This window comes from Chelonoidis abingdonii, chromosome 1, assembly GCF_003597395.2.
Source record: "Chelonoidis abingdonii isolate Lonesome George chromosome 1, CheloAbing_2.0, whole genome shotgun sequence".
Classification (NCBI taxonomy): Eukaryota; Metazoa; Chordata; order Testudines; family Testudinidae; genus Chelonoidis; species Chelonoidis abingdonii.
The window spans coordinates 6,731,896-6,869,248 of NC_133769.1; the positions used below are offsets into that span (position 1 = coordinate 6,731,896).

A 137,353-nucleotide genomic window follows, 5' to 3' on the forward strand; every position below is an offset into this window, starting at 1 on the left:
TCCTTGTCCCCTGACCACCCCCTCCAGGAACCCCACGCCCTCCCAGGACCCCACCCTCTATCCAGACCCGCTCCCTGTCCCCTGACTGCCCCAGCCCCTATTCATACCCCTGCCCTCTGACAGGCCCCCTGGGACCCTCACACCTATCTAACCCCCACTGTTCTCCATCCCCTGATTGCCCCCCCATCCAACCGCCCCCTGTCCCCTGACTGCCCCCGGAACCCCCTGCTCCTTATCCAACCCCCCAACTTCCCACCCCCTTACATGCTGCTCAGAGCAGCAGGACTGGCAGCCACACTGCCCAGCCGGCCATGCTGCCAAGCTGCTCAGCAGGAGCTTGCAGCCCTACTGCCCAGAGCGCTGGCAGCACGGCTGCAGGGTAGGGGCTAGCCTCCCTGGCAGGGAGCTCAAGGGCCGGGCAAGACGGTCCCGCGGGTGGTAGTTTGCCCACCTCTGCTTTATAGTCATGGTTGAAATCATGCTTTCTGAGCAGAGTCCCCTGATCTGAAGTCTGGTGAACCTTAGAAGATCGGGTATCTGTTAAAATTCACTGAGGATTATTGGCAAATATATTGCCTGTATTTCAGCTTGGTATTTGTGCTTTCATAGTGATCTGAACAGCCTGTAAAAATGGAGCCAATTGTTTGAGTAATTACAAGTAGCCATGAAGTGACTTGGTTCAGTGAAAGGCTGTTACTTAGAGACTACATTTAGTGGTTTGTAACTGAATGCAGCTATTGGAACAGTTCACTGTATGCCCCCCAATGAACATGTTTTAAAAATTTTTAACATGTACCATTATTTACTCTTTTTATAGTCGATGCATCCAAGAAATCCGATTCGAATCCATTAACAGAGATTCTAAAGTGCCCAACAAAAGTGGTCTTACTGAGGGTGAGTCAGGGGGACATTTAACTTCACATCTTGTAATATATGCCGTGTGTTTCAATTTTAGTGCTCAAACCCCTTCCACCTGTTACAAAAGTGCCATGAGATGCAAACTACTTTTCCCAACACATGGTGCACTCTGGTCACATTCTTGTCCTGCTGTGTTGTTGGAAAACACCTGATAGTTGCCATAATACCTGTGATTATTAGTCTTGATGTGTCTAGCGTGGGGACTGAAGAGAAATTTTTTTTGCCGTTTCAAAGTACATTGAAAGTACAATGTTTTGTTCAATAACTTGTGATAACACAGCTGATCTGTGCTGTATTAACCAGTTAATATGATTTTGGGACATACAAAGGAAACAATAACTCAAGGATAGCCTGTTAATACCAGGGAGTTGACTAGCACCATATGATTCTAGAATGAGTGGCCTATGATTTGATGAACTGACACTTATAACTCATTTATAGTTTCACTGTAATGCTCCCCCTGGTGGCAAGATGCAACCGTTGTTTAGCATCCATCTGTTGAATTGGTTTTCCTTCTTTTACTTGCAGAACATGGTAGGTGCTGGAGAGGTTGATGAAGATCTAGAAGGTGAAACCAAGGAAGAATGTGAAAAATATGGCAAGGTTGGGAAATGTGTCATCTTTGAGGTAGGAATTAATTTACCTCTTTCTCCACCACATCTATAAATGCTTAACTTTTCAGATCAGGAAGTAGGCAAAAACTCTGAGCTGGGCGTTCTCGAGACTGTTCGGTTCTTGCTGCGATAGCCACGCCTTGTACATCATGTTATTGTAAAGTTTGGCATCTAGCAGTGTATGGCTATAGACCTGCTCCAATCAACAGCCTTTTCCTACAGAGAAGTGGGACTCAGCCTTGGTTATACTGAGCACCACACGCAACTCGATGGGACCACACCTGGTGGCTGTGTGTTTTTAAATCCTACCTGATTTTCCTATAAAGCCCAACAATTCATAGCTGTATTTTGACCATTCTGATCAACTATCTCTTTTGTCAGATTCCTGGTGCCCCTGATGATGAAGCAGTGAGAATATTTTTGGAGTTTGAGAGAGTTGAATCAGCAATTAAAGGTCAGAGTTGCATTGTAATTCCCTGCTAATTTTCAAAAGTTGATTTTTAAAAATAGTTTGTTTGTTTGTTTGTTTTTTTTAAGCAGGACTGTCTTTAGCTTGAGAATTGCTTATCTTACTCGGTGTTTAATGACCTGTTTTTGGCTTGGATTCCAGCTGTGGTGGATCTGAATGGAAGATACTTTGGTGGACGAGTGGTGAAGGCTTGTTTCTACAACCTGGATAAGTTCAGAGTACTGGATCTGGCAGAGCTAGTCTGATTTAAGGACCTAGGTCAAGCTGTCACCATGCCAGCAGCCGTGTTTTCAGCTGGAGGCTGGGAGTAGAGAGGAGATGGCAGCATTCCTAGCAAACTGGAAACAAGCCCCCTTGAATGGTTTTTTCACATTCATTGTGACTGACGTTTATTTTTTGTTTTGTTTTTTACGTATAAATCCTTTGAAAGATTCACATCTGTGTGTTTTGATTGCACAAGTTCTGTTTATTGGTCTGGAATCCTGGTTTTTTGGGGTTTTTTTGGTAGTGTTCAATTAATTGCACTCTCTTGAAACCCACCACTGCTGAGCCGTTTTCTTTTTCTGGCTTCCTTGTTCTACTGCTGTAATATGGAGCGCATCATGTGACATCGGCTGTGAGCAGCAAGCTTTGGAAAAGAACTGTGGGCTGGGATATTTTTCTTTTCTGGTGCTTCGTGGCAGAATATCTACTCAGCTCATACACCTCCAGTTTCCCCAATCCAAAGTAATTTGGGGACTCCGGACAGGCAGCAGCTTCTCTGTTCTCTTCTGACTCATTAAGGACTTGTTTTAGGGGAAATCCTTTGCATACTAGAATGCAGAGAAAAGTACCAAGAAAAGAATATGAAATTCTTATTCCTCCCCCTAGACAAAACTCATACATTAAACCCATGAGAGCCGGGAGAGAGAACTTTATGCAACTAGCCATCCAGAGCTGGAGACCTATGTATGAACCCCAGTTTACATTTGGCGTGAAGGTCTCCAAGTGGACACTTCATCAAACTGCCATGCTATCAGGTGGCCATCTTTGCTTGGTCCAGGATTGATATATTAGGAGAGTTATAGGTCAGTAGTGAGGGGCGTGTAAAGTTGGGGGAAGCTGTTTTCTTCTTGCTTGGTTCTAGCCAGAGTCATCTGTGTTTTCACTTCCACTGAACACCAAATCTGTCCACTAATTGTTTTTTTAAGTGGCATGGTTATGGTACTTGCAGCTCTGTTTAAGTCTCATTAAATCTAGTAAACGTTTTTTAAGGACTGAGCATTTGAACTTATCTTGCAATATTATGTGAGCTGTATCCGTAAAGAATCCGTGTATCAGAATCCAAAAGACTGGGAAGAGTTGGATACAAAGAACACTAAAACTCATCTGTCTCACATTGACTTGTACATAAAAGCTTACTCCAATGTTTTGTGAAAGAACTAATGCCTTGGGCTCGGGGCCGTGTGTGTGTGTGTGTGTGTGTGTGTGTGTGTGTGTGTGTGTGTGAGAGAGAGAGAGAGAGAGAGAGAGACTGAGGGGGAGGGAGAGGGCACCCTGGATCACAGTATAAGTGCCAGTAATCACACAAAGGTTTAAAATGGATACCAGCTTCAAGAGCCTTTTAGCTTGCTGGATGGTGAGATACTTGGATGTCTTTTCCCCATGTATAAATGTATTTTTATGAGTGTAGGCCAGTAGTTGATCAGTGTTGTGAATATCTTGTGTTGCTGCATTTTTTCAGCTGATCCCTTAAAAAACAAGCACCTTGATCTTGCTGGGTTGTTTTTACTTATGATATTTTTATCTATATACTTTCCAGCAATCTCTGTATGAACTTTGTGTCCTGATGTACAAGCTTTTTTTTTTTTTTTTAGAAAAAAACCCTGTATTCTACCTAGTGTGTCTGCTCCTTCGCTATTTTAAATGTGGCTTTTTCTATCCTTCAGGACATAAACTCCAAATCAGTCACCTGCACATTGTGTTTTGGACTGTTAAGCACACTGTCTCTTGGTGGCGATGGTTGGGATCTGCTCTTACAAAACCTTGACTGCAGAGAGGAAGGAGTTATTCCTGAATGAGCAGCTGTATGGCCTATGGATAAAGCACAGGATTGGGGGCACAGGATCCAGGTTCTATTTTCAGCTCTGAGATCGATTTGCTTTATGACCTAGAACAACCTCTTTTGGTTTTAGGTTTCCCATGTTTAAGATGAGGAAATGCCTGTAATAAGGATGAGGCTTAACTTGTTTGTAAAAGTCAGATCATTCGAACGAAGGCACTGTTGAAATACCCTGATCTGAGCATCCCAATCTACTCAAGCCTGCCCTAAAATGTCCTTTAAGCTGTGTCACTTATTAATGGCACTTGCTTCATCAAATATGGATGCCCTAATTTACTGCCTTTAAGCAAGTCCTGAGTGAAGGATGCGGCCTGTGTCTGTGACTGAGAAACAAAACTTTTAAATTTCTCTTCCTGTGAGTGTCAGAACAACTGTCCGCTGGTCAGGGCCCCCACCAGGGAAATTGAAGACTCCAGCTGTGGTCACCCCTGCTCCAGTCACTCTTCAATGATCCACGGTGGAACAGGTTCAACAGGAGAAAGCGAGGGAGTACCGCATCAGACTACCCTCCAGCTCAGCGGTTAGAGTACACTCCTGAGAGGTGGGTGGTCTCTGTCCAAATCCTTTGGGGGGATTGAACCTGGGTCTCCCACATCCCAAGTGAGTGCTCCAGCAACTGGGCTAAAAGTTCTAAGGTGGACACTGGCACCACCACCACGTTCTCCTGTTTATGTGGAGTGAGACAGGTGATTAATTCGTTTCTGCAAAAAATGCTTTGGGTGCTGGAGCCACCTGGCTCCAGGTAGCAGGTGCCCGTTCATGGTTTGCCTAGGAGAGACAGGCACCTCCCTGCAGCCTGGACCTAGGCACTTATTTCTGAGAGAAACATGGGTTAGTGCACACACCACTCCTTAGCATCTCCCACTGGCTAGCTTAGGTGGCTCTCTGCCTAGGGTGGTGGCTTTTGTGGATCACATTTTTAAGCACCTCTCCCCATTCATTGTACAGGAAGCCTGGGCACCTAACTTTGTGGATTCCAATGTTGCTAGATTTTCTAGGTGTCTTAAAATTAGGTGCTTCAATGCTCAGTGTTGCAGTGCCTAAGTCCCTTGGTGGATCTCGCCCCCCAGGTAATTTGTGCAACCACCTCGCTTTAATTATCTGTATTTTTTCCCTTCCAACATTAAAAGCTCTTACTGTGAGTGCCTGCTTATGTTCCCTTTAACTCCTGAAATTACTTTCCACACCTACACCTTAAACCGCTGCCATCTCAAATCTATCATTTCTTTTTCTCTCAGCTGTTCATCGCCTTCTGCAAATGCCCATCGCCCACAGGATCCAATCATCCCTCGCTCTTTTTTTTAAAGTTTTACTTATCTTCAAGTAAACAGTGACGAGTGACACATTCCACACACACAAATCTCTCTTGAGTGTCTTAATCTGATTAGTGTGGGACTTGAATGTATTACTTTGTTTCTTTAACGCTTCTGATGCCTTAAATGGGCAACCATTAAAACCAGAGAGGAAAGTAACATTAATTAAGAAGAAAATGAACATGTTTCTATTATGTATCCACTTGCCAAGGAAGAGTCTAGGTTTTACAGCATGAAGTGTTGAGGCCTGCATTTTCAATCTTGGCTGCCCAAAGTTAGGCATTTAACTATATTTAAGGGCCTTATTTTCAGAGGTGCTGGACAGATGTAGCTCCTGTCAGTCAGTAGACGCTTCGGCTGTTTGGTACCTCTGGGAATGGGACTTCGATGCTTAACTTTAGCAAGATGTGGTTGGAGATGGTTTAAAGCCAGGATAAGATATGCATGGCTGTGATGTGGTAGCCAGGCAGGAAAAGAAAAGTACTCCAGGCTCAATATCAATCTTGCAAACCAACATCCAGACCAACCAGGAAAGCAAAAATGTTCTGCATTATTTGTACTGATAGCACCCAGAGACTCAAACTGCTCAGGCCACCGTTGTGTGAGGCATTGTACAGATAGGAAGAAAACAGTCCCCACCTCAAAGAACTGAATCTAAATAAGCATAACAGACAAAGGGAATGTCTACTTTACGGGATTATTCCGATTTTACAGAAACTGATTTTTGGAAACAGATTGTATAAAGTCGAGTGCACGTGGCCACACTAAGCATATTAATTCAGCGGGTGCGTCCATGTACCGAGGCTAGACATCGACTTCCGGAGCGTTGCACTGTGGGTAGCTATCCCATAGTTCCGGCCGTCTCCCCCGCCCATTGGAATTCTGGGTTGAGATCACAATGCAGGATGCGGCCAAAAATTTGTCGTGGGTGGTTATGGGTCGTCAGTCAATCCTCCCTCCGTGAAAGCAATGGCAGACAATCATTTCGCGCCTTTTCCCTGGATTGCCTGGGCAGATGCCATAGCATGCAACCATGGAGCCTGTTCAGCCTTTTTTCACTGTCACCGTATGTCACTGGATGCTGCTAACAGATGCGGTACTGCAGTGCTACACAGCAGCATCCCCTGGCCTTTTGCAAGTTAGCAAAGACAGTTACCAGCCCTACTGTACCGTCCGCTGCCTTTGCAAGTTGAAAAGACGGTTACCCGTCATACTGCACCATCTGCTGCTGTCATCGGGTGCTCCTGGCTGGCCTCGTGAGGTCAGTCGGGGGCGCCTGGACAAAATGGGAATGACTCCCTAGGTCATTCTCTTCTTTAAGTTTTGTCTAATGGAGAGTCAGTCCTGCCTAGAATATTAGGCAAACCTACTAAAGAACCAGAGAGGCAAACAGCCGTTCTGGGTGAGAGCCCGAGAATCCCGCAGAATGATGAGCTGCATGCCATTCTAGGGATGCCCCCCTACAACAACCCCCCATTGCTTCCCTCCTTCCTCATCCCTTCTGGGCTACCGTAGCAGTGTCCCCCCATTTGTGTGATGAAGTAATAAAGAATGCAGGAATAAGAAACAACACTGACTTTATTGCCTCTGCAAGCAGAGATCGAAGTGGGGAGGGGAGGGCGGTTGGCTTACAGCAAAGTAGAGTTAACCACCATTCTGCACTTGCTCAGCGTATGCTGAAAATGGGAATCTGTGACAAGCACTAGGGACAGAAGCACAGGCAAGACTGAATCTCATTTGTGTGTGGGCCTTTGGTTGACACTGGTAAAATAAAAATGTTCCCAGGATATGTATGTTGGGGACGTTCTAATAGCACTTAATTTTTTTATTTGCAGCAAAATGTAGAAGTCTAGTATCTGGACTGGTAGCAAGGGGTAGGCGGGCGTAGGCGGACCACGCGTGCTGCTGACTGGTGAGAGCAGCCTGAGGCAGAAGTCTCCAGCTACCATGATATTCCAGGCAGGACTGAATCTCCATTAGACAAAACTAAAGAAGAGATAGACCTGGAGTCGTTCCCATTTTTACCCAGGCACCCCTGACCTACCTCACCGAGGCAGCCAGGAGCACCCACGGGAATGACGACGATATGCAGTCATACTGTACCATCTGCCATCCGCAAGGCAAGGCCAGGGATGCTGCTGTGTAGCGCCTGCAGCACCGCATCTGCCAGCAGCACCAGTAGACATACAGTGACATTGAAAAAGGCGAGAAACATTTTTTCCCTTTGCTTTCACGGAGGGCTGACGACATATATAACCTGAACCACCCACGACAATGTGTTTGACCTTTCAGGCTTTGGGAGCTCAGCCCAGAATTCAAATGATTTTCGGAGAGTGCGGGAACTGTGGGATAGCTACAGTCGTCAGTCGCCCCTCCCTCCGTGAGCGTCCATTTGATTCGTTGGCTTTCTAGTACGCTTGGTTCGGCTCCTTAAGTTTCACGCAGCAGTGTGTTGAGTCCCTGTTGTGGCCTCTGTCCATCATGGCCTTGGAGATTTTTTCAAATGTTTTTGCATTTTGTCTTTTGGAACAGAGTTCTGATAGAATAGATTCATCTCCCCATACAGAGATCAGCTTCAGTATCTCCCGTACGGTCCATGTTGGAGCTCTTGTTTGATTCTGGGACTGCATGGTCACCTCTGCTGATCAGCGCTCCACACTGGGCAAACAGGAAATAAAATTCAGAAGTTCATGGGGCTTTTTTTGTCTACCAGGCCAGTGCATCCGAGTTCAGATTGCTGTCCAGAGCGGTCACAATGGTGCACTGTGGGATAGCTCCTGGAGGCCAATACCGTTGAATTGTGGCCACGCTAACCCTAATGCGAAATGGCAGTGTCGATTTCAGCGCTGCTCCCCTCGTCGGGGAGGAGTACCGACATCGACATTAAGAGCCCTTTATATCGAAGTAAAGGGCTTCATTGTGTGGACGGGTGCAGGGTTAATTCCATTTAATTCTGCTAAATTTGAGATAAAATTGTAGTGTAGACCAGGGCAAAGAGAGAGAGAGGCACAGGGACAGGAAGTAAATTGCCTAAGATCTCCAAACAGACCAGTGGCAGAGCTGGAATTGTAACTCAGTGCCCTGGGGTAAAAGCGTTGAAATTCAATAGAAACAACAGAACCCACTGCTGGCAGAGTTTTTGTTTTTTAATAACTGCCAAAAATGTCGAATTCTCTGCATAATCTTCTAAAATAAGAAAGAGGTGGGTGCGATTTTTGTGCTGCACTCTGCATGAATGCTAGCTATGCCTGACTCACTTACAACTTAAAATCAAACTCCTATGTTTGCTCTGGGTGTGAGTGCCCAGGCCAATTTACCAGAAGAGGGTACAATAGAGAGTGTGCCATTAAAAGAAAATCCATGTTTCCATAAGGCTAATGTGCACCTTCATGAAGGCTTCCATGTTCTCTTTCTTTCAAAAACTTTATGGAAATGAAATCAATGCTTTAGTGTTGAATGTGGTTCTGGAATTGAATGAATTCTCCCAAGCAAGAGAACCACAAGGGGTTTCTTTCTTCCTGTGTTTGTTCAGCAGCTAGCGCATTTGAAATCTGGGTCCTGCTTGAGGCCTCTGGATACTGCCAGATGGTAAATTAGGAGCAGTAAAACACGATGATGCTGCAACTCTAAAACCCACTGAGGGAAATTTTAAAAAGCCCTATTTCTAATTAATCCCTTTTTTATTTCCTTTTTTTAGTTCATCAAAGTAACACTTTGTACTTCTGTAGAGCCTTCCTCCTTTACTCAGGAGGGGTGTGTGTAGGAGCTGATTTTACAATGGGGACAACAGGCAGAGAAGTTAAGTGACATGGCCATAGAATCTTGGCAGTTAGGACTGGAATCTGTATCTGAGGGCTTCCTGGGGTCTAGCCCCTGGCTTCCAACTTGAGACAATTTCATGCCATTAATAATGCTCCTGCTGCTGTGCGAATGCTCAGAGCTCCTGCTATTTGATCATATGGTTCAGCAATCTGTGGGAATGGATGTGTAGCTCTTTGCACCAAGTATATAGAGAAGGTGGAGGAAGAATAGTTTTGCTGCCTCTTTCCCAATTTGTGCAGTGGACCTAAAGGCCTACTGGTGCCAGTGAAGCTCTACTAATATATTGGGCTGACGTTCATAATCCACAGCATGTAAAATAGCCTCACAATTGGCTCCCTTATTGGAAGGCTGAGGGTTGAGTGGACCATGGAGGCCAAACTGGCTTCTTTGCCCTAGAGAGTCAGCTTCCTCCCGGTCAGGGTTGTGGGGCAGCGTGGGAAAGTATCCGCTGTTCATGCACTACTGAATAGAGGACTTGCTGTCAAAACAGCACTTTTCTCGTACACTTAATTCACGTAAACATTACAAACAAATGAATAGGAGGTTTGATAATATATTGGAAGAGAGTGAAATATAAATCAGTGCAGATGCTTATCAGAGTGCATTAGTGGACTGGACTCTTAACGAGAAAGTCTGTTTCTCTCGTGATGCCGTGCCTTTGGCTTTTACTACAAGAGCCTTGCGGACTGACGCTAGTAGAGTATATACTCATGATGTTAATTTGACATTGTCTAAGGCTTGTACGCACGGCCTATTTCTGACTTGAGGTTGATGTACTGTTTTTGCTTTGAAAATTCCTGCTGTTTGTCATGCACTGTTTCGATTTAAAAACCAGCTGTCTGCAATTTCACATAAAAGTGCAGTCTTCTGCAGGCCAGGCAGGCAGTGCCACAGATTAGCTGAGTGACTGGCGTTGTCTTTTGATACAGCCAATCTCCATTTTCCTGCTTGGCAGCTCTCAGCATCAAAATTAGGGGTTTCCACTGTGCCAAAGCAAATGCCTTCTATTTTCTAAACACTTTAATTACACATGTTACAGCTTCTGGAAAAGGGACTTGGTTTTGCCTGATGCTGGCAGGACATTAGATGAGCCTGTGTAAGAGATGGATTCCCCACAGCTGGGATGGAGAATCGTAAACCCCTTTTTTTGCTGATTCATGTAGCCAAGAGCTTGTGATAAATTTACCCCTTGTTTAAAGAAACAGCTTTGGTGGTTGTGGCTGTGATAGAACAATCCTGAAAATAACACTAGCCCCCGTGTTGATCGGTGATGCTAACGATATGATTCTAGTCACCTACTCATGAATGGTTCAAAACCAGAGTCAGAAATGGTATGTTCAGAATCCTTTACCGTCTGATCAGCTTTGTGGCTTATGTGAAATGACATGGGTTTCAGTTCAGTTCTTCGGTCGCTGTATCTGGGTCACGGAAACTACATCTCCATTGACACCTTGGCTGGAAATCTCAGCCAAGGGGCCCAGGACTGAAAGAACATGGAGAATCCACTTCATCATTATGCCTAGAGGTGGTCACTCCAGATCAGTTTGGTGGCAGTAACTGGGAAGCTTGTACTAAGCTTCCTGAGCTGCATTTAGTCTGTGGAGAGAGGATTTAATCTGCAAGGCTGGCACTAGTACTGAATTCACCGTGCACATTCTGTAATGACAGTATTATGGAAAGGCCATGCTCCATTTGGCTGACAAATCTTGGCTCATTGCTTTCCAGTGTAAATATTTATTATTTGTATGCAGGAGCATCTAGGAGTCATGGACCCCCCCCCCCCATTGTACTAGGTGCTAGACCAGGGGTCACAACCTTTCAGCAGTGGGGTGCCGAGTCTTCATTTATTCATTCTAATTTAAGGTTTCGCGTGCCAGTCATACATTTTAATGTTTTTTAGAAGGTCTCTCTCTATGTCTATATATTATATAACTAAACTAGTGTTGTATTGTAAAATAAACAAGGTTTTCAAAATGTTTAAGAGGCTTCATTTAAAATTAAATTAAAATGTTGATCTTACGCCGCCAGTCCGCTGCTGGTCTGGGGTTCTGTTCACCTAGGCCGCAACGAGCTGAGCGGTGCCTGTGGCTGGGACCCCGGCTGGTAAGGGTCTGGCAGCCAGAACTCCAGACCGGTAGCAGGCTGTGTGGGGCTGGCGGCCGGGACCTCAGACCAGCAGCGGGCTGAGCAGGGCCTGCAGCTGGGACCCCGGCTGATAAGGGTCCGGCAGTCAGAACCCCAGACTGGTGGTGGGCTGTGCGGGGCCGGCGGCCGGGACCTCGGCTGGCAAGGGTCTGGCCAGGAGCTAGAATGAGGGAGGGGGCTCAGGGTTGGGGCAGGAGGTTTGGGTGTGGGGCACTTACCTGGGCAGCTCCCATTTGATGTGAGGGGTGCAGGTGGGAATGTGTGTAGGGGGGGCAGGAGCTCCCATTTGGTGCTCAGGGTGGGGGTGAGGATGTTGGGGGAGAAGAGTCAGGATGTGGGGGGTATATGAGTTGGGGGGGGCTGTGTTGTTGTGGGGATGCAAGAGTCAGGCAGAGGGCTGGGGTATGTGAGGGTGCAGTGCAGGGCGGGGGTGGGGGAGCGGGTTTGTGGGAATGCCAGAGAACAGGGCTGGGTTTGTTGGGGAGTGGAGTCAAGGCAGAGGGCCTGGGTGTGTATTGAAGGGGAATACAAGGCCCAGGGCACGGGCCTGGGTGCTGTGGGTGGGGCAGGGGGGTGGGGGGGGCCGCGGCAGAGGGTGAGTGTAATGTGATGGGGGCGGTCAGGGGAGGGGCCAAAAGAAGGGGCGGCCCCCCTTGGGGGATCTTTGGGGGGGGGGGGGCTCAGGGCAGAAGGCTGGGGCATGTGAGGGATGCAGGTTGTCAGGGCAGGGGCAGGAGCTGGGTATGTGTGGGAGTGCAAATCAAGGCTGGGGTTGGGGGATGAGTCAAGCAGAGGGCTGTGTGTAGAGGGGGGTACAGGCACAGCCCTGGGGGGGGGTGGCGGGGATCAGGGCGAGGGTGAGTGTATGTAAGCGGGGAGGCTCAGGGCAGAGGGCTGGTTGTGTGCAAGGGGATTAGGGCAGGGTCTGGAGGGGATATGCCCCTATTCCACCCACCCACCTGCCCCAAGGCCCTGCCCCGCTGCTCTGCCTCACTGGGACGAGCACGCTGACTCTGCTCTTCCCGACCTTCCCTCGGGCCATCAGCTGCGGCCGGCAGGGAGGAGGGAGCAGAGAGGCGGAGGATGTCAGAACCCACCACACTACGGAACTGGCAGGGGAAGCCGGCAGGACCAAGCTTCATTAGGGTGTGCACCCAGGAGCCCCGCCCCGCCCTGCGCTGCCATGCCCTGCCCCATCCACTCCCTCCTACTTCCCATCACCCTGACTGCCCCCCTCAAACTCCCCGCTTTTTGCCCCTGACTTCCCCTCTGACCCCTGCCCCCTAACTGCCCCCCGGATCTCACCCCTAAGCCTCCCTGCTCCTTGTCCCCTGACTGCCCCCCAGCACCCTACCCCACCTGTCTCCTTGATTGCCTCACCTTATCCAACACGCCCTAACTTCCAGACTGACCCCCGACTCCCACACCTATCTAACCACTCTCCATTCCCTGACAGGCACCCCCAAACCTACCCATACAACCCACCCCGCTTCCTTTGGGCCTTTTTGTCCCCAACCCCTCTCCCACACCTCTGCCTCCTGACAGCCCATCTCCAGAACTCCTGACTATCCAACCCCACACCCCTTGTCCCCTGACCACCCCTCCAGAGCCCCCCACCCAACTGCCCCCCAGGCCCCTCCTCAATCCCTGTCCCCTACTGCCCTGACCACTATCCACCCCACACCCCTGACAGACCCCGGGACTCCCATGCGCTATCCAACCCCCCATGCTACCTGACTGCCCCCTTCAGAGACCCCCCACCTCTAGCCAACCTACCCGGGATCCCACCCCCTATCCAACCCACCCTTCTACCTGTCCCCTGACAGCCCCCACCTCTTATCCAACCCCCGGCCCCAGACCCCTTACCATGAGGCTCCTAGCAGCATGTTCTGCTCCGCACAGAGCCAGACATGCTGCCCCGTGGGAGCAGGCAGCCCCGCCCCTCAGAGTACTGTGCGTATGGGGCATGGCTGCAGGGGAGAGGGGAAAGCGGGGCGTGGGGGCAGCGGCTTGCTGCGCTCCAGCCCAGGAGTGCGGACCCCACAGCTTGCTGCACTGGGAGAGTGGGACCATTTGCCCACCCCTGCATTAGAGTGTGCCTGGGCACACCCCGTGCGCACACCTATGCTTCTGCCCGCCCCCCCCCGGGGGAGGCGGGAAGCAGAGGGCGGAGAAGAGCGGGCCGGGCTGGGCAGGATTTTTAATGGTTGCAGGCAGCAGCGTGCCATTAAAAATTGGCACGTGTGCCATAGGTTGCCAACCCCTGTGCTATACAAACACACAAGAAAAAGACAGTCCATGCCCCAAAGTGCTCAACAACAGACACTTTGGTAATCAATTTACTTTAAAAGACCATATGGCCATTGAATTACAGAGAATCCAGCATTAACCCAACTTAAGTCAGGTTGCAGTTTCTATCAAATGGTTGCACAGATACTGGAGGAAATCCACTTCTATCCTGCCCCTCAGCAGAAGGTGAATTTCACCTTTGGAATATTGAATGTCTTCAAGGAGTGGTTGTTTCCTGTTCCTCTCACTTGCAAACAGGGCTGGCTCCGGGCACCAGCTCTGCAAGCAAGTGCTTGGGGTGGCCAACCGAGAGGGGCAGCGAAGGACCAGCCGCCAAATTGCCACCAAAGACTGAAGCGGAGGTGATAGAGCTGATTGTGATTGCGGCTTCTTTTTTTTTTCCTGCTTAGGGTGGCAAAAACCCTGGAGACGGCCTTGCTTGCAAAGCAATTTATTTGAAAAATACATTTGCTTTCCCAGGTATCAGAGGGGCAGCCGTATTAGTCTGGATCTGTAAAAGCAGCAAAGAATCCTGTGGCACCTTCGCCAGATGCATCTGACGAAGTGGGTATTCACCCACGAAAGCTCATGCTCCAAAACATCTGTTAGTCTATAAGGTGCCACCTGACAAAGTGGGTGTTCACCCACGAAAGCTCATACTCCAAAACATCTGTTAGTCTATAAGGTGCCACCTGACGAAGTGGGTATTCACCCTGTCATAAAGCATAATTCCCAATTTTGAACCTTAGCGTCTAAAATGTGGGTGCCTGCATGAACCCTCCAAGCTTAATTACCAGCTTGGATCTGATAGTGCTGCCACCAGCCAGAAATTCCAGTGTCTGACTCACTCTGGTCTCCCCAAAACCTTCCCTGGGAACCCCAAGACTCAGATGCCCTTAGTCTCACAACAAAGGGAATACCCACTTCCCTTCCCCTCTTTACCTCCCAGTACTTCCCGCTGGGTACCTGGAGATTACCTGTACTTAAATTCCTGTAACACAAAACAGAGAGGACCATTCACTTCCTCCTTTCCCCTCCCAGTCTTTCCTAGAGAGAGACGTAATCCTGGCACAGAGATTCCTTATCCCTTGAGCACAACTAGAAAAGAAAATCCACAAGTTTTAAAAGAATGCTTTATACAAAAAGAAAGAAAAGACTATAAAAATGGTCTCTGTATCAAGGTGACAATATACAGGGTCTTGGCTTAAAAAGAAAACAAATGAAAAACAGCCTTATTCAAAGAAATGCAATTTAAAACTTCCAGCAACTACACACATGTAAATACAAAAACAATATAAAAACCTATATTGTCTTATACCTGTACTTACAATTGAGAACAGAAATTTAAAAGCCTAGAGATAGAGATTACTCCAAGCCGAGAGAGCAACCAAGAACAAAGAACCCACACCCAAAATTCCCTCCTAACTTTGAAAATCTGTTTCCTATTGGTCTCTGGTCAGGTGTTTGGTTCCTTTTGTTAACCTTTACAGGTAAAAGAAACATTAACCCTAGCTATTGTCTTAGACACACCCACGAAAGCTCACGCTCCAAAACGTCTTGTTTAAGTCATGTAAGGTGCCACAGGATTCTTTGTCGATTTGCTTTCCCAAGTTTTCTGATGTTGGCCCTGGGAAGAGCGGTGCATTGGTTTTGCAAGGAAACTGATGGCGAGAACATCTCTAACATAGGGAGGGAGTTTAGAGCTGTGGTTAGAGAGGTAGGACTCCTGGGTTCTGTTCCTGGCTCTGTTACTGACCTGCTGTGAGCATACAATCTCTGGGAAATCTTTTTACTTCTCTGTAAAATGAGCTTAATAAATATTGACCTGAGAGGAGTTTGTGCTTCTTAGATGAATGATGAAATTGTGTGTAATTATGTTTGTCATAACAATCTACTGCAGTGATGCTGAACATTTTAACCCCTTTGGAGACTTTTGTGCACGCATCTATTTATTTATCAGGTAGTCAGGAAAATATTTTTATACTAAAGATTAATTCAACCTCCCCTCTTCCTCCCTCACCCGCACCAGGGCCAGCTCTGGCTTTTTTGCTGCCCCAAACAAAAAAAAAAGGGGGGGGTGGAGCGGCAAAGCGGGGGTGGGGTAGGCTGGGGGACAAAAAACGGCGAAGCTGGAGCGACAAAGTGTGGTGAGGGGTGAACTAAACAAAAACAGTACGGTCGGCAAGCGGGGAAAAAAACAAAACAAAGAACCCTTCAGGGCGGCCGGAGCCAGGGGACTCTGTGCTGCAGAGTGCGCACCCATCTAGTGGAGGGGTGGGGGAGGGAGCGGGGTGAGAGAGAGAAGAGGGTGGCCAGCGCTTCAGCGGGGCGCTCCTCCTACAGCCCTGACCACGGCGTTGCCTGCCGGGATGGCTCCGCGCCACTCCGGTTGGCGGGAAGGACGCAGGCTGCCCTGCAGAGTTTGCCGCCGCCCCCTACAGGGCACCCAGAGCAGTGAACAACAGAAAAAAAAAGCGGCCATGCCACCCTAGGTTTGGGTGGAAGCCGCCCCTGTAGAATCTGCCAGCCCCAAGAACGGCCCTGCACCCCACCAAAGTCTCCATGAACTCTGAAATTCTCTCTTGTCATAGCTTTCCTACTCAGATCTGAACCTTAGAGTTCAGAAAATAAGGTGTCCAAGCTTAATTACCAGCTTGGATCTGATAGCGCTGCCACCAGCCAGAATTCCAGTGTCTGGCTCACTCTGGTCTCCCCAAAACCTTCCCTGGGGGACCCCAAGGCTCAGATGCCCTGAGTCTCACAACAAAGGGAAATAGAGCTAAATTCCTTGAATTTAAGCCCATTACTTTCTTGTCCTATCTTCAGTGGATAAGGATCACCTCCTCTTTTTAACAACCTTTATGTACTGAAGACTTATTCTCACCTCGGTCTCTCTTCTCAACTAAACAAACCTCAACATGATTACCAGTTTTCAATCTTCTCACAGTCATATTTTCTAGACCTTTGATCATTTTTGTTCTCTTCCTCTGACCTTCTCACATTTGTCCATGTCTTTCTCTGAAGTGTGGGCTGCCAGAACCGACACAATACTCCAGTTGAGACGTTATAAGTGTTGAGTAGAATGGAAGAATTATTCTCATGTCTTGCTTACAACACTGGCTAATACATCCCAGAATGATGTTTGGTTTTTTTGCAATGGCTATTGCAGTGTTGATGTATTTAGTTTGCGATCCACTAAATCCCTAGATCTTTTATGCAGTATTTCTTTCTCATTTTGTATTTGTGGCAATTGATTATTCCTTCCTAAGTGGAGTACTTTGCTTTGTTTTATTGAATTTCATTCTATTTTTCTCAGGACCATTTTCCTGTTTTTCAAGATCATTTGAATTCCAATCCTTTCCTCCAAAGTGCTTGCAACCTCCACATTGCTGTCTTCTGCAAATTTTATATTGTACTTGTGATCCAGCAGACAAGTGCCAGCTCAATGCCAATTCCATATGACAATTGAACCTGACATACGTAGCTGAATCAGTCTGGTTTACCTGTGTCGTATTGTTACAATGGTATCAGATTATAAGAATGTGTTTAGCTTTATGAATGCTTATGAGTTGCTGGAATGCATAATCTCACTTATCAATCTGTTGCAAGGTAATAGTTGAAGTGGTCATATTTCAGCCTCAAGGACTGTGTAAATCACAGACAGGAGAGTGGCATTAACCAGCAATGAGTGCTGACTTCAGCAGCAGCACAGGAAAGGTCCATTGATAACACTTGACTAATGTGGGATGTTAATAGACGGAAAAAGACATTGTTGTCTGCCCTCTGCCCATAAAGATGTCTCATGGAAATGGATTCCTCTCATCGGTAGTTTGCAGCTCAAGAGCACATAGCAGGAGGGGATAAACCCCAAAAAGAAGAACAGGATACTTATGCTGCTTGCACTCTGGGGAGGGGCAAGGTTTACTAGGCATAAGCATGAGATTCCAGTGCTTAGCTGGTTTGCCCTAAAGAGCATATGAACTTGCTTGTTATATTGAACGTTCTATTACTTTTGAACTAAGATGTACGTCAATTTGTCATATATGTGTTTTTTCCTTGCTTTAACTTGGTAATAATCTCATTTCCTTTCTGATTTAATAAATCTTTGATACTTTATTGTAGACTTGGCTGCAAGCATTGCTTTGTGTGAGATCTAAGGTGCAATTGTAAATCAAAGCCTGAACTCACTTCCTCTTTAGGCTCACCTGAGCCAAGTTTTGTTAATTCTAGGCAGACTGTAAAACCCACCTTTCCCCAGGATTGAAGAGTTGATGTGCTGTAGCGAGTCATTACATTTTGATCACTTAGCTGGCTTGGGGAATAGACACATCTTCCATTTTTTATATATTGTTACTGTTGTTTTAATCATGGAAAGTAACCTAGCTTAAGATGGAAGTAAAACGTTTAAATAGGAAAATAAAGGAGTTGGGGAGAACTGACCATAGCATTGGATTTCTTACATTGTGCTTTGAAATCTCACCCACAGCAAAGCCACAACACGGAGAGCAGAGAAAGCAGATGGTTTTGTACTGAAGAAATAATAACTGTTCATCATCAATTCAAACAGCTCTACCAACGAGGTCAGACCAGATGGGAAATGAGGAACAAAGTGACTTGACAAGCCACCAGAAGGCCAATAGTGAGCCAAATTAGATCACAGAGCTCCAAGTCACAGCCCAGTGTGTGTCCACTAGGCTATACTGCATATGAGTAAAAGAATGGCATGCTGGCTCGACCAATGGCTTTCTAGCCCAGTATCCTGTCTTCTGACATGACTGGTGTCAGATGTTCGAGGGAATGAACAGAAGAGGGCAATTATCAAGTGATCCATCCCAGCTTCTGCCAGTCAGAGATTTGGAACTCCGAGAGCATGGATTGCAACCCTGACCATTTTAGTAATGCCACTGATACACCTTTCTCCAATTAATTTATCCTGGTATCACACCCTCAATTAACAGTATTCTTTGGTTCTTTTGGCTTTCACCTCTCTAGTTTCTGTTTCGTCGTCCAATCTTTGTACCATATTTGTTCTCCTTATCCACATAAAACCTTGCTATTTGTTAAAAGGGCTGTTAGCTTTTAGCCCTGCTGATAAAGATGCAAGAGATGAACTCCTCTGAGCCCCACATTCTAATGCGAGACACTTTCACCTGAATGGAGTCAGTAAGAAATGATCAGGATTAGTTTAGGTATGCTAATGCGCATGACTCACCCAGTAAGCTGTCTGCAGCACTGACTGGCATGATCAAGTGTGTTATAAGATCTTGCCACTGTGAGCTGGAGAATCCATAAAGGCTGTTTTATGGGAGCGGCGAAGGCTGCAATCATGTGTATTTGTGGGAGCTGAGAGCTGTCGATTCACCACTTTTTAATAGAGCAAAACGCACCCTGCCCAACATTCATGAATTTCCTCATATTATCTTGCTCAAGGGCTGTGATTATAGTGATCAAAGACTTGATAATGGTGTATAAAATCATCTAATTAAAATGAATAATAAAGACAAAAACATGTTATCTAGTCCAGCAGGAAGGGGGACTGTGGAAAGAGAAAGAGGAAGGTGACTTACAAGAGTTACTTTTGATTGAGATGTCATAAACAGATAGCTAAGGTTAATGTTTCTTTTACTGTAGGGTTAACCAAAGGGAACCAAACACCTGACCAGAGGACATTAGGAAACTGGATTTTTCAAAGCTCAGGGAGGGAATATTGGGTGTGGGTTTTTTTCTCTCGTTTCTTTGCTCTTTCGTCTTTGAGAGTAAGCTCTCAATCTTCGGCTTTACAATCTTCTGTTTTCCAGTTGTAAGTACAGGTATAAGACAATATAGGTTTTTATATTGTTTTTGTATTTACATGTGTGTAGTTTGCTGGAAGTTTGAAATTGTATTTCTTTTTGAATAAGGCTGTTAATTTATTTTGTTTTCTTTAAGCCACCAATGACCCTGTATATGACCGCTGTATATTGTCACTTGATACAGAGCCTTTTTATGTCTTTTTCCTTCTTATATAAGCTTTCTTTTTAAAACTGTTGGATTTTCTTTTCTGTTGCGCTCAAGGGGATAGGAATTCTTGTGCCAGGATTACTGTCTCTCTCAGGAAAGACTGGGAGGGGGAAAGGTAATTGTCCTCTCTGTTTGTAATTCAAGGAGTTTAAGTACAGCATCCTTCCAGGAGGTAACCCAGCGAGGGAAGCCTGGGAGAGGTAAAGAGGGGAAAGGGAAGTGGGTATTTCCTTGTTGTGAGACTCAGGGCATCTGAGCTTGGGGTCCCCCAGGGAAGGTTTGGGGAGAGAGAGTGAGCAGACACTGGAATTCTGGCTGGTGGCAGCGCTATCAGATCAAGCTGGTAATTAAGCTTGGACCTTATTTTCTGAACTCTAAGGTTCAGATCTGAGTAGGAAGCTATGACAAGAGAGAATTCAGAGTTCATGGAGACTTTGGTGGGGTGCAGGGCCGTGCTTGGGGTGGCAGATTCTACAGGGGCGGCTTCCACCAAACCCAGGGTGGCAGTGGCCGCTTTTTTTTTCTGTTGTTCACTGCTCTGGGTGCCCTGTAGGGGCGGCGGCAAACTCGGCAGGGCAGCCTGCGTCCTTCCTGCCAACCGGAGTGGCGCGGAGCCATCCGGCAGGCAACGCCGTGGTCAGGGCTGTAGGAGGAGCCGCCCCGTGAAGCGCTGGCACCCTTTCTCTCTCACCCCGCTCCCTCCCACCCTCCACTAGATGGTGCGCACTCTGCAGCACAGAGTCCCTGGCTCCGGCCGCCCTGAAGGGTTCTTTGTTTTGTTTTTTTCCCCGCGCTTCGACCGTACTGTTTTTGTTAGTTCACCCTCACCACACTTTGTCGCTCCAGCTTCGCCGTTTTTTGTCCCCAGCCTACGCCACCCCGTTTGCCGTCCACCCCCCTTTTTTTTTGTTTGGGGCAGCAAAAAAGCCAGAGCTGGCCCTGGTGCGGGAGAGGGAGGAGAGGGGAGGTTGAATTAATCTTTAGAATAAAATATTTTCCTGACTACCTGATAAATATAGATGCGTGCACAAAGTCTCCAAGGGGTTAAATGTTCAGCATCACTGCAGTAAGATTGTTATGACAACATAATAAACACAATTTCATCATTTCATCTAAGAAGCACAAACTCTCTCAGGTCAATATTTATTAGCTCATTTTACAGAGAAGTAAAGATTTCCAGAGATTGTATGCTCACAGCAGGTCAGTAACAGAGCAGGAAGCAGACCCAGGAGTCCTACCTCTCTAACCACGCTCTAAATCCCTCCCTATGTAGAAGTGCTTCTCAGCCATCCAGTTGTCCCTTGCAAAACAATGCACTGCTCTTCCAGGCCAACATCAGAAACTGGGAAAGCAAATGCAGCAAAGAATCCTGTGGCCCTTACAGACTTAACAGACGTTTTGGAGCGTGAGCTTCGTGGTGTGTCATAACAGATAGCTAAGGGTTTATGTTTCTTTTACCTGTAAAGGGTTAACAAAGGGACCAAACCCTGACCAGAGGACAATCAGGAAACCAGATTTTCAAAGTTAAGGGAGGGAATTTTGGGTGTGTCTCCTTTGTCTTGGTTGCTCTCTCGGCTCTGAGAGTAATCTTCATCTCTAGGCTTTAAATTTGATTCTCATTGTAAGTAAGGTAAAGACAATATAGGTTTTTTATATTGTTTTTGTATTTACATGTGTGTAGCTTGCTGGATGTTTTAAATTGCATTTCTTTTTTGAATAGGCTGTTTATTCATTTTGTTTTTCTTTAAGCCAATGACCCTGTATATTGTCACCTTGTACAGGACCATTTTTATGTCTTTTCTTTCTTTTTTGTATAAAGCATTCTTTAAAACTTGTTGGATTTTCTTTTCTAGTTGATGCTCAGGGGAAGGAATCTCTGTGCAGATTACGGTCTCTCTTAGGAAAACTGGGACGGGGGAAAAAGGACGGGGAAGTGAATGGTCCTCTCTGTGTTTGTGTTAAGGAATTGAAGCAGGGTAATCTCCTAGTGTACAGGCGGGAAGATCTGGGAGGAGTAAGAGGGGGAGGGGAAGTGGGTATTTCCCTTTGTTGTGAGACTAAGGGCATCTGAGTTTCTTGGGGTTCCAGGGAAGGTTTTGGGGAGACCAGAGTGAGTCAGACACTGGAATTTCTGGCTGGTGGCAGCACTATCAGATCCAAGCTGGTAATTAAGCTTGGAGGGTTCTGCAGGCACCCACATTTTAGACGCTAGGGTTCAAAATTGGATTATGCTTTATGACAGGGTGAATACCACTTCGTCAGGTGGCACTTATAGACTAACAGATGTTTTTGGAGTATGAGCTTTCGTGGGTGAACACCCACTTTGTCAGGTGGCACCTTATAGATCAACAGATGTTTTGGAGCATGAGCTTTCGTGGGTGAATACCCACTTCGTCAGATGCATCTGGCGAAGGTGCCACAGGATTCTTGCTGCTTTTACAGATCCAGACTAATGGCTGCCCTCTGATACCTGGGAGCAAATGTATTTTTCAAATAAATGCTTTGCAAGCAAGGCCGTTTCCAGGGTTTTTGCCACCTAAGCAGGAAAAAAAAGAAAGCAATCACAATCAGCTCTTATCAGTCCGCTTCAGTCTTTGGTGGCAATTTGGGCGCTGGTCCTCGCTGCCCTCTCGGTTGGCCACCCAAGCACTTGCTTGCAGAGCTGGTGCCCGGAGCCAGCCTGTTTTGCAAGTGAGAGAACCAGGAAACAACACTCGCTTGAAGACATTCAATATTCCAAAGGTGAAATCACTTCTGCTGAGGGGCAGGATAGAATGGATTTCCTCCAGTATCATGTGCAACCATTTGATAGAAACTGCAACCGACTTAAGTTGGGTTAATGCTGGATTTCTCTGTAATTCAACTGGCCAATATGGTCTTTTAAAGTAATTATTACCAAGTGTCTGTTGTTGAGCAGCTTTGTGGGCAAGGACTGTCTTTTTCTGTGTGTTTGTATAGGCACAGGGTGGAACCTATGGCACAGCGGTGCCATTTTAATGGCACGCTGCTGCCTGCAACATTATATCCTGCCCAGCCCGCGCCCCTCTTCTCCCCATCGTGCTATCCCGCCTCCCCGGGTGGGGGGCGGGCAGAAGCCAGTGGTGTGGCGCACGGGGTGTGCCTAGGGCACACTCTAATGCAGGGTGGGCAGATGGTTCCCACTTCCCTCCAAACGTGCCGCAAGCTGTGGGGGTCGCACTCCTGGGCTGGAGGCAGCAAAAGCGCTGCCCCCACGCCCGCTTCCTCTCCCTGCAGCCATTGCCCCATGAGCACAGTACTTTCGAGGGGCGGGCTGCCTGCTCCACGGGGCAGCTGTCTGCTCTGTGCGGAGGCAGAACATGCTGCTAGGAGCTCATGGTAGGGTGGCTCTGGGGCCAGGTTGGATAAGAGGTGGGGGCTGTCAGGGGACAGGTGAGGGTGGGTATTGTAGGGTGGACTGCCGGGTGGTGCTGAGGTGGGGGGTCTCTGAAGGGCGGCAGTCAGTAGCATGGGGGGTTGGATAGGCATGGGAGTCCCGGGGTCTGTCAGGTGGTGTGGGGGTGGATAGTGGTCAGGGCAGTAGGGGACAGGGATTGAGGAGGGGCCTGGGGGGCATTGGGTGGGGGGTCTCTGGGGGGTGGTCAGGGGAAAGGAGGTGTGGGGGTTGGATGAGTCAGGAGTTCTGGAGATGGGCTGTCAGGAGGCAGAGGTGTGGAGAGGGGTTGGGGCACAAAAAGGCCACAAAGGAAGCGGGGTGGTTGTATGGGCGAGTTTGGGGGTGCCTGTCAGGGAATGGAGAGTGGTTAGATAGGTGTGGGAGTCTGGGGGTCATCTGGAAGTTAGGGTGTTGGATAAGGTGAGGCAATCAGGAGGACAGGTGGGGTAGGGTGCTAGGGGGGCAGTAGCGGGACAAAGGAGCAGGGAGGCTTAGGGGGTGAGATCCTGGGGGGCAGTTGAGGGGCAGGGGTCCAGAGGGGGAGTAGGGGCAAAGAAGCGGGGAGTTTGAGGGGGCAGTAGGGTGGTGGGAAGTAGGAGGGAGTGGATGGGGCAGGGCAGGGCACGCAGGGCTAGGGGCGGGGCTCCTGGGTGCACACCCTAATGAAGCTTGGTCCTGCCGGTATTCCCTGCCAGTTCCGTAGTGTGGTCGGGTTCTGACATCCTCCGCCTCTCTGCTCCCTCCTCCCTGCCGGGCGCGACAGCTGATGGCCCTGAGGGGAAGGGTCGGGAAGGAGCAGAGTCAGCGTGCGTTCGTCCCAGTGAGGCAGAGCAGCGGAGCAGGGCCTTTGGGGAAAGCTTCTTCCCTCCAGGGGGTGGGTGGAATAGGCGGCATATTCCCCTCGCGACCTGCCCTAATCCCTTGCACACAACCAGCCCTTGCCTGAGCCTGAACCACCGCTTACATTACACTCACGCTCTCGCCTGAATCCCCGCCACCCCCCAGGGCTTGTGCCTGTACCTCCCCTCTACTACACAGTCCCCTCTGCTTGACTCATCCCCAACCCCAGCCTTGATTTGCCTCCACACACATACCCAGCCTCCTGCCCCTGCCCTGACAACCTGCATCCGCTCACATGCCCAGCCTTCTGCCCTGAGGCCCCCTCCCCAGTCAGGCTCTGCCCGCGTTGTACCTGGCTTAAAAGAAAACAAAATAAATTAACAGCCTTATTCAAAAAGAAATACAATTTCAAACATTCCAGCAAACTACACACATGTAAATACAAAAACAATATAAAAACCTATATTGTCTTATACCTGTACTTACAACTGGAAAACAGAAGATTGTAAAGCCCGAAGATAGAGAGCTTACTCTCAAAGACGAAAGAGCAAAGAAACGAGAGAAAAAAACCCACACCCAAATATTCCCTCCCTGAGCTTTGAAAAATCCAGTTTCCTAATTGGTCCTCTGGTCAGGTGTTTGGTTCCCTTTGTTAACCCTTTACAGGTAAAAGAAACATTAACCCTTAGCTATCTGTTTATGACATCTCTAATCAAAAAGTAACTCTTGTAAGGTCACCTTCCTCTTTCTCTTTCCACAGTCCCCCCTTCCTGCTGGACTAGATAACATGTTTTTGTCTTTATTATTCATTTTAATGAGATGATTTTATACACCATTTATCAAGTCTTTGAGTCACTATAATCACAGCCCTGTGAGCAAGATAATATGAGGGAAATTCATGAATGTTGGGCAGGGCGTTTTGCTCTATTAAAAATGTGGTGAATCTGACAGCTCTCAGCTCTCCACAGATAAACATGATTGCAGCCTTCGCGCTCCATAGAAACAGCCTTTATGGATTCTCCCAGCTCACAGTGGCAAGATCTTATAACACACTTGATCATGCCAGTCAGTGCTGCAGACAGCTTACTGGGGTGAGTCATGCGCATTAGCATACCTAAACTAATCCTGATCTCATTTTCTTACTGACTCCATGTCAGGTGAAAGTGTCTCGCAATTAGAATGTGGGTGATGCTCAGAGGAGTTCATCTCTTGCATCTTTTATCATGCAGGGGCTAAAATGCTAACAGCCCTTTTAAACAAATGAGCAAGGTTTTATGTGGATAAGGAGAACAAATATTGGGTACAAAGATTGGACGACTGAAACAGAAACTTAGAGAGGGTGAAAGCCAAAAGAACCAAAGAATACTGTTAATTGGAGGGTGTGATACCAGGATAAATTAATGGAGAATAGGTGTATCAGTGGCTATTAGCTAAAATGGTCAGGGTTGCAATCCCATGCTCTCGGAGTTCCTAAATCTCTGACTGGCAGAAGCTGGGATGGATCACTTGATAATTGCCCTCTTCTGTTCATTCCCTCTGAAACATCTGACACCAGTCATGGTCAGAAGACAGGATACTGGGCTAGAAAGGCCATTGGTCTGAGCCAGCATGGCCATTCTTTTACTCATGATGCAGTATAGCCTAGTGGACAGCACACTGGGCTGTGACTTGGGAGCTCTGTGATCTAATTTTGGCTCTACTATTGGCCTTCTGGGTGGGCTTGGTCAAGTCACTTCTGTTCCTCATTTTCCCCATCTGGGTCTGACCTCCGTTGTAGAGCTGTTTGAGATTGATTGATGAACAGTATTATTTTCTTCAGTACAAAACACATCTGCTTTCTCTGCTCCTCAGTGTTGTGGCTTTGCTGTGGGTGAGATTTTCAAAGCACAATGATCAAGAAATCCAATGCTATGGGTCAGTTCTCCCCAACTCCTTTATTTTCCTATTTAAACGTTTTAGTTCCCATCTTACACGCTAGGTACTTTCCATGGATTAAAACAACAGTAATCAATATATAAAAAATGAAGATGTGTCTATTCCCCAAGCCAGCTAAGTGATCAAAATGTAATGACTCTGCTACAGCACATCAATCTCTTCAATGCCTGGGGGAAAGGTGGGTTTTACAGTCTGCCTGGAAGATTAACAAAACTGGGCTCAGGTGAGCTAAAGAGGGGAAGTGAGTTTCAGGCTTTGATTTACAATTGCACCTTAGATCTCACACAAAGGCAATGCTTGCAGCCAAGTCTACAATAAAGTATCTAAAGATTTATTAAATAAGAAAAGGAAATGAGAGTTATTTACCAAGTTAAAGCAGGTAAACATATATGCACAAATGAGGTACAATCTTAGTTTTCAAAAGGTAATAGAAACGTCTATAACAAGCAAGTTCATATGCTCTTTAGGGCTAACCCAGGCTAAGCAGCTGGGAATCTCATGCTTATGCCTAGTAAACCTTGCCCCCCTCCCCAGAGTGCAAGCAGCATAAGATCCTGTTTCTTCTGTTTGGGGTTTTTATCCCCCTCCTGCTATGTGCTCTGAGCTGCAAACTCACCTGATGAGAGGAATCCATTTCCCATGACACATCTTTATGGGGGCAGAGGGCAGAACAACCAATGTCTTTTGTCCTCTTTAACATCCCACATTAGTCAAGTGTGTATCAATGGACCTTTCCTGGTGCTGCTGAAGATCAGCACTTCATGCTGGTTAATGCCACTCTCCTGTCTGGTGATTTACACAGTCCTTGAGGCTGAAATATGACCACTCAACTATTACCTTGCAACAGATGTTATAAGTGAGATTAATGCATCCAGCAACTCATAAGCATTCAATAAAGTCTAAACACATTCTTATAATTCTGATACCATTGTAACAATACGAACACACAGGTAAACCAGACTGATTCCAGCTACGTATGTCAGTGTTCAATTGTCATATGGGGAATTTGGCATGAGCTGGCACTTGTCTGCTGGCATCACAGAGTACAATTATAAAATTTGCAGAAGACAGCAAGGTGGGAGGGGTTGCAAGCACTTTGGAGGAAAGGATTGGAATTCAAAATGATCTTGAAAAACAGGAAAATGGTCTGAAATAAATAGAATGAAATTCAATAAAGACAAATGCAAAGTACTCCACTTAGGAAGGAATAATCAATTGCACAAATACAAAATGAGAAATGAAATTACTGCATAAAAGGATCTAGGGATTATAGTGGATCGCAAACTAAATACATCAACACTGCAATAGCATTGCAAAAAAACCAAACATCATTCTGGGATGTATTAGCCAGTGTTGTAAGCAAGACATGAGAAATAATTCTTCCATTCTACTCAACACTTATAAGGTCTCAACTGGAGTATTGTGGTCGGTTCTGGGCACCACACTTCAGGAAAGACATGGACAAATTGGAGAAGGTTCAGAGGAGAGGAACAAAAATGATCAAAGGTCTAGAAAATATGACCTGTGAGGAAAGATTGAAAACACTGGGTTTGTTTAGTCTGGAGAAGAGAAGACCGAGGTGAGACATAAGTCTTCAAGTACATAAAAGGTTGTTAAAAAGAGGAGGTGATTTCCTTATCCACTGAAGATAGGACAAGAAGTAATGGGCTTAAATTGCAGTAAGGGAGATTTAGCTAAAATACTGGGGAAAACTTCCTTAAAGGGTAATTAAGCAGGTAAATTACGTAGGAAGGTTCTAGAATCACCATCACTGGAGGTTTTTAAGAGCAGGTTAGACAAACACCTGTCAGGGATGGTCTAGATAATACTTATTCCCACTTGAGTGCAAGGGACTGGACTAGAGACCTATCGAGGTCCCTTCCAATCCTACACTTATAATTATCCACCTCTGCGGTGATAGAGAATCTAAGAAAGTATTTTCAATATAGATAAATAACTCCTTATATATTATCGGTATGTACATTCCCCAATTATGTTAATGATCAGTGTGACCCTGACTTTCATTTAAGACCTCACATGAAATTCTTTGGTGAGCCAGAATGTACATACTAGCATCAGGGTATTCTTGCATCCCCCTTGCCAGTTGGCCTGGAGAGGTCCATGGATAACAGTTTCTCTTTACATGTCCCTGTTAAGTTCTGTTGGCCTATGATGAGAATATGCTGTGAGAAATTAATTGTTCACATTCACTCTTCCTGGTGCATGTACCTGTTTTGATGTATACACAGACAGCTGGATTTAGATACCCTTCATCCCACTGAGTAGCACCTTATTTCATGAGTGGCCTCCCTGATGGAAACTGGGCTAGCTGTGGAATAAGGTGCTACTCAGAATCTGGCTCAGGGTGAATTAAACACATGTGAAGATGTTGGGGAAGGGGGAGGGAGAAAGAACAATAAAACTACTCCCAATCTTTCAATGGATGGGGTATGATGAAAATCCCTGATAAAGGGAATTTAAAATAGAGATGCAGGTCTATAGCTATGAATAATATTCTTTCCCCTCTGGGTCCAGTTGTGGAGAAAGTGGACTCAGGCTCCTAGCTCATGGAAAACCCCAGTCTTGGTCAAATATATAATCTTCATCCCAAAGCATCCCCAAATGCTTTGCAACTCTTCCTCTTTGAGTTGGGCTGGGGTTGCTGTCTTCACAGCATGCAGAAATGTTGCAAGCTTTAGAGCCGGAAGGTAAGCAGCATGTAACCAACTGAACCCACAGAGGAAATTTAGGCAGGATGGAAGCATTCAGATAGGGAATTTGAGCACGGGAGTTGACACACCCTCTCCAAACCTGCCATGACACTTGTAACACTAACAACAAACTGCTTCCTAGCACCATGCTCAGTTATTGGCTCATTACTGACTTGGGCCCTGATCGTGTAATGATCACCGCCCAGGAGGATCCACCCTGGCATCTGTGCTGAGCCCCATCCACTGCAGTGCCCCACAGCAAATCAGGATTAGAATCTGGAGTTCCTGGCTCCTATTATGTATTATGTACATCAGTGGTTTTCAAACTTTTTTTTTGGCAACCCAGTTGAAGAAAATTGTTGATGCCCATAACCCAACAGAGTTGGGGGTGAGGGGTTTGAGGTGTGGGTGGGGCTCAGGGCTGGGGCAGAGGGTTAGGGTGCAGGAGTGAGGGCTTCAGGGTGTGGGAGGGGCTCTGGGCCGGGGCAGGGGGTTAGGATGTGGGAGGGGGTCTGAGCTCTCAGCTGAGGGTGCAGGCTCTGGGCTGGGGCAGGGGATGAGGGGTTTGGGGCGCAGGAGGGTGCTCTGGGTTCTAGAGGGGTGGTGCAGGAGGGGGTCCATGCTCTGGGCTGGGGGCAGGCTCTGGAGGGGGAGGATGTAGGGTTTGGGGTGCAGGAAGGGGTTCAGGGTGGGGGATCAGGGCTGGGCATGGTGCGCATTGGCTTGGGGGCGTGGACTTACCTCTGGCGGTCCTGGTCAGCGGCATATGCCAGCGGTGCTGAGGGAGCCTTTGCCTGTCAGCACGGGGACTGCCGCACCCTGGATAAGTGCCAGCAGCAGGTCCGAACTCCTAGGTGGAGGTATGCACTGGCTCCACATGGCTCTCGCCCGCAAACACCATCCTCCACCCCAGATCTGCCAATGGGATTGTGAGTCACTGCTCGGCGATAGGCAGCATGTGAAGCATGTGCCCCCCCCCTTAGGAACCAGACCTGCTGGCACTTCTGGGTGCAGCGCAGTGTCGAAGCCCTGGACTGATACCTCCCTCAGGCGCTACACCAGAGGTGAAGTGTCCAGGCTTCCACAGGACCCAGGCTGGGTGGCTTTTACTGCCCGCCTGGCTTCCAACGGGAGTGCTTGGGGAAGAGGTCGAGGAGAAGCAGGAGGTGAGGGCCTGTGCTGAGGCCCACTGGGAAAGAGGCCTGTGCTAAGGCCCACTGGAAGAGGCTGTGCTGGCTAAGGCATGTTAAAAAGTGGCAGCAGATGGCTCTCTCCTTTAAAAGTGGGGCGCATGGCTCTGACTTCCCCATCTTCGGCCCATTGTCCTCTTGCCCAGGGTAAATCAATCAATAAAATCACTCTGCTGAAGCAGGAAAATATTAATATAAAGGACTGGTCTGTCCCCTCTCTATGTCTTCACCGATCTTTTGTGCTCCCGCGCGCTGTTTCATTGAAATATCAAAAGGGTGGCTGCGCCCCAAGATTGGGCAGCGAAATGTCTAGAGCCGCCCCTGGTAAATATCGCCTGCCCAGCGCCGCCTTGGGAAAGATACCCGCCGCACCCCAGTCCCGTGCAATTGTCCCCTGCTGCAGCAAGCTCAGCACTGTCGCACACTTCCGCCTCCCGAGCTCCGCAGCCACGGCGCCCCCGGTTTTGGCCGGGAGCTCGGGGTGGGGAATGATGCTGCGGGTGAGAGCCACGTGGACCACTTGCATACTCCGCCTAGAGCCGGACCTGCTGCTGGCCGCTTCCACGTGCAGCGCAAGTGCGCGGTGCTGACAGGCGAGGAAGCCTGGCTCTGCACCCTGGCTGCGCGCATGACAGAGCTGCGGAGGAAGCCTAGCCTCCATGCCCCTGCACGAGCCCTGAGCCCATCTCTGCATCCAATAGCTATTCATCTCTCGGCCCACATCAGAGCCTGCCCCTCAGCGCAGACTATGACCCTCTCGCTGCAGCTCAGAGGCCTCCTCCAAACCGCCCGGCGCCCAAAACCCCGCCGCGAGCTCTGCCCCACCGGCAGCTCGGCGCTGTGCCCGCTGCGTCAGGCGGGCTGCGGGGAGAGGCGGGTTAAGACTCCCACCCCCGAAAGTGCAGCCAGCTCTTAACTTCCTCCTTTGTCACAGTTCCTGCCTCGCTCCAGCGACGCCGTTGTGCGCCGGGAATTGACCCAGTGTGTCAGTTTCCTTCTGAGACAGACAGACAGACAAGCCTCGGCGGCAGGGGGAAGCTGCGGAACCCAGGCGTCCGGCTCCAAGCGAGCCCTCCTGCCGCAGCTGATCATGCCCTTCCGGAGAGGTAAGGGCGCTGCCGCACCGCGGGGTGGGTTGGCAGGCGAGGCGCGGCTGCCTCTGTCCGGGACCGGGGGCAGCGCCTGGGCTGCAGGAGGGTTGAATGGCAAAGAGGAGGACGGTGGGTTTTGGGGTGACCCCATTCCCAGCTCAAGGCCGGGGCTGCGGGGACAGTGGGTGCCGCTGATGTGGGGATCGGGGGCCGGTCTGCTGCTGCGCTGGGTGCCTGGTGGTTTCCGCGTTGTGCTTAGAGGGCGGTTTATTATCACTGGGACGTTTGAGAAGCTGGTTGCTTGGGCTCGGATTTGAGAGTCCTTCTTGCCCTGAGCTATGGTGCGTGTAGGTCCGGTGTGTGTTAGTCACACGCACCCCGTCGGCTAATAATAGGTACATAAACCGATCACAGGTTTAATTGGCTTAGAACAAGGACCTGGGATTTGTTTTTCGGTTATTTGAAAGGCACATTTTTCACTGCGTTGGTCGCCTTGATTCACATAACTGCTGTTGGACAGTTGAAGTACATCTCCCACTGAAATGGGTGAAGGAGTCATTTGAAAATGGTACAGGCTGGACAAAGCAATGGGAAAATACACGGTAGAGACCAGCCCGTTGTTGTGGGATGGACTTTGGCCACTTAGGCTGAGAGGACCTGGCTAGTGTGTGTGTTGCTCTCTGCTGGATAGAATTGGAACTGCTCAACTATGTGTCAAAGGACCTAGACTGCTAACAGAGATTCTCTTCTAACTGCAGATGTAGGGGATTGGGCTTTTGGAGCCTGAGGAGCTGAGTTCTATCCCAGAAGCCCCAGTGAAATTGTCATAACGTGGCAGCCTGGAATTCCTAGGTGGTCATGGATTTATTACAGGGTTGAATCCATCCCTCATTTCTGTGAGGTTCCACTTCAGTGATTGACTGAGGTCAGTCCCGTCCGCTTAGCCCAAAGCGCCGCAGGCCAGTGTGGGGTGAAAGTGCTACAGGGCAACGTATGCAGTTTACAGGGGACAAAGGCACCTGCCAGCTGTCTAGTGAGCCACCTGCAGATAAATGTAGGAGTGGTGAGTGCTGCAGAAGGAGTAGATTCTCATCCTCCTTGAGCTGCTGTGATGCAGTGCCTTTACTTTAAGGGAAGCAAGCTGGGACTCTGGAGACCTGCGTTCAATTTCTGGCTCTGCCAGTGGCCTACTGAGCGACCTTGGGCAAGTCACTTCACTGCCTAGTGCTTCAGTTTCCCCATCATAAAAGGGGAATAATGACTACTGACCTCCTTTGCAAAGTGCTTTGAGATCTAGCAATGAAGAGGGTTATATAAAAGCTGGATATTATTGTTGGTAATTCCCTTCCCATGTACACACATGTTGGTTCTGTGTGCCAGCAAGGCTCTGTGACAGCTGTGACATCCCAGTATGGTGCGTGCCAGGATGCAGAATGGGAATCGGACAGGACATCTGTGGGAAACCAAAAGGAAGGAAAACCTCAGCATATTTCAAATGAACATTGTGTACTGCCCCTCTCTGAGCAGCCGCAGCGGGGCATATAACCCCACAGTGGCTTCGTCTTTCCAGTTACCGGTCACCTTTTAAAAATAAAGGACCACATTCCCCTTTCACTTAAACTGGTGTACATCAGGAGTAACACCAGTGAAGTGGGGTGAACCTGGTGTGAAAGAAGAACTGGGCTCGTGGTTTCAAGGAAGTAGGATTAGCCTGTGGCTGTGAATACTGCACATGCTCATTGAAAGGATTAGTACATCAAAACACTTGTGGCATAAGCTTCTCTGGGAGGAGAGGGCTCTTTTCTGGTATTCCTGCTGGGCCAAAACAGTGTGCTGGTTAGATCGATGTGCAGAGTTCACCCAAAACGTTCTAGAGGATTGGAGGGGTTGACTGATAAGGAAAGGTTGAGTTGAATACATAAAGTCTGATTGAGTGATAGCCCTGGGTGAAATAGTCCCTTCAAGCATGTGTAGTATCTAACCCTGCAGCTTTGCTCAGAGAAGGGACTGTTTAAGGGGGCATAAGTAGGAATTAAGGAATGAAATTGAGAGAGGGGAGTTTCAGACTGGATGGTGTGTGTGTGTGTGTGTGAGAGAGAGAGAGAGTGAGTGAGAGTGAGGGGGGCGGGGAGAAGAGATGGGACTTCCTGAAAGTGAGACAGATCTGTTAGAATGTGAAACAGCCTCCCAGTGAAAGTTGGGGTCACTCTCACAGCTTTGGACATTTAAAACTAGGTTGGACAAAGCACCATACAATGGACTGTGTGGAACAAGCTGTTTGAGTGGGAGGATAGACTGGATGATCTCATAGGTCTTTTCACCCTCTAGATTCTGCGGTGAACAATATGCCAGCTTTGGCTCCAGGGGCAATGTGTGGTGAGGGCATTGGGGTCATGTGCCCCCCCCCCCATTTGCTGTGCGGCTTGTACTGAGCATGCTCAGTAACACTGCTGAAGCTGTCTGCCCTCACTCTGTCCCCCACTATTGGCAGGCATGGGTCGTCTGAATCTTATCAAGAAAGTGGACCGGGTAAAGGACTGAACTAGCTGAGAAGCTCTCTGTAGTTCTCCTTCTCTTGTCGTGGTCATGAGAATGCTGCCGCTTTGCTGGCTCGCACACTTCCTTTAAATCCAGTAGGTGATCCAGGTTGTGAAAAGGCAGCAGGGCTGGGGCCTAGGTTTTAAAGTTTATGAGCCTCCATCCTATCCCTGCTGTGATCTCTCTCCTCCCCAGCCTTCTAAGCAGCTGGTCTCTTTCTCACTCCACCAGCTCGGCACAGCTGGGCTGTTTGACAGGAGGCGCATTGAACAGAGGTGATGACCGTAGTGTGGTAAGAGTGAGACAGGGCAGGACAACTGCTGGCAAGAGAGGAGAGGCCTGGAAAACTGCAGTAAATACTGAGTCCGAACATGGGTGGGGAGGACCAGGGGAGGCCTGAGGAAAGATGAGGGTAATCCCACGGGAATGGGAAACGTGGGGAGAAGAGAACTGGTTCTGGGTGTCAGGGTGATCAGGGTGTGTGCAGGCTTGTTAATACAGAACGTGATCCCAGCCGAGGAATGTACTTCTGTTCCTTTCTGAGACTCGGAGCAGTCTGTCCTGGTTTAGATCTTTGCTGCTGGATTGGGCAGCCAATTTCAGATTTGTCTATGCAGTGTCAGGTGAAGGATGGAACCATTTGTAACAGACATATGAGAAGCACATGAGCCTGCAGAAAGCAAAGACCAACGGGGCAGAGACTGGAGGCCGGACATTCAAAAGTGCTCAGCACCCAGCAGCTCCCGTGGAGAATGATGGGGCTTGAGCACTTGTGTTAATCTGGGCTTTTCGTTCAGGTGCCTAAATGGGGACTGAACTCTATGACAATCAGGTCACTGGTGGGGGGGAAGGGGGACTTTTGATCACAGAGAGGCCTCTGTACAAAGGGACTTTGGCCCAAGGATCAGCCAGTCTTGCAATCTCCTGTACTGGAACTGTGAAAGAGCACACACCTTGATTGTGTTTTATAAGAAACCTACTTCCACGCACATATTTAAGCCTGGCATGCACAGTCCTCCAGAAACCTAACCCTGTGAGGGAGAAACTGCTGCAGGTTGGTTGCGTCACTGCAGAAAAACAACCAAAACTCCTCCCAACCAACCCCTTCTTCCTCTTAGCATACAGTGCAACATAAGTGTCAACCCCTGACACTCAGCATGTGCCTCAGGTGGCACGTGACTAGGATTCATCACCAAATCTGGTCCACTGGTTGGATCATTAGCTTCCCTGGCCTGGGCTAGGTACTGCCGGGGAGCCGGACATGAATGCTGATCTGTGCCCCCCACCACCCTATGAGGTTGCAGAGCTTTGCTGGAGTACAGTTAAAAGAAAGCATGCCACAACATTGCTGACTTCTTGTCTCTCACCTTGACTGGGTTTAATTGGACTTTTTGCAAATTTTATGTGCCAAGCCAAACTTGTATGTCACAGCAGTGGAATATCAACATTGTCTCCTGTGGGAAGCGGGGGATTATATTCTGGTTTTGCAGGATAATGATGATCAGTGGCAAAGGGATCCATGGTCATCTCTGCAGGGTTTAGGGCCCAGTAGGAGCCTTCCTGCCTTTTTTTCTTTTTGTTGCAGAGGGAGATGGGAGGAAAGTCACAACCTCTCTCTTAAGAAGAGGGCCAGAGCTTTGTAACATGGCCTTCTGGCTGCCAGGATGTATCTCTTAGGTAGACCAACTTTTAAGAGTCAGGACATAAGCCAGCTGCTAAGTGCCCTGGGTTAGTCCGATGTTCCCCCTGTGGCCATGTTATTGCACAGTCTTCCATTACGAAGGCATTAGTCACTGCAGGATGCACGTCTGCTCCGGTAAGGAAGTTCCAACAAGAGGAAGATGGTGATCCCTGAAAGCTTGGAGCAGAGCAATAAGCCCTTTCTTCCTTCAGTGACAGGGCAGGGAAGCTGGCTCCAGTATCCTCCCCTGGCAGCAGAGTGCCTGCCCAGCCTTTTTAGACATGGGTTTTCTGGTAAGATGTCGATGTAGTTTTCAGCATGGGTGCAGAGAGCTGCCTATGGGGGGGGGATATAGACCAGCCAGAGGTCTTCCCCCAGGTTTCCTTTTACCATCAGAGAAAAATACTGGCATCCAATAAAATGTGTACAAAACTAATGTCATTTCCCCTTTCCCCCACCAGACACCCCCCCTCCCCAGACAGTAGTGAGGTTAAAGTTAGCTGTTTTGTAGCAGGTGTGTCCCTCCCTCCTCCTTCCCACACCCCAGCCTGTCTGTCTATGGTGGTGATATGTGTCCATGCTTATGTGCCATATCCATATAAGATCAGATATACCTACAGCACCCACAGCTCTGGCATCATGAAAATCTGGAGGTTTTAGAGGCAGCTCTGGAAGCGTCTGAAATTTCCTCGTTCTACCCGTGTCTGAGTATGAGCCTTGGGTCATAATTGGGATTACGCTTCCTTTCTCTGCTTCTGACATCGAGCAGAAGGGGTATTGGGTGAGTCATTGCGGGGGATCCAGTTGGCTGCATTCTTTTTAAGAGCCCTAGTCAATTCCCATTGTGGTCAATGGAAAGTCTCCTGTTGAACTCAGTAGGAGTTGGATCAGGTCCTCCAGGAGGGAAACCTGTACCAGTGAAAGTTTGGAATGTGAGCTGACCAGTCTTTGTTTAGTCCAGAGCTGATGGTGTCAAATTTGCAAATGAACTAAAGTTCAGCAGTTTCTCTTTGAAGTCTGGTACTGAAGTTTTTTGCTGCAGGATGGCTACCTTTAAATCTGCTATTGTGTGTCCAGGGAGGCTGAAGTGTTCTCCTACAGGTTTTTGTATATTGCCATTCCTAATATCTGACTTGTGTCCATTTATCCTTTTACGTCGGGATCGTCCAGCTTGGCTGATGTACACCATTTCCATGGGATGGAAAGACCTGAACAGCTGAAAACAAAATACAGACAAACAAAACCAGAGAGTAGTGAGCGGGGATAGAATGTAGCCAGGATACTAAGGCTATTTCCCGCCTCTGTTCAGGCATTACATTAGCTGTGTTCGCCACCATAGTATCTGAGCCCCTAATTACTCATTTGAGCTGATCTAAGGTTTGTCCATCACTTGAAGTGTTTCAAGACTGTCTGAGTGTCTAACAGAGAACTTATGGGCTTGATGCAGGAGTCCCTGAGTGAAGTTTTTCTGGACTGTGTTGTGCAGAAGGTCACACTAGATGATTGTAATGATCCCTTCCGGCCTTGAAGACTAGGGTAATTCCCCTTGCAGTTTAAACTGGAGAAGTTATTTTTAGCCCCTCTCCTGTGTAATGAGACAGGTGCAAAACCGATGCTGTGTTTTCACTGTTGAGATGGCTCCTTTTTAGTGCTGGACAAGGTGATGCCTTTAGCTACTGCTCAAGCATGTAGGAATCTGTCTCATCCGATGAAAGATGCTAAATGCTTGTACATTTTCTGGGATGCCCACAAATCAGTGCGTGCTGTGCTACACCGAACAACCACTGTATGTCATCGCAGTTCCACACAGGGAGCCAAGCAGGCTTATACCAAGAGGCAAAGTGTGTTTCCTTAGGAAGACAAATGGAATGGTTTCAATTTCTGCAGCACTTCTTTACTGTCTAGCGGCTAAAGCACAGGACAGGGAATCAGGAGGGCTGGCTTCTGTTCCCAGCTCTGCTAGTGAGTTGATGCGTATCCTCGGATAAGTCACTTACTTTGGTATTTTCAGGAGCCTAAAGAAGCCAGGTATCCAACTCCCACGGAAAGATAAGGGGTTCCTAACTCCCATAAGGCCATTGAAAGTCCCAGACTCGGTTTTCCCATATCAAAGGCAGTGATAATATCTACCTTCTGGGAGTGCTTTAAGGATTGATTCATTGATTTGCGAATCATTTTGAGATCTTTGCACGGAAGGTGTAATAGGTGCTCAGGTACTACAGTGCTGTGCAGAAAGGCACACAGAACTATTAGAGCTCAACAAAATAAGTCGATAAGCCACTTTGCCACCCAAAATGTCCCTGGCTCCCTCCCTCTGCTGTGCCTCAGGTGCTGCTGCTTTGCTACCAGAGGGTTGCCCTCGGGGAAGTATCTCCCAAAAAGCTGCATGTGTGTTAACAAAAAGCTGCTTCTGCTAAATTGGACCAAACCTTTGTTCTCTGAGAGGTTCTCCCATTCCCTGCCCCCCACAGCTACCCTCCCCAAATGTCTAGGGAATAGTGCATAATCTTCCAGGGGTGATTTCTGGGGTGGTTCAGGCCCCGATTTGAAGGTGTCTGTGGGGAAGGCCAGGAAGATAGATTTGCCTTTACAACAGTGCTCCTGTTGCTAGAACATCTTGTCCTGTGGGAGCCGAATGCTCGTTAACCCAAATTCTGCTCTCCGAAATGCACGTGTACCCCGGCTGCAGGAATGTGGGGGATGCTCTGGGTGAGCGTGAAGCAGTGTGGCCAATGGGGCTGGAACGTGAGACGCCCTAGAGCCCTAGTGATTTGGAGCCCTCTGATTGGCTGCCCACCCCCTTTGCCCACCTCCAGGGGCAGAACAACCAATCAGAGCTGCCGCTGGCAGAGCAGGCTCTCGCTCACCCTATTGCAACTTGAAGCCGTCCTCACAGGAGGGGAACAGGGCGCTAAAGAGCCCACCAGAGCAGGGTGGCTCTGGCCCCTCATCCTCCCTCCTGTGAGCAACGGGGACAGGACAGTGCCTCTGCTACCCCCCCCCCAGAAGGGAGGGGGGAGGGGTGAAGAGTCTTTGGAGCTGCCCCCCAGCCTGGAAGGCAGGGAGGGGGCCCCGCTTCAGCCCCCCCGAGGCCTGGAGAGTGGGGTGAAGAGCCCCAGGAGGAGCAGAGGGGAGACTATGGGGGATGAATTGTGAGGGTGGGGGCTGAGAGGGGGCAAAACCAGCTGGTGGGATTTGCACTGGTGGGGGCAGAGTTAATAGCTGGGGAGGGGAGGGATGGATGTTGGGGCGAGCGCTCCTGCAGCGGGGGCCAATATCCCCTTGCTCCATACAAGTGGGCGACACCCACCGTGGTGATAGGCCCAGATCAACTGCCAGGCCAAAGAAACACGTTATTGGCTTCGTAAATAATAATAATAATCTCAAGATTTTGGGGGCCTGACTCATAGCTTTTGATCTCTTCATAGAGTCCAAGGCCAGAAGGAACCACTGTGATCATCGAGTCTCACCTCCTGTGTAACACGGGCCAGAGAACTGCCCCAAATTCCTAGAGCAGGTTTTTGTAGGAAAACATCCCATCTTGATCCAACGTGTTGAGGTTGGCAATGCTCATGAAGAGACAGGACCAGCCCAGTGCAACACTCAGGTCCTTCCTCCACCTACGCTGTCCTCTCTCATCAAGCCGAGTACTCTCCAAGTTCTTAGACAGAATTGCGCTACAGCATCCCTGTTGGGAAACTGTGTATTGCAACAGGGTGATGAAATCTGAGGGTAGAATTTGCCCTTCCTTAGATCTTCACTACTACAATCAGGAGCAGTGCCAGGGTTTTTGGCACCCTAGGCGGGGGTCCTTCCGCACTCCCGGTCATTGGCGGCAATTCTGTGGCGGGGGGTCCTTCCGCACGCCTGATATTCGAGGCACTTCGGTGGTGGGTCCTGGAGCGAGTGAAGGACCCGCCGCAGAACTGCCACCAAAGATCTGGAGCACGGAAGGACCCCCCACCGCCAAATTGCCGCCCTGTCATAGTATAATTCCTCAATCTGAACCTTAGAGTTCAAATATGAAGTACTAGCATAAATTCCTCTAAGCTTATTTACCAGCTTAGATCTGATAGCGCTGCCACCAGCCAAAAATTCCAGGTTTGGCTCACTCTGGTCTCCCAAAACCTTCCTGGGGGACCCCAAACACTCAGATGCCTGAGTCTCACCACAAAGGGAAATATACCGCCTCCCCTTGTCTTCTTTTTACTTCCCTCCCAGGCTTCCCCTCCTGGAGCCGGGCACGATCACCCTATTGTCAATTCCTTTAATGCCTAAACCAGTGAGTCAGATTTTTTCACCCTTCACTCAGAGTCATGCACAACAAGCTTTGTAACTCTAACACCCGAAGAGATTTTCTCTTCCACCCTGTACTTCCCCCCACAATTCCCTGTGTGAGCATATAGACGCTCAATCCCCTTTGAGCCCAAGCTAGAAAAACCAACAGGTCTTAACAGGAAAGCTTTTATATAAAAAGAAAGAAAAAGACATAAAAAATGGTCTCTGTGTCAGGTGACAAATATTACAGGGTCTTGGCTTAAAAGAAAACAAAATCAATATAACAGCCTTATCCAAAAGAATCACAAATTTAAACATTCCAGCAAACATAACACACTGTAAAACAACAAAAACATATAAAAACCTATATTGTCTTATACCTGTACTTACAACTGGGAAACAGAAGATTAGAAAGCCTGAAGGTAGAGAGATCCTCTCTCAGAGCCGAGAGAGCACTAGAGACACAGACAAAGGACACATACCCAAAAATTCCCTCCTTGAGCTTTGAAAAATCCCGTTTCCTGATTGGTCCTCTGGTCAGGTGTTTGGTTCCCTTTGTTAACACTTTACAGGTAAAAGAAACATTAACCCTTAGCTATCTATTTATGACACGCTCCCCCCCCAAATCCTGGTGCCCTAGGTGATCGCCTAGGTCGCCTAAATGGAAGTGCCGGCCCTGACTACAATGGCCAGATGTGTCTTGGCTATAATCCAGTTTGATGTTTTGTTTGGTTGTAAAGCTCCACAGGACATGACCCTGTGTAGATTCATATGCCATTGTGTTAAATATCTAGATCATCTTTTGCTTTGGATGTCAGATTTTAATAATATTTTGCATTTTCCATCGAGGGAGCTCAAAGGGGTGTACGAAAGCTAATGAATTAAACTCCTAACACCCCTGTGAGGTCAGTGTCTTACAGATGGGGAAACTGAGTCCCATAAGGGCAGGATCCTGGGATGTGACCGTGCCATGAGTGGCACCCTCCCAGGAGTGGGATGGGCGGTGACTGCTGAGCATCCCACAGGATATAGGAAACCCGTGGTAAAGCCAGACATGGATCCCAGCTCTCTTAAGTCACAAGCCTGGGGCTTCACCCCAACATCATCTTGCCTTCAGTAAATACGTACCCTGAAAGATTATCTGCTGAACTCAGTGCTCACAGACTGGAAAGTCCTCCCACCCCAATTGTGCCACTTACTTCCTTGCAGCTGTTTGTTTGGTGACAGGTAGCGAGGAGGGGGGCTCTAGACATTTCGCTGCCCCAAGCACGACGTCATGCCGCGGGGGGGCACTCTGCCGCACGCCTGCGGGAGGTCCACAGGAGCCGCGGGAGCAGCGGACCCTCCGCATTCATGCCATTGAAGGCACCCTGCCTGCTGCCCTCCTGGTGGCCGGCAGAGTGCCCCCCACAGCTTGCCGCCCCAAGCACACGCTTGGCGTGCTGGGGCCTGGAGCCGCCCCTGGTAGCGAGTAACACCCTGCCTACCCTCACCCCTTTCAGGGGAGGCCTTATCTTTCCCAGTGTGGAAGCATGACTAAGTGGGCAGCCCAGGGAGGAGGATTGCATTCCCTCCCATCCACCGCCTTCTCCCCCAAGTCTTCCTTGGGACGGTCTGCACACACACAGCCCTCTGCAGCCTCTTTCTGTGAGAGTGCTGCTGTGAGGTTAAGTCTGCGTCAGACCAGCTCTGGAGAAGGGGCAGGGCACCAGTTATTCAGGGCCTGACCTCAATGTGCTGAGCGCTGCTAACTTCCATAGGCTGCCTGCTTTGCTGTAGTAAGAGGGGGCTCAGTCTATGCTGGTTACATTCATCAGTGTCTTGAGCCATGAGATGTTAAGGAAACATGGGGAAGGGGCTGGATAACTCAGGGTCTTGGTGGCACGACACTGGTCCTTTAGGTCGCTTGTCCAGAGGCAGTACCATGCTGTGGGTGTTAGCAGGCCTTGCAGATTGTCGTGCAGTGCTACTGTGTTCCATCACAGATGTGGCTGCATTTCAGTAACTGCTGAACCGATAGCTGTGTGTATACGTACCCCGAGAAGGCTGTTGGGAAGACACCATGAGCTAAAGGGACACCATCAAATGGAAAGCAAGTCCATTTAAAAAAAAAAAAAAGAGTTAAAAGTAGCAGTCACCCTTTATATCAAGGGTGGTTATAAAGGGTAAATGAATTATTAGGATGTTTTAATATAGACTCTCACAGAGCAATGGGTTGCTTCTATCCATCTTCTATAGTACCTTCCATAACCATGTATAACACACATAATATTTCTAACTATTAATTAACCACTTAGAAGCTATTCGCAAATTAACCTTTAACGTAAAGTGTGGCCAAAGCAGTTTTATGTCCCATGCCTGCCCCTGCCCCCCCTACCTTCTGCTGAACTTTATGGACCGTTAAAATCTTACGTTTCTTAGCTGTGCCTTGTGCTGTCTTGGAATCTGGTTATCACTGAAGGGAGAGGTGAGCTGAGCATTTATGAGACATGCTTGTTTTTTCCTAGCCTGGCCCCTGTGGGGGAGTCTTGTGCAGTTGTGAGCAGCCTGTCTGAAAGAGTCCCCCAATAAAGGTGGAGAGCGTGCTACAGCTCAGTAGCTACTATCCCCAAGATAGCTTTACTCTAGCTAGCTCTGGTAAGGAGCAGTGATGGGGGCAGCGCTGGCTAGCCCTGTGAGTAACTATCCCAGGTTCTGGGGGAGTTTGTACAGCTCGTGCTGAAGCGCATGTTGTCATGGCTTCACAAGGCGAAAGCAAGCTGAGGGATGGTTACCCGAGCTGCAGATACCCTGTGATTAGGGTAGACGGCAGCTTTGTGGCTTGATAGCTGGATGGTGATTTACTTGCATGAATTCATTTGGAAGATGGATCTGTTGAAATATCTGTTTTTAAACTTATGTTAAACCACACTGCAGGTCCAGAGATAAGAGGCTTCTCCCTTAGCATTTGCTGCTGCTGCAGAGAGGGGGCTGGAAATCCGGCACGAGTCCCTAAAGGCAGATGGTTGTCATGTAAACATTTGGGCTCTGATTCATCCTTGCCTCGTGAGCAGATATGCAGATATGCAGCCAACCTGTAAAGGAGCCTCACAAAGGGAAGGCTCCCACGCCTCTTCACCTGCAGCATGCCTCCAGAGGTGGATTGGAAGAAAAGAAAAGGAGCACATGATTTTAGAGGGAGTAGGGGGGGAAGATTTCAAAGACAGCAGCTGTCAGTGCTTGATCATGTCGCTGGTGCCCCTGCTGTATCACATTCGGGTGACGCACGCTTCCTTTGCATTCAGATCCCCCTTCATGCCTTGGAGGTGCTCAGACCGGCCACATTTTGCTCCCTCGTTTATTTGGGGGTTCTATGGAAGGACTTTGCAACTGGGCTTCATTGAGATATTTGGGGTAAAACTCTGGCCTGCCTGGCTCAGGTGAGCTACAGGAAGAAGGTGACTCAGGGAGCTGCTTCCTCCCAATCCCACCAAAGCAGGAAGAGGGCTGGAGAGTCTGGGGGAACCCCTGGAGTGCTAGGATTCAGGCCCAGCAGCACTCTGCCCTCCCAAAGGAGGGAGGCCAGACCTCAGCTGCTGTTGGCAGCAGTCACTAGGGGGTAGCACAGACTGGAACAGTGGTGATGAGGAGTGCTTTGAGACAGGGCCTCCCTTGAGCCAGCCTGCTGTGTGGGTCAAGCACCTTTCCTGGGCTGGTCCTGCTCTGCTGGCTTCCCCCTCCCAGCCCCAGCATGCCTCACAAGAGGGAGATCAGAAAGCCTCTGGTTTAATCTCGCTCATTTAAACGGTGCCATCTCGAGAGCCCTGAGCTTGACCCACCCCACTGAATCTCAATCACTAACGCCTCTCAGAATAGTTTGTTGCCTTGTCTAATCCCATACTAGCCTCACTGAGTGTGCTGTCTGCCACGGGACACCTGCGGGTGGTTTAAGTAGAAAGGTAGTGTGGTGTAGTGGGTAGAGCACTGGATTGGAACCCAGAGACCCTGGATTCTGTTCATGGCTGTGCCATGTAACCTTAGGCATGTCCCTTCCCCCCTCCGGGCCTCACTTGCTTCTCTCACCCTTTGGTTGTTTGCCTTGTCTGTCTAGACTGTAAGCTTGCCAGGACTGTCACTAACAATGTGTGTGTGTACAGCCCTTAGCACAGGGCTGGGCAAACTTTTTGGCCTGAGGACCACATTGGAGTTCCAAAACTGTATGGAGGGCTGGGTAGGGAAGGCTGTGCCTCCCCAAACAGCCTGGCCCTCGTCCCCTATCTACCCCCTCACTTCCTGCCCCCCTCAGAACCCCTGACTCATCCACCCCACCTGTTCCTTGTCCTCTGAATGCCCCCTCCTGGGACCCACTACCCCTGTGGGACACCACCCCCATCCAACCCACCTCCCCTGCTAAAGCCCCTTTCTGAATCTGTCCCTGCGAACATGGGTGGAGGACTCAGGAGGAGCAGGGGCAGCCAGAGAGAAGTGGCAGTTTCCTCTTCAAAGGGCCACTTCTCTCTGACTGGCTCCACGGGGCCGCTTGCTGCTTCTCCTAAGTACTCCACCCGCATTCACAGCATTCCCTCCACCAGCACCTCCTGCCTGCTCCCCTGAGGCTGCGGATGAGCCTCCCTCACTGCCCTCCCCACCCTTAGGGAGGCTGCGCTGGTGCTGAGCTGCCCAAGTGCCTGGCCCTGGGGCCCCCTGTTGTTGGAGGGGGGCCCGTTCCAGGGCACCCTGTGTTCATTGGTAAATCTGCCCTGCCCAGCTGGAGCCAGCCACACCAGTTACACAATCTGGGCGCCTCAATTCTTTGTGCTACGAATACTGGGAACATCTGTAGGGTTCTACCTGCTGCTTCATCATAGCCGTCTTTGTTTTTCCAGCAAAGCTATTGGATGTAAAATTCAGGACAGGCCAAGATGAGTAGAGGACATGTTTGATTCTGAGCAGATAGTTATTTACAGGGATGTCATATCCCGGGGTCGGCAACCTTTCAGAAGTGCTGTGCTGAGTCTTCATTTATTCACTCTGATTTAAGGTTTTTTGTGCCAGTAATACATTTTAACGTTTTTAGAAGGTCTCTTTCTTAAGTCTATAATATATAAACAAACTATTTTTGTATGTAAAGTAAATAAGGTTTTTCAAATGTTTAAGAAGCTTCATTTAAAATTAAATTAAAATGCAGAGCCCCTAGACCAGTGGCCAGGACCTGAGCAGTGTGAGTGCCACTGAAAATCAGCGCGTGTGCCGCCTTTGGCATGCGTGCCACAGGTTGCCTACCCCTGCCGTATCCCATTCAGCACCCTTAAGAGGTATGATTTGAATGGCTTGAGGCCTCAGTTAGCTTATTCATTTATGAAATGAGTGTCCCATGGTCAGAATATACAGGAAAGATGGTGACTGTGTAATCTGCATAGACAGACAGTACAGCTCCATTTTAGCTATCTATGGTATTTCTATCCCTATGGCATCTGTCTGACAAGCACCAGTGACCAGACTGTGGGCTTATCACAAAACAGTGAGTAGTTTTTGGTCCCTCTCTCCCCGCACCTTTCCTTCCGGCCCCCCCCCTCCACCCCCCAGGAGTGCTAGGCACTCAGTCTAGCAGATCAGCATTGGTAGATTTCATAGATGGTATGTTTGAGTTGCTAAGTCCCTGGACGGTAATTTTAAATACGTAATAGTACTTTGCATTTCTCATCTTCAAATTTTTTACAAACATTAGTTCAATTAGTCTTACAAATCCCCTCTGAAGAAGGGAAGGATTATTAGCGTGAGTTTACAGATGAAGGAAACATGAGACACAGAGAGTTTAAGTAACTTGCCCAAGGCCACAGAAGTCAGTAACATCCAGAATCAGGGCTCGGGAATTCTTGGTTCCCACCCCCCTATTCTAACCACTAGCCCACGGTTACTAAATTCTGCTGCCTTTTTTTCTCTGTCTATTCTGTTATGTTCAGTGTGTGCAATCTGATAGGTCTAGCATCTGTATTTCAGAAATTGCTGGCACTGTTGAGCTGGGTTTTTTTTCAGTGTTGTTGAGTTTAAGATGGATCATGAAGATGCAAATGCTATTCTGGCCTTCCCAGCACTGCTCACTTGGGAGCAATAAACCTCTTCTCCTTTCTGACCCTGAAGTTTTTTTTTAATTATCTTCTTTTCTCACTTTCCTTTGTTTTTTCCCATGATAATTTACATGTGAAACCCTAGACTCTGAAACTTCTGTTTATGCTCAGATGGGGCAGCGCAGATAAACTCCCCCCACCACTTCCTGCAGCCCAACAATTGGGGCCCATTGTCCTTGGTCTATTCCATCCTAAACTTCTCTGAGACTGCCAAGAAGGGGGCCGAGGTGGTATGTTTCTGTGGCAGAGAGATGGATGGATGTCTCTCCCCGTGGAGCGGCATTGGGGCCCCCTTTAATGATTGTCTCCCTCTAGTGGTGGTTTCCCTTTCTCCCTTCACCACATCGTTGAGTTCTTTTCCTCCTCCTTTCTTTCGTCACCCTCTTGCCTTCTTTAGATTTCTTCTTTCTCTGGGCAGTTCATGTCCATTCCCTCTCTTGGCTTCCTTTCCTTTGTGTCCCTCTGTGGATTTACCACTCTTCTCCTGAATCTCCAGCAGCTGCTTCTGAAGCCAGTGGGTGGAAACTTACCCTAGCAGTTCCTACCAATGGGTGTGCCAGACCCACAGTCCAGTGTCTCTGACAGTGGTCAACCCCAGCTGCTTCAGAGGAAGGCGCAAGCAGATGTGGGATAATCTGCCCTCCATGAGGGTCTCATCCTAATCTCTAACAGAGTTTGGTTTAAACCCAAAAGCATGAGGTTTTCTCTCCCTCTTTTTGTTAGCAATAGCTATTGTAACGCCGGATATTCTGGCTATCCATGTAAACATCCAAATCCTCTTTTCACCTTCACAATTGTACCTTGTTTTCTGCAGCTTCTCCCTCCCTGCTACTGTCACCAACAAGTGCTGCTGGCTGTTCCTCTGTTTATTTCCGGCTGCTGCTGTTGGTGGCTCTTGCTGGCTGGGTTTCCTGCTGCTGACAGGAATGGAGTGAGCCGCTGATGGATGGGATCGCTCTGTCACGCCTCTGATCCAGGCTTCCCGCAGACCCACACACATTCCAGACCTGGTGAATGCACTCCCATGTGCAGACGGGGCACAAACAGGGGGATTTGATACTGCATGTCAATGCATCGCTGTCCCATCAGACTCACTTTACCTTGCCGATTGCTGTCCTTTTGTAGCAGATGTACAGTGCCTCTGCACATGCCGTCCAGGTCGGCTCCGGAGTCCCCTCCTTGCCTTACTTCAGCTGGGAAGTGGGAGCCAGTTGGAAGATGCTGTTGTTCAGTGTGGCCGCTGAGTGTCTTAACCTGGCAGAAAATAACCACACAGGTGGCATGGAAATTCACAGCAGCCTTGGCAGGGAGAAACCAGCTACTCACACAATGGCTGCTTCCCCAGTGTTGGCTGAGGGGGCGGGTGAATTGCCTGCAGGGGGTGCCAGTTAACTTCAGTCCCTTGGTTTTCCAGCACCACTCAGTCCTTCCCCTCCCAGATAACTCCATGAGGCTCCAGCCTGGCACTCTCCCTTTTGCTCACGCCTGCTGGGAAGCTCCATCTTGCTCCCCAGCTCCAGCATCTCCCATTGCCTTGTCTCGCCTCCCCTCACCATAAGGCCCCTGCTGCTTAACTCCCCACGGCAGGTCTGTCGCACTGTACAATGGAGTTCCCGGTTGCCTGCCTGAGTCAGGGAGCAGGGCTGCTTTCTGGGCGTCATCTTCTTTGCACCATGTGTTGCACTGACTGGCCAGGTAGTGGTGATGCCATGTGTGCTGAGCAGGGCTGCCCAGAGGGGTGGGGGGGGAAGTGGGGCAATTTGCCCTGGGCCCCGCAGGGGCCCCGTGAGCCGCTCTGGGTTTTCGGCGGCACTTTGGCAGCAGGTGTTGTCCGGTGGGTACAAGCGGCGCAAGTGGTGAGGGGGAAAAAAAAGCCGTGATCGGCAGCACTTAGGCTGTTCAAATGCCAAGTCTTCAGTTTTTGTGTGTGGCGTTTTGCTTTTCAGAGGTCTTTGTGGTTGATCTGGGGATGAGCGCTGTTAACACTCTCCCACCTTCATTGCAGAGGCTGTGCTGACTCTTTCACAGGGAGAGCTTTCCTTCAGAGTGAGAGTGGAACTGGTGAAAACAAGCAAATGGAATCCAAGCATTTTAAGCAGTTTGACTCCAAATCTCCTCCCACTCACTGAATGCTGTTTCACTTCCATGGCATATGTCAGGGATCGGCAACCTTTGGCACACGACCCGTCAGGGGAATCCGCTGACGGGCCAGGACGGTTTGTTTACCTGCCGCCTCCACAAGTTCTGCCGATCGCAGCTCCCACTGGCCATGGTTCGCCACCCCAGGCTAATGGGGGCTGCGGGAAGTGGCGTAGGCCAAGGGATGTGCTGGCTGTCCTTCCCACAACCCCCATTGGCCTGGGATGGAGAACCGTGGCCAGTGGGAGCCGCGATCGGCCAAACCTGAGGACGTGGCAGGTAAACAAACCAGCCTGCCCCACCAGGGGCTTTCCCTGGTGGGCCACGTGCCAAAGGTTGCTGATCCCTTGCATATGTAGTATCCTCATTCCACCGCTCTTACATGGGATCCTTCCAGGGATGGGCAACTCTGAACTGCTAGGGTATGTCTCCACTGCCCTGTAAACCTGGGCTCAGACTCAGGTTTGAGCCCCCAAACCCTTTCTGTCCACACAGAAATCAGTCTAACTAGGGCCAGGAACCCCTCTGGACTCAGGCCTGCCGACCCTACTGGGAGGGTGGGTGAGAGCCCAAGTCGTGCTTAGATCTGGTCCAAGTGCTTTCACTTTGCAGTGTGGACACAGGCCATGCTGCAGACCTGTGTCAGAAGGTCTGCTTACTGCAGTATGGATGTTAGCCCAGCTGTGAGGGCCAAGGCCAGCAATTGTAAACCTGGGTTTTACAATGCAGTGTAGACGACCAAGCCTGGGCTTGGAAATGCCTGAGACCACAAGCCCAGGTCCCACAGACCCATCTTTACAATGCAGTGGAGACATCCCGCTAATGTCAAGACAAGAGGGAAGAAAAAACACTTTCTTGTTTGTGTGGGATGGGACGTGTACAGACCAAGCACCGTTCTGAAGTCCTACAGCACCTCAGCCACGTGGAGAGCCCAGACCTGGGGCTTGCAGTCCCCTGCCCAAACCACAACCCCATACAGCCTGTCCCATTACTAATGAATACTGCAACGCAGAGCTTCAAAAATCAAATCTCTGATAGAAACCAGGGCCAGGTATGTTCGGCTCAGGTGACCTCTGATCCTTGGCGTATGCCAGGCCTTTTAAAGGTGAGCGTGGGGCAGGCTCCCTGGATACAGGGCCCTATCTGGGCTGCAGCATGCCCTGGAGGCAGCACTGAAGGGGTTAAGAGGTTCCTATATACCACTGGAATGGCCATTCAGCAGCTGAAATGTGAAACCCATCTTTTAGTCAACACTTTTCTCAGTGCCTCCCCACACTCTGGGTAGCTTGCTGTAAACTTGTTTATCAAACTGGAACCAGAGTGAGCCTTAACAGGGGATTTTTGCAGCAGCAAGGCAGGTGAAAGCCGGAAAGTTCTGCTTGGTGCCTGCCAGGACCCTGCATCTGTATCCTGAGAAACACAATCGTTGGAGTATGTAGGTAAACAGCCAGGGCTGTTTGAGGACGTCTCCTCCCCCTCGGCCATGTGAGCACTCCAGCCACAGCACTGGCTGTGCATGCCCTCTTCACATGTGCAACACTGGAGGAAGTGCTGCTGGGCTCTCATCTCCCTCCCATCCCTAGCTCAGTTAATAGCTATTCTCCTCCCTGGACATGTGAAAGGGGCATGAACAGTTACTGTTGCTGCTTCTCTGCCTCTTCTGCTTGAAAACTGATTTCCAAGAAACCTTGGGAACAGCTGAGGATGGTAAACAAGAGGAGAATGAACTCCCTGGTGCATTAATGTTTTGCTGAGCGCTTGAGGGAGAAAACATAAATATATTTTTCAAGCCTTGACCCTGAGCTCATCAGGGCTTTACTTCTGACTGAAGCCGGGGTAAGGCCTGATTAGTTCAGCTGGTGCAAACTCTGGCTTGCCATTTTCTGTGCTTCGAAGAAGGTTTGCCGAGGGGTTAGAGCACTAACCTGCAACTCAGGAGAGCTGGGTTTAATTTCCTTCTCTGTCGCAGACTTTCTGTGCGGCCTTTGACAAATCACTTAGCTTCTATGGGCCCCGGTTGCCCATCTGGGCAATGGGGATAACAGCATTGCCTTGCCTTGCCGTTCAGGGGTGTTGTGAGGAGAAATCAGTTGAAGATGGTGAGACAGATACTAGGGTCATAGGGGGCCATATAAGTACAATATCTAAAATAAACGGTCAGCATGGGTGTAGCTGCAGCAATGGCTGACCGCTGATCGCTGAATTGGAGCTATTGCTGGGCATAGACAAAACCTTGGAGAGTAAAGAGTACATCAGCCCTGGTGTTTTCATGCTGATCCTGCATAGCTGAGGCTGCTGTGGCTGCCTAACTTCCTGTATCTTGTATAAGCAAAGTTATAACTAATAGTTTTAATCGCATGGTTGCCAGTTTGAATCCAGCCCTGGTGCTGGTAGTAATAGACAGTCGTTTTGTATCACAGAGGCCTATGTGAAATGAGTTGCCTGTCAGTCCAGTTCCTCGGACAAAGCATGACACTAGTTGGCAGCCTTGTCAAAAGAGTCAAGGACTTGTTTGGGCTGTGGAGGCTGATTATCCTCTCCCCTCTGGAGATGCTCCCACTGGGGCAGGGGTCAGACATGCATCAGGAGGGGACGGTATGGGGGAAGCTGGCTCTGTTGCTGCCGGGCGGGTCTAATTCTGGAGATGAGTCAAGGATGTCAGGTCAGCACTTCGCACCAGCGCAAAATTCATTTTAGAAAAGACTGCCATACCATCAGAGGTAAAGTGTTCCTTAAAGGTGCCCCTCCTTTCACTCTTGGGTTTGATGCTAGCAAAAATCTTCCATGATCTTGGCTGTGCTTTAGAGGATGCAGTAGAGAGATTTTTGATTCTTACAACTACTACTGTTTACTCAGTGCTCCTTAGCACAAGTGTTCGATCTATTGAAATGGAATCTGTTTCAGTCACATGATTCCCTGAATCCTAGGCACCTGCTGATTTGTTGTTGCAGGGTCCGCGTGAGGGCTGGATGGATGCACAATGCTGCGAGGCACCCCCCCAGACACCAACATCTCCCTTCCCACAGAGCCCAGCCGTGGGGCAGACACCAGAACCCCCCTCCCCACAGAGCCCAACCATGGGGCAGCCCCCTCTCAGACACCAGCCCCCCCCGCCCAGCCTTTACTGCTCCCAACTTTTTTACTGTCCCATCAGGGGACATGGTGTGGTGTGGCCCTGCCCATCTTCACCCTTTGCCAGAGCTTCATCTCCCAGGCCCTGTCCCATGTCCGGGAGAATGAGGAACAAAGAGTGTGCAGCCTCCCGCCCTGCCAGGCTGGACGCCGTGCTCACTGCAAGCTGGGCTCTGCAGAGTCCAGTTACCCCTACTGATAGCCAGAAATTCTGCAAGGGAAACAGGGAATTCTGCAAAATTCTGCATTGCACAGTGGCGCAGAATTCCCCCAGGAGTTGCACACGAGCCTTTATAATGTGTGAGTCCTGGCAAATGAGAGCTCAGGCTCTGCTAGCCTTACTCCATTTCTTTTGCAAACGCCGTGGCACGTATGCACCATGTGTGTGACTCAGATGCATGTATGACAGCCCCTGCAAAAGTCCCAGCTACACCATTTGTGAGCTTCTGCTTCTCACATATGAAGACAAAGGTCCTTGCTGAGATCAGCTTTCACGCAGGGGCTAGGGGAAGAGAATGGGGTCTGGCTGTAATCATTAAGTTCAATGACCCCACTCTGGGCTGTATTGCTAGTGGCATGACGCGAACCCATATTCCAGGAATCCGCCCCCAGAGTCCCGGCGGCAAGAGCAGGGGGAAAGCTGGCATCTCTACCCTGCCACCCAAATCTGGGCATAGGCCCTCGGGGGTAATATTGGAACAGTGGTGTTGGGATGACATCACAGCGCCATGTCTGCTGAAGCCGAATTCATAGACCATCCAATGTGGCTCAGGTGTCAATCTGAACAACACCCTCCACCCTGCTGCCATGTAGAGTGCGGCTCTGCATAGAAGGTCTGAGCTCAGCCAAAGTCCTAGCTATATGTTAGCAGGAAATGCTCCATGCTTTGCTCAGGAAAATCTCTATGGCATAGAGGGCTGAGAATGTCCAAGGTGCCTAAAACAGATAAGCAGCAAACCCCCGCTGGCTCTCAGTGAAAGTTAAATGCCCAACTCCAGTCCTTTAGGTGCTTTGGAAAATCTTTGCCCAAGAACTGATCAGCACACTGATCAAGCTAAGGAATGTCCTGCCCTGGGTCTGACCTTGGGAATTGTTTATTAGGGAATTGCCAGCAGACACTGAATGGGACACTGTATAAGGATCTTCAGATCTCCTGTTGACTCAGAGTGTTCTGTAACAGTTGTTTTGAGTCAGCAAGTGTTCTGGGCAAATTGCAGGACTCTGAAATGTGAAACAGTTGCTCTTGCGGTGGCATCCATGGGAGCAAAGCTATGAGACCAAAACTAGTAAACAGCAACGGTGACATCAGCTTTCATGGAAATGAAAGTACAGACTGTGCTGTATCCTCTGAAATCTAAGGTTTTGTTTTGAGGGATGGGGAAGAGAAACTTTCAGCCTTCCTGGGTGCAATCAGTATATCAATGCATGATATGGCAATGCAAGTGCTTTGGAAGATAGGATTAAAATTCAAAATGAACTGGAGAAATGGTCTGAAGTAAATAGGGTGAAATTCAGTAAGGACAAATGCAAAGTACACTGCTTAGGAAGGACCAATCGGTTGCACACATACAAAATGGGAAATGACTGCCTAGGAAGGAGTACTGCAAAAGGAGATCTGGGGGGTCATAGTGGATCACAAGCTAAATATGAGGCAACAGTCTAACGCTGTTGCAAGAAAAACGAACGTCATTCTGGGAGGTATTAGCAGGAGTGTTGTAAGCAAGACACAAGAAGTAATTCTTCCGCTCTACTCCACACTAATTAGGCCTCAACTGGAGTATTGTGTCCAGTTCTGGGTGCCACATTTCAGGAAAGATGTGGACAAATTGGAGAGAGTCCAGAGAAGAGCAACAAAAATGTTTAAAGTTCTAGAAAACATGACCTATGAGGGAAGATTGAAATAATTGGGTTTGTTTAGACTGGAGAAGAGAAGACTGAGAGGGGACATGATAACAGTTTTCAAATACATAAAATGTTGTTACAAGGAGGAGAAGGAAAAATTGCTCTTCTTAACCTCTGAGGCTAGGACAAGAAGCAATGGGCTTAAATTGCAGCAAAGGCGGTTTAGGTTGGACATTAGGAAAAACTTCCTAACCGTCAGAGTGGTTAAGCATTGGAATAAATTGCCTTGGGAGGTGGTGGAATCTTCAACATGGAGGCTTTTTAAGAGGAGGTTGGACAAACACCTGTCAGGGATGGTCTAGATAATACTTAGTCCTGCCTTGAGTGCAGGGGACTGGACTAGATGGCCACTCGAGGTCCCTTCCAGTTCTATGATTTATTTGGTCAGTTTTATAGTCAGCAAGACTGGAACCACAGCAATAAAAATGGTGTACATTTTCCCAGTCCATCTTAACAGGATATCAGTAAATATTGTAATGAACTGAGCAGCATGTGGATGCACCACTGCCATATATGTTATGGAATCTACTCTGCTCAATTACATGTTATAGACCTGATACAGCTAATCTTCTAAAAAGGACGTGTCTTTAGCTCAAGTGACAGGGGTCCTTGCTTTTGAAGCAAGGGAACGGGAGTTCTATCCCCTCTATTGCTCTGAAATGCCACATAATATAATGTGCAGCATACTGACAACAACTTAAGTTTCAAAGTAGGATACTCAAGATTCTGACTCACTGTTACATAATAAACCCCAGAACATAGTAGATAAACATCCAAATGAATTTTTTTCCAAATAGCTATTAAGTATGTCATTGTGGAATGGGCAATGTAAATGCCTTTGGAAAAAAATCTATTAACAATAAGCACTAAATATTGTTTGTCTTGTCTCATAATTTCAGAGAAATTTCCTGTTAACGTTAATTAGGGTGGGATGGAAAACGTGAAAAGTGGAAATAAAATTGTATGAATATTTTTGAACAGTTTTCTCCTCATTTTCCAGCCAGCACTCCCCTTAGTGAATGGAGTAAATTCATTACATGAAATATACAAATTAAAAACAGCTGGTTCAGTTGGAGTTTCAATGGGATTACTTTAAATCCTTGTCCTACAGTAAGGAAAATTCAAGCAGCCACTGGTGTGGGAAACAGACTTCATAGTTAACAACATAGTTAACATCCAATGGCATCGTTAACAACATAGTTAACAGCCAATGGCATCTAGATTCAATCCCATCTCCGCTTCTAAGAGAAGTTGTTTGGGATCTCAATTGCATGAGAGATACTGGCATACTGAGCTTTGCATCTCTAGCTCATTGATCCATCTAGCCCTAGCCAGTAGTATCTGAAAGTCATTGCCACCTGGTAAGGAGAGTGGGAGTAGGATCAAGTGGTTCTGACATTTTAATCTTGGATTTTATGCCCAGCTCTGACATTCACTTGCACTATGAACTTGGGCAGGCTGGTTCACTTATTTGTATAGGGGCAGCATAAATTCCTTAAAAATGGGAGGGGGCACAGGTGGGTGAACTGTGGCCCTGCCCCCTGCTCCACTCCTTCTCCCTGAGGCCCTGCCCCTTCCCCAAGGTCCCGCTCCTGCACCACCTCATCCCCCAAACCTCTGGCCCCTGCTCGCTCCTCTCCACCCCTCCCCCCATCATTGGCCTTTGTGGCCGATAAAAAGTGTGTGTGCATGTGTGTGTGTGTGGCGGGGGGGGCTGGCCTCATACTTGCCCATCTGAAAAAAGGGAATAGTAACTCTAAGCTGTTGTGAGGTGTAATTAATGAATGTTACCTGCTTGGAGAACACGGCATGACAGGGGCCCTTGGGGAGAGTAGGAAGGTTCAGGGCTGTTAGGAATCCATGTAAAACCAGCTGTCTGTGTCAGTCCAGTTCCCGGTGAACACAGCTCACAAAAGAGAGGCCAAGGATTGAATTGGACAGTGGAAATGGACTTCCCCTTTCATGTATGGAAGTGGCGCCTCCAGGTCAGGGCTGAGTCACATTGGACTGGGGTGGGGGAAGCCAACCCTGCTGCTGCCTGGGTTGTACCTGTTCTGGGGGGTAGACTCAGGAGTTCAGGCTCTGGCATTGTGAATGTGGTACCAACGCTTTTCCTCTGTGAATACAAGGGGCTGGGGAGTACCTGGTTGCCAGAAGATCAGCGAGCACCTACTTTGTTTTGAAATGCAAATGGTGAGAAATGATTTGCTTTGCCTCCCTAAATGCGCCAGCATTTTGTAAAATGAAATGGCACAGGATGGCTAGAGCCAATTCAGAGACACAAGGTGCTGTGTATGATCTCTGATTATTTGGACTTGTGTTTCCCTCTGTTACTTCTAGCAGATGTCACCATTACAGAGTTAGGGACTATTGTTTGGAGTCAGTTCAGTTTAGACTGAACCAGATTTCAGACAGAAGTGATGTGCTCCAGGCAGGAATCACCAGGTAAGATCTTTGGCTTGCATTATGCAAATCAGAACAGTTGATCAAAACAGTCCCTTCCGGCTTAAAGTCTAAGAGTTGAGTTTGATCCTTCAGAATGATAGGAATTCTCAGTGCATAGGTATATTGTAGAATTACACACTGTCCTAAAGTCCCATCAGCATAGTAGCTTTGTAATCACTAGCACTTACGTAGTGTTTTGTATTTCAAAGCTTTGTGCAAACACTGATTTTAACTGAGTGATTCCATTAGCTAAGTATTACACCCTTTTTATGAGTAGGGAAACTGAGGCACACATCTGCTTTGCCAGTGTGTTGCACCCTCGGGTGTAAATCTCACCATTCCAGTTCAATGGAAAATCAGGCCCAGAGAGTTTAAGTAACTTGCCCGAGGTTATGCATAGACAGCCAGAGGTGATGCTGGATTTAGAACTCGGGAATTCCTGGTTTCTAGACTTAAAATTGGTTCGAGGTACTGTGCTGCCTAAAAGCCCAGCATCACCAATCAATAATAATAACAAACACCACTTTTTCTTGTTTGCTTCATTGCTTAAACCAGCTGCTTGCAAGCAAACTTTAAACCACAGCTGATTTTACTAAAAATATCTATTTCCTTTTGCATCTTCGTTGATTATTGAAGTGGTTTTAGTCTAAAGAGAAGCTCCTGCCTCTGTAACTTTCCTACTCTATGAAGCCTTCAAGCTATGTTCATGTAGGGGTAGGGGGTCACTATTAGTTCCCATGGTAGCAGTGGGGCTGTCGCTGCCATTGGTTTGTGACATCACTGGATAAATTAGGCCCAAGAAGGTGGCTGGGTTGAAAAAGACAGCCTCAGCTTTCCCACATGGCACTGATGGGATAACTGGGGAAATGGACCCTGAGCTGACTGAAAGGTAAATGTAAATGAGAGCAGAAATGCTTCCTACCAGTGAGGACCGTTGGATAATGGAGTAACTTGCTTTCTATTCTGCCACCCTTTCTAAGGCTGAGTAGCACAATTAGCCCCATTAAAATGATTGGGACTAACAACAGTGTGAGGTAGTCCACTTAACTTCAATGGGCTGTGGATCAGGTTCTTAGTTAGGCTGAGTTTAAAGGTACAAGAATCTGACTCTAAAAGAAGCCACTGGGGCCCTGTTATTAAAACTGTATGACTAATAACAATACCCTCTTAAAGGGCCAGGTTCTTAACTGATGTAAATCTGAGTAGCACCCTTGACTTAAATGGTCATTTTCACCAGCTGTGAATCTGGATCATTACATCTGCCATCTGAGATCTCAGATTGCTTTATAAACTCTAATTCTCCAAATGTACCTGTGCGAGGTAAAGGAGTATTGTTCCCATTCTTCCAGTGAAGAGGTTGTCAAGATCTAATAGTGATTAAGTGACCTGGCTAAGGTCACAGTGAGTGAATGGCAGACCTGAGAATAGAATCTAGTTACAAAATCTTGAAGGCCCAATCCATGCTGGTACAGCTACAGGTGCCTGAGAACTGCAGGTGTAAGACTGTGTCTATCAGAGATTGAGCTGAATGCCTCCTGAATATTGATGTTTGCATCCAGGCTTGAACTTCGCATCCAGCTTCTCTTTCTATAAAGGACTGGATCAGACTCCCCAGCCTGAATCATGCTGAGGCCCCATCTTTACCTTCTACGTGTGTGAGATTGAAGAACTATGCTTGCGGGTTAGAGAGTCACAATCAGTTACTTCATGATGTAGCAGTTTGTTACATGGCCTCACATGCTTTGGTTTTGCCCTGTGTTAGATTTGTGCATGCAGGAACTTTGAGAGTACATTGCGTAAGCCACTTGCATATGCTTCCCAGAGGCCTTTGCCACCTTTTGGTGTTAAGAAATATTCCTGTTCTAGTACTCTAAATGCTGGCTTCAGATGGATGCGTGCAGCTGACCCTGCATCATTTAAGACCTTTTCCACAGAAATTGAGGCAAGACTCAGCGTGTACCTTTAAACGGCTTAACTGGTGCCAGGGGCTCATTCTGTCCAGTGAAACACATTTGTCAGATGGCCAAATGGGCCAGTGATGTCCCAGCATTCGACTGATTTCTATGGAATTATGTCAGCTTGGAGGACCAGTAGTCAATGGGTTAAATCTGTGGTTCATAAGCCTGCTATCTGGAAGGCTTCCATAGAGCTGTGGTTGAGTACCTCAGACTGAGTCATTTCTTTTAAATGCAATGACAAATGCACATTCTCTTCACAACTGTCAACAATCATGTTTCTTAAATGGAAAGATGCCTCTAAATACTCTAGTGGGTTTAGCAAAGTGCTGAGACACAACAAACTTGGACAACTCACTAAGCCCTTCATTTTCACATAGAGGTGCCTCAATTTAAGCACATAAATAAATGGCCTGACGTTAAGCCCTACAAGCTCCCATGGACATCTGGCCAGGAGCATGATATCACTGAGACTTCTGCAAATTGGGCCCTGTAGTTTGGTGCCTAAAATATGGATGAAGATGCCCATTTTAGGCTCCCAATCTTGAAAATGTTGGCTTCTACTGCAGGCCACCAGGAGAGTCTGTATTACTCAACAAACCCTCATGCTGGAAAAAATACCCCGATGTTTAGTCCCCAGAGTTAAATATTTTACCCAGACGTAGATTTGAATCCTCTTTGTGTATGGTAGGTTTAGACTTCTGCCGTTCAGACTGCTTCTGTTACTGTTTGACTGAGTTCTTAAATAATCAAATCTCCTATCTTTGTTCAGGTGCCCTATTGATTGTTTGTGATCATGTTTCTGCACTGTTCATACACACCTCCCCTCCCCCGTATTTGTAAAAAAATTTCTACTTCCTCTTCTGACTGGCGTTTAGTTACGTCTCTTGGTTAAGTGCGTTAATTGGGACCAAATACATTTAGTTAAGTGACAGATCAGAAAGGATGCCATAACTTATTTTAAAAAGCGTTTTTGTACTATTTGACTCTCCGTTAGTAACCATCCCGTAGAAGCTCATAAATGATATTCTCCACACACTGGATGTTGATTTTTCCTTTGTCCCAAACACCACTTTGCCCCTCCGTGCTGTATTTCTTTTCATGGCGCTGAAGTCAACACGCCTCTTTGTCTGCCTTGGTTATTCCTCAGTATCGTTGGTATCCCAGTATTGCCAACTCCTGCCATTTTCTCTCAAGTAACAGGATTTCAGAGGATGCTGGAGCTCAGCTTGTGAGGACGCAAGAAGCTCCAGTCCCCTTGTGAAGTTCAACTTTGCCGCAAGTCCCTCCCCTTCACTCACTAGTCTCACAGAAGGGGATGGTGGTGGGGGGAGCGGGGGAGAGGGCAGCAAAGAGCCCTGGAGCTCAGCTGGGCTCTGTTCCCTCCTCAGCCCTCCCCTCCTGTGAACAATGGGACAGAATGGTGCATCTGTTCCTCCCCCTGCAGCACATGGCCTGGAAGGGACCCCACTGCAGTCCCCCCCACCAGATGCAGGAAGGGAAGGTAAAAAACCCCAGGAGGAGCAGAAGTGAGTGTGTGGCGGGGGGTGCTGAGAGTTGATGGGGAGCTGAACTGGCAGGACGGGATAGAACTGATGGGAGGACTGGGGGACAGGATAATTTCTGGAGAAGCGATGGGCAGATATTGGGGTGAGAGTGTCTGTAGTGAAAGTTTGGCCTTAAAATGTGTGAAGGATGGTGAGTGGGCAACACTAACTGTCACACACACTGGAGTTGGGCAGAGGGAGTTCAAAAATCAAACAGGAGACTGAAAAAAGACAAGATAATCTTTTTTTTGAAAAAAAAAAGTTTTATGGGGGGGTCTGATTCGTGATTTTTTATCTTGTGAGGTTGGCAGCACTGGTGTTGGTGTAGCTCTGGGGACTATCATGATCTTCGTATAGCCCCTTTCATCCCAAGGGATCCTGAAGTGCTTAACAAAGTACATTGTAATAAATCGATGGCCAGCTACAAATTAAAACCCAAATCCTTCTGCTTCAGGACCCCTTGAGCTAAAGGAAACTTGCTCTTAGTGAGTATAAAGCTGATGCCCTAGAGTTGAATAGCACTGACTCCATCCTGTAGACCTCAGTGGTACACACAGCAGCAGTTAGTTTCAGTACACAGCCTGTGCCACTGAAATACAGCTGCTCTTAGCAGTGGCGGATTAGCCACTGAGCCAATGGGGCCCGTGCCCAGGGGCCCTGGCCAATTGGGGGGCCCCTGGAAAAATGAGCACCCCTGCACCCCGACCTGCTCCTCCCACTCGCCCAGGACTCCTGCCATGGAGCGGGGTCTGGGCACAGGTGCTTGCTGGAGAGCAGGGGAAGCCCGTGCGCCCTGACCCCACTCCCTGGCAGGAGTGCGGGGGGAGGAGGGAGAGGGACTGCAGGCAGAAGTGGTGGGGAGGAGCCCCCACTTGCTCTGGCCCAGGCCCCACAAACCCCTAAAATGCTTCTGGCTCTTAGTAGGGAGGACAGTGGCCACCTACACACTATTCATCAGTGCAGGGAGTAGGGACAGTGGAAGTTTAGATTAAAGACACTGGTGCGAACTCCCATGCTTACAAAATAGACCATGGGATTTAATGTACAGGCAGGGCCCCTGTTTTTGAGCATCTCATCTGAAAAACTACACCCAGAATAAACTGCAGGAAGCTCAACTTCTCTATCACTGAATAATGTAGTGCTGAGCAGCTCTTGCCAGGAATGGAACTTGCAGTTCTAGATGAGGTTACATATTCCAGGTCTGATTCTTAGACCCCCAAGCTATTCCCTGGAGAGAGGCAGCTATTAGCTGCTGCTCACAGAGTTGGTAGGAAAATTTCACATCCCAGTTTTTGTGGGTCCTGTACAGTTAGTGACTTTTCCCTGTTTCTCAGCAGTAAAGTGGCAGATTTGGACTGTTTAAAAATTGGAGGACAAGCTTCTTAAGGCAGTGTTTGAACCAAGCTGCTTATACTGTTATGGCAACCACTAGTGCACTGGGACTTCCCTTAGCAGCAGAAGTTACTCTGCCTCTGAGCCCAATAAATCGGCAGCAGCTTTAAGGAAGGCTAAAGTTTGACTCTGAACATATTGCTCACCAGTGGGCCAACCGCTCGGTTGCTATTTTAGTGTCTCATCATTTCTCATAACAGGTAGAATTATTTTTTTTAATGGGGAAGGAAGGAGTTTCACTTGGTCAGATTCGTCATTCAACCTGATGTGCGTTACAAAACTGGAACAGCGGGTGCTTTGGTGCTGCAATCGTGTGTTTCATAGTGTCCTTCTTTGCCTCTCTCAGGGTCCCAAATCGGTCACCCTTACTTACTGAGGAGAGCCCCTTCATCCTCAAGCAGTCCCACTGAAATCCATAGAATTACTCCCAGAGTCCAGCATAGCCTGGCCGAGGGGAGATCACACCAGTGCAAGGGCATAGATCCAAATCAGAGGCTTGTATGTCTTTGCTCATCCAGCGCAGAGTGGCAGAAGGAGGCATTGCTGTGAAGGGGGAACATGGTTTTCAGGCCCATGTGGCAGTTAAAGGCCAATGTATCCCTTGAGCTACTGTATTATAGTACAGAGGGAATGACGTGCACAGAGCACCAGAGTCAGGACCAAGGGGAGGTTTAGGCTAGCTTTGTATAGCACCCATTGTGGTGCATTTTGGCCATAACAAAGGATCTGGCTCATTATCTTTGTTTGGCGTTTGCTTTCACCTGTGCACACGCACACTTTGTAGCATTGCGATGGCTGGACTGCAGCACCATGAAAATAGATCCTAAGTATTTTAGAGTTGGAAATATTCCTTTTATATTAAGTATCAGTATTTACTGACTTTAAAAATCAGGGGTAGTTTAACGGCAGTGCTTATCTGTAGTGACCTGTCAAGTGACAGCACTCATCTGCAGAGACCCCTGGCAGGAGAATATAATTTTACTCTGAATTTGTGGCTGGACTCTGTCAGGCTCAACTGTATGCTCTGTTTTAGTATTTCTTTTAAAATAGTTTGTATTAGGTCTGGGAAAATTCTGCCAGATGTGGGGTCAAGAAGGAATTTTCCTATAAGTCAGATTGACAGAGATCTTGGGTTTTTTTTCATCTTCTTCTATTGCGTGAAGAACAGGTGGTTTGCTAGAATCCTCTGAGCATATTTAACCTAATCAATTTCCCTGCCACTACAGGGGCCTCTGGCATTGGTGGAATCTCATAAGACCAGCCATACTGGATCAGACCAATGGTCCATCTAGCCCAGTATCTTTTCTTCCAACAGCAGCCAGTGCTGGATACTTCAGAAGAAATGAAATGAACAGAACAGGGCAATTATCAAGATCCATCCCTTGTTATCCAGTCTCAGCTTCTGGCAGTCAGAGGTTTAGGGACACCTAGAGCATTGGGTTACAGCCCTAATCATCCCGGCTAATAGCCATTGATGGACCTGTCCTCCATGAACTTATCTAATTCTCTTTTAACCCATTTAGACTGTTGGCTTCAGAACATCCTCTGGCAATGAGTTCCACACGTTGACTGTGCATTGTGTGAGGAAGTACTTTCTTATGTTTGTTTTAAACCTGCTACCTATTAATTTCATTGCGTGACTCCTAGTTTTTGTGTTATGAGAAAAGGTAAATAACACGTCTCTATTCACTTTCTCCACACCATTCATGATTTTATCGACCTCTATCATATTCCCCCTTAGTCCTCTCTTTTCTAAGATGAACAGTCCCAATCTTTTTAATCTCATGGCATAGAGGCTGATTTAAGTGATAAGTTACACACCACAGTTAGTTTTGCAATTTCATGTTTGCGTTTCTGCAGAACTCTTAGTGAACACCATCCGGTCCTGGTGATTTTACTGTTTATCCATTTATATCAAAACCTCCTCTACTGACGCCTTCGATTTGTTACCTAAAAAGAATGGCTCAGGTCTGGGAATCTCCCTCACAACTTCTGCAGCGAAGACTGATACAAAGAATTCATTGATTTTAGCTTCTCTTCAACAGCCTTACCTTCCTTGAGTGCTCCTGTAGCACCTCAATAGTCCAGCAGCCCCACTGACTGCCTGGCAGGCTTCCTGTTTCTGATATACTTAAAAAAAACATCACTGTTGGTTTTTGTGTCTTTTCCTAGTTGCTCTTCAGATTCTTGTTTGGCCTGTCTAATTAGAATTTTGTCATCCCCTTTAAATAACTGACACTATTGGTCTCTGTGTTCTCTGTGTGTGGCACACAACCATTCAGGCTCCTGAGGACTGAAATGCTTTATTGTAACCCCAGTTATTGGGCTCAACACAGAGGTAACTAGGTAAATTGAGTGGCCTGTGATATGCAGGAGGTCAGACTGGATGATCGATAGCCCCTTCTGGCCTTAAACTTCATGAAATCTATGAAAAATCATTTTTGTCTCATTTTGTGCCAAGTTAAGCTTGGTGGGTTTGACTGCAGTTCAAAAGTTAGTGGGCTCAACATCTATTTAATAGAGCCTGGGCTAAAAAGAGCAAAGGCTGAGAGGGGGAAGGCAAGAGGTAGGGGAGAGAGAGGAATCCAGTCGTAATAATAGGGTTAAAAATGGAGAAGAGGACAGAACAATTACCTCCACTGTAGGACTCACTGGGTGAATTTCTCTGGCCAGTGTGATGGATGAGGTCAGACTGAATGATCTAACAGTCCCTTCTGGCCTTAAAATCTGGGAAGGATGGAGAGACAAACAAGACAGAGAAACATGAAGGTGTGGGAGGGAAAAAGGAGGACTCTAAGAGGAGACCATTTATATCTCCTATACATGCCATCCACTTGTATCAGCCTGGCTTGTGGGATGGGGTATGATTCACTAATGCAGAGTTTTGGTTTCCTTGTGGACTTCCACTAGTTTTTCAAACCCTAATGCAAATATTTCCCAATGTTCGCAAAACCTCCCACTCCACAAACTTTTCCCATCAGTGATTTTTCACAAGTTTTTCCAAAGTCCAGCAAGAGAGAATTGTTGGCAGTGAAAATAGCTTCGTAGCCAGGTCCCAAGAGAATGAAATGGCCATAGTCTCTCATTGTGCTTTTGAAAGCCCCAGGTTCTCCCAGGAAATAGCAGACAAGTTCTGGGTTTCCAAAGGGTCTGGCTTTTTATTTTTTTTAAGAAACCGAGCCATGCATACATGTACGTAAATACTGGAAACACTGGTCCATTTGTTATACAAATGGAACAAAAGACACCTTTGCTACTATTGTGATATAAAACATTTAGCACTTCGATGGTTATTTATGAACATTAGGTGATAGGTAATAAGTTATACCCTTTTTATAGATAGGGAAACTGAGGCACATTCAACCCCCCATCCTCTTCCCACTGAGGTCAGTGGCAAAACTCCCATTGACCTCAGCGGACTCAGGCCCTACAGAGGATAGGTGACTCTCCAAAGCCACACGATGAGTTGTTGTTGGAGCTCAGGAATTTGGGCCCAGATCTTCAAAAGTATTTAAGTACCTAAATAGCTTTGAGGAGTTGGGCCTTGGACACCAATTCAGCCAAGCGCCTAAGTAGCTGCTTAAGACTTCAGTAGTGCATAAGCGTGTGCTTAATTTTAAGCACACTTTTAAGTACTTTGTTGAATCTAGGCCTCAAGTCCTGGCTCCTTGGCCTGCATTCAGATCATGCCTTTGTCATCAACTTTAAAAAACGGAAACCCTGCCTTCTTTTTCTGCAACCTCATTACATGGCTTTCAGTCATTTCCTGTGTCCCCCAGGGAAAGTACAGTGGTTTTGGGTACAGTATTTTGTAACAGAATCTGACGTAATTCCCAATAAGAACAACATAAGAAGGGCATACTGGGTCAGACCAAAGGTCCATCTATCCCAGTATCCTGTCTTCTGACAGTGGCCAATGCCAGGTGCTTCAGAGGGAATGAACAAAACAGGTAACCATTAAATGATCCATGTACTGAATCTATAGTTCTATTCCAGGATAGTTACCAGTGAATGCTCACTATTTTTCTTGTAACTCTCCTCATTGGCCTGGAAGTAGCTCTTTTTGGAGTGTGATACGGGCCATTCGAGCCATTAAGCTTTGGGCATCTTTTGCATAATAATCTCAATACACACTGACATCTGGCATGCACGCTAAGTCCAAAGACATTGTAATGACAAATATGTAAAGTCCCTCTCTGAGTCAGTGAGATTTTGCATATTATCATCAGTTTTCTCTGACAGATCCAGTCTGTTCCTGTGCAGTCTATAGGCTGCACTTTTTGTGCCACATCATGGAGCAGTGAATCTGGTTTCCTCTCCAGACTTCAGACCATGAAACATGGATGTGACATCGGCTTTCCACTTAAGCTTCCTTGGGAATAAGAATAGGAGTCATGTTCTTTGGAAGTCAGCATTCTCAAAAATAAATCACTGTTAATCTTTATTTCTGTACAGTGGATATTATTAGGAGAGATTTTACTGAAGATGGACCCAAGTAGCCAAATTCAGGTCCAGGTTCTTCCAAAGGTCTGGAGCATTTAGCTCTGGGGCTTTGGGTTGACCCATCAGAGACACAAGGCCTGGCAGCTGCTATGTTCAGAGACTGACTCATGCGTCCAGAAGGCTTAGGGCACACGTACATGTGGGTTTTGGTGTCAGACGCTCATGTTTCTAACAGCAGAGAAACAAAAAAGAATTAAACACGCAGGCCAAGAATTTGAAATTACAAGCCCCAGTTTTTAAAGGAGCCCAGGGGACTGAAATTCAGTGGGAGTTTGGCACCTAAATCAAAGCCATCTAAGAGCATATTTAGGCACCTAAATAAGTGGCTTGATTATCAAAAGTGCTGAGCAGTCAAGTAGCTCTTCCCGATTTTGCTGAGATCTTCAAAATGGCCAAAAGGGTATTTGACATTCAGTTTCCGTTAATTTTAATGTGAATTGTTGTTCAGAGCTGCCATAGGGACTGAAAAAATCTCAAGCACAGAACATTTTCCTGTATGTTATTTAAGGACAATAAATAAAATAGAAAATAGATAAATAAAAAGAGAAAGAAGGAGAGAGATTATTACTGAGGAGATCAGAACTAAAAGGTTACTGGCCCAGAGCTACTTAAAGCCATTTCCAATTCCCTCTCTCTCCAACGGGGCTAGAAGCCCTGGTTTATCCAGGGTCTAATTCTGCCATGCTTAACTGTGCCAATTTCATTGGGGCTATTGGAAGGAGAGGGTATTACTCAATGTGAGTAATGTTGGTAGAATCTGATAGTAACTAAAAAGCATCTGAAATCCACCGAAATATCATGCACAGAATTCCCCCTCTTAAGTGAAAATGGACCAAAATGACTCCCTCCCCCCCGCCCCCAGAATAACACGGGAAGTTCTCTCATGTAGACTTTGCAGCCAAAAAGCCAATTTCAAATGCTGACTTCTAAATTCCTGAAGCCAGCAAAGGGAGGTGTATAATGGAAATAGTAGTGTACTGTATTTCCAGGTCCTGCTGTGTGTAGACAAGAGGTCCTTGTTTTTCTCTTAAATTCCACACATTTTCTTCCTTTTGAGTCTTGCCTTGTTTAGGCTACTTTTTAAATGCAAATGTGCTTGTTTAATTTTAAAAGGAGGTACATTTGGGTCTCCTGATAGCAAGCAAGGAACTAGCATACATTAGACTAGAGTGAGTTGTGCTATGTGCACATGCTATGCAAGTATCCCATCTACTCCCCAAACTCTGCCAATGCACATACAGCTTCACCTGCAACACCCTCTGCTACTCCAATTTCGGACCCTGCACAGCTCTGCCCATGTACCTCTAGTCCGGATCTTGGAAGCACTCAGTGCTTTCGTGATAAAGGCTGTACACACCCCTGGATGGCTGGATGGAATTTCCAAGGTACAGGGCCTTAGCTGCTGCTGTACAGAAGGGGCTGTAGTGTTGTATGTGAACTGAAGAAGGATAAGAACCTGTGCAGGGTAACTTTATTTTTGCAGCAGCAGCATGGCAAATCCTAAAGGGACGAAGCCTCCTTGCAGATAAAGCGCCACCTAGATCAATCTCTAGCTAGGTCCTTTAGTAGCACCATTTTTTAAAAGGTGGGATTTGGCTGACCAATGGACAGGAAGCCTTTTGGGTCCAAATCACAGGATTCTTTCTTTCCTGAATATCCCATAATGACTTTTGTTGTTTGTATTCCTCCCTCTGCATCTTTCTTTACAGCCAGAGCCTGTCCATTCCCTCTGGCTCTGCGGTCCACAGAGAACTGGCTTTTTTCCTTTTTGTTTGATGGAGGCGTCCCTCACCTTGGGTGACATGCAGGGAATGCTGCGTGACGGGCCACCTGACACGTAGTCCTGAGTAATACACAGATGGCCACTGCTAAGTGACTTCCAGTCTCACGCCCTCATAAAAGGGAATTAACTAAACAACTCATGGCCCCCGGAATTGGGGAAGCAGCGTGTGAAGTTTACTTACAAGTGTGATAAGCAAGTTGGTATATGAGAAGTCGTGCTTTTTACCACTGCACTTTAGACGGAAGCTGTTTTACAGCTTAGATAACCCCACCAGCGTAGCATCTGAGTGCTGCACAAACACCAATGAACATATCCTCAATTTGACTCAGCGGGTGTAACTGGGTGCTCACACCTTTGAAAATCAGGTCGCTTACGTGCCTAAGGATTAACCTAACTTTAGGCTCCTGTTTTGGGGAATCTTGGCCAATAATTATTATGCAGCCTAATTGAAAGGGGTTCTGATTTTAATTCAGTCAGGTTTCACTTCCTTGGTACTTGTGATGTCACTACCCTACCAGTTCTCCAGTCATCCACAAGTCTTCCAGGATAAACAAGATATACAAGTGTTACAGTATCAGAGGGGTTGCCGTGTTAGTCTGGATCTGCAAAAAAGCAACAAAGAGTCCTGTGGCACCTTAAAGACTAACAGATGTATTGGAGCATAAGCTTTCATGTGTGAATATCCACTTCGTCAGACGCATAAAATGGAAACGTCCAGTGTCACAGTATTCTCTGCTCACCACTGGGGTGCCTGCTTATGGCTGTATCTGGGAAAGAGCTTTGCCTGATCTGAGACCCCTTTTCCATCTCTCGTGGGCTGCAGCCCTGTTCACGCTCCAGGAGTTGATACTTCCTCTGTGTGACTCGGCCCTCCAGCCAGGTCACTTTATGGTTTCTCCCTTCCAAAGTCTCTCAGGACTAGCTGACTGGGCATTATTCCCAGCAGTCCTCCAATTCAAGCTTATGCCACTTCCCCAGTGGCAGGCAGGGGAACCTGGGCCCACCCACTATTCCAGGTTTCTGCCTAGGGGACCCTACAATCAGCAGCCAAGGTCAGCTCCATCCCAAAATCCTGCTATTGTTTCCTGGACTGCTTCCTATTCCATCTCTGTCAGACTTCCTCCTCCATCATCCCTCTGGGTGGGCCCTTCCCCCAGGGCCAGGAGTCCAGGACTTCTACTCCCTCCCTGAGTTTCCTCCTTTTCCCGCTCTAAGCCCAGAGACTGACTGCAGGCTTCCACATTGCAGCCTCCTTCTGCTCTCTCTTCTGACCTTATGCCAGTCCTGCCTTCTCCTGCCCAGCTGGACTCCATCTTCAGGAGGTGCTTGCCTATCAAGCTTAACTATCCTTTAGCTGTGGATAGTCAGGTAACTTAACACCTCCCTCTCTCCAGTGGCCACCTTAATCCTTTTCCGGGGTAGTGTGGCATCGCAAGATCTTAATTTTTCATGCAAAGAAACAAGCAGGAGGAAAAAGTTTACATGTCATCAGATAAGAACATGAAAACATTTTCCTGCCTTCTCAGGTCACCTTTAAATCAGGAGTGAAATTACAGACTTTAGTGGACCTGGTGCTGCTGTACATTAGCAGCAGCATCTCAGTCCACTGCAATTCAGACACAACTAAACTCTTCCTTGAAACTCATTGTGACTCCTTGAAGAAAGTTGACCTGAGAAATTCTTTCACTGATGGAATGGAGAAAACTGAATGCCTTTGCCTCTGTGGATACAGCCAAATCAGAGGCTGTACAGCTGTACTGTACCTTGAAAGGGGGGTAGACTGACCTGTGCGGTCCCTTCTAAACCTATGATTCTATAATTCTGCCTGTATGCTGTGGCTATAGCAAGGGTGGTTGGTACTTAAATTGTATATTGTAGCATCTAACTGTTTGATCTACAGGGTCCCACACTTCCTGATTTTGTAACAACTCTCTCTGCTCTTGACATACGAATTTGTTTTTTTACCAGCCAAGCCCTTTTGGATTTTTTCCCCAACTTTCTTATTAGATTCCCTCCCCCCCACCCCGGAGTGTTTTTTGGGACCTTGCATTTTAATCTCCTCAATCAAGGCTACCTTTACATGGGTGATGGTATATTTATTGCAAAGTAAAATTGTGGCCAATTATACATTCTCGCTATATGTTTGTAACAAAAATATATAGATTTACTTCCAGAAATCAGGGGTACACTATATAGTGTTAAAAACTAGTTAACACTCTAAATCTTGTTGTGCCCATTTGTTGGAATGGCTTTGTTTTCAAGCATGATAGGTATGTTAAAAATGATTAAAGCAGACTCATGACTCCCAGTATTGCATAAGGGCCTATAGCATCTGACACTTGTAGTGTGATTGTCTGCTGATGTGTTTACATTGTGCTCAGCACCACCTCTTCAGTTCCTCACTGCTTCTAAACTTTCTACCTAAATGAAGTAACTGCATGGGGGCAGACCCTCACCTGGTGTAAGTTGTCATAGCTCCATTGCAATTAATGGAGTTACCACACTTTTTACTCCAGCTAAGGATCTGCCCCATCATATCTAAATGAAGCAGCTTTGGGAATACTGGGGGCATGCCCCATACAAGCTTGGGGTATATTTTTCTGGCTCTTCCATAATTTTATCTTCACATCTTTATTTGCTATGCTAATTTATTTCAGCCACCCTGGGACTGATTTCATTAAGGCAGTGCCGTGGCCTGGAAGCAGTGTTTTAAACTGGAGAGGTAGCTGGCCCTCAGATAAAAATCTGTCAATTTAAAAATAAACCTTAAGCAGTCTGGTGCATTGCCTTTCCTGTGAAATAATGACCTGGCAGCACCACGCTAATGGACCCTATAGGTCATTCCCTGGAATCTAACCATGATCAGTCATTAATCCTGCAGGGAATTAACTTTGCCAAGGACAATATTAAGCGTTTATCCTTCCCCTCCCCCATCAGCCTCATGAGTTATTCTTGTGCACAAGAGCTTTCTCTTGCCTTTGTCATTCTGGGCCTGATCCAAAGTCCATAGAAGGATCCCCTTCTATGGGTTTTGGGGTAAGCCTCTATGTCCATTTGGAGAGAGAGGAGACCCCAAATTTCTGCTGATTTTAGTGAGTATGAAGGGTGCTGAGCCCTTCACAGGGCATAGGTCCTGGGTCCCCGCAGGTTCTGTGTCCTTAATACTTGGATATTAGGGACTAGTGACTTCCCCCATTAATCTTACTATTGTAGTGTGTAAATGACTATGCTTGTTAATAAAAGCATCAGATCAGTAGGTGATGCTGTTAATGCAGGGCTGCTGGACCAGCAGGAATAAGTGCCTAGCAATAGGAACAACGCGCTGCTCCTCCTGTAATAACCAAGCTAAACTAAATCTTGGGTGCTGGAGTTTCCCAGCCGCCTGCCAGTCAGCAAGCCCCTCTGTGAAGAACTGCAGGAGAAGGTAACGATCGGCGCCCGCTGGAGAACGAGCCGGGCGCGGCTTCTTCCTAGGGCTGCATCTCCCTGCCGCAGCAAGTGCATCCAGCTGCGATGAGAGGAGCGTCTGTAGCCAGGGCTGAGGCTTCCCCGCAGAGTCATGCGGAACGTGAGGGACGTGCCTGCACCCGGCAGCCCACACCCCTGTCTGCGTTTTGCCTTTTGTGTCGCGTGTGTAAAAAATCAGTTCGCGCGCTGAAATACAGCCTAGCTTTCAATGAGGAGGGAAAATGGTCGATATTAAACATAAAATATTATTATACTATAAAAATAAGCTCCTGATCTCCGATCGGTTGCATAAAGGTTACAGAAGCCTGAATGGGGCAGGCAGAAATAGGATAGAGCCAGGGATTTTTCTTTGTTGGTTTTAATACAAAATGTTTGCATTTATATTTCACCCCTTAATGGAGCGGAGATCATCCTTGTGCATTGTGTATACACAATATACGGGGAAATAATCCATTGATATTTGGTGTATATCTCAGGGAAATAATCCATTTGGGATTTAGTGTATTCACAATACAGTTCAGTGGGAAAATATTTATATGTCTATATTTTAGAGCTACTATACAGTACATAATTCCCCCTTTTCTTATGCATATGAGAACTATACCCTTATAGTTTCAAGATGTTTATGTCTGTGCAATAAATGTGCCTATATATTATATACAGTGTGTGCATAAAATATGCATGCAGCGGTATTTACCTGTGAGTATTGCAGCCAGACTAGTATATAATGCTAGATAGAGAATGTAAACATACAAATTGGAGCGACACGGTGCGCTCTTAAAATTATTCTAGAGTCGCGTGGATTATCCGTGCCATGTATGGATTTTTTGCACGCTTGTCTCACTAATGTGAGTCCTTTGTCTAAGAAAAAGTTGATCGTAAATCCCCCCAGGGTGGCTGCAGCTCGCCTAGCCGCCACGCGACGGCAGCACGCGCTGGCGTCTCCAATGCCGGCTGCTCCCCGCAAAGCATCTCCCCCGCCCTTGGCGGCTAGGGGCGGGCTGCAGGTGACGCAGGGTTTGCCGGCCGGTCTTTTGCTGTAGAAATAGCTGCGGCGAGGTGGGAGCCGGGGCATTCACACGAGAGAGGCAGGAGGTGGAGGCAGGCTCCCGGGAACCCGTCTCAGTGGCATTCCCCGAACGGCTCCTGCAGAGGGAAGCCCCCCCGGGGAAATTCCACCCGCGGAGCAGCGTTGCAGGGGCGTGAGGCTGACTGGTCGGCGAGAATCCAGCCCTCCTGTCCCGGGGAACACGTGCTCCTCGCCGCTGCTTTTGGCTGTGTCCCCTCAAGGCAGTGTCCCAGCCTTAACTTTGCAATCGCTGCATGATCAGAAGCCTTAGGACTAGCGTGTAAAGATATCGGGTGCTGCAGCGTCCGGGCCCGCGTGTTTAAAAAGCAAACAAAAAAGGCCCTTTTTACTCTCTTTCCCGTGCATCTATCCACCAAGCCGGACACGGAGCGCAAACCGACCTTAGTTGTAAAAATGCCCATGGAGCTGACTCAAAGCCGGATCCAGAAGATTTGGCTCCCCAATGATAACCACCCTGCGCTGCCCCGCAGATGTGAGTATAGCACAGCGGGGGCGGGGGGCGGACAGATGTGTGGGAATAGGGCGGGGAGTGGATGGATGATAAGCCTGAGCGATGCTCGCACGTACGCAGAGGCGCTAATGCACCGGCAGGGTGGACCATAGTCTGTTTCACTTGCGGTGTATTTCCGGGAGCTGCGGGTCCCGGCGCTCGGTGGGCGTGGGATGCCGCGAGTGGGGGGAGCCGTGTATTCCACACACCTTCCCAAAAGATGTGAGTGGGATGCTGGGTGGGGGCCGCTCCTCCCTTTGTCCAAGGGGCCGCCCCTTGTGCCGTTGATTTATCCCTTCGGGCGAGCATCGCCCCGTATTTTAAAACGGATCATGGCGCTGCTTGTAACATAGCCTGGACACGAAGGAGGATTGCACCGGGGAGCGGTGGACGTGTACTCCGAAGAGGAGAGTACCGGGCAGGCTCGGGAATAGTGTTTCCCTAGAAATCAAGCGTTGTCCCGTCTTGGACATGGCCGGGGCTCCAGCGGCGTGGGTGGGAGGAACGAACATACTCCCACGTCTGCACTGACGACTTTACCTTGAGCAGAGCATCCGTGTGAGGCTGAGCAGGGAGGGGTTGGGGTTGCTGCACGCGGCGGGCCGATGCCGCTGGCGAGCTGTGCGCCTGAATGGGCGTCTAACCGGCCCGTAGCTCCCCGTTTGCGTGTCCTTAATGCAGCCGGCATGGGCGAGGGGGGGGTGACCTGAAATGCTCCCTAGCCTCGGTCTAGCCGCAGCACGCCTGCTCCGGCCGCACGCATGGCTGGAGGCGGGGACTGCTGCGGGCGCGTGGGACTCCTCCGTGCTGGGTGGGGCACAAGCTGGAAATGGCGGTGGGTTTGCCGCATCCGAGAGCGCGCATCGCTCCTCGCCTGGGCGGGCGGGATCCAGACCCGCCGCCTTCCCATTCTTTGACCCTGGGGCTGCTGGAGGGAGGAGACCAGGGATCTGTCGTGCTGGGAGATGACTGATGTGGCTTCCCCACATGGAGCGTTGCTGGATTGGGTGGGAGAGGGGAAGCATATCTGCTACATTGTTCCCAGGGCCCCTTTTCTCCCACGTACGGGAGATCGGAGCCCGGTGCAGTCCCACCTCCCTCCAAAAGAAATCCCTGTACCTAATTCTTCTCTTCGTTAAGGAACTGCAGAGGATGCAGTGCCAAACTGCATCTCTATAGCCTCTTGTAGCTAGGGATCTCCACGTTCTTTAGAAACATTAATTAAGTCTCATATACTATCCCCTGAAGAAGAGCTCTCTGGGTAAGCTCCAAAGTGTCTCTCTCACCTGATGAAGTTGGTCCAATAAAAGATATTACCTCACCCACCTTGTCTCTAATATCCTGGGACCCACAGGGGTACAACAACACTGCATCTACCATCCCCGTTTTTCCCCAGGAGAGCTGATTAAAGTGTTTCTCCCTGGTGTAGTATATCAAAAAGTCCCATTATCTTGAACAAGAAGTACAGTCTGTAGCCTTCTCCCCGCCCCCATCTTGTTTCACTTTTAGCTCTGCCAGGATGAGACAAGTGGTGGTGGCTGGGTGCTGTCATAGTTGTGGGTCACCTGGATATTTGCCTTCACCTGGCTTTGGATAGGCTCCTCCAATAGAGAGAAGTCTGGCGGGACAACCCACCCTATCAGGGGATGCTGATCTCTCTAACCCACTTTCAGAGTCATGGCCTGGCAAACCTGGCCTAATTTTGTAAAGTTACAAACATCACTCGTTATTTCGGCTGGGATTGTCAAAAGCCTGATTCTGCTTGGAGTTTTAACATTGACTTCAATGGGAGCAGACTTAGCGTTGGAAAGTCTCTCACCCTTTGCTTCCATGTGCAAAATGAGCTGCATAAGTGACTTGATTTTGCTTATGAGTAGCAGGGAGGTGACAGGGATAAGGGGGTGAATAATAAAGCTGAAACATTAGTTCATAATTTGATTTTTTTTTAAACATGCATGAACAGAAAGCCTTGTGGTCAAAAAAAGGAACCATTCAATTAAAACAAAAATGCAAACAGTGGGATCATATAGGTGTTACTGCAGTACAAAGCATCAAAATACATTTTGCCCATTTGGGAGTCGGTCAGCTTATATGTAAGCAAAGCTGTAAAGATGCAAGTCACATAACTTGGACCACTCCTAAATAAGCAGTCTAGAAACCTTTGCACAAATATTGCTGTTGTGAGGTGAGGATTGCTTGTGCTCTGCAGGCAGGGAATATACAGAGGTAATTTGGCCAGTCAGCGATACTAGTCTTGCCTTTTAGCTAAGCGTTATATTTTAAAATGGCTTGTACGTTTGTGTCCCTCCACCAGAAACATTGCCCTTTTAAACAGCTGGAGTTAAAAGCCAGCCACTGTCTCTGCTGGCTCTCTTGCCTATGAAATATGTAAAGAGAAAGAGAGAGTGTATGTGTGTTGAATGCAAATACGGTTTTACAACAATAAGGAAAACAAATGTGGTCTCTGGTCCTATAGAGAAAACTATACGATATTTTCCTAATGGATTTGCCAGTCAAATTAAATGAGATTTTATTAGCTGGAGAAACTATACTAGTGTAGCCAAAGCTAAGAAAAAGCCCGACCCTTGGGGTTTCTGTCAGAGATGGCACAGTCTGCCCAGAACAGGGCTACATGTGGGATTTGCTGTCCCCTGCGTTCCTTTGTCAGTCAGCTGGGTAGAGTAAACTGAGTAGGAAATAGCTTTATGGAGAAGGCTGCAGATCTGTGTGGCAGCAGGACCTTGATTTCTGCAGGATGACACGTCTCCTGTCTGGGGAAATTAGCTGGATGGATGAAACAATCTGGATGGAGGGCAGATCCTGTGGGGGTGGCATTGGACTTGGCAGCAGCTGTACTATCTGGGTGCTGGTGGTAGAGGGCTGCCCACCAGGTGCCCCCCACCCTTGCACCACACCACTGCCAGGGCCCACATTCTCCGGCACTTGCAGGGTTTGCTCACCAGGCTTCTCGGCTCTCTGAGCTAAGAGGTGAAAACATTATCTAACAGCAGATGGGACTTTTACAGGGTACTCCGCTTAGGTGTTTGACTTCTTAAAGAAATCCTTATAAAACAGATATGGCCCCTATGCTCGGTACTCCACAGTCATCAACGTAAAACACTGAGGGAGAGGGAACTTGTGATGTGTTTTGGTTTATCAAGACTTCCGTGGAAGTGCTAGTTGATGTGATAATGGAGCTTTTATTACTCTCCCTTAACATGGAATGGGTCCCCTCGGGGGCGATTCCTACTATACTTCCTTAATGTTATTCATTTGGGCATCACGGACCCCCCCACCCCGCCCGCAGCTGCTCCATACAAATAAAACAAGGAGCACAAACATCACGCCGGACTGCAGAGCTAATACTGAGCTACAATAGAGATTGGTATCTAATGCAAATAGCCTGAAATCCCAGGGCAAGCAGGGAGCGATAGTGTCTCTCTTAAGCATCATCGAAAAGCCTCTCGGGCCAACAGCTTGAATTTTTTCTGCCTGTGTGTATGTGAAATAATTAGTCGGATTGGCTGACTTCTTGTTAGGGGAGATTGAATGGATGTGAAATGATGCCTCCCTCCCGCCTTTGGATGGTGATCCATTAAATTTCTGTCGAGCTGCACGTCTCTCACGTAGTCTGTGAAGCCAAGTTATTGCAGACGGCTAATGGGCAGAGCCACTCTCTTTACAAGAGGGAGGGGTGTGTGTGCATGGAATATTTGAGGATGCACGGCTGGTACTTTTCTCTTCCTTCATCCTTGCTCAGCTTGCATGTGTACCTGTGTGTGTGTGTGTGTGTATTATTATACAATTATATACCTAATATATATGTATCCTGTGTGCACTGTGTACAGGCAAGCAGTTCTGTGGAGTCAGCTACCAGAGTGCGTACGCGCGCGCACACACACACCATAGAAATGCTTTATGTACTAATTTACCAAAGTGTTTTTATATAAATGTGTATGTGCACATGTGCATGTATATTTTTATAAAGTATATGCATTGTAGAAAAGTCTAGACAGGTATATTACACACATCGGTTTTGCAGCCCTTGCTAACCCAGTGTCATTCTGTTGTTTGTCCTGATCTTGCAGCTTAGTATTCTTGCTGTCTGAAAGACTCCCACTGACTTTGGTGGGCTTTTGATCAGGTTCTTAACAAGGAAGCGCACATGCAATTCTCAGCTGCCACTTCTCTTTAGGAGGTACCTTTATTCCAATGACTCTCCCCAACCCCGAGTTTATGAACCTTCCTTAAAATGTATCTGATGAAAAATTTCCAAATGAAGATGCTCAACTCCTGCAACTCCCGTTAAAGTCAGTGGGAGCAGTGAGTGTGCTCAGCACCTCTGAGGATCAGGCCCCAGCACCTCTGTGGATCAGACCCTAAGATCTGCGGATTTGCCTATGTGTATATGCATGCTCATCCTTGCAGGGTCAGATTTAATTGACTGGAGCGTAAGAATAATGAAATATTCAATGGAGCGAACCGTCCAATTCCCTTCTCTGTTCAAGTATCTATTTATTTTTAATGTCGAGCACACTTTGCAAAATTCCTCTTGGCTCAGTGTTGTGGACCTTTTTTCTGCTGTGGGGGAAGGGAGCAAATTCAGTTTCTTCTTTCACCTCTCACTCTCCCTGACCAATGGTGAGACTTCAGCTGTGCTGGTGTGAGTGTAGAGATGGGGAAACACCTGCAGTGCTGCCCTGAGGTCTGGGACTGGGGATCTTTTGTAATAGCTGCAGCCCAGCTCTGATTTGGTGAGCTCAAGTGGAAAGTTGGGGGAACCCTCCTTTAATCTCGTCCTGCAGAGCCAGACTGCAGAGCCCGGAGGCGAAGTGGTAACTCAGGAGAGCAAGGCTGAACAGACCCGACCATGACAATTACTGGAGTGTTTCAAGACTGGCTTCATTTCACTTTTTTCCATTAGTGCAAGAAAAACTTGTGTGCATTTTTTTTTAAGTTAACCATTCTATCATTCTTTGATTTTTCAATGTTGACCCCCCTGTTGGCTAAGATCTAGTCCTCTGTTAGTCAGCTATATCAGTCACTGGCAAGAGACATGACTCGAGGATCTAACTGGTCTTTTTCACTGTTGCTATAATTTTGTACCAGGCTGTCCTTTTTCCAGTAGCTTTAGGATTTTTTTTTTTTTTGGATGCAAGGTGGTAGAAATCTGTCCTGATCTCGATGCACAGGAATTTCCATAGACATTGAAAGGAATCTACACCCCTTAAATTTGACTGTGACTCCCAAATCTAGTTTGAGAAAAGTCCTATCCCCTTTCAGCAATCTGCCTCTTGCTTGCACCATCCAGAAATATTGGCGGAGCTCAGCAAATCACATGATCCAGATTGATCTGATGCAGCCGAATGAGAGTCCTGTTTATTGCGTGCACAAAGCTCAGCTTCATTCTGTGCGGTTATTACATTTATTTTTCTTGCTGTAATAACAAAAGACATTCACTCCTTGCATTGTGATGAGGCTGACAGTGTGTAACGAATGGAGGGAAAATGTCCTTGAAAGGCTTGTGAATAAAATGAGGTCTGGCGATAACTTCACTCTGAGTTGTCCATAGGTGACTCTTATTTAAGGCTCTTTTTGTGCTTAGCATGAAGACCAGGAGATTTTGCATATGGGATGCCAAGTAGCATTAAGGAACTCAACTATAATCCAGATTCTGTTATGCCATCAATGACAGCTGTCATCCTTTCTTGCATTTTTCTATACTTGGTGGAAGTGCCAGTCCTTTCCTTGAGGATCAAGAGCATGTCATATGGCTTTCTCTTCCCTTGTGGAGCAGTGAGACTCTTCCTTGTTGGGGGTGGAGATGTTTAAGTATGAGAGAAATTTGGCTCAGAAATCTTGCTATTTTTCGGTCATGTAATTAGGTTAAACGAGGAGGGAATCTTTATTTTAACAGCTAACCTGCCGCCGTGTCAAATAGTGCTTTTTCTGCTATCATCTCAGAACTGAATTTCAATTCATTGACACAGATCGGGCTTTAAATTTTAAAAAGTACCTGCTTCAAAATAGCTTTAGATACATGTGGTAAGCGGCAGAGGCTGTAATGGACTGTTTCACTCTTAAATGTCACTTTCTGAATGACCACAGCTCTGCAGCTAATGTGCATCTTTCTATTTCTGTCCTTTTTCAAGCACAAGAGGGTGGTCAGTTGCATGTTTGTGTTCACTTAAAAGCTGTTACTCATTCTAAGAAAGCTGGTTGGAAGGGACTGTCCAGGGGGTTTATAGCCTTCTCTTTCAGGGCTTTAGAGACCTGCAGTCATGTCTGCAAGTTTTTGAATGCAGCAGTTGCATCTCACTCTTTCATGGATTTTTTTTTTTTTTTCTGCATCATAAATCCAGTAGCTCATTTGGATCTCTTCCTGAGCACAGATAGGGCTAGAATGGGCAGGGCCATTCTGCAGGACCCAGTGGAGGTGTATTTGCTGAGTGGGGAAAGAAGTCTGAACAAGGCCTGCCCTATGCCTAGGTCTGGCTAGCGTTGCCATGGCTTACATTTGTGTTGCACTCTGTTACAGGAGCGAAGTAACTAAAGGCTGTTTCAGTGAGAAGTCACTTGCAGTGAAGCACGTTTACACTTCCCGTGTGCCTGGGATGTTCAGGACGCCGTGCTCCCAAGCACGTTGTTGTGAAAGGACTTCAAGAACACTTGAGTCCTCTGGGAATGGTGTACAAAGCAAAGTCACAAAGTGGGGACTGGGCATGGTTTAACTTAAACTTCATCTGCCTGCAACTCCAGAATGCCATCTCGGCAGTGGCAACAGCAGAGAGCATTAGCCAGGAGCCAGCGATCCGTAAATGCCTTGCTGCTAAGTTGGACCAGCTTCAGTCAGTGCCTTTTGAATCCCAATGAACTACTCACTTGTATAGAAGAAGGTCTAGGTTGCTGGAAAGTCATATGCAGGAGGCAGCCTGTTAGAGTTCCAAAGAGCTTGGATACTGAGTAACTCTTCTAGGAACCAGGTTCTGAGGAGAAGTATCTTGTGTTTCAAACCAAACATAATGAATCATGCCATTGTCGCCTGCATTCCACTAGCTCTTTATTGAAGTAGTCCCCTGTTGTCCCTGTGAGGTGGGGGAGGTATTATTGTCCTCATTTTATAAATGGGGAAACCGAGGCACAGAGGGATGACGTGACTTGCCCAAGGTCATGCAGGAAGTCTGTGGTAGAGCTGGATGTATAACCGTGTCTCCTAATCCTGAGCTTCAGCTATAAGACTGTCTGCCTTTCCTTCCGGTACATCAGTGCTTAGGAGAAGAAGTATTGCTTGGTTTCGTCAGGCCACTGCATCAGGCTTCGTTACCTGGCGACCCCAGAGCTGTCTGCTGCCCATCTCTGCTCAGTCTGACACGTGTTCATTCAGCAGATCCTGTTGCAAAAATGAGTCAGCAAATTTGCAGACTCGAGGCTGCAGTGCCTGGCGCCAGTTGTTCGGAGGGGGAGAGGGAAGACTAAAGAGGGAGATATTAGATTTCCTCCAACTGTGGATGCACTGCAGGGATGTTGGAGCAGTAGTAAGCACCCTGATGCCTGCTTTGTCAAACCTTGCAGGGATGATGCTGAGGGATTATAATGACTTCTTGTGTGTTTTCTCTCTCTATTCTAGCCTGTGGGCCGCAGCTTACCAATTCCCCCACTGTGATCGTTATGGTTGGCCTTCCAGCTCGGGGGAAGACCTACATCTCCAAGAAGCTGACTCGCTACCTCAATTGGATTGGTGTCCCAACAAAAGGTGAGGCCCCAACCAGCCATTCCTGCTAGAAGATATGTGCCCTGGCCCACTGGGAAGGTGCCTGTGCAGTTAAACACTCCAATGGATTGAGCCTGGCAGGATCTCCCTCTTCCGCATCCATCGGGGAGAGAGATCCTTGAGAGAGGATCCTGACTACTTGGTGGCTTCTGCCTGCCCCCCGACCCTTCCACTGATGAGTGACTACAGAGATGTTCCTTTTTCGCCAAGGGGGCCAAGCCCATTTGGTTTGTTTACTGAAAGGGCTTCTTGCAGCAGAGTTCAGTGTGTGAGGGATTTCCTAAAACCTTTTGCTCCACCTCCTCCCAGGGTGAACCTGGCTCTCAGGTCTGTCCGGAGAGTGTGGGCACTTGCCAGAAGCTCCTTGCAGTGGAGCAGTGGGCTGCTGAGCCCAGCCATGTTTGACACCCTGGCGGCTGGGATCCCTGGAGAATATCTGCAGGAGATGCTAGTTTCGTAGTGGGGGTGTTGCGAGGGAGAGGGTTAAGCCTTTTCCTGCCAATCTCTGGATGGGTCTCTGTACATCCTGTCATGCTCCTAGAACCTGTTGTGCTGTGTATGGGAAGTACTAGCTGGCCCCTTTCCAATGCTGTTCTCACTACCCGCCTTCACCTTGCAGTTTTCAACGTGGGAGAGTATCGCCGGGAGGCGGTGAAGCATTACAGCTCCTACGACTTCTTCCGCCCTGACAACGAGGAGGGCATGAATGTCCGGAAGTAAGTTCGCTGTCACCTTGTTCTGTTAACCCACCCGCTCTCTTTGAGCCAAAATCTGCTGTAAATTGGAGGTAACCCTTCCCCCTGATTTCAAGGGAATTACTCTGGAGCTAGAACAGTGTTACTGGAAACATGGTCTCACCCGGTCTCTTAAGATTTCCTCTGCTGCCTCACCCCCACCTAGCTTCTCTTGTTTGGTTTCCCAGTCAGGGCTTAGGCCTAGACCCTGAAAGGGATTTAGGCACCAATTCCCTTTGAGGATCTAAGCCTAAGATTTTTCAGAAGTGCTGAGCACCTGCAGCTCCCACTGACGTTAGCTGAACTTTTGAGGGTGCTCAGCATTTCTGAAAAGCGAGCCCTGTGAGTATCGTCCTTGGAGCCTAGGGACTCTCCAGTTCCAGGTCAGGCTATTGACATTCCTGGTTTGGGGTTCTGTGGTGAGAAAGTGGATTGCAGCTCCCTTTCAGCTGGTCAGAGACACCAGAAGGTGCAAGGCTGCCTGCTGTCCACTGAGGTGTTGAATAACCTGCAGAGTGGCTTCATGTTCACAGAACACTATAGCTGTTATCTAATCAGTCACTCGCAGGCTGTTAGGATTGGGGTTCCCATCTGCAAAGTGAGCAAACCTCATGGATGTGAAGCCGGTGGCCTCATGGTAAATGCTAGAATAGGGGCTTTTGATCACACAGCTCCGGACCGTCGAGCAGGGGATGTCAGTCCTTGCATGTACCAAGAATCATGGGTTGTGGGATGGTTAGGAGGAGTTGGAAGCATCTCTAGTTACTTAAGAAACATCTCTTTGTTCCTCTGCTGCAGACAATGTGCCTTAGCCGCCTTGAGAGACGTCAAATTGTACCTGTCGGAGGAAGGTGGCCAGATCGCGGTAAGTTCAGATAGGGGGCTGCTAGTTGAAACAAGAGGCCTCTTTCCATCCTCAAAATACTCCCTTGTCAGTGCTGAGACAGTCCCCCAGTGAAACTGCATCCTGTGGCCTGTGTTCTACGCGCTGGAACAGCGCCTTGGGGAAGAGGCCATTCCCATCATTACAGGACTTCAGATTGGTCCCATCTCCACAGTATTGGGAACCTCACAAACATGAATGCAGTCTTCCTCACAGCCTCCCTAGGAGTATTCTACCTGCTGCTTGCAGGGCTGAAAAGAGGCTGAGGAATTAAGTGACTTGCCCAAGGCTACAAAGGAAGCTTGTGGTGGGAGAGCCAGGAACTGAACCCACAACTTCAGTCCCTTAAGACCATCCTTCCTTGCACAAGCAATTAAATCCATGGGATCCCTTTTGCTCCCTTACTTGCCTTCTGGAGGTTTTTACTGCCATGTTTTTGTTGTTAAGATGCAAAGGCTTATAACTGAAAATGGCTTAAGTGACGAATTTATTACTTTTTCTTTTTCTGATTCTAAACCCCAGCAAATATATTGTCAAACAATACTCCCCTGTCCCCCTCCCCCGAGAGCTATTTAAATGTCCCCTGAAGGTGACCGCCCTGACATTTTTATTGTATAGGTTTTTGATGCTACCAATACAACAAGGGAGAGAAGAGGAATGGTCTTAAACTTTGCCAAAGAAAATGGGTTCAAGGTCAGTATACACCAGACTCTTTAGGGGTGAGGAATAGCTCAGTGCTTTGAGCATTGGCCTGCTAAACCCAGGGTTGTGCGTTCAATCCTTGAGGGGACCACTTAGGGATCTGGGGCAAAAATTGGTCCTGCTAGTGAAGGCAGGGGGCTGGACTCAATGACCTTTCAATGTTTCTTCCAGTTCTAGGAGACTGGTATATCTCCACACCTAAAAAAAAAAAATCTATCTAAGATACTTATGGCCTGCATTACCATAGTATCTGACAGGTTTCAGAGTAGCAGCCATGTTAGTCTGTGTCTGCAAAAAGAACAGGAGTACTTGTGGCACCTTAGACACTAATAAATTTATTTGAGCATAAGCTTTCATGGGCTATAGCCCACTTCTTCAGATGCATAGAATGGAACATATATTGAGGATATATATATATACAGACACATACAGAGAGCATGAAAAGGTGGGAGTTGTCATAGTATCTGAGTATCTCTCAGGCCACACAACACCCCTTTGAGGTGGGGAAGTGCTGTTTTACAGATGGGAAAACAGAGGCACAGAGAGACTTAGGTCCAGGTCCTAAAAGGTAATTAGTTGCCTAACTTGGGAGTGAGGAGTCTAAATACCTTTGAGGATCTGGGCCTATCTGACATGCCCAAGGTCTGTGGTGAAGCAGGGAATTGACCCTGGGTTTCCAGAGCCCAGGTTAGTGGGAACCAAACACAAAGAACATTTCCACCCTCCTATCCCCTAAGATCTCCAAGCCAAGGAGAATGAAATAGATGAGCTGGTGAGGGGAAACTTTCTGCTATATGGTGGATTAGGAAATAGTTTTGAAACATTCTACTCAGAATGGCATGGAGTGATTAGAACAGACATCAGACTGGATATAATAAACTCCCTCTTTCACTGTCAATCTTCAACCGGCATTTGCTTTGCCTTCCAGGTGTTCTTCATTGAATCTGTTTGCAATGACCCATCCGTGGTTGCCACCAATGTTATGGTGAGAATGGAAAGCTAATATCTATTTCTAAATCCTGTATTTTGCACAGATTGTATCTGACCCTAGCTGGTGATCAACTTATTGTACTTCAGCAGCACTGGGATAATTTACGTCAGCTGAGGATATTTAATTTTGACCTGTCTCAGGGCAGAAAGTGTGTAAAGACTGTCTGGCACCAGCAGCCCCTTCAGGATTAGGCAAATGTATTTGAATACAGCCATCACTTGCAATCTTTTCTGAGCTCCCCAGTCCCCGTTCTTTTAATATGTAACTGCCAGGGATCCACAGGATCTGTGCCACACCCCAGCTTTTGAACAGTCTCTTGGAGGAAGACCTGCAGTGTGCCAGGACAGCCCCCTCCCCACCATGGCGATCTCACTCTTCTTTCAGGGTAGGCCACCCTGCTTCATGGTTTCCTAGACTGAGCTACTGGGCTCCAGCCTGCTCTGCTCAGCAACTGAGGGAGACTCCTGGTAGAGATGTGTATTCTCTTCAAGGACTAACGCACCCCAGCCTGTATTTACAGTGTCACCCCCAAACAGCATTTTCAAAACAGAGTAGAGTTTATTGGTCAAGTGGGAAGTTCTTAGGTTAGCACAGAGAAATTAAGGTTAAAGCGTAGTCCTTTCTGGTCAGGACACAGTTCATCAGCCAAGCTGTGTTGGACTCCATTTGCAAGCTCGCTCTCTCTCTCTCTGACTTCCTTCCTTAGTCTATTCTAAGGTGAGAGAGCCCCGAGCTTCTTCCAGAAGCCATCTCTTATCCCCTGTTGGTCATGTCTGTCCTTTGTTCTCAAGACAGGACCATGCTGAGTTCACAGCCCCCCTGGGCAGAGCTTCCTGCTGGTGAGACTCAAGTTATGAGTCACTGGAGCTTGCATTTTGTCTCTGGACCCCTTGTTGATCTGGGCTAGTTTCAGCCAGTTTCTTAATGACTCTAATTGTTTCACCCAGATGGGGTGACACACATCTATATTTTGTAGTCTGCCCTGAGAGCAAATATAATCCTTTTCCTGCCACTTAGTAGCAATCCAAAGTATGGGGGAAGCTGAGGCACGCATGTGACTCATAAAAATATTACAAAATATTCCCGCTTTGTCACAATATAACTTCATAACAAGGGGCAGTTTTTTCAAAAGTTTTTAAGTGGCTGGAGTATAAATCCCATTTTCAAAAATGACCTTGAATCCTAAATCTCAGTGCAAGTCGATGGGACTAGGATCCTAAGTCACTTATGTGCTTTTTGAAAACTTGACTCAAGGTCTGCGTAGACGAGCGCTTCATTGCTCACAGTACAAATTCACTGGAGACCACTCTTTCACACACCAGTGCGCTTTTATTTCCCAGTATTTTCCCACCACCACGTATATACAACTATATACAATTCAATACCCATCAGGTAACCCCTTAGGGAACAGCTTGCTCTTACAGGAGCTGGGAGCAACAGGCCCTCACCTCACTTTCCTGTTCCCCCTCCTCCTACTTCCTTCCTGCTAGCTTTATAGGCCTTCCTCTCAGCAGGCTCACAGTTGATTGCTCTCAGTCTCCTTTAAAGAGCCACACCCTGCCAGCTCCAGCTAGTTCCCCTTGATGGGAGCTATGCTAGCAGGTTCTGAGCTAACAGGGGCTGGTTCAGTGCCTCTTAAGCCAGCACCCTGTTACTGTCTGCTATTAAACAGATGCACAAGAAAAGACAGTAACTGGACCTCACTACACACTTTTCCCCTTGCTTGATGAAGTCTTAGCTAGGGAAGAAACATTAATGGCATGCAACTTCCTTCTTGAGAAGCTGCGTTTTTGGTGCCCTGCCTTGTCTGTGCATGTGTCAGAAGAGGTGACCCCCCTGCCTTAGGGTTGGCCGGAGAGGAGAGGGACTTTTTTTATTTCTTTAATGAACATTCACTTTCCCCGCTGACCTGTTACCAGGCGCTGTTCCAACTCCCAAACTTATCTCCAGTTCTACATCACAACTTTCCAAGTCATTTTGCAGCACCTCAAACTCCATTGACTTGATGCCCAGAGTTCAATCCTTGGGTGACAAGGTTTTATGGCACGGGTTTGTCTTGTATTGCTGTCTGGTGTCACCACATATGAAGCTGACTCATTCTTCCCCTTTCCATAGAATTCCCTTAATGGTACTATTAACCTACACAGCTTTGAGTTACATTCAGACAGATAAGGGTGCACCTGGGAACATCCTACACTTGAATGGGGTCCATCTTGTCACCCTCATACGAGCACGGTTCCTGTGAAGTTCAATGGGAGTTTGGCTTCCATGGGCAGGCCCCCAAAAGAACTGAAAGCAAAACATTGGAGCTGACCAGATTTCTCTCTGTCTATCCTGGATTTGGTTATTTCCCTTCTGATTTCTGTGGATAGCTTACACCTTATTTTACACAAATCAATAACTTCCCTTCAAGTTAGTTAATGTATAACTACGTGATTGGAGATAAAATTGTGTGTAAGGTTCTGCTTTGCCGGACGTTACCGATTAACAGGGTGTTAGTGCTCAGATGCAGTATAAGAAAATAAATTATAATAATGACAGCAACGACACAAGGCCCTGATCCTGCAAACAGTTCTGCACACACACGTAGTTAGCTTCACTCGCATGAATTGTTGCATTGGCTTCCATATTACTGACATGGGTAAGCCATTGTAAGGTCAGCGTCTTTGATGTAATTGCAACACCAGCACTGTTGGCTGCAATGCCAAAGCTTGGGGCTGCAGCATCAGAAACTTAGAGTAAATGTTGGATGATAACATTGTGCCCTTACAGCATATGTCATTCAGGGATCTAAAGCAAGTCACAAATGCTAATAAATGAGGCCAGTGGGAGGAAGTAAAGTACTTTTACCTCCATTACACAGATGGGGAAACTGAGGCACAGGACATTTAAATTATTTATAATGCAGTAGGTATTCATGGAGAAGGACCCCATTCTGCTACGTGCTGTACAACTATCTTGCCTAAGGTCACGTGCTTCCCATGTTCCACTCTGACTGCATAGACATCACTGGTTCTCTTTACAAGTAGTTGGATGGTGTATTTTTTTTCCCTTGGTGTGGGTGTTCTCAGCCGACTCGTTAGGGAGCTGAAACTGTTACTGGACTCACTTCTCTTTTCTTGGCAACAAAATGTTGAGGCTAAATCACTGAGAAACACTTGAGCTAGGTAACCTTTGATTCAGAGTGGAAATGGTAACCCAAGATACGTGCTGCAGCCATGTGTTTACCCATCTTACACTTACCATTCATTCTTACTTTACTTCTTTTATAATTTCAAAATTCCAGCTGTAAGTGGACTCTTTGTATGTGGCTCTTGGAAGAGCTTTGACACCTGATATTAGACAAGCCTGATTGCTCCGAGACATATCGTGTTTGCACTGCCGTTGACTGAGATGCTAGCTTTTGTCTGTACAGAAAGCTTTCCGATGACTCTTTGATTTGCTTTCTGTGTTGCTGCAGGAAGTTAAATTGTCCAGCCCGGATTATAGGGACTGCAACTCAACTGATGCCATGGAAGACTTTATGAAGAGAATCAATTGTTACCAGGCCAGCTACCAGCCGCTCGACCCAGATAACTATGACAGGTAAGGGGTTTTGCTTTGAAATAGCTTGACTTCGAGGTGTTTTGTCTTAGAAGAAAAGGGTAATAAAATATAGATCTGTATTTCAGTTTCTGTTTGAAAAAGTGAATTTATTAGAATAAAATAAGGGCTGGTCTACACTGGGGCCAGGGGGGCGGAATCAATCTTAAGATATGCAATTTCAGCTATGCTGAGGTTTCTTAGTTTGACTTACCTGGCCCTCACGGCGGCGAGTCGACTGCTGCAGCTCCCCCGTCGACGCTGCTTACTCCTCCTGCCGAGGTGGAGTACGGGCATCAATTCGCGGATTGATTTATCGCGTCTAGACAAGACACAATAAATTGATATCCGAGAGATCGATTACTACCCGCCAATCTGGCGGGTAGTAGAGACGTATCCTAAGAGTGAGCCCCAAGCTCTCATTCTAAACTCAAGGACCAAAAGATCTGGCTTTTTCACCATCCTTTATGCCTTGTGGCTCCAGCCTGGAGCCAGAGTACCAGAGCATCCTGCGGTAACTTTTACATGCAGACTAGGAGGCCCTGGCCACCCTAAGTGACTCTGGATAGAGTCAGTTTTAGTCTGCAGTGCTGCAATATTTATCTCCTTTGCTTCTCCATTTGGGAACACTTTTTTACCATGAGTAACTCCTCCATCACCCTGTGACTTTCTGCGCCTGGCATGGGTGTGGGGCAGCAGGTGGCTTTCAGGGTTTCAGTGTAGTCAGTCATTCAATGTGTGGTGTCAATCCCAGCTGTCCCGAGGTGTGAAAGCCACATGCAGGATGCTGCTTTATCCCAGATTTCTTGTACAATGGAGGCTTATGCTAGATACTAGCCATGGGCCTGGAGTCAGAAGAATCTTTATTTAAATCTTTTTTTTTTCATGGAACAAGGAAAATGGAGATTACCTGGCCAGTCTCAATGTAGCAGTGATTTCAAAGGAAAGCCTTAAAGCTACCATGAAATACCCCTGCAGCAAATCCTTTTAACATGGGGATTATATCTCCTTGACATTTATTCTCGAGAGTTGACTTTGCTTCATGTTTTCACTGCTCCTTGCCATGGTTTCCACAGGGACGTGTCTCTGATCAAAGTGATCGATGTTGGCCGGAGGTTCCTGGTGAACAGGGTCCAGGATCACATCCAGAGCAGGATTGTCTATTACCTAATGAACATCCATGTCCAGCCGCGCACCATTTATCTGTGTCGACATGGTGAGAGTGAATTCAACCTTAAAGGGAAGATTGGAGGTGACTCTGGACTCTCGAATAGGGGCAAGAAGGTAGGGGAACAATATCCCTCTTGTATTTGGGCAGGGGGGAGCAAGTCCCTGGTTCTGTAATACGCCGTGTATGAGAAAAGGTGGCAGATATATATACTTGATGTTGGCCTGAATGTGTCTTCTGAATTGGCAACATTTCAGTGCACTACTGGCACCTAAATGAGCACCTCTGAAATCCAGGGTAAGCAGGACTACCTGGAAGCCCGGGGTAGTGGAGGTTCAGTAACCACACTCTTTGTTTTATCTCCTTTAGTTTGCCAGTGCATTGAACAAATTTGTTGAGGAGCAGAACCTGAAGGACCTCAAAATCTGGACCAGCCAACTCAAGAGAACAATCCAAACGGCAGAAGCCCTCAAGCTGCCCTATGAACAGTGGAAGGCGCTCAACGAAATCGATGCCGTAAGCATCTTAACTGGATTACTAATTACCAACTCTCACTGTCTGGGTGAGCGGAGCGGTGAGGGCACTGGCCTTCTACCTCTGCCCAGATGTCACAGTGGAAGCAAGGTTTGACTACTCCAACACACTGTGACCTGGTCATCGCGGCTGGTTTTGCCCAAGAGAGGCCTGGTGCTGTAATAACGAGCATGGGAAGGGGAGGGCCAGGACTGAGGTGCTGTGGAAGTGCTGAGTGGGGGGAAGCTGACTCAGTGCCTTGCTCTGACGGCCAGTGCTGAAGTTTCCTCAGCAGCGATGTTGAACCTCTCCAGAGATGTAAAGAGGCAATAATGTTTCCCTTCTGGGTTTTGGTAGCACATGCGGTGCTGCCAAAGAGCTTGTTAGCTTTTGTCTCTAACCTACTGGTTTAAAATTGCTGTCACCCAGGGCCACTGCCCAGGTAAATTCTTAGGGGCTCAAGTGCAGGTTATTCTCTGTGCAGGAGAAGCGTTTGCCATAAGGCTGCCTGGTACCTGCATTGGTTGGCATCTGCAGCTCTGTTGTCTGGAGCCCAGTAAATAACCTCAGGGGATGTCTTGTTTCCGCAGGGTGTATGTGAAGAGATGACTTACGAAGAGATCAAGGAGAAGCACCCAGAAGAATTTGCTTTACGCGATCAGGACAAATACTATTACCGCTACCCTTCTGGAGAGGTAGGTCTGCAGAGAAACCCTCTGGGACGTGACTGATCTAAAACGCCACATACTTTCCTGTCATACCCATATACCCTTTCTGCTCTGCATCCAGCCTAGAGGGCAGAAAATAAATGGGTCAGTCTAGGATCTCTGAGTACTTTGAGTCAAAGTGATAACTAGATGTGAGTGCTGACCCCTTGGGCGCTTGTCAAATTATTATGGGCTGGTTCTGATACCTTAGTCAAGTTGATGGATGATCCCGTTGATTTCATGAAGATCGCTCGAGGCATACGGTGCTGCTTAACCTGAGTAAAGGTGTCTGAATCTGGCCCTATATTTAATGTAAAATAGCATCTTTCATCCCAAAGGATTTCTCTTTATTCCCCTGCCCTAAGGCACCCTCCTGAGGCTGATGGTAGCATCTCTCCAGCGCTCTCTGCTGGTTGGGGGAGTGAGCTGATGGTACATTTTTAGGGGGTGATGAAGTGATGTGTATCCATTTAACATGAGAGTTTAGTTCAGTGCTATGGAATAAAGGCAAAGATGTATGAGGAATATCCACCAGCTCCTGGAAAAATACAGGCTTGTGGATTTCAAAGTTATGGAATATTGATATGCGTAATATTGACCGTAGGGGCTAAAATTCCCACCAGCTACCGCTCTTGTTTCTGTATGCCAGTCCTCCAGAGTTTATGGCTCTCGTAGAAGAACGAGCTTCTGAAACAGAGATTATTATCCTCAAAAACTCCATGTAGCCTAATAAACCCTTCTGATTTCCAGTGCAGATATGAAAGCAGAATTCTGTCTGTTGCTGAGGTTCTTTCTCCTCCCAGTACCAAAGCAGAGAAGTGACTTTGTGTTTAGTGTTCTATCATGAGATGTGGTGTGTTCATTTTAGACAATTGCTGAAATTACTTGGAAGGGTTGGCTAATGGACCATAGAGCCTTTTGCCACAAGTTCATCAGTTCAAATCCATGTTACTTGTGACTTAAAGTCAATTCCTAGGGGGTAAATGGCCACCATGCTTGGCACCCTTGCTGCAGAAAAGCCAAGGGCCAGATGTTCCACTGAGCCAAAACTACCTTCTGATTTGTAAAGGGTGGTCTCTATTATTCAGAGTTAAAACAGGTTGGTGGTGTGGGAGATCCGCACTGCCTCTGCCTCCTGTACTCTGACTAGATGGAAGACCTCAGTCTGTAAGGCTGATTGATTTAGAACCTTTCACCAAAGCTAAATTCATTTTTGAGCTGAGAGATGTTCATGGTTCAGAACAGATCTGCTTAAGCAGAAGGGCCTAACTTCCAGGCAAACTCTTGTTGGCATTGTGGAAGGGTTGGGTGGATCTCAAATGGTGGCAGTGATTCTCCTATGTAGTAGGAGACGGGGGTTGTGAATATATGTCCAGTTTAAAAGAATCCAGTAGAAGGAAACTCCTCCTGTTACCAACCCCATGTAAAGCATCATTTCAACAGTGTTCCAGCTGCTTTTGTCCTGTAAGTCATGGATACAACTCCAAACTCCAGGAATTTTGTGGGTTTCACTTGGTTTAAAGATGGACCAAAACAATGGCTTTGCTTTTGACTCCTTGTAACTCCTGATTGTGCTCTGTGAATTTATCTCTAGCTCCTGTTTATTTTGCAGTCATACCAAGATCTGGTGCAGCGCCTGGAGCCAGTCATCATGGAGCTGGAGAGGCAGGAGAATGTCCTTGTGATCTGTCACCAGGCTGTGATGCGGTGCCTTCTGGCTTATTTCCTAGATAAGAGTGCAGGTATGTGACACCCCCCTAGCAGTCTTAGCAGGAGGCAGTGGGTCCCATGTTGCTTCCGGCTGTTCTACATTGGCATGGAAGGGGAGGACGGTGTCGTACAGAAGCTCAGAGAGAAAGGGACTCCTTGCACACACTCGTTGAAGGAGTTCTCAAAGTTAGATGGTGTTGGGAGTGCTGCTTGGTGCACATAGTTCTGTCTCTGCAAAGACTGGGCCATGTGACACTCGCAGTATTTTAAGTGGCATTGCGCCAGCCTGAGCTTCTGCTGTATCATGGGTGGGCTGGTCACTGAGAGCGTAGGTCCTCTTCTATGCTGCTGGTCCCAGCTCCAGCTTGTGGGCTGCTGCAGTGTCATTCCTCTGAACCTCTGTTGGAACTCTGGCATCGCTAAGTGAGCTCCAGGGTTGGCTTGAGGAGTCCCCGAGTTGCTGAGGAGGGGGCGTTTAGTCTCCCAGTCTGATCCTACTGCTGAAGTGGGAGATTGGAACTAGCCAGGGGTGTTGGGCCAGCTGTAGAGTGGAGCCCTGGGTGGACATTTGTTTTGCCAGTGCTTCGGGTGACCTAGGCAGTGTGCTGAGTTATACACGGGGAGGGGAGCTCCCACCGGCCTCTACAGAGGCGTAGAGTCAGTCCATACATATGCAAACATGTTTGCAGAATGGATTCTGCCACCTGTGTTGTCACTAACCTCCCCTCCCCTGCCTTGTTTGCCGTTCCTCCAGCTGAAATGCCCTACCTGAAATGCCCCCTTCACACGGTGCTGAAGCTGACACCTGTGGCCTATGGTAAGTGGAATGTTTTTCCTTGACAGGCTGGCTCGCGTGGTGGGGTGAAGTGTTTGCTGATGGTTGCACCTCGGTTCAGGATAGATTGTAGGCTCCTCTGGGCAGGACTGGAGCTCTCTTCCTGTGTGTTTGTGCACTGTCTAGCCCAGGGAGTCCCTGAGCTTGACTGAGGCCTTTGGGCTCCACCCTAAAGTAATGAGGAACCATAAATTGCTGACAGTCTCTCGCTCCTCACTGCAGGTTGCCGAGTGGAGTCCATCTGTCTGAATGTCGAAGCGGTGAACACTCACAGAGACCAGTCAGAGGTGACTTGTGCTTTGCTTTAGATCTTTCAGTCACTCTCTCTCTTTCCTCCTAACGTTAGCCAGCAACAAGGACTTCAAGAGGGGGCGGGAGATCGCTTGGCTGGGCACCATGAGCAGCCATTTTAGAACTGGCTTCAGGTGTTGCAGGCAGATGAGGAGGCTTCAGAATTTAAAGACCCTGACCCCCCCAAATGCCTTCAGGCGCTTCCCCTACATGCTAGGGGCTTGATCCAAAGCCCACTGAAGTCAATGGACAGACTTTCATCGGGCTTTGGATCAGACCGTCTGACAGCCAATGAGCCTAGACTGATAAATGCCTGAAGAGGAGGCAGGGAATGATTTCTGCAGTGCCGTAGTTAGGGACAGAGCCATCAGGCCACGTTCCTTGTTAAGCAGAAGGGGTGAGTGTGCTGTATGCGCGTGGAGGGCTAGGGGAGAGGAAGGCAAAATGTTGGCAATCTCCTTTGGGGAGCAAGATGAATGTGCTGTGGGCTTGTGAGCTAAGCAGAGTTAAGCCTGGTCAGTACATGGATAGGAACATGTAGGTACTACGAGCAGTGGTGCTGATGATTTAGGAGATGGCATACTTCCACGGTGTTGGCATTGAAGGCATGCTCCAGCACAGTGTTCACGGGTGCTGTGCTCACAGATCCAATTTAAATTGTCTCCCTTTCAGGTGTCTATTTCTTTCTTCTTCACTTCCCGTCCTAAACTGCATCATAGTGTTGCTAGAAGTGAGCCTTTCCCGTCTAGAGGTGGCTGCGTAGTCGGCAATGGGTGAAGCAATTCCCGGCTGGGTAGCATAGATCAAGAGCTTCTGAATCCTTTGACAGCTGCTGTATTGTAGCAGTGGGTTCTGCAGCAATAACAAGAGCTAGGCTGTGGTGAGAAAATAAAGCTAGACAAGCACAAATTGCTCTAGTTGTTCTCCTAACATGCTGCATGGGTAGCTGTCGCTCCCTTTCACCCGGGAATTGCAGGCAGTTCCAGGAAGCAGAACATCCCATAGGGGAGCATAAGCCCTTTGCAGTGGAACTTCCCTGGCTGCTCTGTCCAATTGCCGAATCAGTCGCTCTCATTGGCTAGACTAGCTCTCTCCTGTGCTGCTTGCTTTTGTGCTCTCCTCTTGCCTATCTGTTTGAGTCTGCAGGAAAGATCTTGAGAAGGAGACAGAAGAACCTTCCTGTTCTAGTCAACAGTCACAACAAGTCGTGGCCTTTTCTGTGTGCGTAGACCCAGAAGGGTTCAGAGCGTAGGGTTTTCTCCCTTGCAATGTCTCTCCTGACCTTTTGTGTTGCACTTGGTGATCAGGGACATTAATGCATCAAACACACACCATATATGTAGTTGGGGTTTTTTTTTTGGTGGGTGGGGAAATAGAGAATTTAAAATTGCTTTTTTTCATAACTTTCGCCTTCTTCCTTTTTGTCTTTGTCTTGCTCTAATTTAGGAAGCAAAGAAGGGACCTAACCCGCTCATGAGACGTAATAGTGTTACCCCTCTAGCAAGCCCAGAGCCCACCAAAAAGCCTCGCATCAACAGCTTTGACGAGCATGTGGCTTCTTCTTCTGCTGCCCTGCCAGTCTGTATGCCCCAAGAGGTGCCCACGCAGCTGCCTGGACAAGTTAGTCGAATCCTCCTTCTTCTTTTTATTGTTGTTCGCTTCTTGTCGCTTATTAATCTAGGGAGGAGCCTTTGATTATTTTAATTATGCTGTTGTCTCCGAACTAAATTTCGTTACAGTTCACCACCAACGCCTTGCCCTCTCTTCTAGTAAAAGCACCTTAAATTAACTCGCTGTTCAGTCTCTTGCTTCTTGGGACCTGTGGAAGCCCAGGAAAATCCAAATCCAGACTGAACTGAGCAACTGTGTTGAAATTTAATGTTTCTCTCTGGCCTCATTCTGGTGTCTCTGAACTCAGCTACATTACAAGCTTCTATTGTAGCTGGTTTGCCCACTCCCATTCCAGATCATTCATTGGCATCTCCACTCCTTCCTCCTCTGGGATCTCTACTCCTTCCTCCTCTGGGATCTAGCTGCCCCTTACTAGATTGGAGTTTAGTTCTAGATGCTGCAAAGAGGGAATAATTCTTGACATTATCTTAATAATGACCTCTGGGAACCTATGCCCTGGCTGCACCTGCTTCCCTTCCCATTGCTCTCCCAAGAACTCCAGCCTACCTAGCAAGACGTGGGGCAAGAGAACAGGCTATGTTGCCTTTTTGAATGGCAGCCCTAATGACCAGCTGTCACAGAGCTGATAAACTGGCTTTGACTCTATTGGCCATGACTTGATTCACAGCCTGGCAGGAACCATCTGCTGCGTGTGGTTGCACAAATCCCAGGGGGACGCGTGGGCTTTCTTGCTCTGTCCATTATAGAGGAAGGAGCTCCACCAGGGGCACTGCTTAGTGCTAACTTCTCCCCATGATTGCTTGTCTGATGTTTCATAGAGTAGTAAAACTCCTTCCTCCCAGTCAGTTCCCCCCACAATTAAAGATCTGGGGTGCTGGCTACACGGGCACCCATAAAAGTGGGTCTGTTCAGGCCTTAGAGACCTTAGTTATAGAGGAACTCCATGCCCCATTAGGGGGTAATAAGAGCATGCTGCCTGGTCTGTCCGCCCTTCCTGTGCCCTGTGGTCCATGTTCATTCCCTGTTGCCCTCTCCACTGTCTTATAGGCCAGTCCCAAAAAGTAAGGTGGCAAGTTCAAACACTGCCGGGCTAGGATGAATTTCTGGAGGTTCTGGTTGGTGGCTGCTTTGCACTAACATCTGGTTCCCCTTAGCACTAAAGGGGATGTTAAGAAGGCCTCCAGTTTTGGTGTCCTTCATGCTCGTGCTCCTTCCAATTAACCCCGGAATTGCTCTTTGGTTGATTGCCTCTTGCTGATTTCAAATGACTCCCTTCCTACGTGCACGCTGTTACTGACGCCTCTCTTTCCATTTTCTCTGTCTCTTTGTCTCCTTGCAGCCTTTACTAGGGAAGGCTTGTCTGTAAGTATCTTCTTGTGAGTTTTTCCTTTGCATGTCTCCTACCTTCCAGCTGGCTTTGTTGTTATCTTCTTTGTTGTTGCTGCTATGAAACTAGATTGCGTTCTGGATTTTAATTCTGTGGCTCCAAAGTCTTCCTTCATTAGGGGGGAATTCATTCATCTTTATGGGGGGAAAGATGGGGCCACCAGTGGTATTCAAACACTCAGGGGTCTTGGATCTGCTACTGCTAAACCCCAATCTCTCTCCTTCTAGTCCCCCTCCTGCTCCCTGTCCAACCATTTGGTCAAGGACACTGGAATCTGTTAAAGATTCTCATCCGTGCTTGTACCCTCTAATCTGGTTTGTAGTTCTGGTTTGTCCTTCCTTCCTGCCTGGGTGCTGACTTGGCTTCCTGTTAGCTGTGACACTCCTACTGCAGCAGATGTGGTTTAGCAGTGTCTGATCAGAAGGTGGAGAGAGGGGCTACTTTGCCTCTGGTGCAATCAGCCTCCGCCCTCGTGCTATTCCCTCCTGGCCAGGGATGGCTTGTATCTCTGGCTCATGGAGAGGCTTCCACACAACAATTTTTCCACCTCCTTAGAATGCAACAAGTGGGAGCAATATTCCCTCTCATTTTTTCCTTCCATGTGTGGAATGAATTTTGGTATGTGCAACACCAATGTTGAGGTGATGTGCGGTTGTGTGCCATCAGTGCGAACAAAAAACCTGAATTGCTGATCAGACTTAAACAGCTTTCTGTACCCTTCTGCTAAAGGGTTGCTGAAGCTGCATCTGCAGTTGACCTTGCTATGTATTCATTTTCATACTCTATATATTATGTATTACTTTTTGCTAAAAAGTAATGCAGGGCCTTGTATCATTTTTTGTTACAAGAGCTATGTAGATAACTGCCATTTAGCATTTGAATGGTCAGAGTTTTCTAATTTGCAAGATTATATTATAACACTTTCTGCTAGGGAATCCGATCATGGCTTTGTCAGTAATTGAACAGGACAATGCTGAATCTTTTCCTAGACATCTAGATATATTGAATCTGTCAAGGCACCAAATCTTGCTACCCTTCTGTATAACCCAGCCAAACTGGAGTGGGTCTACTGCAGAGAGAGTGGGCAGGCAGCAGTAGGGAGAGGCGTCTCTTGCCACCACAGCCCTGGGGCTGGGGGAGAGGTGTTTTTTCCCTGCCCTAGCCCTGCATGCCCCATGCTTCCCACCCCACTCTACCTTACACATCCTCTTTGAGGTCAAGGCCCACCTCTGACTGCGCGGCTCCACTAATTAGTTACATGGCCCTTGATGCCCTCTTATGCAGGTGTGCAACTTAGAAAGAACACAGAGTGAGAGGTTGCCACCAACAGCTTCCTGGGGAGGCCCTGCTTCAAGTTCTCCCTCATCTAGAAAGGATTTTATCTCCTGTGTCAAGGGAGGTGTTTAGTTTTTGGGCTGAGAGCTGTTTGGTCATGGTATCCAACTACCTGCAAAACTGTGACCAAGCCAATCAGGATTTGAGCTTCTTGGGAGTAGTTTATCCATGTTGACGTGGGATGGTAGACAGTAAAGTAGACACCTTCAGCTAAGGCCAAGATTATGGTTTCTTTAATATATTATATATATAGAGAGGAGAGAGAAGAAGAGAGCACCTATCTCATAAGAACTGGATGGGCCTTGTGAAAGGTCATTGAGTCAGTCCCCTGCCTTTGATTAGCTGGCCAAGTACTGTCCCTGACTGTGGTTTGGTTTTTTTTGTTTGCTCCAGATCCCTTAATGGGGCAGGATTGAACTCACCAACCCTGGGTTGCAGCCAATGCACAACCACTGAGCTTATCCCTCCCCCCTTCTTTGCCAGGTTATACCTGAGCTGTGAATGAATGCCCTTAACTCCTGCATGCTTGTACTCCAATCCTGTTGTGTGGCTATCTACAGATCAGTTGCAGAATAACAGAATGTTAGGCACGTCTAGACTACGCGCATATCAGCGCGTTAAAAATTAGAATTGCTCGGGGATCGATATATCGCGTCTTAATCTTAGACGGATATATCGATCCCTTGGCGCGCTGTATTATCGATTCCGAACTCCCCAACCCCAACAGAGTTCCAGAATCGACATGGCGAGCCGCGGACATCGATCCCGCCGCTGGGTGAGGACGGCGTAGTAAATCGTTTTAGATATTCGACTTCAGCTACGGTTTATTCACGTAGCTGAAATTGCGTATTCTAAAATCGATTTTACCCCTGTGTAGACCAGCCCTAAGTCAGAGGGGAGCCTAAATGGGCACATTACTGGTGCTTCTTGTAGATCTTTGTTGCCAGGGCACAGGTACAGCGTTAATGGTGAAGCATCAGCTCATCACTTACGCACTGACTGGATCAGCCAAAGTTCACAGTTAATGTTGCATCTCTTGTCCTTGTGGTTTTCAAGATGCTGGGATTTGCCTGTTACTAAATAAGAGCAGTATTCAGTAAAAATGATGGCAGAATTCAGCTGCTGCTTGAACACAGCAGCGGGGAACCGCTGACCAACCTCATTTAATTCTTATCCTCTCTCATCTTGTGATAGTTTACTTGCAGTATCAATCTAACACCTCGTGTGTTAATGGAATGCGGTCACATTGCAAACCTGGGCAAAGATTTTTGTTTATGGGGAGCTCAGCTCTTTGTACGTTAAAAACAAAGGCAGGTTTGTCTTGATTTATGTTTTGATTTGTCTAGCATTTGGCATGCATGGCTGCTTTTCCTTTCCTTATGCCTTGTGAGGTCGCTTCTTATATTGTCCACGTTGTAATCAAAAGGCACTTGAATCAGCTTGCTGCTACTGTGCCACTGAAAATTGCCCCCTCTGAAGCGGGTCAAAACCTTTTTGGAGAGCTATCTCAGTTTGCCAGTCCAAGAACTTCTGCTGAACCAGCTCATGCTCCCAGCCAGGCTCTCCCAAGTTCTGACGTAGTTGCAGACTAAAGCTTAGGCAGGCCAGGACTCCATGGCTTGGAGGCTTGCCTTTGCTGACTGACTGGGGCATCTTCATGCTTAGTCATTTAAGGTGGAAGAGGAACCTAAGCATTAGGGGCAAAATTCGAGATGATGTGTAACTGGCATGTTCTTCCAACTCCCCCGCACCCCCCCGACTATATCTTATCCCATCTTAGGCTGACTTAGACACATGTTTATCATCATACACCCTCCTCCCTGATCCAAATCTCTATGAGCATCTAAGTGGCCTCCTTAGCAGCTAGAAGAGAGAGCAACATGCACCAGTCATAGTCAACCTCTGACTTTTACCTCTATGTGGGGATATATGTTACACTAATGTACACTCCCTGACTCATTTTGTTCATGGGCCTAAGTAGGTCTACGGCAGGGTTACCGGCAGGTGCTCAGCTGATGTCAATTTGTCGTAGCACCACTGAAGTCAGTGGAACTCTGACCACTTTCACCAGCTGAGGATCACGGAGTGTCTAATGTCCCGTCCTTCTGATTCTAGCTCCCAGAGCCTGAAGCATCAGTGGCTGGGGACCACCATCCTAATATGGATCGGATTCTTTGTTGTTAATAGGGTTGTATACAATATAGCGGGTAGCCTAGAAAGCAGGCAGGAAATAAGATCACAAACCAGCAGCCTAGCACCTTTGCTGGGAAGATACTATAGTAAGTGCTCATCACTGTAGGGATCTAGGCACTGGGGAGCAAGTGGGGAGGACAGCTGTTGCCTTTTGACTATAATGGGGTGTGTGTCTGTGTGTGTGTGTGTGTGTGTGTGTGTTCTTTTTATTTATTTTGATCCTGAATGAACTTTTATTAAATCAAATTTAAAGTCTCTTCCCCTCCTTTCCCCTTCTCTCTTTCCCCTTCACTCTTCATGCTTAAAGACGAACTGTGTATCACTTCCTTAAAGTTTTCTCTTTACTAAAATTTCCAAGGTAAATGGCTCAATGCATGCTCTGCCTTCCCTAACTTGACCCTGTCTCTTTGGATAGCAGTGAGAGCATCTCAACCCACTTCTGCATCTTGGTTCATGTTATAAACCCAGCCAGGACTGAGATTTCTGTTGAGAAACTAGTCTCTCTCCCTTTTCCCTTCCCTGGGATGTTGTGATGTGGAAAACTTGCCAATCACAACAAACCTTCCTATCCCATATCTAGTGGGAGCTGCTCAGTGTTGTGACCACTGCAGAGGGTGTCAGTCTTGCATTGTGACTAGTGTGTGTTTAGCTGTTGAGACTTGCATCCTTTTCACTTCTTTGGCATGGATTAAAAAATGCTTTTCTAGTTGACCTTGGTGTTTAGTGGATATCTTTGCAACAGCAGTTCTGAAGACCTACAGTTGAGATCCATAGCTGGATGGTATCTAGGCTTGAGCAGCAATGGAAGACCCTAGTGCTTTTTAAAGACAGTATTGGGGCAAGTGAAAAGTCTGGAGATAGATCTTAATCTGTAGTTCACAGTGAGGCAGACTACAGGAAGCTGAGCTCCCTTGCTCCGCTGAAGCAGTCAGTGTGTGCATGTCTCATTCAGCCATCGTGCAGGATAGTGCTTAGCATAGGTTCAGCTTCACTAGTGCAAATTATTCAGGGTTCAGATATGTGCTAGGAGGTCTGCAGAAACAAAGGAAGACCCAGAAACCTAGTCTCCACCCATCTTGGGCCTTGTGTATTCATTTATGCCTGTGCAAAATGGGTGGTATTTCACATCCACGCTGCACTGGTGTTGATTACTCTGCAGTATAGAATCCGGCAAGGCACTTACTGTCTAAATACAGACATGACACAAGCGAGGGCCACGGATACAAACAATAGAGGGCAGAGGGTGAGAGGCAGGCGGCATGCTGATGAAAATCTCCTCTGTTGCTTTTTTGTTTGTTTTATCGTGGCTGTTCCCTCAGTGCGCATTGTCTGACTTGCCTCCCTAGTAGATGTTTTTGCAGTGATCCCTACAGTGGCTCTGTTAGCCTTCCCTTCCCCATGTCCCATCTGCATGTACAGGATGCTGCTGTGTTTCTTGCTGTTTGGTTTCCGAGTTACAGGGCAAATCCAACCCCTGCTTTGCTTTCTTTCTTTGCAAGACCGTGAACAGCTCCCAGAAGCAATCATGATTTCTTCAGGGCTGTTAGAAGCCTACGGATGAAGCCGATTCCATTTCATCATCATTTCTGATGTTTGCTTGTATCGTACTCCTCCATTCGACTCGAGGTCGATCCTTGGCTGCTTCTACCATAGCTGTTTGTCTGCCGACTGGACTGTATTGAGTTTGGGAGAGAGAGAAGAGCTCATCAACCTGAAAAAAGTGGATTCAACAGCCAATCCATAGGCCATCTCTTTTTATGTCTCCTTGGGTGTTCGATATATCCTAGCAAGCTGTAACGTGCTTCTAGTGCACTGAGTTGCTGGACTTTCTTTTTGTGTGTAAGCGACGTGACCTTGCAGGGATGGCTGGTACTGCTCCGTCTCCTCTCATTCGTGTGTATATATGTGGAGGAGACAGGGTGAGCAGAGAAATACAAAAGGGGAGGGGTGTCTTTAACTCCTCTGTGAACTGGGCACTCCTTACTGGTACCGGCGATGGCCTGCACGCAGCCAGGCTCTTCGTGGCACGTGACCCGACAGCAGAGACAGTAGTTGGGTGACATCCTTGACTGTTCAAGCAGAACTCTACGGCCGGGTTTAGCAAAACAACAATTCTGTAGCTCTGTAAATATCAACGGGATCTGCCGGGTGTGTCCATCTGCTTCAGAGACAAATGGAATCTGCTTTTAGCCTCGACCTGAGATGCGCTGGCTGAGAAGAGATGGTTTGAGCCACTGGGCGTGGCAGCAAGGCTTGGATTGGGGGGAAGCCCCACCTTGCTGCTGTTTGGATGGGGTTGGGGGAGGGGAGGAGCACAGTCCTATGTGATCCAAGAGGCGTTTCCTTCTAATTAATCTCCCCACTCTCCACTTCCCAGAGGTTTTTACCCTGCACTTGAGCAGGATTTGCTGTTCTAAAGTAGGTGTCTATGCTAGGCTAGGTGGGTTTGGCAGACACAACCCTCTTGGGGATGCATGGAGGTCTGTCTGTCCGTGAAGAGCAAGTTCTTTTGTGTGTGTGGAAAAATCCACATTCAGAGACATTTAAACAATAGTTTCTTTTTATAAACTGCTTGGTTTTGCACTTTACATGTGGCAGGGGTGTGACTCCCCCTCTGCCCCTCCCCCCTCCAATCCTGCCTCTTACAGATGAAGCTTAGATACTTGGATGCTGTACTGCGTGAGCTGAAAGATTAAGACTGCGAAGCAGTGGGTAGTTACAGTATTAGCAGTGGGGAGGGGAAGAGGGTGAGTGTGAGGTACTAATTTATGGACTAGTCATAGGGACTGGTCAACTTCCAGTTGTTCTGTATGTGAGTCTCTTCTTGACCGTCTGTTCTGTGTTTCAAGTTCTGGGGTTTAAGCCCAAGAATAACCACTACTGTGTCGTTTGTGCAGAAGTTCATGTGCGCTTGTGTTCTCCTTGTACAGCATTTTCTCCTGCCTGGCCTCCAGAAGTGGAGAGAGGAGAAGACTATTGAAGTAGTGTCTCGTTTTTCCTTGGCCTGCCAAGCCCTAAACCCCGCCTAGGCCCCGTGCTCTCTTTTGACCCCACCGCAGCTCTCTCCAGTGTGCAAGCGCTGAGCCAAAAAGCAGAGTGAAGCTCAAGCAATACATTATTGTCTTAACGGTTTAAAGTGCAGCTGAATCATATGCTGCAAGGATGTACCCTACAGTCCATTAGCAAAGCGGGCAGAGGTCCTGAGCTGTCAGCATTGTGCTGGGGAGTTCTCCACTCGTGTTTGTTTTATTTCTTTGTATTCGCTCTTGATTCAGGTAACGGTTAGTAAGTGAGGTTCCTGCAGAGGAGAGCAGAAAGGCTCTGGTAAAATGTGGTTACTTCTTTGGAAAGGTGAACCGCAGTGCCTAGTGCTTTAGTCTTGCACAGTGAAAATGGTTTGTACATTTGTACGTTTTAAAGCGGCACCAGGGAAGGGCCGGTAGTGGCTCTCTCAGCCCATATCTGACCATTGAAAATATTTTTATTGGTGACCTGCCGATGTGAGATTTGTTTATATACAGCTATTCTTGTAAAGATGAAGTGGAAGAATTTTTTTGTTTTTGAATAGCTGTGATAAATGCAGAGTTCCCTTTTTGCCTGCATGTTTTACGTCTGCCATTTAGTTTCATTTGTTTTAGAGAGACTAGTTTTTAGAGAGCGAGTGACCTATCTTTTGGACTGCTTCCCGAGGAGTTTAACTTTCTCCCTCTGCTACGGAAAGATAACGCAGCAAACGCAAACATTCGGGCCCGGGATCCATTTTACACACATCCAAACTTCAAAACAAACTTTATCTCCCGTTCTGAAAATAACTTCATATTGGTGAGGCCTACAAAAACTGAGCCTCTGTCTGAAAAGGAGCATGTTTAGTTGAAAGGGAAAGGGGTGGAATATCGCTTCAGACCAATCCCCTGATGCAAAGGGGTGGTGGCTTGGAGGAGGAGTTAGGCAAGCAAAGGGGCTTGCTGGGCTTGGTTCTGTCCATCATGTTCCCCTGGAAACTTGACACCAATTCTCCTATTTCTATAAACAGCAAATACTGGGCACCGGCCGTGCTGTTATAACACAGGGTAGGTGGGCAGAAGGGGCTAACTGAACCACACCAATGACTTTTTTTTTGTTTGTGTGTTTTGTGATACTTGAATTTATTTTTTTATAATTTTATAGTGAAGGGCTGTTTATTTATTTAATGTATGCTGCAGAGCTTGGAGAGAAGGGTAGGTCTTTCGGGGTTTATTTTATTTTGACTTATGGTATGTTACTTGTATTCTGTATATATGTCTGGAATAATTGCCTGAGATGAAAGCTGTGCCAGTTTAAGAACAGGGTATGCCTTTCAGAAATTTGTATATTTTGCAGCTGCTGGACCAATAAAATACCTTGTTGAAATAGACACTGGGCGTGATTCCTCCTTTGGCAATGGTATCTTTCTCATTCATGGTTTCCCTGCTGTGCCTAACGCACTGACAAGCACCCCTTGAATACGAATAATGTTTGACTTACTGTACATGGGGAGATCAACTCCGTGCCTTACAAAGTGTGAGCTGCACAGGGGGCGACCTGTACAGCGCCCCATTGTGGTTAGCGAGGTTGTACACCGGCACAGGGGTGTAGTCCTTGCAAGCTATGGTGGCGATTGTCACTGAGGGGTATGTCTACACAAAGAAGAAAAACCCGTGGCTGGCCCATGCCAGCCAACTCAGGCTGCGAGGCTGTTTAATTGCTGTGTAGTTGTGGGACCCTATGAAGTAGAAGGGTCTCCCAAGCCCAGAAGTCTACACAGAAATGAAACAGCCCTGCAGTCCAAGTCCGAGTCGGCTGGCAAGGGCCAAGTGCAGCTTTTTCTTTGCTGTGTAGACATACCTTGAGTCACTTGGAGAGTGGCAGGCAACCAGCATACTGCAAAATGGTGGGGGTAGTGGACACAGCCAGGGGACAAATCCAGCCCATGTGGAAAACTACTTCGGAATCCTTAGCACCCACGCTGGTCAGAACTTTCAAAGGTGGGCGTCTAAAGTTAGGCAGATCCAGACAGATCTTAAAAATCAGACCACTTCTACTTCGGTGTCTAAGACCTTTTAAACAGCGGCAACTTCCAGTGGTGTTATGACGGAAGCTACTGATGCACAGCAGCATTGTAAATTGGCCCACTTTTATGTAGCTTAAAGTGCAATAGAAACTCCCTGTAAAACGGAAGTGGTCTTGCTATTGGGGGACCGCCACTGGTGTGTGCTTGGTGCTGTATGAGATAAAAATATACACCTGCCCCTAAAAATATCACAGTCTGGATGGACATCCCTCTGCACTGAGAGAGCAGGAAGAAAGCTCAGTCATGCAGCTTTTCTAGTGGCCGACTCTGGGTTTAAGAGACTGTCAGACCTATTAGATTTATTTCTCAGTTGAATATCTAGGACTCACGGCTTAATGGCCCCAGCCTCTTTAAAGAGGTGTCACTAAGACCAATCGCACCCCATGCGCTGCAGGTTTGAATGTGAAGTGGATGAATAGTTGCCATCAAGCATGTGTTCAAAGGTGGCTGACATTTTTGAGCTCAAGCCCTCTATTCTCTTTCTGCACTAAAAGCAGTCAGAGGACAGTCACGCAGTTTTCTTTGGAGACCATCAGCCAAATCAAAAGAGAGCAGGAACACCACTGCAGAGAGTTGTTGGTTAACTCCCCTGCAAGGGCTTTTCCTGGCTCAGCAGAACAGTAAGCAAAGAGCACTTTGTTTCTCTTAGGGTGACTAGATAGCAATTGTGAAAAATCGGGACAGGGTGTGGGGGGGCAATAGGAGCCTATAAAAGAAAAAGATCCAAAAATCGGGACATCTGGTCACCCTACTTTCACTGAGGAGATACCTCCCCGTCTATGGCTTTGTTCTGTTCCCTTTGACGTGGGTTGGTAAACCTCCCGTTACTTTGAACAGGAGAGGTTCAAGTCCTTAGCTGCTGTAACCAGGAGCCCTGAGCAGCCAAATTCTGGTTCCAGCTTCCCCACAACATGGGGGCATCAGGTTGGGCAGACAGGAGCCAGTTGCAAAGGTTGGATGTGGCTATGAATGTCTGCACAGTCCAGGAGGGTTTGGACGAGCTGGTTCGGGTTCATCTCTGTTAATTAACCTTTGGCTGATGCAGCACAAGCCCCTGCTACACCTTCGAGCTGGTGCACCCCACAACTAGGCTTTGCAGAATGGGTTAGTCCAAGTCAGGCTTCAGCCTCCGCCCCAGTTGGGCCAGTTTAGAGCAGCTCTTTGAAATGGGCCAAACTGCAACATGTTGATGCTTTGGTTGTAGTTTAAATCTCTGGATTTTTGGAGGGTTCTGCATTTTATAAACCCCTGCTCCACCCCAGCTCCAGAACACCACATCCATGGGCCTGGATTAAGGCAATCCAGGGTCCTAGGCACACTGCAACACAGATCTACCTGGGGCTTCACTCCTGCACTGGGGCCTTCTCCCCACCTTTGGAGTGGTGGTGGTGGTAGGGCCAGCAGCATGGTGGGGAAGGGATCCTCCCTGAGGGGTAGCAGGAAGGTCCCCACTCAGAAGCAGAGGAAGCAGCAACCTATTTGCTTGGCTGGGGTGGGCTGGGTCTCCTGCAAAACATCCCAGCAGAGGTTTGTGCATGGTGGTTTGTGTCATGCTTTCTAAGATCCTTGGTGTCCTACTAGCCTGCTCCTGTGGGTGGGGGAGGCAATTGGGTGATTGCTGCTCTCCTCACTCTCTGTTTTCATCGGGTGGGTTGGCAGGGACTAGCTCCCAGAATTCTCCAAAGGAGGGTTAGCAGACTGTTCTCTGAATTTTTGTTTGCTTGTTGAGGAGCCAGTTGACAGGCCTACTTCCTACTCCAACTCCCTTGGGAGGCAGGTGACTTGTCCAGCCCCTGCTCCCAACCTTACCGCTGTAGCAACAGCGTCCAGAAACTCACTGGACAAGACTTCCCAGAGTGCACTGCTGCAGGACAAAACCGTTGAAGTCAGAGCCCCACAGGGCACTGGGCCATTTAAAGATCCTCTACCAAGGTATACTGAAGTCAGTAGAGCTGTGTCAGTGGAGCTACGTGGATTCACATGAGCTGAGGATCTGGGACCCAGTTTCTGCTGAAGAACTCTGGGCCACTAGCCCCCAAACCAATGCAAAGAGGGAGCAGGCCAGTCAGTCACCTCTGGAAGAAGCCAGAAGGAGGGGGTCTAGAGGGGGTCTGCTCCTGGAAATGAGGAGGGGATGGGGGTAGAGATGGTGAGTCAGCCTAGTAAAAACCCAGAAGTCGTGAAAAAGAGGAAATCCAGTGTGCCCGTCTTGTTCACAGCCTGGTAGGGGATGCCAGGGTGGCTCTGGGCCATGGGAAAGGGGGTTCCTCCTGGTTGGATAAGTATCCAAATTTTGGAATGCTCCTCCAAAGCTAAGCCTGAACCTTGCTCATTTATTCATGGTCACGGGCCACAGCATTCCAGGTGGAGTTTACAATCCAGGCATTGTTCCCTTGTTTTCATGTAGAGGCTGTGGACCCTCCTGGGGAGAGAACAGCGGTGCACTGCAGAAACCACCATCCCACAGGCTAACCTGTGCTCTTTGTTACCTCCATTAAGCTCAGGGTGCTGCTGTGGATTTACTCTGAGGTAATGGAGGGCAAAAGCTGCCCCCAAGGAATAAACTCCTTGGGCCAGATTGTCAGCTGGTGTAAATCAGCATAGCACCATTGAAGTTAATGAAGCTAAGCCAGCTTTCACCAGCTGAGGAGCTGGCCTCTTGCACAGAAGCCTAAACGGGCCCAGAGATCAAACTCCCCAATGGACACCAACTCTCCATGCAGGTTTGAAGCACCCGGGCAGAAGGTGATGTGAGGAACTTGCCCCTGTTACCTGTTCTGTGTCTGAATAGAACCCTGGTCTCCAGCTTGGGACACCAGTGGAGGGAGGGATGCAGCTGTCCCGGAAAAAGAAAAAAATCTCGCTCATATGTGTTATCCAAAGCTAATAATAGCCACTAGCCATAACATATGAGCATGCTGCCTCCCCTGTTTACCAGACAAGCAGGAGATGTGCAGAAAGTCCAGATAGCATTGGCCTTGCTCTGCTTACCCAGATAAGCTTGCTTGCATAAGCATAACTTGGATCAGGGTACTTTCAAGGCTATCGGGAAATTTCTGCTGCCCTGAAGTCTATGGTGCCTCATTCTCCGTGTTACACCAGTCACTGCCTGTCATGCATGTTAAGGTTCATGAGACACGTGTGACAGCATCAACAACCAATTTCTGCCTGTGCCAATGGGCTTATTCCAACAGAGCCCAACTCATGACGAAGCCACCATAGAAAGGTCTATGTGTTAACCCCATGGTGGCTCGGCTGGAGATTCCGGTGCCAGCCAGGGATCTAATTCTGCTACTGGAGGATACATGCCCTCTTGTTTCTAAAGCAAGTCATCTACTTGGGAAGGAGAAGAGGGCCGGCCACCAGAGCTTCTCATAGTGTATCTAGGCTATGATAAATCCTGTGGGTAACAGATTCTGATATTTGCATGCTACTGTGGTGTTGTACTTAAAGTACTGTACAGGATCTTTTCAGGGGAATAAGGCAAAACTCCATATTTATTAGTAATATATGTAATTAACACTGCATCATATGCATATAATATATATATTACACTCATGCATTCACACACACACAAGCACACTCCATCTTGTTGTTACCAATTAGTTGCTCACCCTACTGCAATGGCCAGGTGAGTTAGATGGGGGAGAGGGTGGAGCCGGGCTTCTGATGATCCGGATCGATGCTTCCAGGTTGACAAGATGAGACCCGAGGTCCTCTGCAAGACACCTCACCTTTATAGCAGCTTCCCTCTTATGCAAATCTGTACCAGATTCAAAATCTGTGTCTGTGTCCATTGGTCCTTTGTCCTGCTTTCTTCTGGGTGTTGTCCCGATGCTGCAAAGAGGGTGTTTCCAAAAGAAGGTGCTTGCTTCTAACCCCCGAGGCCGTCAATATGTCTGCTTGTCTTTAATGAATCCCAACCCTGGGACCTGTCATGGCTGCTCTTTCTTATAAGACTCAGTGATGCAGCAGGGGATTGCCAGTATAGTCTCCTGATAATCTTTCTTGCGTGGTCTCCATTGTTTGCTGGATTATTGCTCCAGTATTGACTCTTGTTTCCAGGACGAGTCCTGCCAGTTAACTCGGTGCCTCGAACGTTGGCAGGAAGCGGAAGGGACATGATCACAATGGACTGGACTGAATATTGTTGGAAGTATTGGTGAGGTCCTCGCCCACCTCTGTTCAGAACAGTCATCTCAGAAGAGACCTCTTACCAAGGTGCTTTGGTCTGGCCTGAGAGCCCTCAGCTCCTGCACATATGGAGCACATGGGTGTGTTACAAAGCATCCAGCCGCCCTCCCTCCCCCGACTCGCTTCTTTGTGATGTACATTTTGTACCTTTGCAAAGAGGAGATGTTCCTCCAGGCAGGGCAGCTTTAAAGGTTACTCCTGACAGGAGCTTTTTTCTCTGCTCTTAAAATCTAATCCTCACCCGTTCACCAGTTTCTGCAAGCTGCTCCAGCAGTAGCAAAGCCATGGAACTTGTGGGTGCCACTACAACAGAGATCCCAGCTGAGCCAGTTCTGCGAGGCATCTCAGCTAGTAGAGCTACGTTTGTGTAACACGGGAAAGGATGAAATCAAAGGAGTGAGCCTTTATGGTCAACAAGTGAACCCTCCAGAATTACATATTACTTAGACTGAACACAGGCACTCAAATCCCTCACGCTTGAAGAAATTGGAGAGAGGCCTGAGGAAAACAACAAAAATGAGAAAAGGTTTAGAAAAAGGGGCATGTTTACAGGGCTGCCCAGAGGATTCAGGGGGCCTGGGGCAAAACAATTTTGGGGGCCCCTTCCATAAACAAAAAGTTGCAATACTATAGAATACTCTCATGGGGGCCCCTGCAGGGCCTGGGCAAATTGCCCGACTTGCTCCCCCCACCCCCGGGCAGCCCTGGATGTTTAGTCTTGAGAAAAGAAGAATGACGGGGGACCTGATAACAGTCCTCACATATATTAAAGGCTGTTATAAAGAGGATGCTGACCAACAGAACAAGACGTAATAGTCTGAATCTGTAGCAAGAGAGGTTTAGGTTAGATCTTAGGAAAAAAGTTTTTAACTATGGGGATAGTTAAGCTCTGGAACAGGCTTCCAAGGGAGGTTGTGGAATCCCTGGCACTAGTGAGTTTAAAGAACAGGATAGATAAACAGCTGTCAGGGATACTTGGTCCTGTCTCAGTGCAGGGGGCTGGACTAGATGACCTCTTGTCATCCCATCCAGCCCCATGTTTCTAGATTCGATGCACCTGTTGGCTGAGGGCATGGGACAGGTTTTTGGGGTTTGACTTCTGTGGCAAGGAAAAGTAAACTTGGCTAAATTTTTTGGCTAGTAAAGGAGCAAAAAAATTAGCCATCAACATGGACATTACCATCAGGTGGTTCCTGCAACCTAGTGCAGGGATGAGCTAGTCCCTCTCTGCTACGCAGCTCTGGTGAGACTGTGATTGGAATCTGGCTTTCAGTTCTGGCCACCCAAATACCAGCAAGATATAGACAAACAGGAGGAGGGAGTGACAAGAGCTCCAGTCAAAGGAGGGCCCAAAGGGATTGATTTCTGAGGGAAGAGCAAAAACATTCTAGGAGACGGATAGAGCTTAGCTAAGCATCCCACTAAGATAGGCTGCACTTACCAGTCACACCTGGTGTTTTAACCACCCAAAGTTCAGGACTGATTTGATCTTAGAGATTGGAGACCAGCCACACAATCTGGATCCAAGTTTGGATCCCAGATGAAACCCTCTTCACCAACGTCAGGGCCATGGTGTTGAGATCCAGAGTTTTGTTAGTTGTGTGTGTGTGTTATAGACGTAGAGCGCAGCAAGGAGTTATTTAGTGTGCACCAAGGGGATATAATTGGAAATTAAGAAAAGGAAAAATGTATTATTTGCATTGTTATAGTCCCTAGCATCCATAGTTATGGACTGGGACCCCATAGTCCAAGCTGCTGAACAGAAAGACTGTCCCTGCCCAAAAGAGTTTGCAATCTAAGTGTAAGACAAGCGACAACAGATGGATACAGACAGACAGACTGAATAGCAGGAAAACGCTCTCCTGGCATGAAATGTCTTAACCTGTAAAACAGCCTCTCAAGGGAGTGGTTGAAGACCCATGAATTTTGGACATTTAAAACTAGGTTGGACAAAGCCCTGGAGAATTAACTGTCGGACACAGTGTTGCATTGGCCCACTGGAATGGATGAGAAAAGCTAGTAGCTTTTTTCCCAGTCTCTAATTTCTATGCTCCTCTGCAAAGGAATGATCCCTGGAACAAGAGCCGTGTAAACATAATCGGCTGTTTCCTGAAGCCCGGCACTGATGCAGCAAGTTGTCAGTGACTGAACTTGTGGACAATAAGCTGTATCAGCCACTTGGCTGCTTTCCCTTTGTGCCTCTGAAATATTGTATGGCGGAGGGGCTGGCCTGCTCTCTGTTGAAGGCAATTAGCCATGAGGTAAAGGATGATGGCTTACGTCAGTTATGGAGACGCATTTCCCTGAGTGCGCTGAGTCCCCGCTCCTCTGCCTACCTCCCAGCGCTTGCCGGCACCAAACAGCTGTAGCAAGCTCCAGGAGGGAGGGGGGAGGAGCAGGAATGTGGTACACTCAGGGAGGAGGTGAGGAAGAGATGGGGGCTGGGGCAGGAATTTGGGGAAGGGGGTTGGAATGGGGTTGGGAGGGGGCGGAGTTGGGGCACGGACTTTGGGGAAGGGGTTGGAATAGGGGCAGGCTAGGAAGGGGTGCAGATTCTTGGGTGGGATTCTCCTAGTGGGCGAAGCGCCAGAGGTTGCGGAAGGAGGCCGGAGTAGGGGTGGAGTTGGGAGTCGGGGCCGGGGGCAGAGGGGTCGAAACACCCACTGATGCCAGAAGAAGGTCTGCACCTTCATGACCCGGCCATCCTGGCTAATGACGCCATTGATGGACCTATCCTCCATTAACTTATCTAGTTCTTGTTTGAACCCTGTTATAAGTTTTGGCCTTTCACAACCATCCTCTGGGCAAAGAGTTCCACAGGTTATGACTCTGTGTTGTGCTAGAAGAATACGAACCCTTCATCTGTCTTGTTTTACACCTGCTGTCTTCTATTACATCATGTTGAGAGCCCCCTTGTTTCACTTATGACTTATAGAAGCCGAGTAACTAACATTTCCTTATTTACTTTCTCTCGCCAGCCTTGCACTTTATAGCCCTCTTAAGCCCTATCCGCTTTAGTCAACTCTTTTCACAAGATAGAAAAGTCCCGTCTTATTAATCCTTCTCTTGTATAGAGAAGCCCGTTCATATACCCCTCAACATTTTCTGTTGTTGTTTTTTCTGAACTTTCTCCAATTTCCAATATTATCTTTTTATTGAGATGGGCGACACATTTGCAGCAGTAATTCCAACGATGTGGGTGCACTCAAAGAATCTTACATAGCAGCAATAACCAATATTATTTGTTCTTCGCAATATTTATCGTAGTCCTCGCGTAATCGACATCTAACGCCAAGGCGGGCACAAACCGCACCCTGTTCACACCATTTTCTAGGATCCTCTGACTAAGCTCCGTCAAGGCACACTTGCGCACGTGGATGTACACGAGGAATCACTCCCACATTAGGAGTCGGCACACGAGTCTCTTTCTTCAAGTGGTAATCCGCTAACCCCAGACCCACCATTTCTAACTGTAAGTTGGGATTATGTTTCCAATGTGCATTACTTTGCATTTATCAACATTCAGCTCCATGGAAAGGAAAGGGTGCTGCACCAGTTACCCAGCTGAGGATCTGGTCCATATAGTGCAACAAATCAGTGGCCACCTAGAGATTCACAGTTGTTCCTATGCTGCATGTTTGACCATTCAGAACTTCATGACAGCAGGACTAGCACTCGAGTCCTTCTGCTCCAGAAGCACAGACCTCTAGGACTTAGCTGTCATTATGACAGGTGCCATACAAACCTGGCATTTAGAGAGAGTTAAAGGAGAATCTCCATCAGCTGTCAGCACTAGGTGGTCTATGACACACAGTTGAGCAGTGCCGCTGCTGGTCAGCAGAGGGGACTGCTACAAATGCACAATAGTAATGATGATATTCATGCCTAAACTGGGGCCTGATTCTGCAGTCTTGCACCATGTACCACCGACTCCCATCCATTCCGTGTGCGTGAGAAATGCCTGAGTTGGGAGGGAGAGATCCTATACCTAGCTGAAGCCGAGCCAGCTTACAGGCTGGAGGAAATTTGCCCCTTGGGTAGCTACACCGCTGATTCTGAATGCCCTTCTCTTGAGGCCTTAAAATAAACAGGATGGCCAAAGAGAGACAAGCAAAACAAACCAGCAAGTCCTGGGCTGTACGTGTCCCTGCCCCATCCTGTGTTTGCAAGGCACGCGGCTCTGTAATACCAGGATCAGCAGCTTTGAACGTGACCTTTGGTAACCTCTGCTGTGGGCCAGTGCAGCTGAAATAGGATGAAGGCAGATAGAGGGGTTAGAACAGAGCAGCCAGACAAACTCTAACTGCCACGACCAAGCAGCTTTTGCTGCTCCCCTGGCACATCCCAGCCTCTCCCAGAAGGGTCCAGAGAGCCTGGAGAGTTGGCATAACTGTTGCTGAATGCCCCCACCCCGCCATCCTACCCCACAAATTGTTAGGATTCTGATCCTGCCTTGGCCTCTCCTAAGACCCAGCCAGGAAGAGTTGAGCCAACGCAACAGCCAGCAAGCACCCCACACGGCTTGTCCTGACAGGTGCTGTCACGCTTCCCAGAACCTGCCCACGTGTAACAGCACACAGAGGCATACGCCATTGGTGTTTCATAATACACCTGCCTCTGAGACATCACTTGGAGGAGTACAAACAGCCGCCCTGTGATAGATAGTTTGGACAGGTTAACTTTTTTTGGCAGGGGAAGACAGCAATTGTGTAGCCACGAGTGGGCCTGGGTGGGCTGTGAGCCACGCACTTAGCATACGGGCCCACCCAAATATAGCTGCCTCTCCCCACATTGGGCTGGCTCCTTGGGGCTCCAGGCCCAGAGCCTGACTCCTTGTGCCTGGCTTGGGCTGTCTCTGTGCGTCTCCAGGAACAGAGCCTGGCTACCTCGGCCCAGGTCAGGCTGGCTCCGGGACCAGAGCCCAACTCATTCTGCCTGGGTCGGGCTGACTCTGTGCAGGTCCAGGAGCAAAGCCTGGCTCCCTCGGCCCAGGTCAGGCTGGCTCTGGGATCAGAGCCTGATTCCTCCTGCCTGGGTCAGGCTGTCTCTGTAGGGGTCCAGAACCAGAGCCTGGCTCCCTCAGCCCAGGTCAGGCTGGCTCCAGGACCAGAGCCTGATTCCTCCTGCCCAGGTTGAGCCAGCTCTGTGGACAAAATTTTGATTTTTTTTTTTTAACTTTCAGGGGTCTCCCCTGTCATATTTTTACTTTCCCTTAATCCCTCACCTCCGCCTGGAAAAAAAGGGAAGGGAAGCGAATACACTAGAGAGGAAAGTGGGAATTTTCCCACTAGTGCAAATTATAAACATTTTGAAGAATGTTAAGGCTTTTTCCCCCCAACTATTTTAATTTCCAAAAATCAACGATTTGCAGACAGGAAAGTTCATTTTTCAATTAAAAGTGGAGAAAAAAACCCTTTGCCGTCAAAAAAAAATTCCTGCCAGCCCCAGTTATGAGAGCAGAATTAGGCCCATTATTTCAAGACTGGTTTCCCTACCTCATAAGAGGAAGGAGTTCAGAGACAGGCAGTGAAAATGATTAGAGCCAGGGAAAGATTGCTGGAGGGAGGGAGGGATTGACACAATTGGGACCATTTAATTTAGGGAGATTGATGGAAGGGACTGAAGTAGTGTAGAGGAAGTGATTCAGGCAGGCCTAGCTGTGGTTTCATTCAACCCATCCTGGCTTTCAAGGGCCATGCAATGAAACAAAAGGCAACACATTTCCAAACTGCTAACAGCTGCTAACTAGGCTGTGAAAGGCATTATCAGAAGATAGCTCTCAGGCCTGGAGCTTAGTAGGATTAACAAAAGGTTCAGCTAAGGAGCACATCCACAACTAGAAAAGGGATAGAAACCTTCGAGTTTCAGAGCAATAGCCAACTGATAGCCTGAGATAAAGGAAAAGTTTCCTCTGGGCATCTCATTCATTACAGGGTTCCTGGCATGTCCTCTGATGCTGGCTGCTGTGGGAAATGGGACACTGGACTAAGGAGGCTGCTGCTCTGATGTGGCAATTCCTCTGTTCTTATTTCTGGAGAAGGGACAGAACCAAAGCCTTGAATTCCAGCCCCCCAACTTGGAAATCCACACCCAACGGTGCTGGTACAACTGATATAGTGGGGGTGCTGAGAGCCTTGAACCAAACTGTAAACCCTGTTTATGATGAAAACCACTTCAAGCCAGGGGGTGCAGCAGCACCCAGCACCTCTCATTGCAGCACCTCAGTCAGAGGTTCTTGCAACCAATTTTTTGGTGGCCTCAGAGTGCGGCTACCAACTCTCACCGATGGCCACACTGACTCTTTTTTTTAATAAAATACTTAATTAACTTTAGGAAAAACAATTAAATATGCACAGATTCACATCCAAATCATTAACAGCAACAAGGAGTCCTTGTGGCACCTTAGAGAGACTAACACATTTATTAGGGTTTTTGTCAGACTCAATAACAAAAATAACACTGCCTCTAGGGTGACCAGACAGCAAATGTGAAAAATCGGGGCAGGCGGTGGGGGTTAATAGGAGCCTAAATTAGAAAAAGCCCCCAAAATAAAATCAGGACCTCTGGTCACCCTAGCTGCCTCCCACTTCGGCCCCCACATCCACGGCTTAGTGAGTCACAGGGCTTGCTGTGAAAAGTGATAGTCGTATATTTGTTAATATCACAGCGCACTTAGTAGTTGGGTGACCTGACAACCTGATCAAATCGGGACCATCCCAATATCTAGGTGTTTGTCCCGTGTACCAGTCAATCTTTGGTCGGGATGCAATTTGTCCCGATATTTCGCTCCGCCGGCAGCACTCGGCCTTTTTTTTCTTTTTCTTTTTGATCTGCTGGCGGACCCCCTCCCCCCCCCGCAATGTGTCCGGATATTTTCTCCCTCTCATCTGGTCACTCTACTTAGTAGCTACCTGGGAGGCTCTGAAAAGTGATACGTGAGCTTAACAGACATACAAGCATCGCTTTGCTGAGAAAAGTGATACTTGCATGTTTATTAATATCACTTTTCTCAGCAAGCCCCAGAACCCTTCAAGCCCTGGATGGGGGGGGGGTCAAAGGGGGGGTAGCAGGGGCCAGAGGCAATGGTGGGATGGATGTGGGGCTGGGGGAGGCTGCGGGGGTCCTGGCAGTGGGGGTGATGGATGCAAGGCCAGGAAGGCAGCAGGGTCCTGGGGGTTGTGGGGGATGGATACAGGGCTGGGGGAGGCAGCAGGGTTCAGACGCGATGGGGATGAGGAATGAGTCCCACTGTTGCATGGCTGGAGCCTTGGCCTGATGTCTGCTGCCATGCAGCCAGGACCAGGCCTCAGTGCCCGTGGCCAGAGCCAGCGCTCGCTGCTGTGCGGCCAGGGTCAGGGGTCAGCACCCAGAGCCAGGTCCCACCACCATGTGGCCGGAGCCCAGGCACACAGCTGTGGGCCAGCGCTTGATGCCATGCAGCTGGGGTAGGGGATCAGTGCCAGGGGCTGGGGCTGCGTGGCTGGAGCTGTGGGTCGGTGCCTGCTGCTGCTGTGCAGCTGGAACCAGGGACAGGAGGCAGAAGCCCCGCAGCTGGAGGCCAGGGCCACATGGCCAGAGCAGGGGGCTCAGTACCAATTGTCCCACGGTTGGAGTTCGGGCCCTTATGGCCAGGTTCCTGAAGTCCCACTGCTGGAGCCTGCTGCCCAACCCCCCTCCTCCCACCTTGCTCCTGCTGCGTTGTGCCCCACCTCTCTCCAGAGGCGGCACATCCAGGAGCAACAAGGAGGGAGGAGGAGGGGCACATGCTTTGTGCCCCCCTCCCCACCAGTCACCACACAGGAGGCTGTCACGGCCGCATGAAAAGCGTCTGTGGCAGCCACGGTGGCCGCATTTGAGAAACGTTGACTGAGATCCACATCTGAATTTTGTGATTCAGATTCCTCTCTGAATTAGAGGGCTGGTGGTGCTCAAACACACACACGCTGTATCTTGAAGGAGGAAGGGGGGCCAGTGTTTAGGGCCCTGGGGTTGCACTTAGGAGACCTGAGTTCTGCTGCAGACTTCCTGAGTGATGCTGAACAAGTCTGTGGCATGATGCTGCTAGAAATGCCCTATTTCAGGGGGGTGTTGTGAGGCGAACACCGTTAAAGGATGTAAAGTGCCCAGATACTGTCATCCTAGGAGGCTCTAAGTACCTTAGATAGATAGATGTGCCTTTAGCCAGTCACTCAGACATACCCCCGCTAATAATGCAAAGGTTTCCCCTCTGCCATGGTTATAGGGTGACCTGATGTCCAATTTTATAGGGACAGTCCTGATTTTTGGGTCTTTTTCTTCTATAGGCTCTTATTACCCCCCCACCCCCTGTCCTGATTTTTCACATTTGCTGTCTGGTCACCCTACGTGGGTACCTGGGGCTTTACCCACCGCATTGAGTGGTGTTTATTAATGCTGCGATCTCTTGGGACTTAAAAAAAAAAATTAATGCTCGAGACTGCTGAAGGCAAAGGGAAGATTGTTCCATTTGCACAGGGATGTTGTACTTTTGCATGGGCTCGAATCTATATAGACTGTGTACAGACAGGGAAGGAAAAGGAAATTCCAAATGTCGGAAAAATAGGGAGGGCGTTAGTGAGCCTGCAGGCTCCACAGGATGAGTTAGGAGGGGGAAGTGAAGTCCTTGGTATCTTTTCACACCTCTCTCCACCGCTCTGGCAGAGACAGAGGTTGGAATGTATCAAGAGAACATCAGCATCCCCTGCCCACCTAACGTGCAGCCACGGAAGGGTTAATGGATGCTGGACCAACCTTCAGGGAGCTGGCCAGAAATAGCTGGGCCTGCTTGTTTCTCTGCTCCGTTACCTTGGCGACTGGCTGCAGAAGGGCCGGGCAAGGGCGAGGAGGACAACTCCTGCCTTCACAAAGGGGGCCTGGATTCTAATTGGATCTTGGGAGAGATCAGGCGATGCCTCGCTGCAAGATGCTGCACGAGGTGGAGAAGAGAAACCACGGACACAGGGGATTTGCATGCAGGAAAGAAACAGGCCGCAGAATGGAACTGTGCCGGCTCCTGCTCTGCCCTAGTTAACTAAGGGGTGTGTTTTAAATCACACCACTTACTCCCTGTTACACGGTCAATGGACTATGGGAGGGCAGTAGGGGAAGGGAGGGCATAACTCCACACTGTCTTGGTTCTCAACCCGGAAGTCTTAAAGGGCCATCTTAGACTTGATGAATGGCATTAGCTCTTCAGAGCCCTCACGGGGGGGCTTGTCATGCGTGCCCACAGAACTGTGCTTGCCCTGGGCCCCAAGGAAGTGGCGGAAGCCTGCGGGCACTGAAAGAGTTAAAAAAAAATCCCTCTGATCATACACAGGAGCTCTGGAACAATATGTATAGTGGGGTGCTGAGAGGCATTGAACCAAACTGTAATCTCTGTATATGACGGGAACCACTTCAAGGCAGGGGGTGCAGCCGCACCCCCAGCACTCCTTGTTCCAGCTCCTCTGATCCTACAGAGCAGCTTCTTCAACATGCCTGAAGCTCAGCTTGCTACAAAGTATTTCCAATCCATTCTGGTTCTTTACCTGGCTACAACCAGAACTATTTCCAGCGTTTCCAAAAATAAAATTCCCTGCCTAACAGGAGGTCTCGCTTTCCAGCAGGACTAATTGTAGAGCAGGTCAGTCCCAGTCGTGGGTCCTGTAGAGCTGGCATTCCCTGACATTTTCCTAGGGCAGGCCCTGGCTCAACAACGATGCCACACTTCCCTGCTGATTTGCAATCGTTCCGACCTCCTTCCTTCCCACGCATAGGTGCTGGAATGAGGGGTGCTGCTGCACCCCCTGGCTTGAAGTGGTTCCCATTATATACAGGGTTTATAGTTTGGTTCAATGGCTCTCAGCACTCACACTACACAGATTGTTCCAGCCCCCCTGCTCCCACGGGCAGCTGGCTAGTGTCCCTGGACAGACACAGCAATTGCCTGCATGGAACCATAACATTTGGCCAGAATGGAATGTATTGTTATCTTGCTCGTAATACAATCAAAACAAGGCAGCATCGCCCAGGACCGTGGGACAAACCAGCTGTCTGCAGACCACCAGCAAGTGCTCCGCAGCCCTGTCCTCAAGGGTAGCGTCCCCACCTCGCTTACCGACACCCACACAAACAAAAAGCCTCCCGCACCTGCAAAGACGTCCCCTTGCCTGTTCCGAGGCAGAATATGAGTACAGAAACCCAGTGTGTCTTCGCTGCACCAGGTAGCTCCAGTCAGCACTGAAGCCCCGCTCAAGGGGGGGGCAAGGACATTTCAGAACAACCATCTGAGTTACACAGCAGGATTGGATTAGTAGCACAGAGTGATTGGATTAGCCGCTGCTGAATTGTTGCATGACTGGCTCAAACATCAGCATCGCTTGGGTCAACTAGTTAGAGTTTAGCTGGAGATGAGTTAGGGCTAACACCCAGCTAACTGTGCTGTGAAGATGTATCCTCAGCGACCGCACGCTAGAGGTGGATTTTGGGAGGTATAGAGCACAGCCTAACCCAGAGACGAGTGAGTATGCAGCCAGTGGGAAAAAGGAGAGATTGAATCAGAGAGATCCTTTCTATGCCATGATCTCCAAGGAAGTGTGACAAAGATTCCCATGCACTATCAGGAATCGTAAAGGACATCTCAAAGAGTGAGGATGAAAGACGGTGCTGGACCCTAGGAGAAAGGAGAGTGATGGCAGAGATGGCCTGTTGCAGGAATGTCACAGAGGATCAATCCCCAAACACAATGTATGTAACGCTCTCCTGAGTGTATCATACCCACTGACAGATGCTCCACAGGCCTGTCTTTTCACTACACTTTGACAACGTTTGGCGAGCTTGTCCCGCCAATCAAATGCCTAGTGAATTTGACCAAAATCGATGGAACTAAAATGTATGCCAATTAAACTGTTTTAGGTTTCTGAAGATCATCAAAGCCCTTGAGTCAAAGCCCATGGTGACTCATGCCATTCATTTCCATTGCCTTTGGATCAGGCCCTCTGAGACCATTTCATAACTTGCCCCCTTTCCCTGGGGACAACCAGACCCAAAGCCAAACACGCACTTAGAGATGGGCTAGTACACGTCTTTTCTAACTCTAGCTTCTGTGAGTCTGTAGGAAACCTAGTTAATCACACAGAAAAACTAGCCTAGGTCAAACGAGTTGGTGATCCCAGCTCAGTTCCCAGCAAACACATAGCTATAAGACAGAACCTACCAACCCATTTGAGCTCCTAGTTAAAGGGTTTTAGAAGATCATTTGTTGGCAGTCTTAGAAGACTCAGTACAAGCTTCCCTACTGATCATTAGTGTCCAAGGTCCAAAAATCGCATGGACCTTGTTGAATGGTGAGCCTACAGATCAGCTCAGATCCTTATGGGAGAAGCTTGCATTGTGGCAACCCATTCTGCTTTTGGATAAAAAGATGATCTCAGTTTAATGGATTTTTAATGCCAGACCTGGTACCAGTGCTAAATTCATGTTCAAATCCATGGTAATGGAGCATGTCACAGGCACAGCATCTGGCCCAGACAAATGGCTGTGACCAAAAAGTATCACTGAAGTTTAGATACCAGCAGAAATGCTAATCATGATCAAGTAAAGAAACACCACCCTGGATGAAAGTACTAGAACATGCGCAACCAAAAATCCAGGTGTTCCCAAAAGCAGTTTAAATCCCAGAGATAAGGCTGTGATTTTGGTCAATGTAGGGACTATTTCTGGATACGGGCCTTGCCTTTTCACTGCTCTGTCTATCAGAAGAACTAAGACAACAGCAAGGAACCCGCCATCATAAATTGATTCAAACCAGACTTCATGCACACATTACACCCTCTAAAGTTGGAGGCTGACATGCAAGCAAAACCACCTTCCTCAGTTGGGTTTTGGCTAGCAAGGAACATTATTTTCTCCAAAAGGTTTAAAAATACTTAGTCCTCCCCAGATCAAAGGGTGTTTAGAACAGGGCAAGATGGAATTAACCATTTGCATCTTGTGCATCTCACCCCCCGACCCATCCTCTAAGCCCTTATGGTGAAGTTCTACAGGATTTCATAGCGAATTACATTGCTGCAGTGGAGTGGGGCAATGGTACAAAAAGACCTAGAGGAAGGATTTCATGCATTATTGAATGCTATGGGGAAGATCCTCAGCTGGTGTAAATTGTCGTGGTTCCATCCATGGAGCACTGGCAGCATGCACCAGCTGGCAATCAGATCCTACGGCACTGAAGAGTAAGTTCTGTAGAACCCTAATAAATTGCTGTACAACCTTATTGGTTTCATCTTGATTATATTCTGTCAGTGTTTCCCATATAGGAATGCCACTATTTAGGGCTCTTACTCACACTGAGTAGTACTTTACTCTGAAAGTAATATGTAATGACTGTGAGTAAAGCGATCAGAATCTGGCCCTTATATTGTTAGCACCTCAGATAAGGGACTTTATTATCTCATTTGTCTGTAAGGTGTCTAGCACACTTTGGTAGCTACTTAAATAAGTAATAAAATAATAAGACAATAATTAAACATCATTGTTAATCTGTAATAACAGGGGCATCTTTCCAGGTTTATTTAACCAGCACACGGGTTTAGTGCAAGCATCTATGAGCATGGACACGACAAAGACACAAGAAATTCTATGTCTTGGCAGGGGGTTAGACTAGGTGACCCTTGCGGTCCCGTCTAATCTTATAGTTCTATGACAGAGGCTAGTCTCAGATCTTCCATTAGGCAGCTTTCTTTTCTCCAGGGCTGAGCTGTCATGCAGAGGCCTGTATTCTAAGTTGTCCAGGATAACAAAAGTCTGATTCAGTCGGTCACATAAAATAGTTTATAAAAAAAGGCAGCCGTAGTCGGCGACAAATGGGCCAGAGCAAGTTGCATTGTGCAAGTTAAAAGTACTGTAAGAAGGAGTCTTCCAGTTTCCTCCTAAAGTCATGGGCTAGTGAGATGTAAGTAATGGGAGCAAGGCAGAAATCATTTACGACTAAAGCTGGATGGGGCCCACACAAAGTCACTGTTTACTGTTGTAAACAGAGGTTTCATTAAGACCTTCATCTGTTTTGGTGCCCTTATCCACACAACAGGTCACATTAACATCCGCCCAAAGATTTTACTGTGACTGTAGCTATAATTCATTGTAGACCGCTTGACACTACACTAGCCCTTTTGGAGGAGCTAAGTGCTTTTGAAATGCCATGCACTGCCAGCGAGGTGATAATGGACATGCTACAAAGCAGTGGTCCCCAACCTTTTCCAGGTGGCGGGTGCCAGACGATGAGCCTCTTGATGATGCCGCTTTTGGGCAGCATTTTGGCAGATGCTTTTCCGCCAGCCAGTACACAGGTGCGCATAGATGTCCCGGCGAGCGCCATGGTGCCTGCAGGCACTGTCTTGGGGACCCTTGCTATAAAGGGCTATGGCAGTGGGTCTTAAACCTTTTTACTGGTGAGCCCTTTCACAGTGCAAGCCTCTGAGTGTGACCCCTCCTAATAAGTTAAACACACTGTTAGATATATTTAACACCATTATAAATGCTGGAGGCAAGCGGGGTTTGGGGTTGAGGTTGACAGCTCACGACCCCCTCCATGTAATGACCTCATATCCCTGAGGGGTCCCGACCCCAAGTTTGAGAACCCCTGGTCTAAGGCACCTCTTACTGCTGCATCTAGGCACCCTGGACAGATTGCTGAGGGGCTGGGGAGGGTGGCATGTGTAAGTCTCTAAAAAGAATCCATTGCAACATGTGAAGTTGTGGTGGAGGGAGGGCTAGAGAGGACAGGGAGCGTGTGTCTGCTGCATGACTTAACAATTTCGACAGTTCTTCACGCTATAAGGGAAATGTGTGTGTGTGTTCTGGGAGCGAGTGTCAGTGCTGAGTAGCCATGTCTGGAATTTAGGCCAATGCTATTCATCCTTTCGAATGTGGTACACAATTGCATGTCAGTGTCTGAATATTTGATGCCCGGGGCGGCCAGGTCCTCATGAATGTGCAAAACAGCACTGCAGCATGGCTCTGTAGAATGCTAATTGCTTCTTCCCAACTGCTGGAAAAGATGCCCCACTGTACGATGCCAGCCCCTACCAGGCACACATAAAACTCCATTGCTGCTTTCTTTCCCTGACACAGCCTGCTAGTGAAGTTTCTGCTACATCATAAGACCCATTGCACCATGGTCTGTCAGCTACAGGACCACAGCTGATGATTGATAGGCAGAAGATTAAGAACTGCAAGGATGGCAGCCAGCCAGCCTCAGAGGAACTGGGCTCTTGCCACAGCTGAAAAGCTGGGCTGACTTTGAAGAGCAGATTTGGTGGTGGAAACCTGAGTGTGTGTATTCCAAGTTTATTTAGAGCAGTGGTTCTTAACCTTTCCTGCAGCCTGCACCCCTTTGGTTTTCAAAATATGTTCTCGCACCCCTTATCAAAAATGGTTGAAGTTGGTCAGTTCTTTAAACCTAGATATATTTTTTGGTTGTTTATTAAAGTAATAATTTAAAAATGTATAATGTTAATAAATAGATATGTCTGATGAAACAAAGTAGTTGTACTTGTGTGCCTGTGCTTTATTTGTGTTTTCGATGATTTACCTTCTAAAAAAATCTGGCATGTCTCACATCCCCAGAAAGGGCATCGTGCACCCCAAGTTAAGAACCACTGATGTAGAGTCACCTTTTCTTTTCATGCAAAGGCTGCTGGCCTGACAGCTCTGGAGTCTGGAATCTTCTATTGATGCGTATCTGCAGCATGGGTATTGGCTCCTCCACACTGTTTTGCCAATCTGTTTCCATGATGATCTGGGGGGCAGTTCAGTCTCCATAGCCCAGTCTGTCCTAGGCACCTCTGCTCAGACTCCCAGTAAGAGGGTCAATTAGTGCACACAGTGCTGACACTCTCTGTGATGCGGTTAGCTGTCTGCTACGAGTAAACAGAGACTAAGGCATTCATTTCGAACAGGCCACTGAGCTGCCTTCAGATAATAACATGAGTCATCCTATCTGCGCATCACTTGTGGGTTTTGAACCAAGAAAGCAACAGTAGAGTGAGCAGCAAATAAACAAACAGAATGCAGGAAAAGACACTGAAATGTTAATGTGCAACAGTGAAACTGACTTCTAAGTGAAATGCAATTTACAGGCACTTAACATTGGGCTGAGGACTCATAGGCCTCTTTCCTTGCCCCAACTCTACCCTATCCCCGTCCCTGGTCCTGGCCCCATTCCAACCCCATCCTCAAAGTCCTCACCCTAACTCTGTCTCTCCCTGCCCCTATTGGATCCCTTCCCCAAATCCCCGCCCCAGCCCCACGTCTTCCCTCAGCGCGCTGCGCTCCCCCTCCTGCCCCCTCCCTCCCTCCCTGCCCTGCGAATCAGCTGTTTCATGGCTCAAGCACTGGGAGGGAGGGGGGAGAAGCAGGATGCCCTTGCACTCGCAGAGAAGGCGGAGGTAAGTTGGAGCAGGGTGGTGGGACAGGGAGCTGCTGGTAGGTGCTGAGCACTCACCAATTTTTTTCCACAGAGTTGGCGCCTATGAGAAGGGACCATTATGATCTTCTAGTCTGACCTCCTGCACAACGCAGCCCACAGAATCTCACCCACCGACTCCTGTAACAAACCCCTGACCTATGTCTGAGCTACTGAAGTCCTCAACTTGTGGTTTAAAGACTTCAAGGTGCAGAGAATCCTCCGGCAAGTGACCTGCACCTCATGCTGCAGAGGAAGGCGAAAACCCTCCAGGGCCTCTGCCAACCTGCCTGGAGGAAAATTCGTTCCTGACCCCAAATATGGTGATCAGTTAAACCCTGAGCATATGGGCAAGACTCACCAGCAGACACCCAGGAAAAAAAATCTCTTTAGTAACTCAGATCCCACCCTACCTAGTGTCCATCACAGGCCATTGGGATATTACCGCTAACAAAGATCAATTAATTGCCAAATTAGGCTATCCCATCGTACCGTCCTCTCCATAAACTTATTAAGCTAGTCTTGAAGCCAGTTATGTCTTTTGCCTCCATGCTCCCCTTGGAAGGCTGTTCCAGAACTTCACTCTCGATCGGGCGGCTTTAGGAAGTGCAGGGCCCAATTCGAACATTTTCGGCGGGCCCTGGCAGGGAATGACTTAAATAAAAAAAGGTGTAAAAAAAGCCTTTCATTTCTTCCATGTATTATTTACTTTCCATAACTATAAAAATCAATTATATATATGTACATTGATCATATGATGTGTGATTCTTATTAATGACCGCCATTTCACATGTGGGTCCCAGTGCTCCCTGCCCCCTCATTGAAGCAGGTGTGCAGGGTTACTGCCCTGGGAACTGCAGGCACCAGTGGACATGGGGGGGTGGAGGCAGGGCAGGGGCTGACTGGAGGTGGATCGAGCTGCAGGCAGGGCAAGGGGTGCAGGGTGGCTGGAGACGGGGGTGTGGGGTGGGCTGGCTTCAGGCAGGGCTGCCGAGATGCAGCAGGGGTTGGGAGGGCTGGAGACAGAGGATGCGGAACTGGCTGGCTTCAGGCAGGGAGTGCAGCGGGGTCTGGAGAGGCAGGGGGTGTGAGCAGGGCTGTGTGGGGGGCTGGCTGGTTTGGGCAGGGCACGCGGTGTGTGCAGGGGGTGGCTGGAGACAGGGCAGGGGGTTTGGCAGGGGCTGGTGTGGCACTGGTGCAGAGCTGGCTGCGGGCAGGGGGGCAGGGTGGTGCAGGCAGGGCAGGGGTGCAGCAGAGGCAGCTGGAGCCCCGGCCTTTTAAATGCCCCCGGAGTCCCCCGCTATCCAGGGCTTTGGGGGCTATTTAAAGGGCCCGGAGCTCCAGCTGGAGAGGCAGGGCTGCAGGGCTTGCCGCGCTCTGGGTGGGGATCCAGCGGGGCCAGGGACAGCTTGCCGCGCTCGGCCGGGGCTCCAGCCAGGGCCATGGGACAGCTTGCCGTGTTCTGGCCGGGGCTCCAGCCAGAGAGCAGGGCTGCGGGGCAGCTTGCTGCGCCCAGCCGGGGCTCCAGCCGGGAGGCTTGCCGCGCTCGGCCGGGTCCTCCAGCTGGTAGAGCGGGCTGTGGGGTGGCTTGCGCGCTCTGGCTGGGGCTTTGGTCTCAGGGAGCGGGGCCATGGAAGACCCCGGAGAGACCTAGCAGGCAGTAAGTGAAAAAAATTTAAAAGGTGCTAAGGCGCGGGCCCTCTCAGGCGCGGGGCCGATTCCCGGAATTGGCTGAATCGGCCTAAAGCCGGCCCTGCCTCTGATGGTTGGAAACTTCATCCAATTTCAAGTCTAAACTTCCTGATGGCCAGTTTATAGCCATTTGTTCTTGGTCCACATTGCTACCAAGCTTAACCTCTCTCCTCCCTGGTATTTATCCTCTGATATATTTATAGAGAGCAATTATATCTCCCCTCAGCCTTTTTTGGTTAGGCTAAACAAGCAAGCTCTTTGCGTCTCCTTTCATTAGGCAGGTTTTCCATTCCTTGGCTCTCCTAGTAGCCCTTCTCTGTACCTGTTCAGTTTGAATTCATCCTCTCAAACATGGGAGACCAGAACTGCACACAGTATTCCAGATGAGGTCTCACCAGTGCTTGTATAACTGTACTAACACCTCCTTCTCTACTGGAAATACCTCGCCTGATGCATCCCAGACTGCATTAGCTTTTTTCACGGCCATATACATTGGCAGTGCATAGTCATCGGTGATAACCAATACTCCGAGGTCCTTCTCTCTTCTCTTAGTTCCAACTGATGCCCCAGTTTATACCAAAAATTCTTTGTTAATCCCTAATGCATGACCTTGACTTTTCACTATTAAATTCTCCTGTTACTATTACTTCAGTTTACAAGGTCATCGATCTTCCTGTAATATATCCTGGTCCCTTCGTGTTTAGCAACACTCCCAGCTTGTGTCATCCGCAAATTTTAGCACATTCGCGCTTTTTGTGCCAGGTCAGAATAAAAAGATAATAAGTTTGGTCCCAAAACTGATCCCGGAACTTCCACTAGTAACTCCTCCGCCTGGCAGTTCACCTTTCGGTATGTCCATTGTAGTCTCCCTTTAACCAGTTCCTTATCCACCTTTCAGTTTCTATTGATCCCCATCTTTCTGATTTAGCTAATAATTCCCCATCTGGAACCGTATCAAATGCCGTACTGAAATCAAGGTAAATTATATCCATTGCAGTTCCTTTGTCTAAAAAAATCTTGTAACCTTCTCAAGAAGGAGATCAGGTTGGTTTGCACGATCTACTTTTGTAAAAACCATGTTGTATTTTGTCCCAATTATCATTAACCTCATTCCTTCATTTTTCCTTCAAAATTTTTCCAAGACTGCACTCCAGATGTCAAACAATGCCTGAGTTACCGGATCACTTTCTTTCCCTTTCTTCAATAGGAACTATTGCAAATCTCCAGTCATACAGTAACAACCCCTGATTTAACAGATATCATAAAAATTTCTTGCTAATGGGCTTGCAATTTCAATAATACAGTCCTTTAATATTCTTGGAAGAAGATTATCTGGGCCCCCTGATTCAGTCCCATTAAGCTGTTCGAGTTTGGCTTCTACTTCAGATGTGGTAATATCTACCTCCATATCCTCATTCCCATTGGTCATTCTACCATTATCCCTAAGCTCATTAGCCTCATTAAAGACTGAGACAAAGTATTTATTTAGATATTGGGCCATGCCTAAATTATTCTTAACCTCCACTCCATCCTCAGCGTTTTGTGGTCCCACTTCTTCTTTATTTGTTTTCTTCTTATTTATATGGCTATAGAGCCTTTTACTATTGGTTTTAATTCCCTTTGCAAGGTCCAACTCTACATGGCTTTTGGCCTTTCTCACTTTATCCTTACATGTTCTGATCTCAGTAAGGGAGCTTTCCTTGCTGATCCCTCCCATCTTCCACTCCTTGTAGCCTTTCTTCTTCACCACTGTTAAAAATCCAGCAGAACCATGCAAACGTTTTACATACAATTGTTTCTTTGAATGTGTTCTATTTGGAGACTTGTGGGACTCACTGCTGCAGGAGTCTGAGTTGGAAGGATTTTTAAAATGAAAGGATCATTTTATGACAAATAATAGAGCTGGTCAAAAATGTCTACGGAACAGTTTTCTATCAAAAATGCTATTTTGTCAGAATTAAAATGTTTCATGAGGATGTGTCGATTTTGATGGGGGAAAAAGCAGAATTTTTTTTGACTTTCTTGTTTTGTTTTGATAATGTTGAAATATTTTGTTTTGATTTATTTTATTTAGACATTATAATATAATATAATATAATAATCTACATGTAATGAATCAATGTTACCAAAATGAAATGTTTTTTCTGTAGCAAAATGAAATGCTTTGACATTATCAAAAGAATTGACCATTATTGAAATGAAACATTTACATGGTTCAAAATTAAAAAAAAATCAGAATTTTTGCACCATGTGGAATTTCAAACTTTCAACTTTTAATTTTGATTTGGAATTATTTTTTTGTAAGTCTGAAATTCCCCATGAAACAGAAATGCCACTTTCTGACCAGCTCTACTATTAGCAAATAATTCATGCTGGATATGAACAGGCTATAGACCACCAGACCAGGTGGATGAGGTAGACAAGGCTTTCTTCGGACAATTAACTGAAGTTTCCAGAATGTAGGCCCTAGTTCTCATGGGGGACTTCAATTATCCTGACATCTGCTGGCAGAGCAATACAACATTTGCACAGACAATCCAAGAAGTTTTTGGAGAGTGTTGGGGACAACTTCCTGGTACAAGTGCTGGAGGAACCAACTAGGGGCCGTGCTCCTCTTGACCTGCTGCTCACAAACAGGGAAGACTTGCTTGGGGAAGTAGAAGTGGGTGGCAACCTGGGCAGCAGTGACCATGAGATGGTCGAGTTCAGGATCCTGACAAAAGGAAGAAAGGAGAGCAGCAGAATATGGACCCTGGACTTCAGAAAAGCAGACTTTGACTCCCTCAGGGAACTGATGGGCAAGATCCCTTGGAAGGAAGGGGAAAGGAGTCCAGGAGACTAGGCTAGATATTTTAAAGAAGCCTATATTGAGAGGCCAGGAACAAACCATTCTGATGTGCCACAAAGAACTAGCAATACGACAGCGACAGCTTGGCTTACCGAGAAATATTCAATGAGTTTAAACACAAAAAGGAAGCTTACAAGAAGTGGAAACTGGACAGAATGACTAGGGAGAGTAAAATATTGCTCGAGCATGCAGGGGTAATCAGGAAGACATTGGAGTTGCAGCAAGGATGTGAAGGTAACAAAGGGTTCTATGGGATGTTACGCATACAAGAAGGGAAAGTGTGGACCCTTACTGAATGGGGAGGCAACCTAAGTGGACATATGATGTGCAAAAGCTGAAGTATTCATGCTTTTTGCCTTGGTCTTCACAGACAAGGTCAGCTCCAAAGGTGATTAGAACTCTGGCTAGACTGTCAGGCTCAACGGGTGATGATCAACCGCTTGATGTCTAGTTGCAGCAGGACAGCAGAGTGCCCAGGGACTAGTCTGGCTGGTTGTTCAAGCATCTTCATTAATGATGCTCATGCAACAGAAGGTAGTTCAACCCTCGCAAATTTGCGGATGACACTAAGTCTGGGGGAGAGTAGAAGAGGATCACATACCAGCCTGTAAACCAAAAAAAAACTTAATACATATCAGACATTCATTAAACAGACAAATTGCGATTAATTGGGCCAAAAGAAATCATGGGATTTGAGGTTCAGCTTAAGGAACAAGTGCAGAGGTCCTGCACTTAGGATGGAAGAATCTCATGCACTGCTACAGGCTGCGGGACCGACTGAGCTAACTGTAGTTTTCTGCAGAAAAGACCTTTTGGCGGGATTTACCAAAAAAGTTTGGACAAGAAGCATGGATATGATGAGTTCAGCAGTGTGCCCTTCGTTGCCCAGAACGGCTTAACTGGCATATTTGAGCTGCATTACAGTTAGGAGCATTGCCAGCAGATTGAGGAAATGATTATTCCCCTCTATTTGGCCACTGGTGAAGCCATATTCTGGAGAAAGTTTTTTTTGTAAAACTGCAAAAAATTTTTTCCCAGGTTTTTTTTATGGGGGTCTCCAACGCTACAGAGAGGATGAGTTACAAATTGGAAAAGCACTCCAACGAGAGCGCCTTCCCAAATTGTAGCCGCTCTTCTCGTACTATTTATTGCTACCGGCACCAGTAGTGAAGGTTATCTACCGACTCTAAAACATTCGCGTATACGATGACCAAGTCACCTTTGATGCGATAGTTAACCCACATAGCCTCAGAGAGAAGATAGTGAGGGGGGATTTGATAACAGCCTTCAACTGCCTGAAGGGGGGTTCCAAAGAGGATGGAGCTCGGCTCTTCTCAGTGGTAGCAGATGACAGAACAAGGAGCAATGATCTCAAGTTGCAGGGAAGCAAAGTGTAGGTTGGATATTAGGAAAAACTATTTCACTAGGAGGGTGATCCTGCTTTGAGCAGGGGGTTGGACTACATGACCTCCTGAGGTCTCTTCCAACCCTAATCTTCTATGATTCTATGAACAATCAAATTGCATTAGTAAGGGCATAAGCTCATCGTTGCAGAGATAAAGACAGGATTTTAACCCTAATACAAAATTGCTGTATTGGTACAGCCCTTACCTTGTTTGGATAATTATTTCCCTTTCCTCTGAGGCATCGGGTAGTGATCAATCCCAGCAACTGGACGTTGTGAGCAATTGTATTGCCATTGAAGAATCTGTCACCAAATCCACCGACCTATGGTAGACTTTGAGTCCTTTAAACTTAGACCCAGAGCTGTAAAGGTATTTAGGTGCCAAACTTCCACTGAAATCAATGGGAGTTAGGGCCCTAAATACCTTTGAGGATCTGGGCTCTACTCCCAGGTGGCTTTACTACCATGGATAGCTCCTTTGACTAAACTTGGATCCCTCACAGTTGTGAAGACTACAAAGTCCATGTCTTGCTTCTGGATGCAAAAACGTCTTTGTGCTGAGACAAAGTTCGGGACCTGTCCAACTTGTGTACTCCCTGTATTGCTCTCTGGGTCTGAAATCTGGACCTTCTTGGAGTGGCTATCCGTATGTGCTATCAGCACCAAATCCTGGGTGGTTTGACTTTGCACGAAATGTCACAATCCCGCAGAGATCTGGCCTTCCTCCAATTGCTCATCATATTCAAAAGCAGCATGGCACGCTTTTCGGCCGTGTCACCAAGATGGAGCAAACCATCTCAGCAGATTGTGCTCTCAAACTGACACGCAACGCAGTGTATGCCCTGACCTTACCTGGCACTGCTTGCGGGGCTACCCCAGAGATTCATGCATTAGCAGGATTGAGCCAAATCTGAGAACTTCACTACACAATGCTAGGTGCAACGCCATCCACTGTGGTCACTTTGGCTGGTGCAACGGTCCTCCATTGACTATGCATGTTTTATGATGGAAAGTAGTAAAGACTATGCCAGTAGCATGCTAAGGATTGGGCCCTTGATCATCTCCTTTCTGTTAGATACATTTTACTACTGAGCCCCTGTTAGTTGAACTTCAGGAGAATTTCCTGTAATTGCATGGTTCTAATCTCAACGATCGTGATCACTGGTTAAGATGGATGAGGATATTACACCTCTACAGACATTAGGCTGCACAACAGGCAGACACACTGACTCCCAATAAATCCATTCACTTTTTATTTAAACTAATTCTATGAGAGGTCAATGAAAAATGTACAAAGGAGCCAGTAAAATTAACTTGGATTAGTCACAGTTACAGAATTCTTCCTGGCCTTAACACTAATACACATTTTATAGCTTTTCAGCCTAAAGAGAAAGCAGCTCAGACTGGGGGGGAGTGGCACGCCAGTCACTGTATCACAGGCTGAGGGTTCAATCCTGACCCATATAAGCCAATGACAAACCACCTTCTGATTTAGATGGGAACGGGAGCAAGCTGTGAATTGGCATAGGAGGGTAGGGTCAGTGATTCCAGTTTGCTAAGGTTCAGGCTAGTGCCTGATTCACTTTCAGTACAGGCAGATTCACATTTCAGGAACAGGGGTGGCTCCAGGCCCCAGCATGCCAAGCGTGTGCCTGGGGCTGCATGTGGGGCGCTCTCTGCCGGCGCCTCGAGGGTGGCAGGCAGGCTGCCCTCGGTGGCTGGTCTGTGGAGGGTCCGCTGGTCCCGTGGCTTTGGAGGCATGCCTGCAGGAGGTCGCCGAAGCCGTGGAACCAGCAGACCCTCCGCAGGCAAACCTCTGAGGGCAGCCTGCCTGCCATGCTTGGGGCGGCAAAATCTCTAGAGCTGCCCCTGCTCAGGAAGGCAGACTTTAGCAAACTCAGGGAGTTGGTAGGTAAGATCTCATGGGAAGAGTGTCTAAGGCCTTGTCTACACTACATAGTTTTGTCGACAAAACTAAAAGTCAGCTGTTGGTGACAAAACAGTGGATGTGTAGATGCTCCTCCTACCGATGTAACTCCCCTGCTATGCCGACATCATAAAACCACCTCCACGAGAGGTGCAGGGCTTATATCAGTGTAGTTAACGGTGATGCGGTGTCTGTGGAGATGCTGTGTTCCTTACATGGGCTGTTGGCTTTCATTCTTGTCAATTTCATAGCTGCCCAGGTGCCGTGAAATTGACAAGAAAGCAGCTGCTGCCCAGTATCCACTCCAAGTGGGGCTGCCACCCAGGCTCTTGGCTTGGGCTGTTGCCCAGATTCCCGGCTCCTCACATGAAACCCTGCTGCCTCTGGGGTCCCGGCTCCCTGCTTGCCACCAGGAGCATGGCAGCCAACCGGACTGCAGGCGTGGATTTCCCCGCTGGAGGTGAGAAACCCCGGGCAGCTTCCCCCCTACTCCCGGCTGGGAGAGAGGAGGTGAGAAGCCTTGCGGAGCAGCTGGGCTCCTGGTGGGGAGCTGCACAGAGCTGAGAGCCCTGGCTCTCAATCCCCCACACTGCCCCTCTTCAGTCCTTGGAAGTGCTCCTGCTCATAATGTGCACCACTGACAGAAGGAGGGTAGTGTGGACAACCACCATTGTAGTAATTAATGCAGTGGCCGTAAGTCGATGTAACATAGCTCGACTTATCTTTGTAGAACAGACATAGCTGTAGGGGAAAAACAGTTTGAGAAAGTTGGCAGTTTTTCAAAGAGACATTAATGAGGGCACAAGAGCAAACTGTCTCACTGTGTAGGAAAGACAGGAAGTATGGCAAGAGGCCACCCTGGCTTAACCAGGAGCACTTCAATGGTCTTAAACTCAAAAACAAGTCCCACAAAAAGGGGAAACTAGGTCAAGTTACGAAGGATGAGTATAACCCTCCCCCTCTCCACCCCAAGTCTGTAGGGACAAAATTAACAAGGCCATGACACCAAATGAGATTAAACTAGCTAGAGACACAAAGGGTAACAAGAAAACATTCTACAAATTCATCAGAAGCAAGAGAAAGACCAAGGATAGGATAGGCCCTTTACTCAACGAGGAGGGAAAGCCAATAATGGAAAATGTGGAAGTAGCAGAAGTGCTAAATGCCTTTTTTTTGTTTCAGTTTTCACCAAAAGGTTAGTAGTGATCGGACATCTAACACAATGAATGCCAGTGAACAAGAGGAAGGATCTGAGGCTAAAATAGGGAAAGAATAAGTTAAAAATTACTTGAACAAGTGAGATGTCTTCAAGTCGGCAGGGCCTGATGAAATACATCCTGGAATACTCAAGGAGCTGACTGAGGAGATAGCTGAGCCATTAGCCATTATCTTCGAAAAGTCATGGAAGACGGGAGAGGACTGGAACAGGGCAAACATAGTGCCAATCTATAAAAAGGGAAATAAGGACAGCCCAGGGGAAGGACAGAGCAGTCAGCTTAACTTCTGTACCCAGAAAGATAATGGAGCAAATAATCAAGCAATCAATTTGCAAACATCTAGAAGATAATAAGGTGATAAGTAACAGTCAGCAGGGATTTGTCAAGAACAAATCTTGTCAAACCAACGATAGCTTTTTTTGGTAGGGTAACAAGCCTTGTGGATGGAGGGGTAGAGGTAAATGTGGTATATCTTCACTTTAGTAAGGCTTTTGTTACTGTCTCGCATGACTGTCTCATAAACAAACGAGGGACATATAACCTAGATGGAGCTACTATAAGGTGGGTGCATAACTGTTTGGAAAACCATTCCCAGAGATTAGTTATCAGTGGTTCACAGTCAAGCTGGAAGGGCATAACAAGTGGGGTCCCACAGGGATCGGTTCTGTTCAATATCTTCATCAATGTTTAAGTGAATGGCAAGAGTAACTTTCTAAAAGTCTGTGGACTTTACCAGCTGGGAGGGGTTGCAGTGCTTTGGAGGACGGATTAAAATTCAAAATGATCTGGACAAACTGGAGATGTCTGAAGTAAATAGGATGAAATTCAGTAAGGACAAATGCAAGTGCTGCACTTAGAAGGAACATCAGTTGTCACACATAAAATAGGAATGACTGTTTTGAAAGAAGTACTGTGGGAAGGGATCTGGGGTATAGTGGGTCACAAGCTAAATGAGAGTCAACAGTGCTGTTGCAAACAAAAAAAAAAGCAAGCCTTATTCTGGGACGTATTAGCATGGGAGTGTTGTAAGTATGTCACGAGAAGTAATTCTCCCTCTCTACTCCGTCCTGATTAAGCCTCAGCTGGAGTACTGTGTCCAGTTCTGGGCATCACATTTCAGGAAAGATATAGACAAATTGGGGAAAGTACAGAGGAGAGCAACAAAATTGATTAAAGGGCTAGAAAACTTGACTTATGAGGGAAAATTGAAAAACTTGGGTTTGTTTAGTTTGGAGAAGAGAAGACTGAGGGGGGACATGATAATAGTTTTCAAGTACATAATAGGTTGTTACAAGGATAGTGAAAAACTGTTTTCCTTAACCTCTGAGGACAGGACAAGAAGCAATGGGCTTAAATTGCAGCAAGGAAGATGTAGGTTGGACATTACAAAAAACTTCCTAACTGTCAGAATAGTTAGAGTAGACACGATAAATTGATCCCTGCTGGATTGATCGCTGCCCACTGATCCGGCGGGTAGCGTAGACACACCCTCAGTAGGCATGAACTCCAGAAGAAGCCTACCCCTCAGGCCTCCTAGCAAAGTTAGGCCTGGTCTATACTAGGAAACTAGGTTGGTATAACCATGTAGCTCAGGGAGGTGAAAAATCCACGCCCCTGAGTGATACAGTTAAACTGATCTAACCCCTGGTGTAGAAGGTGCTAGGTGGATGGGAGAATTTTCCCATTGACCTAGCAACTGCATCTTGGGGAGGTGGAGGGTCTATCCCGATGGGAGAACCCCTCCCCTCAGCGTAGGCAGTGTCTTCACTGATGCACTGCAGCTGTGCTGCTGCAGCATTTTAAGTGTAGACAAGCCCTTAAACCAGTTTGGGTTTGAATCCAAAATTTTCCACTGGTTCAGTTGATTACCTTGCCATGAGTGAGCTCCTGTAAATGAGACTAAACAGACAACTGCCTCCTTAAATTCCCGGGATTGGTATTTGTAAGAATTGACAATAGGCTGTATTAATTCTATGCTTTTGATAATGGACCATATTAATTGATGACTTGACAAATTGGTGATTCAATTCAGTATCACTGCTAATCTATTGATTTACTGAGGCGATTCCAATTTGTGAGCTTGATTTGATAATTGTGTTTTCTTAATTAGTTCTGTAAATATTCATAGTAGTTAGGCTTGGTGATAAATTTGTTTGACTGCAAGCCTGCAGGCTTATTATTTTGTAATAACTTCCATACAAAGTATACAGAGCTGAGTCTACTTTCAAATAAGCAAGTTGGGTCAGAACAAGCCTCGAGAACAAAGGTAACTTAGCCATAAAGTATCTTACAGCCACTTGGTTTGTTCACTGAATTAAATCTTTGGTTTCTTACGCAGAGTGGTAAGCTTTGCATCCCTGAGCTTTGCATCCCTTCCTGCACTCGTCAGCAAAAGCAAAAAGAAGAGCTTGGCTTATGCGTGAGGCACTGGTGAAGGTGTTAGGGGAGGAGGGACTAATGGACTGGGTAAGGAGTGGAAGAGAACTGCTGGCTTTGGGAGAACAGGATTGCCTGTATTGCCCTGAACATGTTCAACACTTGCAGCTGTGGCCCAGGAAGGGATATTTATAGATTCCAAGGTCAAAAGGGACCCCCCAGCAGCTCTCCTCCCACCACTCATATTAACCATGCTTATTATGTCAGTCCCTATGGTCCAACCAGTATCAGGGCCCCATTATGACAGGCACAGCACAAACAAGGAGAAGCAGAAGTCCCTGCCCCAATGAACTTACAGCCTCAGTTACTGTATGGATGTGCCCACTCACATTGCAATGGGCGTGTTTATAAATCATAGGGAAAGATCTTAATACAATAAAATAGGCCAACTCCGCAGTTACTTCCGTGCCGCTGAGCCAGTCACACCAGCCATGCATCTGGGCCAATGCTCGTAAAACACTTCGAGGGAAGTGCCTCTTAGCTACGCAAATTACACAATTAAATGGACCATCGATACCTGTTAACACAGTGTGTACAGAGTTAAGTGAAAGGGGCAAGAACACTGTCCCTGGTTTGAGCAGCTATGGGGAGTCTACAGCTTTACTAATCCTATAGAAGCCAGGCTGTCATACACTGGACCGTCAGTCATCCCTTGTCCCTCCCTCCTGCTCCAGGGCTGCTTTGGCTCTGGGAAGAGGTGAGAAAAGGAGGAGGTGACCTAAGGCAGGTTTAGCTTCTGCTTATTCCCCTGCTGCCAGGAAGCTGAGTAAATATCAGAATACAGGTGGAGCCTTGTTAACACCTCTTCTCTATTTCAGATCGCCTGCCCCATGCTCTCTTCTTCCTCCTGCAGAGGTGAGCCTGACGCAGTCCATATTTGTAGAACACTTTCCCTTTGTCCCTCTCTCTGCGTCACTCATTTATCTGTTCTACTTCATTGCTCCTCAGCTGCCCTGAGAGGGCTGGAAGAGCAGCAGCCTTTGCTATTGCACAGGCTGGATTTTGGATCCTAAGTTCCTACAGATCTGTAATGTTCAACCCCACACAAACCTGGAAGCTGATAAAGATCTGAAAACCCAGCAACAGCTAAGGAGGCTCACTTGATACGGCTGCAGCCCTGGGTGTGTAGTAAACGCAGGGAGTTACTTGTCCACCCAAATCCTACATTTTTCTCTTTGTCATTACACACACACACACACACAAACAGCATTAGGCACCAGCATTAGCTATGGCTCTAGGGCCCTCATCTCTTTAGATGGGGGGTATTTTAGAAAGAGGATCTGCTACAATCTGAGGCCTTCCCTACACACAAAAGTTGTACCGCTTTAACTACAGACAGCGTGTCTACGCTTAAAACACTGCATTGGCGCAGCTGTACTGCTGCAGCTGCACCGGTGTAGTGCTGTAATGAAGACGCTCTACACTGAGAGGAGAGAGCTCATAGCTAGCCCACCTCCCCGAGAGGCAGTAGATTTGTCAGCTGGAGAAGCTTTCCGGCCGACACAGTCCTGTCTACATGCAGGGTTAAGGTCGGTATAACTGTTGCTCAGGGGTGTGGATTTTTCACACCCGAGTGATGTAGTTATACTCCTATAGGTCTCTAGTGTAGACCAGGCCTCAGATGTTATGTTCTTTGGAGTAGGGACCGTCTTCTTTGTTGCGTGTTTGTACAGCACCTAGCACAAAAGGGTCCTGGACCATGAAGAAGGCTCCTAGGTGCTACAATAATACAATAAATAATAATAATAATCTACCTGTATAGTTAAAGTGGTAAAAGTCCTGGTATGGGTGTAGTTATCCCTGTATAACTGGTACAAACAACAGTGGGAAAGGCACCTTTACACTGAGATAACTGCATACACAATGGGTTGTGCCAGTACAGCTACTTGGTTTAAAACAAAAATCTCATACTCAACCCTAATCATAGAAACATAGAATATCAGGGTTGGAAGAGACCTCAGGAGGTCACCTAGTCCAACCCCTGCTCAAAGCAGGACCAACACCAACTAAATCATCCCAGCCAGGGCTTTGTCAAGCTGGGCCTTAAAAACCTCTAAGGAAGGAGATTCCACCATCTCCCTAGGTAACCCATTCTAGTGCTTCACCACCCTCCTAGTGCAATAGTGTTTCCTAATATCCAACCTAGACCTCCCCCACTGCAACTTGAGGAGACAATTGCTCCTTTTCTGTCATCAACACCACATGAGAACAACCTAGAACCATCCTCTCGGAACCCCCCTCAGGTAGTTGAAGCTGCTATCAATCCCCCTCATCTCTTCTCTCAGACTAAACAAACCCAGTTCACCTCAGCCTCTCTCGTAAGCCATGTACCGCCAGCCCTGGTCATTTGTGCCCTCTCGCTGCGTGTCTCAATTTCCAAAACTGACGCAATACTCCAAGATGTGGCCTCACCAGTGCCGAACAGAGGGAATAATCACTTCCCTATCTTTGCAATGCTCCTACAAACAGATCCAAATCCATTACTTCTTCGGCAACAAGGTACGCCTGCGCTCATATCCAGTTTCTCATCCCATTGCATCCCCTAATGGTTAACAGCTGTGCAGCTAAATATCTGAAAAACCATCTAACTGTATTCACAAGAAGGAATTAAATGTGTGCTGCTAATGATACAGCTGCTACACTCACACTTACAGGCGCTGCAACATTCGCGCTCCAGGGTGGAAAAAACACAACCCCTGAGCCTGCAAGATGCAAGCGCTGTAAAGCGTCATGTAATCAGGGCGGCAGCGCTGGGACCGCGCGCTCCAGCGCTTCACGCTACACCCAATAAAAGGAGTGGGTACTGCAGCGAAATGGAAAGCTCCTCTCAGCGCTGCGCCTACCACACACACACTCAAAAGCGCTGCGTGCAGCCACTTGAAAATCCACAGTGTAGCCATACCACAGCTGCGAACCAAAGGACATATCCGGGCTGATAGGCCCTATAAATGCGAATAACCTACTGCAAAATGCGCAGTTGAGAAACCAGGGGTTGAAACAGCACCTGGGACAAAATATGTACAGCACAACAGACCTGAGAATAGAAACTAGTCACTTGATCTCTCCATGTTGGAGAAACACCCTTGTATTGAAGGAACGAATGTAAAAGTTGACAATGGTATAGATAAGCAAACTTTGAGAATCTGAGCTCCGTTAAACTGGTAATGATGCCCGACATCTTAATGACAAATGATTACAAGAAGGCCAAAGGAAGGTCATAACCATGCACAGGGGAATATGCAGGGCCATGCAATAGGGAGGTCTTCAGTGAACCTGTATCTGCTATTGCTACAGAACCATACTAGCCCTTGGCTACACTGCCTTACAGCGCTGCAACTTCTCACTTGC

At 47.7% G+C, this 137,353-nt stretch overlaps 2 protein-coding genes and 1 long non-coding RNA gene across 6 annotated transcripts in view; 2 read left to right on the forward strand and 1 right to left on the reverse strand.

Moving 5' to 3' along the window:
- RBM17 (RNA binding motif protein 17) overlaps positions 1-3,845 on the forward strand; it is a 22,380-nt gene extending 18,535 nt beyond the window's left edge. Inside the window, exons 9-12 of the mRNA XM_032773582.2 lie at positions 818-894; positions 1,447-1,545; positions 1,914-1,986; positions 2,143-3,845. Of these exons, the coding sequence (XP_032629473.1) occupies positions 818-894; positions 1,447-1,545; positions 1,914-1,986; positions 2,143-2,246 (353 nt within the window). The 3' untranslated portion in view covers positions 2,247-3,845. The remainder of the gene's footprint in view (positions 1-817; positions 895-1,446; positions 1,546-1,913; positions 1,987-2,142) is intronic.
- Positions 3,846-30,683: 26,838 nt separating this feature from the next.
- PFKFB3 (6-phosphofructo-2-kinase/fructose-2,6-biphosphatase 3) lies at positions 30,684-102,130 on the forward strand. Of its 4 annotated transcripts, XM_032773576.2 has the most exons (16): positions 70,793-71,285; positions 78,931-79,056; positions 79,694-79,790; positions 80,607-80,673; positions 81,310-81,384; positions 82,322-82,378; positions 85,845-85,969; positions 87,043-87,250; positions 87,504-87,650; positions 88,238-88,342; positions 89,967-90,096; positions 90,819-90,881; positions 91,122-91,186; positions 92,637-92,810; positions 94,162-94,184; positions 99,237-102,130. In XM_032773576.2, the coding sequence occupies exons 1-16, from the start codon at positions 71,207-71,209 to the stop codon at positions 99,241-99,243; spliced, it is 1,548 nt and encodes a 515-aa protein (XP_032629467.1). In that variant the 5' UTR covers positions 70,793-71,206; the 3' UTR covers positions 99,244-102,130. The 4 variants fall into 4 exon arrangements, with proteins under 4 accessions (XP_032629470.1, XP_032629467.1, XP_032629466.1 ...); XM_032773579.2 differs by lacking the exons at positions 70,793-71,285; positions 94,162-94,184 and adding an exon at positions 30,684-30,868; XM_032773575.2 differs by lacking the exon at positions 94,162-94,184.
- Positions 64,384-67,817, reverse strand: LOC142046569 (uncharacterized). Its single transcript, XR_012655515.1, has 2 exons — positions 66,771-67,817; positions 64,384-64,640 (listed from the first exon to the last, which is right to left on the reverse strand). It is a non-coding gene; the product is annotated as an uncharacterized LOC142046569 (long non-coding RNA).
- Positions 102,131-137,353: the final 35,223 nt, after the last annotated feature.

Bases quoted from the DNA above. Each gene is read 5' to 3' on its own strand.
- PFKFB3 (XM_032773576.2), top strand. From the start codon at position 71,207: ATGCCCATGGAGCTGACTCAAAGCCGGATCCAGAAGATTTGGCTCCCC. The intron at 90,097-90,818 runs GTATGTGACACC...CCGTTCCTCCAG, and splicing joins TTTCCTAGATAAGAGTGCAG to CTGAAATGCCCTACCTGAAA. The intron at 90,882-91,121 runs GTAAGTGGAATG...TCCTCACTGCAG, and splicing joins GCTGACACCTGTGGCCTATG to GTTGCCGAGTGGAGTCCATC.